This window comes from Ovis aries, chromosome X (genome assembly GCF_016772045.2).
Source record: "Ovis aries strain OAR_USU_Benz2616 breed Rambouillet chromosome X, ARS-UI_Ramb_v3.0, whole genome shotgun sequence".
NCBI classification, from domain to species: domain Eukaryota; kingdom Metazoa; phylum Chordata; class Mammalia; order Artiodactyla; family Bovidae; genus Ovis; species Ovis aries.
In genome coordinates, this window is record NC_056080.1 from 64,182,361 (window position 1) to 64,326,539 (window position 144,179).

General features: G+C 42.1%; 3 protein-coding genes and 2 pseudogenes across 6 annotated transcripts; 3 read left to right on the plus strand and 2 right to left on the minus strand.

The window, feature by feature from the left end:
• Positions 1-14,002: 14,002 nt before the first annotated feature.
• On the minus strand, positions 14,003-16,303 carry LOC101123534 (suppressor of cytokine signaling 6-like; annotated as a pseudogene).
• A 436-nt stretch (positions 16,304-16,739) lies between these two features.
• OGT (O-linked N-acetylglucosamine (GlcNAc) transferase) lies at positions 16,740-59,531 on the plus strand. Of its 3 annotated transcripts, none has more exons than XM_060408195.1 (22): positions 16,740-16,873; positions 22,560-22,710; positions 23,580-23,823; positions 33,173-33,241; positions 36,504-36,620; positions 39,123-39,202; positions 39,678-39,873; positions 40,130-40,270; positions 40,845-40,945; positions 41,104-41,257; positions 41,359-41,460; positions 41,658-41,837; positions 42,704-42,862; positions 42,979-43,068; positions 44,984-45,109; positions 45,518-45,688; positions 45,799-45,915; positions 46,008-46,178; positions 47,526-47,678; positions 49,562-49,814; positions 50,038-50,161; positions 57,208-59,531. In XM_060408195.1, the coding sequence occupies exons 1-22, from the start codon at positions 16,837-16,839 to the stop codon at positions 57,380-57,382; spliced, it is 3,111 nt and encodes a 1,036-aa protein (XP_060264178.1). In that variant the 5' UTR covers positions 16,740-16,836; the 3' UTR covers positions 57,383-59,531. The 3 variants fall into 3 exon arrangements, with proteins under 3 accessions (XP_060264178.1, XP_004022227.1, XP_004022226.1); XM_004022178.5 differs by lacking the exon at positions 16,740-16,873 and adding an exon at positions 18,962-19,194 and having other exon boundaries at positions 22,530-22,710; XM_004022177.5 differs by lacking the exon at positions 16,740-16,873 and adding an exon at positions 18,962-19,194.
• GCNA (germ cell nuclear acidic peptidase) lies at positions 59,282-86,120 on the plus strand. Its single transcript, XM_042242488.2, has 14 exons — positions 59,282-59,363; positions 59,789-59,882; positions 60,969-61,155; positions 61,498-61,597; positions 63,085-63,139; positions 71,163-71,209; positions 71,625-71,661; positions 74,077-74,159; positions 76,591-76,956; positions 79,119-79,194; positions 82,455-82,599; positions 83,718-83,856; positions 84,802-85,006; positions 85,303-86,120. The coding sequence occupies exons 1-14, from the start codon at positions 59,282-59,284 to the stop codon at positions 85,550-85,552; spliced, it is 1,866 nt and encodes a 621-aa protein (XP_042098422.2). The 3' UTR covers positions 85,553-86,120.
• Positions 86,121-88,142: 2,022 nt separating this feature from the next.
• Positions 88,143-90,882, minus strand: CXCR3 (C-X-C motif chemokine receptor 3). Of its 2 annotated transcripts, none has more exons than XM_004022179.5 (2): positions 90,809-90,882; positions 88,143-89,617 (listed from the first exon to the last, which is right to left on the minus strand). In XM_004022179.5, the coding sequence occupies exons 1-2, from the start codon at positions 90,818-90,820 to the stop codon at positions 88,529-88,531; spliced, it is 1,101 nt and encodes a 366-aa protein (XP_004022228.3). In that variant the 5' UTR covers positions 90,821-90,882; the 3' UTR covers positions 88,143-88,528. The 2 variants fall into 2 exon arrangements, with proteins under 2 accessions (XP_004022228.3, XP_042097760.1); XM_042241826.1 differs by having other exon boundaries at positions 90,448-90,882.
• A 47,290-nt stretch (positions 90,883-138,172) lies between these two features.
• LOC101102209 (uncharacterized protein CXorf49 homolog) lies at positions 138,173-141,741 on the plus strand (annotated as a pseudogene).
• The last annotated feature ends 2,438 nt before the right edge of the window (positions 141,742-144,179 follow it).

Below are 144,179 nucleotides of genomic sequence, written 5' to 3' on the forward strand. Positions count from 1 at the left end.
ACTGAACTGTCCATCAATGGATGAATGAATAAATAAAATGTGATATAGCCATACAATTAAATTTTACTTAATCATAAAAAGGAATGAATTACTGATGTATGGTACATAGATGAAGCTTGAAAACAGTATGCTATGTGAAAGAAGACGGACATAAAAGGTCATATATTGTATGATTCCGTTTTTATTAAATATCCAGAATAGATAAATCCATAGAGACAGAATGAAGATTAGTGGTTGCCAGAAGCTGGGGGGCACTGGAGGAATGGGAAGCGACTGCTTAATGGGTATGGGGTTTCCCACTGGGATGATGAAAATGTTTTGGAACTAGATAGAAGTGATGGTTACACAACATTTTGAATATAGTATATGCCCCTGGATAGCACACTTTAAACTGGTTAATTTAATGTTATGTGAATTTTACCTCGATTTAAAAACCAAGGAATGTACAAAGTACATAGAGAAGGAAACCACTAACTGCTTTAGGAGAGGTCAGAAGATGGGAGGATGGGAAGGTTTAAAGCAGTTTTCAAGAAAGTATTGTTTGAATTGAATTGAGTCAATCAATGTATGAATCAACTATCAAACATTTATTGTGGGCATGCAAATGCCAAGCACTAAAACTCTGAGGAGATGTGTATATATATATATATATATATATATATATATATATGAATGAATATGAATTGAGATCTCATTTGCCCCCTCAGGGAGCTCATAATCTGTTTGGGAGAGACAGACACATAAATAGGCAATTGCAGGGCCTTGTAGTAAGTGCAGTGATAGATGTGTGCACAAGGTATTGTTGAAACACACCCTTGGAGTGTTTGAAAGGATAGGTAGGTAGTATGAGTGAAGAGGGAGAAGGAAAGTAATTTTAGTAGAGGGAACATAACAAGCAAAGGCATGGAACCAAGATAGAAAGGGTGTGTGTGTGTGTGTGTGTGTGTGTGTGTGTGTGTAGGGAGTAATTACAAGTGGTTCCATGTTGTAATAGCAAAAATTTTCAAAACAGCAAGTGGCAAGTGAGGTTCAAAGCAGGAGGATGACAATCGGGCTTGTATTTTAGATAAATCCCTCTATTAACAGTGGAGACTGGGATTGGAAGGGCATGAGACTAGAGGCAGGCAGACTAGTAGGAGGCTGTTGCCATAAGTCTGGTTGAGAAATTATCTGGGCCTGAGCCAGGGAAGTGGTAATTGGGATAAAGAGGAAAGATCAGAACCAAGAAATGCTTAGGAGATAAAATGAACAAGACTTGAGGATTGAGTGGATGTTGGTGGCGAGGGAGAATCAAGAACAACTCTAGGCTTCTGTTTTGTGTGATGGTATGATATTTGTCAGAGGTATTAGTTGATAGCAATAGAGGCTGACTCCAGTTGACTAAAGAGAAAAGCCAGTTTTTAAACGAAAGAGTATTGAGGTGCTCCCACAAGTGTTGGAAGGGTTGGAGCCTAAAGGCTAAGCTTCCAGGAACAATGCCCCAAACCATTGCAGAAGCAGTCAGATGATACAGGTAATACACGTAGAGCCCAAAAGGAAACTGCTACTGATGCTGCTGCAAGAGGTCAATCTTGAAAACACTGGGAAATCTCTGATAGCAAAACTGGAAGCTCTGCATAAAGCTGGTTTCCCCATGGTGCTCAGTTCTGAATCAGTCTCATGCAGATGTTTCTGAGTGGAGAAGTGAGGGTGGGGGGGCAGCAGGTAGTCCTGACTCTTACACAAGGGAGACAGAGCTCATAACATGCAAATACTTCCACATGTAAAAAGGTATTCCGATAATGAGGACAGCCACAAGTATAACACACACGGTGCTGCTGTCAGCTAATGTAGAGGATGCAAGTTTGCAATTTCCCCTGCGGTCCGGGGGTTAAGACTTGGCCTTCCAGTGCAGGGGGCATGGGTTCAGTCCCTGTTGGGGAACTAAGGTCCCACATGTTGTGGGGTGCAGCCAAAACTTTTAAAAAAGTTTTTGGGGATGAGGGTAATGAGTTCCATCTCAAACTTGTGTAGTTAGAACACTCAGCTATAGATGTCTGGAAGGTGGTTGGGGTATTTGAAGGTCCCAGCATAGAGGTAGCAGTTAAAATAACAAGAAGAGGTGGGATGGTCCAGGGAGAGCATGTAAAGTGAGATGAGAAGACAGAGGATAGAATCCTAGAGTGGGAAAGAAAACTTCCCAGGATTTCTCAGTGCCCCTGTAAAAAGCCTGTAACACAGGAATGTATACAATGTAAAGATGGAGAATGTTTGCTTTCATTTCCCCTGCATTTCACTTTTTACATGCCTTGAGGATATTTCTAGTCCTTTGTCTAGCTCACTGCTATGATCCAAAGGGATGATAAAACTTCTCTTATCTCTCCAAGAGCTCCAAGCAGTGACAGCCTGGACCAGGTCCCCAGGTGAAGTGCCCAAGATTCCAGGAAGACTGAGCACTATTTCCCTAAGTATTAACACTTCAAAAGGGATAAAGCCCAGACTTTGGAGATGTCTCTAGGCTGTAAAAGCTGGAGACAGGGGGCTTATCTGGCTTTTGGAAGGACATGCTGACCTTACAAAAGATTGGTATAAGAACCAGGACTCTTTCCAGCTCCTCTCCCAGGAACAAAGGGTTTTCTCTTTCCTTTTGGAGGGGAGCAGGATGGCTGTCTCTTTCCCATATATAAATGGAGAAAATCCACTGTTCTCTATCCTTTATCTTGGGGGTGAATCCACCATTCACATAGAAAGTTTCCATCAGTTCTCACCCTGTTGCCTATAGGTCCAGGTATGGTGGATTGACATGGTTATATTACTCTGGCTGTTGATCTGGTTCTGAGTATCAAAAAAACAAAAACAAAACAAAACAACTTATCCCTGATCCAGGTGTAGTCTGCTTCTTTAGTATCCATACATATATATAATGTACATAACTGTGCAAGTGGGGTAACACCTCAGACCCCTTGACAAAAGTTCTTGGCAAAACATTGGGGAAAATAAGCATTTAAATGGTGGAAGGAGGAAGAGATTTTAAAAAGAGAGTACAAATGAAATAATGCCGTTTGCAGTGAGATGGATGGACCTAGAGATAATTATACTAAGTGAAGTTAGAGAAAGACAAATATCATATGATATTACTTATATTTAAGGCCTTAAAATGATACAGATGCTTATTTACAAAACAGAAATGGATTCACAGATATAGAAAACAAATTTGTTGGGGACTTCCCTGTCAGTCCAGTGGTTAAGATTCCATGCTTCCAATTCAGGGGCCATGGGTTCAATCCCTGGTTGGGGAACTAAGATCTCAGATGCTGTACAGACCAAAAAAAAAAGAAAAAAAATTTATGATCACCAAAGGGGAAAGGAGGGGGGATAAATTAGGAGTTTGAAAGGAACAGATACATACTACTATATATAAATTAACAACAAGGATCTACTATGTAGCACAGGGAACTACATTCAATATCTTATAATAACCTATAATGGAAAAGAAACTGAAAAAGAACATAGATGTGTGTGTGTGAATCACTTTGCTATATACCTGAAACTATCAGTTCAGTTTAGCTGCTCAGTCATGTCCAACTTTGCGAACCCATGGACTACAGCACGCCAGGCTTCGCTGTCCATCACTAACTCCCGGAGCTTGCTCAAACTCATGTCCATTGAGTCGGTGAGGCCATCCAACCATCTCACACTCTGTCATCCCCTTCTCCTGCCTTCAATCTTTCCCAGCATCAGGGTTTTCCAATGAGTCAGTTCTTTGCATCAGGTGGCCAAAGTATTGGAGCTTCAGCTTCAGCATCAGTCCTTGCAATGAATATTCAGGACTGATTTCCCTTAGGATTGACTGGTTGGATCTCCTTGCAGTCCAACGGGCTCTCAAGAGTCTTCTCCAACACCACAGTTCAAAAGCATCAATTCTTCAGTGCTCAGCTTTCTTCCGTCGTAGCTCAGTTGGTAAAGAATGTGCCTGCAATTCAGGAGACTCTGGTTTCATTCCTGGGTCAGGAAGATCCGCCTGGAGAAGGGATAGGCTACCCACTCAAGTATTCTTGGGCTTCCCTGGTGGCTCAGCTGGTAAAGAATCTGCCTGCAATGCAGGAGACCTGGGTTCAATCCCTGGGTTTGGAAGGGTCCCTGGAGAAGGGAAAGACTACCCACTCCAGTATTCTAGCCTGGAGAATTCCATGGACTGTATAGTCTGTGGGGTTGCAAAGAGTTGGACACAACTGAGCTTCACTTTCACTTTTCAGCTTTCTTTATGGTCCAATTCTCACATCCATACATGACAACTGGAAAAACCATAGCTTTGACTATGTGGACCTTTGTTGGCAGGATAACAACCTCATTATCCTCAATGAGACTATGAGCCATGCTGTGTAGGGCCACCCAAGATGGACAGGTCATGGTGGACAGTTCTGACAAAACGTGATCCACTGGAGAAGGGAATGGCAAACCACTTCAGTATTCTTGCCTCAAGAACCCCACAACAGTATGAAAAGGCAAAACGATGTGACACTTGGAATTGTCACAACATTGTAAATCAACTATACTTCAATAAAAAGTAAATAAAAGAAAATGCCTGAAAATAATATTGCCTACAAAACCAACAAGGATCTACTGTATAGCACAGGGAACGATACTCAGTATTTTGTGATAATCTAGACAGGAAAATAATCTGAAAAGGAATATATGTATATATATATATACACACACACACACACACATATATTTATAACTGAATCGTGCCGTATACTTGAAACTAACACGATATGGTAAATCAACTATACTTCAATTAATAAATAAAAATAAATTTTAAAAAAGAAAGAGGGACTTCGCTGGTGGTCCAGTGGTTAAGACTTCATGCTTCCACTGTAGCAGGCATGGTTTCGATCCCCGGTTGGGGAACTAAGATCCCATATGCTATGCACAGTGTGGCAAAAAAAAAAAAAAAAAAAAAAGGAATGCCCAGAGAAGTACACAATAACCAGGCAACTGAATGAATTCCATGTGATGGAAACCTAAGAACAAGAACGTTTCAAGGGGGAGGCAATTATATGCAGTGTCAAAGGCATAGAGAGGTTTGATAACATCAAGACTGAAAAGCTCTGGCAGTTTGGAAGTCACTGGTGACTCTTCCAAAAGAAAATTCAATAGAAACATTTTTCAGTAGTTTGAGGCATGAATGAATTTGAGAAAGTAGAGGCAGCAACCATAGGCTACTACTATTTGGAGAGGCTTAACCTGAGAAGGTAAAGAGAGTAATTGGCACCTCATGAAGATTTCAAGTCAGGAAACTTTTTTTTTTAACAGGAGAGACCCAAGCAGGTTTAAGGATAGGAAAAGGTACTACAGATTGAAATCAGAGACAGAAGGGATAATTGATGGGGCAAATTGCTAAAGGTGGTTGAAAAAGATGGCATATAGGGCCCAAGTGGGTGAGTGGATCTTGAACAGGAAGGTGGGATGGAGACAAGGATGGTTGTGAATGTAGGTTTGTCTGTAGAAGAGATTAGACAATGAATTTAATAACTAGGTGGAGGAGAGAAGGGTGGTTGGTGGAACTGACACAGAGAGAAGTTTGTGGGGCTGGTTTGGCAGACAGGAAAAGGGAACTGAGGCTGCTGGTGAGAGAGTAGTTCAGGTGATCAAGCATGACGTTAAGAAAGGTTGGGAAGAGAAGGAAACGAGGCCAGGAGGGGCTGGGAGATTGGGAGAAAAAATGGAGGGTGCAAAGGACTAAAGGGGTAAAAGAGGTATATGAGGTAAAAGAACAAGTGTCCTGTGAGACCCTTACTCCTGAGGGATCAGGTGGAGAAGAGATTGTCTCAGAATGGAAAAGTGAAGGGTTCAATGTTAGAGGTGAGCAATTCTGGGCCACAGTAAAGTTCAAGATGTGGTGCTTTGGGTGCAGGTGGCTTAAGTGGAATGGGGAAGGTAACTGAGAGGGCCAAGGGACCCAGAGGTTGCTGGTTGTGTCATCTCCATGGACAATGAGATTTCCCAGTATGAGTACCAGGAATTAGGAGGGCATGGGGGAGGCACCAGTCTCCTTATTTAAGAAGGGAGGAGTGAAGGATACCTAAGAATTTTCTCAGCAGACTGACATGGAGAGGATGACCAGTCTAGATAGAGCAGATTAAGAAAAGGCATGGCTGGAAGTGTGAAACAGCCTGATCTTTTCAGGGAACTGAAACCAATATGAGTGTGAGCACAGAGATGTGGCAGCAGATGAGGCTGGATTAGCAAGTGGAGCTGACATTGGAGGCACAGCCACTGAGAGGTCTTAAGCAGAGCATTGACATCATTCTGATTTGTGTTTTAGATTTTCTAAGGTGAAGTGTGGAAAACTAGAGTCAGGTAGGGTTAGAAACCAGTTAGATATAGTAGTGTGCTATTTATAAAATAGATGACTAATAATAGACCTACTGTATGGCACAGGGAACTCTACTCATTATAATTGCCTATATGGGAAAAGAATCGGAAAAAGAAGGGATATATGTGTACATATAGCTGTTTCACTTTGCTGATTTCCTGGGCAAGAATACTGGAGTGGGTTCCCATTTCCTTCTCCAGGGAATTTTTCCGACCCAGGGATCAAACCCATGTCTCCTACATTGCAGGCAGATTCTTAACCATCTAAGCCATCAGGGAAGACCCATGTGCCATGTCACTTCTATATGGGAAAAGAATCTGAAAAAGAAGGGATATATGTATACATATAACTGTTTCACTTTGCTCTACAGTAGAAACTAACACAGTATTGTGAATCAACTATATTCAAATAAAAATTTGAAAGAGAGAAACCAGTTAGAGGGCTCTGGCAATTGCCTGGGCCAGTACCAGGGAAGTGGCACTGACAGAGGAGGTGGAAGATGAATTTCAGAGCTATTTTGATATCACAATTGTGTTTTTGCAGCTCTACACCCTTTCACCTATTTTCAGCATATGCAGTATGAAGCCTGCTAGGTTTATCCTTTCAGTTTATGTATTTTATGGTTCAGCTCTTCATCATAGAAGCTTTGATATTATCAGTAATATCTCCATTTTGTCCATTGTATAGGACAGGGTATGCACTTATCAAAGATTTTGGTCTCAATGAATTTACTTGTCTTTGCTTTCCCCACCCGCTACCAAATCCTTCAGTTAATCTGAGGCTAGAATATGGGGTTGGGCTGTTTCCCTCTTTTTGTGCTCTATTGCCTGGAGCTCACATGTGGCAAATCCAAAGGGCTAGTATGGTATATGAGAGTTGAACTCAGTATGTGAAACTGACAGCCTCTAGTTAGCACTTTGCCTCCTTTTCCAGGGTTACTCTGCCATTTGTTGCAGGTAGGATTCTAATGTGGTCCCCAGGATTCCTGCCCTCCTGGTGTGTATTACACCTTCTCCCAGATCTTTGCTCAAAAACTAATCTAGGTGCTGCTGTGAAGGGATTATGCAGATGTAATTCAGAATCATCTAACTTAAAAAAAAAAAAAACAACAAACACCTAGATTATCCTAAGTGAGCTGACCTAACCAGCTGGTCTCTCTTTAGTCACAGAAGACAAATACTGTATGATTTCACTCACATTAATGTAGTCAAATTAATAGAAACAGAAAGTAAATTCCAGGGGCTGGGGAAGGGGGAAATGGGGAGTTGTTTAATGAATCTAGAGTTTCAGTTTTGCAAAGTTTAAAAGTTATAGAGATCTGTTGCACAGCAGTGTGAATATACTTAGCACTACTGAACTGTATACTTAAAATGGTTAAGATGGTACATTTTAAGTTATTTTTTATCACAGTTTTTAAAAAGTGGGAGAGATGGGGCTCTTTCTGGTGAGATTCAAAGTGCAAGAGGAATTTGACCTGAGGGAGATTCTCCATTGCTGACTTTTTGGGTTACCTCTACCAGCTGAGAGTAGCTTCCAAGATGACTACTATTAAAGATGTGGGAACTGTGGTCCTATGACCATGAGGAACTAAAATTCTGCCACAACCACATAAGTTTGGAAGAATATCTGAAGTCTCAGATGAGCCTACAGCCTGACATCTTCATTTCAGCTGATGAGACCCTAAGCAGAAGACCCAGTTAACCTGTGCCTGGATTTCTTTCTTTCCTTCTCTTTAAAAAAAAAAAATTATTTATTTGGATGCACCAGGTCTTAGTTGTGACGTGTGGGATCTATTTCCCTGACCAGGAATCAAACCCAGGCCTCCTACATTGGGAGCACGGAGTCTTAGCCACTGGACCACCAGGTAAGTCCCTGTGCCTGGATTTCTGATCCATGGAAACTGAAAAAATAAATGTGTGTGTGTTTGGTATATGTTTTTAAATGAAAATTTTATTTATACACTGTATATAGAAGTAGATACATAAATTCGTGTACAGTTTATTTCCAAAAGTGTGCAAGAAATTGCTATTATTTATTTACAAACCAAACCACATATTGCAGTCCGTGGACTTGGGATGATAAGTGAGGTTCTAAATACAAATGGTTTTACACGCCTGATTTGAAACAGAGAAAAAGTATAAACTACAGCAGTCTGGTTTGCAAGTATTAATCTCATGACACACCATGATTATAAAATTTCTAACCCAACATGTGTACTTATTACAAATTCCATAAGGATTTTTCATCATCTCTAGATGTAGAGTTTGTAACACTTTTCAGAAACAGCAGCTAAACATTTTGTCATGTCATAATTGATTAATAAAGAGTGATTATAAAAACAACTTTCTTTACCAGATTAAAAAAGTACTAAAAGAAATGAAATTTGTGATTACTAGCATATCAACACTTTATTCTAGAAATGCAAAGTTATTAATGGAACTGGCAATTGTTCTTTATTGGAGTATTCAACAGAACTGTCTATTGCTGATAGTAATGATTTCATTTTTCAAAGACTTCACATTTGAAGACCAAGGACCTACTGTATAGCACAGGAAACTATATTCAATATCTTATAATAACTTACAATGGAAAAAAACCTGAAAAAAATATATGTATGTATAACTGAATCACTTTGCTGTACACCTGAAACTAACACAAGACTGTAAATCAACTACATTTCAATTAAAAAAAAAGAATTCACAGAGTCCCCTGGTGGCCTAATGGTTAGGAGTCTGAGGTTTCACTGCCGTAGCCTGGGTTCAATCTGTGGTCAGAGAACTGAGATCCCACAAGTGGAGCAGTGCAACTAAAAAAGAAAAAAATGTTGATGAAAAGCAATTACAATATCCTGCTGCTAAGTCGCTTCAGTCATGTCCGACTCTGTGCGACCCCATAGATGGCAGCCCACCAGGCTCCCCCGTCCCTGGGATTCTCCAGGCAAGAACACTGGAGTGGGTTGCCATTTCCTTCTCCAATGCAGGAAAGTGAAAAGTCAAAGTGAAGTCGCTCAGTCGTGTCCGACTCTTCGCGACCCCATGGACTGCAGCCTACCAGGCTCCTCCGCCCATGGGATTTTCCAGGCAAGAGTACTGGAGTGGGGTGCCATTGCCTTCTCCGCATTACTGTATACATATATATATAAAGACCTATTATTGAGTCATTCATAAAGCAATATCTCTCACAACATGAAATGTACAATAATTAAAACTGCAATTTCTGAAGGCATTTATTTTTTTATATATTTTTATATTTATTTATTTGGCTGCATTGGATCTTAGTTGCAGCATACAGGATCTTTGCTGCCTCACGTGGAATAGAACCCCAATTCTCTAGCTATGGCACGCTCAGGCCCCTGAGTACTCGGGCTCAGTTGCTCTGTGGTGTGGGGGATCTTACTTCCCCAACCAGTAATCAAACCCATGTCCCCTGCATTGCAAGGCAGATTCTTAACTACTAGACCACCAGGGAAGTCCCTCTGAAGCCATTTTATAGAGGAAATTATTGTTTTAATTAATTTATTTATTATTTTTGGCTGCCTTAGGTCTTCGTTGCTTTTGTGCTGTCTTTCTCTAGTTGCAGTGCACAGACTTCTCATTGTGGTGGCTTCTCTTGTTGCAGAGCACAGGCTCCAGCCTCTGCAGGCTTCAGTAGCGGCCCCATGCGTGCTCTAGAGTGAGGGCTCAGTAATTGCGGTGCAGAGGCTTAGTTACTCCACTGCATGTGGAATCTTCCTGGACCAGGGATTGAACCCTTGTCCCCTGCATTGGCAGGTGGATTCCCAGGGAAGCCCTCTGAAGGCATTTTAAACAAAATGTTTAGACTTTTACCTCTAGCAGAGACATTGCACATAATCTATTTAAGATTTTAGTAACTTTTATCTTTTTATCCAGTTTCAATAATACTGGCCCAGAAATTATATACATACATACATACATACACACACACACACACACACACACACACACACATATATATATATATATATATATATACATATTTTTTTAAACTTGTTTTGGTCACGTAGCTTGCAGGATCTTAGTTCCCTTACCAGGGATTGAATCTGGGCCTTTGGCAGTGAGAGTGCAGACCACTGGACCACCAGGGAGTGCTCACTTCAGCAGCACATATACTAAAATTGGACCACCATGAAATTCCTTCCCTTCCATTTTTAACTAGACTCTTTGAGTATCATGTAAAATTAACATTTTACATTCTGTTGTACTACCTATGTCTAATGGCTCTCTATGTATTAATACAAAAGTGTAAAATACTGCAATAAACTTTTCTTTTTATACATTTATTTTTTGGCAAAAATTTTTTATTTTAATTTATGTACTGTTAGAACCTAATAATTTCAGATTGCATTATAACAGGGCATATTTCTTTAAAGTATTTTATCATCCAGCTTCACAAAGACACATTAAAAATGGTCTTTCTGAATAGAACAGTATTGACATTTTCCCTCTAAAATAACACAAAATTTTAAAAAAGTTAACATTTAAACACATAATCCATTTAAAAAATGGGCAGATGACCTGGACAGACATTTTTCCAAAGAAGACATATGGACAGGCACATGAAAAGATGCTCAACATTGTTAATCATCAGGGAAATGCAGATTAAAACTACAATGAGATATCACCTCACACCTGTCATAGTGGCTGTCATCAAAAAGAACACAAATAAATGTTGGCAAGGATATGGAGAAAAAGAAACCCTCATACACTGTTGGGGGAATGTAAATTGATGAAGCCATTGTGGAAAACAGTATGGAGGGTTCTCAAAAAACTAAAAATAGAACTGCTATATGATCCAGCAATTCCAATCCTGGGTACATATCTAAAGACAATGAAAACACTATTTGAAAAGGGACATGTATCCCAATGTTCACAGGAGCACTGTTTACAATAGCCAAGGTATGGAAGCAACCTAAGTGTCCATGAACAGATGAATGGATAAAGAAGATATGGTATATGAATACAAAATGGAATACTTCTCAGCTATAAAGAATGAAATTTTGCCATTTGCTACAACATGGATGGACCTGGAGGCTATTATGCTTAGTGAAGTAGGTCAGAGATAGATAGACAAATACTGCATGATATCAATTACATGTGGGGTCTTAAAAATAAAACAAATAAATGAACATAATGAAACAGAAATAGACTCACAGATATAGAGAGAACAAACTAGTGTTTACTAATAGGGAAAGGGGAGGGGAGAGGCAAGAGGTAGGGAATTAAAATGTACAAACTACTATGCATAAGATAAATAAGCTACAAGGATATATTGTATAGCACAGGGAATACAGTCAATATTTTATAATAACTACAAATGGAATATAAACCTTTAAAAATTGTCACTATATTGTACACCTAAAACCCTATATAATATTGTACATCAACTATACCTCAATAAAAAAATAGTAAAGTGAAATAAAAATGTGTTTCAGGGAAGTCCAAAGACTTCTGTGCACCATGGTTTCACACAAAGTACATGTAAATGCTTCTAGAACATGGAAAAGTCATTTCAACAGTTATTATTAATATACACTGGCTCTCTGACAACACGTGCCATCTAATATAGATGCACAAGATTTTTAACTCATTCTTGCCTGGAGAATCCCAGGGACGGGGAGTCTGGTGGGCTGCCGTCTATGGGGTCGCACAGAGTCGGCCACGACTGAAGCGACTTAGCAGCAGCAGCAGCAGCAGATACATTTTAAATTGTTTAAAAATAAATAACTTTGCAAAAGAATAGTTTAAATGTATTACATTAATTTGATAACAAGCTTACAACTGTGCAATAATTCTTAATATGAATAGCTTATAGTGAACACAAATGGTATTATTATAATAGCCTCCATCTTCTTATTAGGTGGAAACATCAGAAAATGGGAGAGGAGTTTCCACAACAAGGTATAATCAGCATCTGCCAAAACTCAGTATTTTCCTCTCAAGTCAAAAGAAATAGTGCCATGATATTATGGCTTTGTGCCTTTTCTTGGTAATATCTCAATTCTGACCTTAAAGAACAAATAGAGAAAAAAAATAGGGATACAGATATGTTTGAATGACAAAGCAAATAAATTTGACTTAAGACTTTGACCCTTAAAAAAAAAAAAGACTTTTACTCTTGTGGTTAAATGAGGCTAGGGAAAACTTAGTGACAAAGGAAGAAACATCTTGAATTACATGTGTCATCTTAGATAGAAACATTTTTCTTGTGCAAATGGAAACATTTTCTAGACAGGGCAATATCAAAACACTATGTTACAGCATTGTGCAATGAATAAACACTCTGCATTTCAAAATAAAAAAATATTAGGGATAATCACCCCCATGACTCCTGAATCAGAGGTAAAATGTTTAATGATTTCAAATTACTCAAGACTTGGCTAAATTTAAAATAAACAAGTAAAAAACTTTCAAAAATGGCAGTACATATGATAGGCAATAAGACTTCCATATATCTCATATGGTTTAATATTTTTCTTACACAATGCTTCAGAATTTCCACACTTTTTTCCACTACAGTCTTTGGTGGGGGCAGAGGTCAAATCTAGCACATTTTACTAGTGACTACATTAAGGAGAAATATAAATCCAACTGCAAAACAATGTTTTCTTTTTATCTAAGTCAATTCCAAACCTAATGTAAACTTTAATATTGCAAGAGAATCCTCCAATCCATTTATGCAAATTAGTGGTACAATCAAGTTCTACCAAGAAAATGTTGACTAAACTGAAGAAACTGAGATAAAGCGTTCACCATAGGAAAGCACAGATGTAAAAACTTGCTACCATAGGAATCTAAATTCATGTAATATTTATTTAATAATAGTTCTAGTTCCATAGGTCTTTATATGTTATGTCAATTTGTATCAGTGTTTATAAAGACAGAAAAGGCAACAATTTCTATATTGGCAGGCTACATTTCTTCAAGATTTTTAAATGCAAGGCCATTTTTATAAAATATAGAAATCACTGGATGAAAATGAAGGCAACAGAAAAACTGAACTTTTCACAACCAAAAGATTAGCACAACCTTAAAAACAATTTAGAAAAAAATTGTCATAAAAGATAAATTGCAGATCTTCATTTTATTACCCAATCTATGTCAATTCATAATTCTAAATCTTTCTACAGTATAAGATTAAAGATCTTTTTTAGTGTAATGTAAATTCTGCATTTTATCACATGGGCATGTTTCTTCAACATTATCTTTTGAAAACAGGCCACTTAAATAGACCACAATTTTTATTCTAAAAATTTCTTTCAGCTTAACTTCAGGTTGCATACAGGTGAAATGTGTTCTCAATGCATAAAAATCACAATGGATAGCAGCAAAGGACTTGGGGGGGCATAGATTAAGGAGAATCTGATAATTTACATTGTCATTATTTTGCATATGATAAAAGACAACTCACACTTCTCAAACCTTTTGGTTCTTTTTAAAGAACCAAAAATGATCTCAAGACATGTTGGCAATACTTCCTCACCCCTAAACAAATTGGCTTTTCTTTTCACTTTAATTTTGAACAGTTATGGCAGTGAAAGATTTTGATAGTAATGTAAGTTTATAAACTATAGTCCAGTCTCATTTCTGGAACCTGAAGTGCAAGATGGAAGGTTCTCCTAATCTTTCAATAATTCTTCATTTTGTTTGGCAAAAGCAGTTTGTTAAATAAATCTATTCTGATATGCTGACATATAACAAAACAGCACAGGTGTGGCAAAGAATGCACCTGCAGGAATCTTGATACTTGATTGGTCAGTCTGACAGGGTAAACTGCATATCCAGGTAACGGAGACCTTGAATAACAAAAAGCTCTATTTTCCCAGTTTCTGGCTGAATGCTTAATTAGATCAGCAAATTGTCCATCCATATCTGGTTGTTCATAAAAGCAAAACCTAACATTTGAGCGCTCAATTCTAGTGTAAAGTGTTTTACTATGGGAGTGATAGCTGGAGCTTAAAAGATAACAGTCATCAGAACTAGCTGGAGCAAGAAAAGAACCATCTGGCATTTTTGCTAGATTTCCTTCCTTCTCCCAGCATGTGATTGGTCCCCAGCACTATCCTTATTTCGCAAGTTTTTTCAACTCCTCTGTAAAGCTTGTCACAATCATAAGACCACTACTTTCCATTGAGTCATAACTCTTGCAACCACAGGAGCAGAGTCAGGATCAAAATTCATATGATAGCACACATACTTTCAAACACATGGACATCTGTGCTGGTAAGTCCAGCGATGTTCATTTGGATTTGATTATTCTGTAGTGGTGAGTGTGGAGGGACATCCTCATGACTCACTCTTGGGCTTTGCAACGTGACACCTGTGGTGTCAATGAACAAGCTATACATAGACGGATCCACAAAGTTTTCTAGGGCAACGACTAGGTCCTTGTCTTCTGGATTTTCATTTTGGGAGAAAGAGTTCTCTCTGGATTGAGAAGGAACTGCAGAAACTTACATGGGAGAACTATCCAGACAATAGCTAGGCTATCCTTCCAAAGCATACATTACCTCATTTCTAGGCACAAAATATCAAACGCAGTATTTTTTTAAATAATTTATTTATTTTTGGTTGTGCTGGGTTTTCATTGCTGCCAAGAGGGCTTTCTCTAGTCGTGGCAAGTAAGGGACTGTAGGGTAAGGGAGTCAGTGAAAGCGAGGTTCGGAGAAAGAACAAGACGGGCACTTTACAGGAACAGATCACCTTTAATGAGGTGAGAAGGGGCAGTAGTCAGATTAGTGAGCTGCTGCACTAACCCAAGAAAAGAGTAAGTATATATAGGCATATATGTGGAAATCTACTGTCTTAAGGGGGCCTGTTCTTCTCCAAGGTTGTTCAGAATAGTTCTCTCTTAAACGGCTGGGGCAAGGCATTTGGAGATCTGCCAGAGGCTGGGACGGGCTGGGAGCTGGGTGTAGTCAACCTGAACGTCCATTTTTTTTCTCCCAGTGAGAGAGTTCTTTGTTTTGCATGGACTGGTGGGGAGGACCCGGAGGGGATTTTGAGCCTTTCCTTCACGGACCACCCTCCATTGTTGTGCCCCGGGTTCTCTAGCTGAGGACCACAGGGCTCTAAGTGCATCTGCTCAGTTGCTCGGAGGCATGTGACATCTTCCCAGATCAGGGATCAAACCTGTATCCCCTGCACTGGCAGGCAAATTCCTAGCCCCTGTACCAGGAGGGAAGTCCCAAGGGCAGCCTTGAGGCATAAGTCCAATAACTACAGGTTCATTGAGGGAAGATGCAAATCTCCATTCTGAGATTCTAAACTCTTCAATTATTTTGTTCTCAGCACACAGTTTCAATCTGAAGACTGAAAATATTTTCAGACATCATTCTGTGTTGGATCTGGATTGGAAGAATGAACCAAGACTTTGAATCTTACTTCCTCCATTTTGATACAGGCCTCCTCAAGAGTTTGCTGGTCAAGAGGCTAAGGGGTATGACTATAGTAATGATCTTTCAGAAGTCACATCTTTAAAAACGACTGGTGCTGAGGAGAGGACACTGCATCCTCATCTGGCAGAGCTCCCAGAGGGTGCAATCCTCTTGCTTTTCTGCTTTTGTTCTGCAGAAAGCCACCTTTTTAAGGTACCCATTAGGCTTTCACTCTTTGATCTATTTTGTTCTTTTTCATCTTCCCTGTTGATATCCCAGCTGGCCATGTCTTTACCATAGCAGCTACCAAATAAGGAATCATGTTTTCCAAACTCACTGGCTAGTGATGGTTGCTGTGCTACCATGAAATCAGTTTCATCCTTTTATTCGGGTTCAACGATTTCCGGGAGGTTTTTAAACAAATTTTCTTTGTTTATGACTGGTTAGCTAATCCGGGGGGGGTGGGGTGGAGGTCGATCTCTCTCTGGAACAGTATCCGCAAACATCTGATGAGCCTGCGGTGCTACATCTGTGTATTCTTCCAGCTTCATTGAACCATTTGGTGGCAGCGGCCAGAGCGTGTCTCAGGCTCCCTCACCGAGCGCAGGTGCAACTGCTGCAAAATATGTATTTGTTTCAAGCCGCTAAGTTGGTGGTAATTTGTGAGACAGTAACAGAAAACTAATACACCATTAGCAGTGTTATTAAGGTGGCAAAGTTTGGGGTTGCAGTGGAAGAAGCATCTGGTTTGTTTTAGATGATTCTGAATTTTGAATTGCTACCCATAAAAGGGAGAAAACAAAACAAAACATTAAACAGAAATCGGTGTGAAAGAGAACACACAAAAGCACCCCCTTCAACACCTAGGTCACGCCTTCTTTGTCACCCTTCTCCAGCCTGAAGTGACTGTTCCCTTCTCAGATATTTACAGACACTGATGTATTTTATCACCTTTATAATGCTCTTCTTTTTTATGCTCTAGTGGCTTTCTGAGTCTAACTACCTGGGCTTCAATTTCCTTGAGGGCAAAGATCTTCCCGTTGATTTTTGCATCTCCCACAGTGCCTTGCACAGACTCTAGTAAATGTTACTTGATTGGCCAAAGAAGATGGTTTTATCTGGTAAGTCCTTCAAACTAAACCCTCCAGGTGCTACTCCTGGAAAGCACCTGGAGGGGGTTCTTGAGATTCCAACAGGGTGTGGGGGGGTGTTTCCTTATTGATTCACAGTGAGCCCCACCACCCAGCTTTTCCCAGCAGCATCCCTTGATTCCTCTCTCAGGAGAAGGAAACTTAGACACAAGTATGGATGGGCCAAATAGCTGGCCCAGCTGGCAACATAACCTGGCATTGAAGAAGAATTTTACTTAATTAGCTAAGCACCCTCTACTCAGGAAGGCCTAAACATCTGCCAGTGGAATTTGAGAAGTCTGTTATAAAAGTTGAAAAGCTGATTTTATTCACCACAGATCAAACACTTGTAGTGAGGGGTGGGGCACCGGGGGGAGTGGGGTGGGGGGAAGGTTTTACCAGTTAAATTAAGAGAAGAAGCTGGTGCCCAATTTCCAGGAAAGTTTGTGCAGTGAACTTTTTCACTGCACCTGACTTTTAATTATGGATGTAATAGAAGAAATTATCAATATTACAAGTTTCTTCTGCACTCATATCCATAATTAACAGTATGTGAACTGTCTCAGATAAATTAAAGCAAAATTTGAGGACCTAAGTTTTTTTAAAAAAATAAGTGGTCAGATGACTAGGTAGTAGAAACATTTTGAATAAACTCACGGACTTGTTGTCTTAGATCAAGGACTATTTTTGGGGAAATAAAAAGGCTCTGAGAGCCCCAGCTTCTTGCCTTCATTGGTTTGTAATTTCTTGCTAATGTGGCAAGCTACTTTAATCCTTTCTGGAACAAGAGATGCAATATAAATTAATACTAAATGTGACAAAACGTCTGAACAGTGGACTTGAAACTGCAGGAGGATCATAAAGAACTGATTTGTTCAAGGAAGCGCAGCAGTTTAGTCTCTAGATGTGTGGTTTAGGTAGATGGCAAATGAATCAATTTATCATTGTTGAGCTGCCTTGAGTTAAATGGTATCACTGATTGTAACAATTCACAAAGCAATGTGGTGGAAATGAAGTCAACTCGGAAGGGTCATGGATTTTGAAGAATATGAATCTTTAACAGTTTTATGGCTGCTGCCTTTGCAGTGCAAACTGTCAGCATGTCCCTGAGTTGTGAAGCATTTGCCGTAATACTGTGGGCAAAATTATCGTGAAACCAAGAGGATTTGGAACTTTTGGGCTATATGGCCAAAATCTGAGATGCTTGGGTTCATTTGGCCCTGAGAAACTCAATCCTTTTAATCAAAGTGCTTAAACCAATGGCTGGAATCAGAACTAACACGTGTTCAAATTGGAACTCTCTCTTTTGAATTCTAGACTTTGAAAATATAACCATTTAGATTTACTTGCTCAGAATTGATTCATCATCTTTCAACTATACGAATGAAGTTGATGAAACCTGTATACGCCTTTGGCATTCCTATTAAAATCTATGCTCTTTGCTAAGTAGTAGACTATACCATGGAGAAGGCAATGGCAACCCACTCCAGTACTCTTGCCTGGAAAATCCCATGGACGGAGGAGCCTGGTGGGATGCAGTCCACGGGTTCGCTGGGAGTCGGACACGACTGAGCAACTTCACGTTCACTTTTCATTTTCGTGCATTGGAGAAGGAAATGGCAACCCACTCCAGTGTTCTTGCCTGGAGAATCCCAGGGACGGGGGAGCGTGGTGGGCTGCCGTCTATGGGGTCGCACGGAGTCGGACACGACTGAAGCGACTTAGCAGCAGCAGCAGCAGCAGCAGCAGCAGCAGCAGACTATACCACTGGCAAAAGTGTCATTCAAGTGTATAGTTTCTTTTAAACCATCCGCTTCGCTAGTAAAAAAAACTTGGTGGCTCCTGTCCCAGACAGTGCCCTAACAGCCAGTCGGGCTGACACGGCTGCTCGCATGCGCTCTAGACATAATCGTGTTTGTCGCAATGGGCCCTGCGCGGAAGGTTACATAGGAGCGATTGACTTTGATTATAGTCATTTTGTTGGTAGCACTGGTTACCGCGCTACTTCCGCGCTGGTACTTGATTGTAACAGAAAGTAGTTCCGGTCCGTGTTGTTTCGGCCGAGGAGCCGTCGCCGCCATTTCAAGACCGTGAGAGGTAGATGGCCAACCAGAGTTCTAGGGTTCGAAAGCTGTAACTGTTGCTGCTGCTTAAGCCTGCCAAAGCACTGGTACGGCTGCTGCCCTCGTGCTCCTACCTCTAGAAACATTATTGCCAGTAGTGGCGGCTGCAGGATTCAATCACCCCCTTCTTGCACTCGCTCTAGAAGCTCCAGATGGCGTCTTCCGTGGGCAACGTGGCCGACAGCACAGGTACCGGTGTCTGTTCTACTTTGGCAGACGCCCCCTTGGGGTCTCGCGCCGTCCTCTGCCTCTCATCACTCCCTCCCCTCTGGCCATCCCCATTGCATCAGTGGCATCGCTAAGCTTTTCGGCGTCTAGCGGCATCTGATCTGGGTTTTCTGCTGTCGTCCGTTCCTAAAACATTTTCTCTCGCTTGCTTGCTTTTTGCTTCCTTTCTTGCTTTGTAATCCTATACATTTTCTAGCCTTCTGCTCTCTCGGGACCCTTCTACACCTGCGCGCTTAGACTGTCTCAGAATGGACTGCATTGGAATCCCTGCCCTTCTCGCTGCCTTTCATTCTCCTTCGCAGTCGTTTTCTCCCCAGTTCAGCTCACCGCCCCCTTCTCTTCCCCCTCCACCCCGCTCCCTTTAGCCCGATTTGGTGGTCCTCTGTCAATCTAGGGCGGAGGTGCCGTTCCAATGTAATCGTATCCTCACTTTGCATCACCCCAAGGACGAGCGCAAGCTCCTGGGTGCGCTCCGAGTAACCTCTCCAGCAGGGGATTTTGAGCAGCACCGCGCCTGGCAGCGCCTGTGTGCTGTGCCTTGGGTTGAGCGGCCCCGGTTTCGATTGGAAATTTCCAGGGGTTTCTTTTGCCATCTCCCAATTCCACTCGCTGCCCCCAGCCTGGATTTCCCACCCTGTCCTCCCTCCGCTCCCGCGGGGAGCCACACCCTTTCCTTCGCGTGGTTGCCAGCCCTGCGGTCCGTTTCCTACCCTCGGGGAGAAACCACTCTAGTGCGGGGGCTTCGGCGTTGACCATCCTGCCCGCCCAATTCTCGCTTTGTGTTACTTTGTCCTTGTATTCCTCCGCCGCCGTCTGTCTCTGGGTCTTCCATCCCCATTCTTTAGCCCGGTATTTCTTTATTCATAGGGGGTATATTTTTTTGAGTTTTCATCCCTGCTTGAAGAGTTTGTAAAGCAACTGGAGTGTAGCTGCACAAGTGCAAGGCGGTTGCCCTTTTAGACAATTAGTCTGAGAGCATTTAGTACTAAAAATAAGAAAACTCCAAATTATAGGGGTGTCCTTCAGCTGCCTTTCCGTATTGAGGCTGTTTGGGGCGGGAGGGAGGGGGGATTGGGCTGCGGTTCTAAGGTTTCCCACGAGGTTATTTTTTTGTTGGTTTCTCAGTTGAGATGTCAAGGGTTTTATTGTTCTTGGACATTGTGCACTAAGAGATGAATCTTCAATTGTATCTTATATTTGACTGTAGGTAGTGAGATTGGTAGTGTTCCCCTCTCGCTCAGGGATTTTTTTTTAAAGATTTAAGAGTCTGTCCTAGATTCTCTTGTTCTAGCTTGCCCTTTTCTTTCTTTTTTGGCCGCACCATGCGGCTTGCGGGATCTTAGTTCCCCGGACCAGGCATGGAACCTGTGCCCCCTGCATTGGGAGCGCATAGTCTTAACCGCTAGACTACCAATGAAGCCCCTGCTTGCCCTTTTCTGCCTGTTATTTTATTTGAGAAAGTTGTCATTTCTAGTGTTAAAATAGCAGATAGGCGGCTTTTGAAAAGTTGATAAAGTATGGGTTAAAAATAAGGAGCAAGGAAGGGAGTTCTAGAGACTTGTTTAAAATAGATAGAGTGAATAGTGAAGTCGCTCAGTCGTGTCCGACTCTTTGCGACCCCATGGACTGTAGCCTATCAGGCTCCTCCGTCCATGGGATTTTCCAGGCAAGAGTGCTGGAGTGGATTGCCATTTCCTTCTCCAGGGGATCTTCCCGACCCGGGAATCGAACCCGGGTCTCCCTCATTGCAGGCAGACGCTTTACCATCTGAGCCATCAGGGAAGCCCCAAAATAAATGGGACCGAATTGAACAGAAGCAGAGTGAGCTGGGAAACAATAGCAGTCTGGAATTCTCCAGGCCGGAATACTGGAGTGGGTAGCCTTTCCCTTCTCCAGGGGATCTTCTCAACCCAGGGATCGAACCCAGGTTCCCCACATTGCAGGCAGATTCTTTACCAGCTGAGCCACAAGGGAAGCCCATAAGAGGTATAACCGTCCACAAATGTGGATGCAGGTCTCTCTGCTCTTAACGTTAGTGGTCAGCTAGCTGTGCCTTGTTAGGAAATTTACTTTACTTTCCTGAGTATACAGTTCATTTGCCAGGTCTAATGATTGAGGGTCTAGGCTCAATATTAGCTTCTCACTTGGAGCTTGGTAGAATTTAAGTATTTAATTTGTAGAAAGTTTCTTACTCTGTCTCCTGGAAGTACTGTGGTCAAATTCCCAAGTAATGTATCATTGTTAAAGTATTTACACTTGAGACTTAGGCAGCTTGTTGTTGTTTTCCATCTCTGGGCTTTAGCTGTATATTCTTTATCTTTTTGTATCTGAACAAAGTTACACACAGCAAAGTACATTCATTTATTATTAATTTAGTTGCACTTTATTGAATGGTTTTATATTTTAGCATTTCTCCATTCTTTAAAAAATTCATTGCAGTTGTAGGTTTATACAGGGTTGTTTGCAGTGTTTTAGTCCTTTTAGTCAGTATCAGAGCTCTTTAGAAAATGCTAGTGTTAAACCATCGTGGGTGGGATTTAGCTAATTTGGTCTCAGTGTGAGTTTGGAATGGTTACAGGAGCAATATAATATAATCTTGGATTTTGATTTAAAATGTTTGACCCCTTTAAATATTTTGGCTCTTGACAGATGAATTCATCTTGTTTATCAGCTGTTTTAAAAATAGCACCTTGACTTTTAGTTTTTTCCCCTTATGCCTGTTTCTAGTGTCACCCTTAAAATAATTTAAAAATTAAGTTGTGAAATAATAAAAAAGCATGAATATAATTTGAAGAGTTAACCACACATCTGGTGTCCCCACCCAGGTTAAGAGGTAGATTGTTACCAGTACCCCCCCCCCAATCCAACCTAAAACATGGGACAAAGTATTAAGTTTCCCAGTAGGTTATTCTGACATTATTACATCTATGTGACCTCGCAAATCACATGTTTTATATTTCGTTTCTCTATATTAACTGAAGTATAAGGAGTGTTTAGTAGTGAATCTTTAGATGCTACATCTGATTTGTATTTTAAAATACCAAGTATTTTTGGTCATAAAATATCTCATTTGCAAGTAAATATTTCTGTGTAGGCGGGGAATTCTAAAAATGCCAATTCTGCACCTGATGTTAACTTGGGGGTATCGATAATGTGCAGAACATTCTAGTGCTTTACATAGTTTCAAGCGTTTTCATCTTTAAGTTTAATATACCATATTTTTACATTTTTTTGTTTGCATTTCTAACTTTTTGTTTTCCCCCCTCCTTCCCTCAAATGTTTTGATGATTCTCCAGAACCAACGAAACGTATGCTTTCCTTCCAAGGGTTAGCTGAGTTGGCACATCGTGAATATCAGGCAGGAGATTTTGAGGCAGCTGAGAGACACTGCATGCAGCTCTGGAGACAAGAGCCAGACAATACTGGTGTGCTTTTATTACTTTCATCTATACACTTCCAGTGTCGAAGGCTGGACAGGTAGGAGATGTGGGGGTGATGCTGGTGATTGCTGCCTCTGAGTGCTGAGCTTGAAAAATGTTACTTAAATATCTGAACTTGAAATTTTTCCAGTTCTGGGTTTCACCTGGAGCCACCAACGCACATCTGCTCTCTTGCCCACTTGTGATAGGCCCAGCTGCCAGTTTTCTTCCCTTCTTTTGTGGTGGTGGTTGTATTATTGGTATAACTAGGAACCTTTTCTAGATTTTTCCACCTACGTCGGCTGCTTTTTTAGAACTCTTTTTCAGGTAATAAATTATTCTTGGTCTACATCTGAGCATCCAGTCTCACCTTTGTAAGATGTGTCACCTTGAGGGACAGAAGTGTTCAGAGATAATAGTGTATATGTTGCGGTAGGAGGTGCATATGTAGTTCAAGCTGCAAATGCCATCATTAAATCATTATGATGTACTACTTTTAGCTAATCAGTTGAATTAATCAAAAGGGAAGAATTTGTGTTCTTGGCCTTTTAATAAATTGTCACTGGCTTATTTAGACATTTAAAGATGTGCATCATTGAATTTTATCAGTAGATGGAAAATGAGACTCATGCACATAGCGTTTTCATTCTTGATCTTATTGATCATTGTTTACAATGAGGCAGTTTGGTAATGAGACTAGTTAAGAATTTTCTCTCTTAAGAAAAAAGTGTTCTGATTTGAACTCCAAATGCCTCCACGTCTGAAAAACTTTGATTTCCACACTTTTTCCTTCTATGAGCTAGTTAAAAGATAATATATTATTATATAATGATCATTACACAGGATCTTCAAAAACTGTTGCATAAGGGCCATGCCTTCTTTCTGTAACATGCATACCCATGCATCAACACTTTTCCCCTTTTCCAGATCTGCCCACTTTAGTACTCTGGCAATTAAACAGAACCCCCTTCTGGCAGAAGCCTATTCAAATTTGGGGAATGTGTACAAGGAAAGAGGGCAGTTGCAGGAAGCAATTGAGCATTACCGGCATGCATTGCGTCTCAAACCAGATTTCATCGATGGTTATATTAACCTGGCAGCTGCTTTGGTAGCAGCAGGCGACATGGAAGGGGCAGTACAAGCTTACGTCTCTGCTCTTCAGTACAATCCTGTAAGTATAATTTTAATGGTTATTATTTTCCTTTCACAAAAGCCTAGAAAGAAGCATAGTTTGATACCTTAGACACTAAAATAGGTTTTTTTGCATGGAATAAAGTCAAGAGTTTGGAAATGTTTAGTTACTTAAAATGATGAAATTGCTTTGACCCAGACCTGTGTTGTCATCTTTAAAAAATTCATTTTATCTAGCAAGTTATTAGCATAAAAATTACCTTATTGCAAGAGAGTCTTACATCTATTTTTAGAATGCCTGTAAAAGTACAGAACACATGATATTGTTTCTTTGGGCTCTTTTGATTAAATTTGGATAATTTCTGCTATAATGTATTCACAGCAGGTAATTGATTTTCAAGGAATAGTGGTAGCAGGGCCTTAATCTGTAATATAGACTAGTTAAAATGAGATGTCAATATATGGATCCATAACATGAAAACTAGGCTGCAAATTTTTTTCCTCAATATCCTATTCTCTCTTCTTTCAACATAATTAGAAGTGGTAAAATAGAGGTAATAGTATGCACACAAGGCTTTTGATTAGTCCTTAAAATTTTTTTTTATCTAAATTGCAGATGTTTTCTGGGAAGCAAGTGAGGCCCAGTTGGCGGACACGTTCAGTGTGTTAGGGTCTCTGAAAGGTACACAGAAAAAGTAAGACTTGCCCTTAGAACTTTTGATGTAGTTAAGGAAATAAGGTAGACATAAATTTAAGAGGAAAGTGATAGAGAGATTATAGGTTCCAGAAAAAAATTTAGGGATATGTTTCTAAGCTATGTCATCAACTTTTAGCTTTGCAGCAACCCAGGAAGTAGTTAATAGTTAACTGTTATGGCTACCATTTATTTAAAGTCTACTGTATGCTCAGACACTGTGCCAGTCAGACATTGGTCTTTCTTAATGCTCACAATGATCTTTCAAAGTAGATGGTATTCCAGTTTTATCACTTAAAAGTAATGGAGGGGTTATGTAACTTGGGAGCAAATAGATGATGAAGTGGATATTGAAACCTGAGTCTGAATATCTTGAAAGCAAACATTGAAGAGAGGAAGAAAGACAAGATAAAAAGGGGAAGAGGTGCTCAGAGGGCACTCATTCCTCAAGATAGCCCTTGAGCACAGTGTGAAAACCATTCTGCTATCCCTTAATCCTTATTTTACAGGTAGGAGACTGAAGCTGAATTTAGTTTATGCAAAGATCTGAAATCACTTTTTATCAGGACATCTATTAACAGTTGTTTTTTTTTGAGTTAATTTTGAGTGTAAAATTTTAAACTTTATTTATTGTTTTTTGTATGGATACAGTGTATCCTTGGAGGTAGCTGATACTAATTTCTTAGGTATCCTTTTGGAGATACTCAGTGGGTATATATGTAAATTTAAAGGACTTCTTGTAATTTTTATTGCAGTACTATCTAGCTAGTTACAGAAAGTTTTAGGTACCCCTGTATGTGCTGCTGCTGGGGCTTGGACCTTGTTCTTGCCAAGGTTTAGGGCTCACTTGTGCATCTAACTGTGATAGTAAGTTCTTTCCCTTTATTAATTAGTTGGTCCCATCCTTCACTTGTTGATTGCATAGACATTCATTTGTGTCCTCTTACCTAGCCGTGGGCCCAAACATCTTGAACTCTGCTCCCCTTTGCTCAGGTTTCCACATGTGTGGCAGAGCAGTCATTGCTGCTGACAGTATACCAAACTGCAGGAGTATGATGAGAAAGAAAAACTAAAGTGGGAGACAAAACCATGCATTTCAGTATCTAACCTGTTAACAGAAAGCTTATCATTGTGCCCTACCAAAGAAGTAAGATAATATGAAAATAAGTCATGGGATTACCCTTGAAGGTATTGAACAGCTCTGCGTTCCCTGCTTTTGTTTCTACTAGTGAAAGGTGCTGCTTTATTTCTCTGTCTTTACCAGTGAGAATGAGAAAGAGATTGTGCCTACTGCCTTGATTTCACCTAAATATATCATAGTGATCATGCTTTAATTCATTTCAGGGTATCTTGTCTTAACTAGATTTAAGAGCTTCCCAGTGCACTCTGTGCGTGCTCAGTTGTGTCTGACTCTGTGATACTATGAACAGCCTGGAGGCCACTCAGGCTCCTCTGCCCATGGAATTTTCCAGGCAAGAATACTGGAGTGGGTTACCATGTCCTCCCTGGGATCTTCCCAACCTAGGGATCGACCTCGCATCTCCTGTGTCTTCTGCATTGGCCCGCAGATTCTTTACCACTGTGCCACCTGGGAAGCTCCTAACTAGATTGAAGCTTACTGTCAAATGTCTTTGTCAATTCAGGACTGACAGAGAAACTTAAGTCTGTCCTTAATTGTGCTTCTGTCGCAGTGCATTGCTGGCCTGAATCAGAGTTGTAGTTGGCCTTCTGTGAGAAATAGTTAAACTCAGGTTATTCTGGTTTTGCTGTAGTGAAAAAGTAAAATGTTATGGCGGTAGTCTTGGCAACATGTTTTCTCTTTTTCGTTTGTCGCTTTAGGTTAATGGTATGTCAATTTGGAAGTTATTCTCTGACTTGGTTATAGAAATTACTTTTCATATTTTTACATTCTGAATTGGCTTCCATAATGTTGGGTGATTTAATAATTTCACTAAAATTTTAGTCCATCGTATTTGAATGTACTATTGCAGCTGGTAATCTTCACATGATGACTCACTAGAGTTGCTCATACTTGACAATCCCTTTTATGAATTATGTTTAAAATGTTCTTTGTAAAATGGCTGTAACCCTGAGTTGCTATAAGGAGCCCTGTTTCTGATTCTATAGGTTGTACTTCTGTTTTGATTGTGGAAGCATAGCACTGAGATCTGCTGGCATCCTGACCATCAAGTGTTACTGTCTTTTGTTATTTGTTACTGTTGCAAGCCTCACTCATACAGCTCAACTGTAGAAAAACTTATACAGTCATCCGTTGGTATCCATGGGGGATTGGTTCCAGAATCTGTGGGTGCTCAAGCCCTTAGTATATACCTTACCACTTAAATAAAGCGGTGTAGTATAGTTGGCTCTTCATGTCCATGGCTTCCTCACACAAAGATGCGGAGGGTTGATTGTATTTCTATCCCTCTCTGCTTTGCTTTTTTTTTAAAGTTTGCTGTGCATATGTCACATTTAAATATTTGAGTACTTATTGTATGTACAATACTTTGTTAGGAACTGGGGAGATGTGTTGGAGGGGGTTGTGGATTATAGCATGAGCAGGACCTGACCCATAAAGGAAAAAAGTTGTAAGCTCCTCAGATGATGATTATTAGAGTATTAATCATGAGGTTTTCTCGAGTGGATGCTTATAACCTAAGCATTCTGTAGGAAGGTAAATAGCAAGTAGACTTCCTTGTCTGAAGTGGTGAGTCAAGTAGTGACGAGAAGTAAGCGTAGTAGAGGAGAGTCAGTTGGAAGATTTAGAAAGAATAGAGAGGCTGAGGAGTTTGAATTTAATTTGAGAGGCAATTGAGAACTACTGTAGGCTTTTATCCAGAGAAGGCAATGGCACCCCACTCCAGTACTCTTGCTTGGAAAATCCCATGGGTGGAGGAGCCTGGTAGGCTACAGTCCATGGGGTCACACAGAGTCGGACACGACTGAGAGACTTCACTTTCACTTTTCACTTTCATGCACTGGAGAAGGAAATGGCAACTCACTCCAGTGTTCTTGCCTGGAGAATCCCAGGGACGGGGGAGCCTGGTGGGCTGCCATCTATGGGGTCGCACAGAGTCGGACATGACTGAAGTGACTTAGCAGCAGCAGTAGGCTTTTATCAACCCGATTTTATTTCCCATCTATGTTGGGTGTCGGGGGTGGGAGGCTCTAGGAGGATAGGTGGGAAATAGATGCTATCTTAGGAAGGGTTGTTGTACAGGAAATTCTTACTCATTTCCATCTTACCTTTATTCATACTATTTTCCCTTGTCTACAATGCCCTCTTTTGTCTGTTAAAACCCTACTCATCCTTTAAGGCCCAGCTTTTAGTGTCTCCTTTGAGTTCATTTACTTCTCTAAAATTCTTTACAGTTATGTGGCTGGTTAATATGTATGGGTTTAGTGTTGCATGAACAAAAGTTTGCTATAAGAAACTTACCAGATTAACCATCATTAACATCTGTATCTAGTTTGTGTTTAAAAATCAGTTGGTAATTCTGAAACACTGTAGAATAGATAAAAATTATTTTGTGATCCTAACTCTTTGTTGAACTAGACTATTTTTGCAGCATTCCCTGTAATCAGAAATACTGTTAAAAGTTTAAAACTAGAAGCAGCAGAAAAGTAGCTTGTAAAATTTATCCAAGTAGAGTGAAGGCTAGGCTGTCTTGGGGAAATAAAAGTAAAACTCGGAGCTTCCCTGGTGGCTCAGTGGTAAGAGTCTGCCTGCCAATGCAGGAGACACAAGTTCAATCCCTGATTTGGGAAGATCCCACATGCTGAGGAGCAACTAAAGCCCATGCACCACACCTATTGAGCCTGTGCTCTAGAGCCTGGCAGCTGCAACTGCTGGGCCCACGTGAGGCAACTACTGAAGCCCGCGCACCTTAGAGCCTGTGCTGCACAAGAGAAGTCACTGCAATGAGAAGCGCATGCACCGCAACTAGAGAGTAGCCCGTTCTTCACAACTAGAGAAAAACCCATGCTGCAATGAAGACCCAGCATGGCCAAAAATAAATAAAATTTTAAAAAAGCAATGTTTTACATGGGAAAAAATATGTATGTATTTGTCTTTCCACATAGATTGTAGGCCCTTTGAAGATAAGGATTCTATTATTTCCCCACAGTTTCAGGCATATTGTTGAATAAAGGTTTGCATAAAAGATATTAAGTTGGTGCAAAAGTGTGGTTTTTCCATTGTTGAAATTTGCTGCTTGATATTGGAATACATTCTAAATAAATATGGTTATGTTATATACATCATTTTAATGCACATTTCTTGCATTAATTTTTTTTTTTTTTTTGGCTAATGACTTGTTAGGTTGGTGAACAAGTAATTGTGGTTTCAGACCATGGATTTTAAATCATAACTAGGCTCAAACACATTTTTGTTAATCAAAATAAGAACAATTATAATCAACACATTTTTGCTAACTGAGAAATATGTTTATTCCTGTAGCATAAAAATCCGTGCTTTGGGCTTCAATGAACTTTTGGAAAGCATTTTCTGCATTTTGCTGGTCATGAAAGCATTTTTCCTGAAAAAAGTTGTCAAGATGCTTGAAGTGGTAGTCAGTTGGTGAGAGGTCAGGTCAATATAGCAGATGAGGCAAAAGTTCGTGGCCCAGTTCGTTCAACTTTTGAAGCATTGGTTGTGCGATGTGTGGTTGGGCGTGGTTGTGGAGAAGAATTGGGGCCTTTTTGTTCACCAGTGCTGGCTGCAGGCATCGCAGTTTTCAGTACATCTCATCGATTTGCTGAGCATACTTCTCAGATGTAATGGTTTTGCCAGGATTCAGAAGGCTGTAGTGGCTCAGATGGGCAGCAGACCACAAACAGTGACCATGACCTTTTCTGGTGCAAGTTTCACCTTGGAAAGTGCTTTGGAGCTGCTTCTTGGTCCAGCCACTGAGCTGGTTGTTGCCAGTTGTCCTATAAATTCCACTTTTCAGCACACGTTGCAGTCTGATTGAGAAATGGTTTGTTGTTGTTGCATAGAATAAGAGAAGACAACACTAAAAAATGACTATTTTTTTTTTCGGTCATCTCATGAGGGACCCTCTTAACTGAGCCTTTTCACCTTTCCAATTTGCTTCAAATGCCAAACAACCATAGAATGATCGATGTTGAGTTCTTCAGCAACTTCTCGTGTAGTTGTAAGAGGATCAGCTTCGATGGTGGTTCTCAATTGGTCATTGTCACCTTCTGATTGTTGACCACTGTGCTCCTCCTCTTCAAGGCTCTTGTCTCCTTTGTAAAACTTCTTGAACCACCACTGCTCTGTACATTCGTTAGGTGATCTTGGGCCAAATGCATTGTTGATGTAGTGAGTTGTCTCTTCTTTATGACCCATTTTGTAGTTGAGTAAGCAAATTGCTTGAATTTGCTTTTCGTCTAACATAATTTCCTTAGTCTAAAATAAATATACACAGCAAGTAAAGGTTATTAGCAAAAAACATAAATCAGGAAACACATTAAAATGATGTATAACATAACCAGATTTATTTAAGAATGTATTCCAGTATTGAATAGCAAAGTTCAACAATGCAAAGCCACAGTTACTTTTGCACCTACCTAATACTTGCTGTTTATTTAATATTTATATTTATTATATACTTATAATTATGGAAATCATGTTAGAAAGCAAATTAGAGTGATTGTCTTATTTGAGTTCAAAATGGGTTGTAAAGCAGTGGAGACAACTCAAAACATCAACAAGACATTTGCCCAGAAATAACAGTGCAGTGGTGGTTCAAGAAGTTTTACAAAGGAGACAAGAGCCTTGAAGAGGAGGAGCACAGTGGTCAACAATCAGAAGGTGACAATGACCAATTGAGAACCACCATCGATCATTCTATGGTCATTTGGCATTTGAAGCAGATTGGAAAGGTGAAAAAGCTCAGTTAAGTGAGTCCCTCATGAGATGACCAAAAATCAAAAAAAATTATCATTTTGAAGTGTTGTCTTCTCTTATTCTATGCAACAACAACAAACCATTTCTCAGATTGTAACGTGTGCTGAAAAGTGGAATTTATAGGACAACTGGCAACAACCAGCTCAGTGGCTGGACCAAGAAGCAGCTCCAAAGCACTTTCCAAGGTGAAACTTGCACCAGAAAAGGTCATGGTCACTGTTTGTGGTCTGCTGCCCATCTGAGCCACTACAGCCTTCTGAATCCTGGCAAAACCATTACATCTGAGAAGTATGCTCAGCAAATCAATGAGATGCACTTCAGTGCCTGCAGCCAGCATTGGTGAACCGAAAGGGCCCAATTCTTCCAGGCCACAGTGCCTGACCACCCATCATCACACAACCTATGCTTCAGAAGTTGAGCAAATTTGGCTACTTTTGCCTCATCTGCTATATTCACCTGACCTCTCGACAACCACCTACCACTTTTTCAAGCACCTCAATAACTTTTCGCAGGGAAAATGCTTCCACAACCAGTAGGATGCAGAAAATGCTTTCCAAGAGTTCATCAAATTCTGAAGCACAGATTTTTATGCTACAGGAATAAATAAACTTATTTCTCATTGGCAAAAATGTGTTGATTGTAATGGTTCTTATCAGTAATGATGCTTTTGAGCCAAGTTATAATGATTTAAAATTCACAGTCTGAAACTGCAATTACTTTTGTACCAACCTAATATTAACCTAGGAATGGATGCAGTGGGCCAGGTTTGAAAAATGTGATTCTTCTAGTAGATATTTTTTTGATATGACAATGGAGCAGAATAGGTTTTGAACTTTGGGGGAGAACAGTGGTATCCTTGAATTTTGAATTTTCTAGAAATTAGTTATTCATGCATGAATGTTTGAATTTCCAATGGGAAAATTGGATTTCACTATGATATTTAATATATGTTTTACCTTCTAAAATTGCTTTATTGTTTTATAGTGATCTTGAAGATAATCTATTTTAAACTATGGGCACTGTGTTAACTTGATTTAGCATGTTGTAATGGATCTAAATGATGTAACTAAATATTTATATACACTGGGATGTAACTAAATATGACATACACTGTCAGCACTTGGATGGCGTGCATCCAAGAGTTTATAGAAACTGGAGGGTAAAATTATGCAACAGTTGGCCAAGATGTATAGCCCACTAGGGTCATTGTTGAAGAAGTATTGCAAGACTTCTGATTACTATGGCTCAGAAAAGGCATAGGAATTGGTAAAAGTCCAAAGATGTATAACCACAGTAATCAGATGTAGTAGAAGGAGTTTGTATGAGTAGATTGGATTGTTCAGTCATGGTCTGCCAAAACAGAAGGGTAACCCTTAAAGTTTAGGGGAAAAAAAATCATACAAAGAAGATAGCAAGGTTATATAATTCATTACTTCTCAGAGTGTAAATAGGGGTAAAAAGTACTTAGACTCATTAGAGGAGGAGAAGTCTGTAATAAGATTAATGATACCTGTAAGGATTAGTGTTAGCCTTTTGTGCTTGAGGTCACAGGAGACAACCTTTCTTTCCCAAAACACCAATCATTATTCAATGGACAGACATACCATGTAGCTCATGGAAGTGACCCAGAATGGCCAACCATAAGGGTTTTCTGTGGCAGCCTATTCTTGGCTGGCTGACTTTTGGTTCACCTGATGGATAATAATATACAGTCACAAAAGCTGTTTATCAGTTAAATTAATCACCTGGTTCTGGGAACCATTATATAGTTGCATATAGAATAATATATATGATGATACTCTGGCACAGTTGACTGAATTTCACTTTCTAGGCCTTAGTGTAAGGCTCTTAGACCCATGAAACAATTTAGAATGATAAGCTTACTCCCTATTGCCATTGTCTTTGCTTGTTGACTGAAAAGGCAAATAAGGACAAATAAAAATTTAAGCTCACTGTCCTGACCTGTCTTTCATACTGATGAACAGACTGGTGAGTCAGATGACTAGTAACACAGTTGTGCTGCTAATAAAAAGTGGAGTCAACTGCTTTTCATTATTCGCCCACTCAACTCTAATGGCACTTAATACTAATGAATAATCTAGTGCCAGGTGCCAGGATTAAAGCTTTGGTTGGATGGTAATCCTTTTGTCTATAATAGTGAAATGAAGTCACTAAATAAGTTTCTAAATGTGTCTGACAGCCTTAGGGTCAGGTTTGCTGATAACTAATCGCAGCTAAATATTTTTTTCCACTATGGAAAAATTTTGACCCTTGATATAGTAGTGGTTCATAATAACCTTGAACAAAATAGTTGAACAAACACTTGATGCTTTTTTTAAACATGACTACCATTTGGGGAGAGGAGAACTATAGCAAGGCCCATAGTCTTATCTGAAACCGCTGGGATCAAATGCATCTTACAATTCAGAATTTTGAGGACTTTAGAAAGATGATAATACCATGTATAACCCCCAGGTGAGTCTGGAGCAGCGCCTTCTAGTACAACACGTATTTCTGCAGCAAAAGGTATGAGTGTTCATACTGAGTGGGACCAGTGAACTCTGTAAATAATTTCATTCCAGTTCAAGTCAGATTTAATCATCAAATGAGTTTTTTAAATTTTTGGAATTGAGGATGAGGGATTGTGGTTCTGTACTGAAATTTGTCAAGCAGTATCTCTAATTGATATAAAAAATGGAGCTAGATGAATAGAAGTAATGTCAAGATATCTTTGGTTGACGAAGCAGTGTAATTAATGCCAGAATATCTTTGGGTTTCTAGGATTTGTACTGTGTTCGCAGTGACCTGGGGAACCTGCTCAAAGCCCTGGGTCGCTTGGAAGAAGCCAAGGTAGGTGTTTGATAGAACACATTTAAACATCAGTGTTATGGAAACTTGTACTTTTTGCCAAGTCTTCAACTCTTCATTGAGCTATCTTCACAAAACAGTCCTATGAAACTGAGGAAAACTGACGGCATGAATCGCCTCAGACTAGAGCAGGGCCAGGCTTTGGCATTTCTGTTCTAAATCTGGGGGTAAAGCAAGAACCTGAACATTTTGGAGCCTTTCTGCTGACTAGATCATCTTTATAACAATGGGCTCCGTCATGATCTTGTGTGGGAATAAATAACATTCCATTAAATCTGAGGCTTGCCTGCTGGTGACAAGCAGAGCGCCTGTGATTTGGCTCAAGACTCCTATATGATGCAGGTGCCATTGAAAATGCTGCTCTTCTAAGTCCTTTGTGGCTTGTAAGTGGAGAAGAATTTCATCCAAATGTTACCCTATAATACTGGCATTTAAAGTTCTTATTTAACCTTCCTCCCTTCATCTTCCTCACCCTTTTTACAGTGGAAGAAAGGCTGTTAAATGATTGCAAATTAATAATTGGAACATCCTCCCCCTTTCTTGTCCCCACTCCCTCCCCCAAGTTCCTTTTTCCTCTTTTCCAATCCTAGTTGTTTACCTTCTTTTCTTCCTTACTTCCTTCTTTTATTCTTCCCACCCCACCTCCTTAAAAAAAAAAGTCAGAAGGACAAAGCTGGTTTGTTTGAGAAATGGACTGATCGAAAGAAAACTTGCCAAAGTGGAAAGGTGGCTTTTAGCATTGTGTTTCCAAATAATGAATTTGAACACCAGGTTGGGTTATTAAAGCTTTTGGTATAATTTTAAATTAAATTTATAAATGAAATTGTCTTGTTACAAGCCACCTTACGCAACCGCGCTGCAGGGGTGAGGAGTGGGGAGAAACCAGAATGCTTCTGAAACTCCCACCTGTTGCTCTGAGCCCCACGCGCATGCTAATACGTGGAGTGTATGCGCAGCGTAGCTGTCTGTTTGCTTCATCCAGGGAGGGACAAGGCTTTTCAGCACTATCTAATGTTAAAAGGCACTAGTTTTAAGTGCATAGCTCATAAATTCTGCTGACACTTTGGATTAACCTTATGTAGGTTTCCAGCTAATGAATTGTAATTGATTTCAGTCTTAGTTGATAAATCTAATTGGTAATTTATAGAACAAATATTTGATAAGCTTCTATTAATTGTCACCCCACCAAGCGGACAGCTAACATGAATTGCACTTCACTGCAGCTTTAGAGATCGGTTTAGGCTGAGACATTGCGCCTGCCTTAGGTTGCTGACTTCTTTATTTCAGAGCTCTGGAGACACCTAGTTTGAAAAATGTTACTCTGTTTTTTGTGAGAGTTTAGTGAACAAGAAAATACTCTTGAGTGAAATGCAATGTATTTCTTTTGTAATCAGTGCATTTGAAAATTCAAGCCAGCATATTCCTAGTAGATGGAAGCAAAATTCAGTTGTCTTTGTAGAAAATAAAGAGCCTTTCTTCCAGCAAAATCCCTGCTGTATGCAATAGCCCTGATTAACCCTCTCCCTTCTGCATGTTTCCCATATTACAGACTTGAGACTGTCCTCATTCCCATATGTAATAGACATCCAAAGAATTTCAATTGCTTTGTTGAACTTTTACTAATGATCTTGTTTTTATTTTCTCTCTTGTTTTTGGTTTTTCACCATTGATATTGTATTTAGAAGGTTTCAGGTGGGTGAAACCTCCTATTCCATGCGTAAGGTGCCTCGCTGAAGGGAGCTCGAGGCCTGGATCTAGGGCAGACACACACCTCCTCCTCTTCCAGCAAGGAACGCACCGAAAAGTCACATGATGAGAAATATGGTAACGGGTTTGTAACTGCCACAGCAAAACAATTTGCCTCCATGCCTGAATCTTCTGTCTTGTGGCTTCAGAAACAGCTTAAAATAATTTTAATACAAGCAAGTTATGTAAGAAAATGTTTTATACTGTAGCCACAATTCTGTCAAAGATAAGTAAAAGTTAATTGATATTAAAAATTATTAGAGATAATTTACTAGTAAAAGCTTCTAACTCTTCTTGTTGTTCATTTTTTCCTTTTTTCTTCTTTGTTTGGATTGCAGCATTCTGCTCTTCTGATGATGCGCTGTGACCCTGCAGTAGCGCAAAGGCTGCGCAGCGTTAATGCGCAATGCGTGCAAATGAGCCCCTGTGAACGGTTGACTAGATGAGTAATCTGATTGACTGGCTCCCTCAGTCCTATTCTGTAGCCTTTTTGGATAAAATTGGGTTTTAACATACCTTGAGTCCAACTAATCTCATTAAGAAAATATTCTCTATGGGCCTGTCTAGTAGATTAATGGATCTGGTTGGCCGTTTGCTGCGTCTAGGGGTGTTCTCTGTAGCGCAGCAGTTCGCAGCGATTGCGCAGTGCGATGCTGTTAGGTTGCGCAAGCGATGTTTGCGCTCGCATTACAGGGACCTCAACCTAGGTGCAATCCTGTCATATGAGGTTTCAGCTTCAGTCCCCCTTGGAGACAAGGGCATTGTGAGGATGTGACTGACAGCTTGGCCTTATATCTGCCTTGGCAGAAAAACATTTTCCTCCTCAGCATAGTTTGACGTTAGTGAGGAACAATATTGTTTATTTAGAGCAGCATTTCCCAAAATGTGTTTTATAAGTATTATCATGAAATGTCCAATATTCCATGATCAACTAAGTTTAGGGAACCCTCTGTATACTGTTAAAGGCTTAGGGAAGTCCTATAGTCAAGAAACCTATTTTCTATTTTCTTATTTGATCATGAAATCTTTTTTTCCTGGTAATAACTGTTATCACCTTGTAGAACACACTTTGGGAAACTTGAGTAGGGAGGATAGGTGGGAAGAATTTAGCCTTAAGTTGTACCTCCTAGATACCATTTGAAAACAGTAGCAGGAGCCCTTGGGTGTTCAGATAAGAGAAGTCTGGCATGGAGTCTTAAGGCAACTGACTTCCTGGTTAAGTCCCAGTGTAAGGGTTGGTTATCGGTTGGCAGAACTGAACATGGTGGTTTGCACCTGGGTTCTGGTGGCGCAAGCGCAGGAGCAGCCAGCTGTGGCAGCGCATTAGTTTTGGCGCAAGCGAGCCTATGCTGCAGGGTCACTTTTGGCTGGTCAGAGAAGGAATAATGATATCACCTTCTTCCCCCTCCCCCAATCTTTTTTTTTTTTTCCTTTACAAATTTTCCCCTTTCCCTTTACCTCCTTCCCCTCCCATCTTCTTTCATTAACCCCTCCTAAGGCATGTTATTTGAAAGCAATTGAGACGCAACCCAACTTTGCAGTAGCTTGGAGTAATCTTGGCTGTGTTTTTAATGCACAAGGGGAGATTTGGCTTGCAATTCATCACTTTGAAAAGGTTAGTCATTAAACTAATAATTGGTATTTATGAAATACTTATGTATGCAGGGTGTTTCTGTTAGAACCGAATAATAGTCCTTTACTTAAGTAGACATGTAATATCTTTCTCTGACAGTATTATAGCATTTGCTGGATGGTATATGGCAGTTTCCAGTTTTGCATTGAAAATGTACTTTAGTAATTAGAAGTTGCTTTTTTAAACTGGCAGCTTGAAAAGAAGCAGGGTTGTAAAGAAGCAGGGTTCCTTGGTGAAAAGACTGACTGCAGATCTGGGGCAGGAAATGTACAAAATTAATCTGGAGTGCCAGAGTCTGTCATAGCAGAAAGCACGGAAGTTTCGATATATTTATGTCAAAAGTACTCAGGAGGAAACTGGAAGAGACTTCCACTGTCTAAAAATGGGCGTTGAGCATCAGTGGGAATAATAATTGAAATATTATTGAAACTTATCAAATTCTTTAAATTCATGAGTGCATAATTATTCTCAGAAGAAATTCATGGGTCATCTTCAGAAGATAAGGACCAATTCATTATGAAAACTGGTTAAAAAATTGTCCTCTCCTGTGTCAACTGGACATCAGGGTAACCCAAGAGTTGATAGGAGAAAGTTTCTTTTTATACAGGTGTTCCAGTTAATAAATGAAGTAGGTTAAATGATAGAATCTGAGTATCACCATTAATTTAGGCATTTATCAGTGGCAAAAAAGAGACCCAACCAGACATTTTGTACCTTATGATAGAAGTAAGTATTGATACTTCCATTAGCGAAGTAGCCTTTCAAAAAGAGAAAAGAACCCAAATCTGATTAAGCTTGTAGTTCCACCAATTTATAGGAAGTAACATGAGATGGAAGCATAAACATGTTAAAGATACCATAGGAGTGCAGTCAGCAAATTCAAACTGTGGGAAGCTGTATAGAACAATGATCTGACCTCTTCAACAAATTGCAGGAATAAAAATGGAGATTTAAACTTTTAATTTAAAAGATTAAACTCACATGTTGTATGGGTCTTATTTGGATCCTGAATCAAAGTTAATCAGAAATTGGACCACTGAATGGATACTTGATATTAAGGAATTGCTGTCATTTTTAAGTATGATATTGGTATTGTGGTTATGCTAGGAAAAAATATTCTTAATGAATCTTAAATATATTCGCAGTTCCTTCTTACCTTTACCTTTTCAGTGTTTCAGTTCAGGTTTCTGCTTTTGACACTATAAGAGTACCTACTGGGACTTCATGGTGGTCCAGTGGCTAAGACTCTGTGGTCCCAGTACAAGGGACCTAGGTTTGATTCCTGGTCAGGGAACTAGATTCCACGTGGCTCAACTAAATATCCTACATGCTGCAGAAAATCAAAGATCCTGACTGCTGCAACTAAGACCTGGTGCAGCCAGATAAATAAAGTTAAAAAGAAAAAAAACAGTACCTACTCTTGCTCAGTGGTTCTCTTTGGTTGCACATGAGGAGCTTGTAAAAGATATGGATGTCCTGGCCCCATTTTCATTTTTAAAATTTTTATTTTATTTTACTTTTTGCCTGCAGCCAAGACATGTGGGATCTTAGTTCCCTTATCAGGGATTGAACTGTACTCCCTGCATTGGAAGGCAGAGTCTTAACCACTAGATCTCTGTGGAAAGACCCCAGCCCCATTTTCAGAGAATCTGATTTAATTTCCCTGTGATAGAACTCAGGCGCTATTTAGGAAGTGTTAGTCATTCCAGTCGTGTCTGACTCTTTGTGACCCCATGAGCTGTAGCCCCACCAGGCCCCTCTGTCCATGGAATTCTCCAGGCCAGAATACTGGAGCGGGTTGCCATTTCCTTCTCCAGGGGATCTTCCCGGCCCAGGGATTAAACCCTGGTCTCCGACATTGCAGGGAGACTTTTTACCAACTGAGCCACCAGGGAAGTCCTACCATTTAGGAGGTGAATTCTGATACAGTGCCAGGGTTGAGAATTACTTCTGTGGATATATCTGCTTATATGTTAAGATAGCTTCAGAACTATTTGGATAAGACCATTTAATGGTTAGCATCCCATTGTAGTAATGTATCTTACTGAATATATGGCTCTAATTACATATGTTACTAATGTCTGAGTATACAGTTGTAGTTATTGAAGTATATATTTCCTTTCTCAGAGTTTGCTGCTTCTTCCTGCCATTATTTTTTTAGAAAACCTAGGCTTCATTAACTGAGAATAAAATAGGGCCAGCTATTAGAAGTATTCAGCTGAATAAAATTGGAGCAGACCCAGTTTAAAATTTTTTCCTTCAGGACACATTTTACTCATATTACATAGGAAGTTATTTTGATGATATTGAGGCTTGTGAATAATGAATGTACTGAAATAATTGGGTTTTAAAAATAAAAAATAATATCTAATTATACTAGAAAATGTAATGGGACATCTAAAATTATGTTAGAATTAAGAATTGTAATTGGAAAGTGAGTCTGAAATTCTAACTTCCTCTAAGTAACTATCTTGCAATTTTTAGGCTGTCACCCTTGACCCCAATTTTCTGGATGCTTATATCAATTTAGGAAATGTCTTGAAAGAGGCACGGATTTTTGACAGGTGAGAGAATGTTCTGTTTGGAGTCTGTTGTATCAACACTTGAGAGTTTGGACTGAAATTATTACAATGGTTTGTTGAAATGCACTCCTTTTCTACAGTGTTGCTTTCCCTGATCAGATCTGCTGTGTTACCTTTTATTATTGCCTGACTTTGCATTGTTGGCTTTTCACAAAGTCACTATCTGTCTCACTAGTTTAGTTGAAATTTCCTTTATTGTAAAACTATTGAAATGGTTATCTTTTAGACAAAATTATTCCTTAATGGTTCAAAAAGTAAAGTAAATCCTGAATTTTAACTTTGTGTTGTTTTCAAAGGAAAGCCTGTTTCTTATGTGGGTAGAGAAAAATTTTCAGTGTAAAAATACATTTTATAAAGGTGCAATATTGATTTTTGAGATTAAGTATAGTATGGCATGAATTGTAACAAAGCATCCACTAAAGGTTAGCTGTATTGTGTGTGTATGTTTTATTTACAGAGCTGTGGCAGCTTACCTTCGTGCCCTAAGCTTGAGTCCAAATCATGCAGTGGTACATGGCAACCTGGCTTGTGTATACTATGAGCAAGGCCTGATAGATCTAGCAATAGACACCTACAGGCGAGCTATTGAACTGCAACCGCATTTCCCTGATGCTTACTGCAACCTAGCCAATGCTCTCAAAGAGAAGGGCAGTGTAAGGATTTTTATTCACTTTTTCTTTGTTACCTGGTGGGATTTTTTTTAAAGTTATTTTTGTATTTATTGTCATTAAATATTGAAGCGGTAAATTGTTTGACTTCGGAGTTTCGGTTGAGAGGAAGAATAGCAAAAATACCTGTTTCTGGACTGTTAGCAGCCACTAGGCTTAACTAAGCAATTGTTAGAATAATATCACTGGTGGCTCTTTGATTCCTCTGTATAGGGTTTGAATAGTTTGTTTTGTTTTTTAGGTTGCCGAAGCAGAAGATTGTTATAATACAGCTCTCCGACTGTGTCCCACCCATGCAGACTCTCTGAACAACCTAGCCAATATCAAACGGGAACAGGGAAACATTGAAGAGGCAGTTCGCTTGTATCGTAAAGCATTAGAAGTATGTTGAGGGTGGTGTGACTGGGTATTTTGTGTGATAGCAGAGGGAAGGCAGTTAAATCTGCCATGTCATCTACCTCTTTCGTAAAAATAAATAGTGGTTGAATCATTCATTGAACCAATTAATTGAGTACCTAAAGTATGAGTGAGGTCCTGTAACATTCAAGAAAGTCCTTAACATTGAGTTTGTTATTTTATGTGTAGATAAGATCTGCATAAAAATTTAAACAGTAAGCGACAGTTCAAGAGGAGTTATCAGTAAGTATATAATTTCAGTGCCTGATGGCTATAATGTTGGTTAGATGTGGTAGCAATTTCAAAGAGAGAGATGCTAGAGTTACCAGCATAAATTAAGATGAGGAGAGGTCTACCTCATTATGTTTTGAAACATGGAGAGGTATAAAATAAAGAGGTGGAATTTGAGCTCTTTGGCTTTGAAGAATGCATAGACTTGGAGAAGGTAGAGAGAAGTATAGGGATATAAAGGTGCTTGAGCCAAGTTCTTGTAAGTTATTACTGCTGTTTAAGCTAAAGTTATTTTTTTAAACCTCAGTTATCATTTTTAATCTTTATAGGTCTTCCCAGAGTTTGCTGCTGCCCATTCAAATTTAGCAAGTGTATTACAGCAGCAGGGAAAACTGCAGGAAGCTCTGATGCATTATAAGGAGGCGATTCGGTAAGAGACTCCCAGCCTTATTTTTTCTTTCAAGGTTTTAAATGCTTGGTGTTTGGCACATTTGATATATGGCACTTTTAGTAACAGCAGACTAAATTAATATTACAGGGTTAAAGGTTTTAGTACTAGAGAAATAAAATCTTTGTTCTGTCCTTTAGAATCAGTCCTACCTTTGCTGATGCTTACTCTAATATGGGAAACACCCTAAAGGAGATGCAGGATGTTCAGGGAGCCTTGCAGTGTTACACTCGTGCCATTCAGATTAACCCTGCATTTGCAGATGCCCACAGTAATCTGGCTTCCATTCACAAGGTACTATTTTTTAATATGTATTTTATTATATGTGCATCTTAGTAGATAATGTTTTTAATTTTAGGGAACATTTTAACCATCCCACTTTTATTTACTTCCAGGATTCAGGGAATATTCCAGAAGCAATTGCTTCTTATCGCACTGCTCTGAAGCTTAAACCTGATTTTCCTGACGCTTACTGTAATTTGGCTCATTGCCTGCAGGTAAAGAATAACGGGCCAGTAACTGGCTTTCAGGGTTGTAATCTCTCTTTAATTGTTATGTGCCATATTAATCCAAGCTTGGTTGGAGACAGTGTTCTCTAATGGGTTATCTGACATTACTTGAGGCCAAAGACACATAAAATGTTAAGTCGTGGAATACGATTTACTGGATAATATCTTCTTTTTGCCTTCTCTAGATTGTCTGTGACTGGACAGACTATGATGAGCGAATGAAGAAGTTGGTTAGCATTGTGGCTGACCAGTTAGAGAAGAATAGGTTGCCTTCTGTGCATCCTCATCATAGTATGCTATATCCTCTTTCTCATGGCTTCAGGAAAGCTATTGCTGAGAGGCATGGAAACCTCTGCTTGGATAAGGTGCAAGTCTTTTGTTTTAATCTTTTTGTTGTAAAGTAAGACACAGATACAAAGAACTGTGTGAATCAGATTTATGGCTTAGTGAGTTATCGTAAGGTGAACACCACCCAAGTTGAGAAATGAAGCTTTGTGAGTGAGCCCAGAAGCTCCTTCCATTGTGTCCTGTCTTTTATTTTTATATTTAGCTGTACCAGGTCTTAGTTGTGGCATACAGGATCTTCAGTCTTCATTGTGGCATATGCAATCTTTAGTTGCAGTACACAGGATCTAGTTGCCTGACCAAGGATCAAACCCAGGCCTTTGCATTGAGAGCGTGGAGTCTTAGGCACTGGACCACCAAGGAAGTCCCTGTCCTATCTTGATCATAATCCCTTCCATTCTATAAGGCAGAATCCTAACTGAAATACTACCAGTAGGCTGATGTTGTTTTCCTTTAGTTTTAAAATCATAGTTTTTAATAATATAGTTTATACTCATTTTTGAAAATCAGAGCACTACTTGATAAAAGGTGGGAATTTACTTAGCAGAATTGAGTGGAGTGCTAGGTCTAATTCTGTTTTTTGAAAATGTTCCCCTACAGAATTTTCTTCTTAAATGTAGGGTTTGTCATACTCTGTCCACTTTGCTTCCTTCCTATAACTTTTAGACTTGCTTGGGCTATTTCACTGGCCTCAGAAACAGGTCACAGTATGAACCATGTTATATAAGTTGATAAGGTTGCATTGAACTGGCTATATGAATTAAAGAAGTATTCTGGGCACAAAACCATTCCCAATAGGTGTGAGTTGTGTTTTTAGTCAGTTTTCCTAGGTGAAAGTTTACATATAGATTCAATTTTACTAACAAGCCTTGAATTCCATTGTTAGATTAATGTACTTCATAAACCACCATATGAGCATCCAAAAGACTTGAAGCTCAGTGATGGTCGACTGCGTGTAGGATACGTGAGTTCTGACTTTGGGAATCATCCTACTTCTCATCTTATGCAGTCTATTCCAGGCATGCACAATCCTGATAAATTTGAGGTAAGACTAGTGTTTCCCTAGGGCCACTATTGTCGCCATTAGGTGTTAGGCCCAGTGTCTTTTTAGGAAAGATCTGAGCCAAGGTTATTACATACATATTATGTGCTGCCTTTCAGGTATTCTGTTATGCCTTGAGCCCAGATGACGGCACAAACTTCCGAGTGAAGGTGATGGCAGAAGCCAATCATTTCATTGATCTTTCTCAGGTAGGTGTAACTCTTATACTTTAGCTTTTTAATTTGAGCAAATAGTGAATAAAACTGTTGACGTCTAGCTTGTATTTTTCCTGACAAATATTTAACATCAGCTCTTTCATGCCTTTCCTGGAGAAAGGAATAGCAACCCACTCCAGTATTCTTGCCTGGAGAATACCATGGACAGAGGAGCCTGGTGGGTTTGCCCATGGGGTCGCAAAGAGTCAGAAACGACTGAGCAACTAACACACACACGCACGCATGCACGCACATGCATACTACATGCCTGTGGGCAGTTGCTTTGATCTTATTTCCTTGATTGTTTACATTTATTACATTACATTTATAATCATCATGGATTTTGCTGAGGTTGCAATTAAATAGAAATATGATATATCTCTGCTTGGACATAGAACTTCTCTGGGGATTGAGCTAGCACTTGTGACAGTAGATATCTAATATTACCTGAATAAGTTGAGCAAGATGGTGGCTTGGAAGAACAAACAGGTCATTTAAAGGGCCTTTGCCTTTAAATCTTTATTTCTATACTTGGCTCCATTGCTATTTTCTCTAGGAGCTAAAGTTTTATGATAAATTAAGATTGAAACCTGTGAGGGAATGTTGCTGAAGGTATGGACTAGAGTTTTTTCTTACAGGCCCTTCTGGCCACTTTGGTGATTAACAGAGGTATGTATGGTATGTCTAGTAATTCATATAGATGAATCATTGAAGTCCTAGTAGAACTGCAAGACTCTTGTCATTTCATAAATAATTTGTACCCAACATCTTTTGCATTATAGCTATTACTTTGGAAGTACACCTTACCATTTTTGGTGTAGGGTTGGACTCTTCTGCGACCAAGCAGCATACGACCCTCCATCTCTTGAGACCTTTCAGGATTCACTGCTTATTGACTGAAGTATAAACTCTTTAAAATATATATATATCTTTTATACATATATATTAATTGAAGCATAGTTGACATACAATATTAGTTTCAGGTGTGTGTGCACTCGCTAAGTTGCTTTAGTTGTGTCTGACTCTTTGAACCCTATGGACTGTAGCCCCCGAGGCTCCTCTGTCCATGGGATTCTCCAGGCAAGAATACTGGAGTGGGTTGCCATTCCCTTCTCCAGGGGATCTTGGCAACCCAGAGATCAAACCTGTGTCTCTTGCATCTCCTGCATTGGCAGGCGGGTTCTTTACCACTAGCGCCACCTGGGAAAATTTCAGGTGTACTACATAGTTAATTGATACTTGCACATATTATGAAATCACCATGAAAAGTCTGGTAATCATCTGTTTCCTTACAAAGTTACTCCAGTATTATGACCATATTCCTCATGTCATAAGTTATATCCCTGTGGCTTGTTTTATACCTGGAGGGTTTTTTTTAAGTAATCTTCATATATGTAAACTTCATATAGGAAGTCCAGACTCTTCAGAATGGCCTTCACAACCTTTATGAGTTTGACTGCAACCTTGTTTGCCACTGCTTTTCACCCACCATCAGCCTTCAGTTATACCCCATAGCAAACAGAAGTGATCTACCCATTTTTTTCAACCTACTGTGCACTTTACTCTGGTTCCTTATTCATACAGTTCTCTGTGAGATTATAATTCTTCCAACTCCCTCAAACTCTTATGCATCTTTGGACACCCATTTCAAATACCATCTCTGCTATGAAGCCTAGTTGTTCATACATTCAATGTAGAATTAAACTCTCCTTCCTCTGTATCCTGTTTCTGTGATACTGTGGGCCCATTTTAATGGCACTTAACCATATTTTTACTCTGCATTAATGTTTTCTTAATTTGTGTTCTTGTATTTTTGCATCTGGGAATTTGAATTCTGTTTAATATCATTAAGGCTAATTGAATCAGTCTGAGATTGTACATAATAAATTTTTATTTTTTTATTCTGTAGATTCCATGCAATGGAAAAGCAGCTGATCGCATCCATCAAGATGGTATACACATCCTTGTAAATATGAATGGTTATACCAAGGGTGCTCGAAATGAACTCTTTGCTCTCAGGCCAGCTCCTATTCAGGTAAAGGAAATAATGATAATAATAATAACATTCACTATGTTTATTGGGCTAAAAAGACAATGATATGTTTTTCCCCCCTCTGATTAACTGTCCTTTGACACAATAGGATAGACGTGCCTAACTTATGAAAAAAGTGTAGTTCTTGAAAATGCATAGGGACAAAGAATTATAGGTAAGGACACAATGCCCACAGGTACGTGTTTATGGAGACATGCAGTTTGTAGTTGATGTAAACAGTTGTTCTGTGTTATAAATTGGAAAAACAGTTTAGCACTTGGAAGTTTAGTTTGAAATATTACTTGATTGCTCTTGGCTAAAGAAGTCCACCCTCGTTTGTTGACTTATTTAATTTTAGACCCTTTTGATGAAGGTTCTTAGTTTTCCATCTGATTTTTTTTTTTCTTCTAGGCAATGTGGCTGGGGTATCCTGGGACTAGTGGCGCACTTTTCATGGATTATATCATCACTGATCAGGAAACTTCACCTGCTGAAGTTGCTGAGCAATATTCTGAGAAGCTGGCTTATATGCCTCATACTTTCTTTATTGGTGATCATGCTAATATGTTCCCTCACCTGAAGGTAGGTAGAAAAACAATACTGTAGGGGAATTGCAAAGAACTGTAGTCATTTATTTTTTACTACTGTTCCTGTGCATCCTAACAGATATGTCTGAAACTTTTTTTTATTAGAAAAAAGCAGTTATCGATTTTAAATCCAATGGGCACATTTATGACAATCGGATTGTGCTGAATGGCATCGACCTCAAAGCATTTCTTGATAGTCTACCAGATGTGAAAATTGTCAAGGTCAGAACCTGGTCAATATTGTAATTGAAATAAAGTTATCTGCATTTGGGATCTTTTCCCTAATGATGTATTTTGTGTGTAATTATTTTAAGATGAAATGTCCTGATGGAGGAGACAATGCGGACAGCAGTAATACAGCTCTTAATATGCCTGTCATTCCTATGAATACTATTGCAGAAGCAGTAATTGAAATGATTAACAGAGGACAAATTCAGATAACAATTAATGGATTCAGTATTAGCAATGGACTGGCAACTACCCAGGTAAGAAGAGAATAATAGAATGTACTGTGTACCACCAAGTATACATTTACCTTTTTCAGATCTCATAACTCTAGGAGGTAAGCATCATTACTCCTGTTTTATAGATGAGGAAATGAATTTGGGGAAAACTGGCATCTTATATAGGTTTGTTTGATTTTAAAAGTCACTTGTATTCAGCCATCAGATTACTTAATGAGAGTCTTCTGTGTTAATACCTTGTTATTCCCTGCCTCTGTGGCTTTACTGTTACCAATGGTGAAATATCTGTAGACATCGTACAGTTTCTTGCTTCTATATAATTCATCCTTTCCCCAGTTAAATCTTACTCATCTCTTAAGACTGTCAGTTCAGACAGCTCCTCCGACAATCTGTTTCTGTCCATATCTGTAACCTCTCCTTCCCTGCTCCATTGGTACCTGTATTCTCTGCTTCTGAAATATTTGGCATGTATCTTTACATCCAGCACAACACATTCTAAGTCCTGGGTTTGAATGTATTTGCCACTGAATTGAATTACTTTAGAGCCTGTATCTTAGCCTCTGTAATGTAGTATGTGCTCAGTAAATATATATTGCTTGTGTACTTGAATAAGTGAATGTGTAGCTCTGTCAAGAGATATAAGGCAAGCATCTTTGGCCTCTTAGGAGTTAAAAGTTTTAGTGGTATAGCAATTTATACAGAGGGTGCTTGAAGTGAATTCAGGTGAGTTGAAAAGACTGATGTGTTTTTCCCCCCCTTCTGGTTAACCGTCCTTTGAAACAATAGGGCAGACATGCTTGACTTAAGGGAAAAAAAGTGTAATACTTGAAGTGTACAAGGGCAAAGAATTTTGAATGTAGAACACAATGCCCATTTGTATGAGACGTCCATCACACCTGGAATAGTTACATAACAATGTAAGGTAGTCCCCAGATGTGTGGGAATTGCAAGATAAGACTATAATTATGTATGTAGATGCTCAGAAATAGTGGTGAGGCGAGGAGCTTTTACAGAGATTGTTTGGTAACTGAAGTTTAGTCCTGAAAGGTGGATGTGATTTAGAAAAGGACATTTCATTCATGAAGAAAAAGAGTGAGAAGAAGCTTGCTATTGGACTTATACGATTTTGAAGAGAACTTTTTGGCTAGAGTGAGATGTTTCATAGTGCAGTCCACCCCAAATTAAGATAGTGCCCTAACTTTTTTCCTTTAACTTAATGCGTCACAAGTATTTTCCCATTGTAGTTTAGTTATATGACTTTTAATGGTTATACCACTTTGCATCATAAGGATTCTTTATTGATTGAAAAATATTGGAGTATGTTGACTTTAAGTATAATCGTCATTCATATTCTTTTTCTTGCTGTAGATCAACAATAAGGCTGCCACTGGAGAAGAGGTTCCTCGTACCATTATTGTAACCACACGGTCTCAGTATGGGCTACCAGAAGATGCCATTGTGTACTGTAACTTTAATCAGTTATATAAAATTGACCCTTCTACTTTGCAGATGTGGGCAAATGTGAGTATGTGTAGATTCATTATTAATGTCTAGAGATTCTAGAAAAGATTCTGTATATAGGCCGTCTTGCTGAGGCTGCCTGCCCCTCCCCCACCCCCATTCAGGAACTATTGTGCTCATGTCTAATTTTCAAAAGAGCTGTAGGTTTCGGCAGTTTTTTATGTTCTTTCATGTGTCTAAATATCAAATTATGGACTTTTAAAATTGATGTATTTAAAAGCAAACTTCTTCAGGCCAAGTGGTAAATATTTTTGGTTTCTCAGTCCATACTGTCTGTCATATCTACTCAGTTCTGCCGTTGTAACAGGAAAACACCATACTTATGTAAATGAATGAACGTAGGTATGTTCCAATAAATTTTTATTTACAAAAGCGGGCAATACGTGAGATATGTCAGATTTGGCTCATAGGCTATATTTGCCAACTCATGGTCTAAGCTGATAGTAAAGCTGTTAATGTATATTCATCCGTGTTTAGTAGCATTCTTGCAATATTGTAGAGTTAAAACTAGGAAGGAATTGGTTTATGCCGTTACCTATATCAGTCATTTCATTGTACTACTTCGTGTAAGCAGGACCTCTGAAGGTTCTAAACTTTGCTATCCATACCTGGTTTTTATTCCATAGAGCTAAAATGGAGATAATTCTTGGTTGACTTTTTTTCTGATCAATATCTGGGTTTTTTGGTGTGTTTTCTTTTTTTTTGGAAGGAGGGAGGGTGGAGGAGAAGAGGAAGCAGATGAGTTCAGGTTTACTATCCCTTCGTTTTCAGTTCCCCATTTCAAAAAACCTGAAAACCAAAAACATGTTCATAAGTTTGCAGTAATTTATTTGGTAGCAAAACTGCCTGAAATGATGTTAAGCTATTTATGATTCTTTATTTTATTCCATTTAGTATGAATATTCTACATCTTGATGGAAAGATATTAATATGTTTGTTTACAGGAAGTTGCTGCTGAGCACATTATGTAATTTATACTTATGTACTACTTTTAAAAAATCTGAAATACTCTAAATTCTGAAATCTGTCTGTTCTCATGACTTTGAGTGAAGGGATGGTGAACATAATTGAATAGATGTGGATCTAAATCAGGTTGACAAATTGTGGCCAGTGGGCCAAATCCAGTGCGCTGCTTGTTCTTATTTTGTTTGTTTGGTTTTTCGGTTTGTTTTTGGTCACAATGTGAGGCATGCCAGCTTTTAGTTCCCCAATCAGGGATCAAACACACACCCCCTGTGGTAGAAGCACAGTCTTAACCACTGGACTGCCAGGAAAGTCCCAACTGCTTGTTTTTGTAAATAAAATTTTATTGACACACAGCTATGCCTACTAATTTACATATTGTCTGTGGCTACTTTCCAGTGACGAGGGCAGAATTGAATAGTTATGACAGAGTCCATGCTGGCATCAAAAGCAAAAATATTTGCTGTCTGGTCCTTTACAGAAAAAAATCTGCCGACCCCTGATCTAGATTGGGCAAATAAAGTTTGGCAAATGTGAGCTAACTTTGTTTGTTGTACCATGCTGGGGAATTTGAAAGCTGAAATGGAAAATTCCTATCTTGTGGACAAAAACCACTCCTAGTATCAGTTCCCACAGGACATAGCTGCCTCAGATTTTTCCAATTAGTTACTTGTTTTGTGCTTCTTACATCAGTCTCCTGTTTCTTTGAACTGTGTTTGGGGACAGCTAAGCAGAACACTATAACCCAGTTGATCTAGTTTATCTATGTGAAAAAAAAAAAAAAACTTAAGTTCACAGTAAGCTGCTTTCTAGGTGAGTAGCATAGAGTATGGTATATGGTAGAATTACTAGAAATTTATGGGAGCCCTTCTTGAGAAGGGCAGAGCTATTAATACTTGTTCTTGTTTTCCCTATTTTAGATTCTGAAGCGTGTTCCCAATAGTGTACTGTGGCTGTTACGTTTTCCAGCAGTAGGAGAACCTAATATTCAACAGTATGCACAAAATATGGGACTTCCTCAGAACCGTATCATTTTTTCACCTGTTGCTCCTAAAGAGGAACATGTCCGGAGAGGCCAGCTGGCTGATGTCTGTCTAGACACTCCCCTTTGTAATGGACACACCACAGGGATGGATGTTCTCTGGGCAGGGACACCCATGGTGACTATGCCAGGTGAGTTGTTTCCTTATTCTTTTAAAAATCTCCTTGGAAGAAACACTTCCAGGTGAAATCATATGTACTAGAAGCAATATTTAGGGCAAAATGATAGAAAATGAGACTTGTTCAGGTCTGAACATGCCTCATCTGCATTGTGTGGATATTTAAACATAAATAACATTAATAACTGTCTGCTGTTTGCATTCTCAAATGTGCAATTATCTTTTTTTTACTGCAGGAGAGACTCTTGCTTCTCGAGTTGCAGCTTCCCAGCTCACTTGTTTAGGTTGTCTTGAACTTATTGCTAAAAATAGACAAGAATATGAAGACATAGCTGTGAAGCTGGGGACTGATCTAGAATAGTAAGTAAACTTTTCCATGAAAAATTATATGGTATAGTGAAGGAAATAAGGAAAATTTAGAGAGAATTTAGGTGTGAAATCATAAAATAAGGGTAATATAAAGTAAGTGAATTAGTTGTATGCTCTCTGGATAAGATAAGAACTTTTTATTTTTTATTTAATTTATTTTGGCTGTGCTGTGAGGAATGAGGGATCTTAGTTCTCCAACCAGGGATCAAATCCTTGCCCCCTGCAGTGGAAGTGTGGAGTCTTAACCACTGGATTGCCAATATATAAAGACTGAAGAATATTTACATTTTAAAGTAAACAAGGAAATGACAACTGACCAAAGTAGAAAATCAAATAGTTAACAGAAAAAAGTTTCCGCCTCTGTCGTAAAAATAAATGTTTCTGTATGTACTTACTTATTGGCTGTGCCATGCTGCTTGCAGGATCTTAGTTCCCTGGCCAGGAACTGAACCCATGCCCCTGGGCAGGGTAAGTGCAGTAGCCTAACCACTGAACTACAAGGGAATTCCCTAGTAGAAATAAAATAACATTGAGGTATACCCATTATTTGGCTATAAAGTGAAACACTTTTAATATGATACCAATGATGAGGGAGCATTGAGGTGCTGGCCTTTTCATACGTTGGTTAATAAATTGGTGCAATCTTTTTAAAGCTTTTAAAAAAAAAGCCAAATCTTTGACCCTAATAATATCCAGGTACAACGTAAATGCTTAGATAAATGATGCTTTATCCATACAATAAAATAGTGTATTACTTAAATGAGATTTTTCTTTGGGTATTATGGGTGATTTTTTTTTCTTTTTGTTTTTCTGAGAAGTAGCATATTATGTAGAAGCTTAAAGAAGCACCCTCTTTTGAGTTAGACTTCCTGGATTTGAATCCAGGCTCTCATAATTTTTGTGACTTTGGATAAGTTAGTCTTTATGTGCCTCGGTTTTTCCATCTGCAAAATGGGGATGGATGATAGTACCTACCTTGCAGAGATGTGAGGATTTTTTTTTAAATTTTTTAATTTTATTTTATTTTTTAGATGTGAGGATTTTAAAAAGGTCTTCCATGTGAAGCACTTATAACAGTTCTTGGTACATAGTAAGCATTCAACAGATGTATGTTAAGCATTTATTGATTTTCAAAATTTTCTCCATTGAACATCACATACAGCTAAGAAAAATAAGTGAAAAATTTGAGACCGGGCATTAAATATGAAGCTTCAGGTCCATCATCCCAGAGATAACTACAGTAAATAATTTAGTGTATTTTTTTTTAATGTTTTTGGAACTTAGCTGATTTCATATAAATAATGCTTTTCCCCAAGATTTTGTTGTGAAAAATTTCAGTTTTATAATAAACACATACTTACCACCTAGCTTCCACCACTAATATTCTTCTATACTTTTACCACATTTATTTCATCTATTTATTTCTATACGCATTTAGTAATCCATCTTATTTGAAGTAAATTATAGACATCAGTGTTTTTACTTGAGAATGGACATCATTAAGAGTTTAATATTTGCTTCTCTTTTCTTTTGAGGTAAAATTTAAATACAGTGGAATGCACGAATCTTTTTTTAAATTTTGTTAATTGAAGTGTAGTTGATTTACAACATTGTGTTTCTGGTGTATAGCAGAATTGATTCAGTTATACACACACACATTTTTCATTTTCTTTTCCATTATGGTTTATTATGGGATATTGAATATAGTTCCTTGTGCTATAAACTAGGATCTTGTTTATTTTATATATACGATATACGTGTGTTGTGTGTGTATGCTATGTATAGTATCTGCTAATCCCAACTGGAATACACAAATCTGAAGTGAGTTTTGAGAAATACCTTTATAAGCCAAACCTCCAACAAGATATAGCATATTACCATCACTCCAGAAGGTTGCTTCACACCCCTTCTCAGTTGGTCCACCTCACCAGCCCTGAGAAAACCACTGTTCTGATTTTTTTTTTTTCACCATAGTTTATTTGGGGCTTACCAGGTGGCACTAGTGGTGAAGGACCTGCCTGCAATGCAGGAGATGTAAAGAGATGCAGGTCTGATCCCTGGCTTGGGAAGATCCCCTGGAGGAGGGCATGACAGCCCACTCCAGTATTCTTGCCTGGAGAATCCCATGGACAGAGAAGCCTACAGTCCATGGGGTAGCAGAGTCAGACACCACTGAAGCAACTTAGCATGCACACACGCATGCACATAATTTACTTAGTCTTATTAGAACCTCTTGCAAATGGAATCATACATTATGTACTCTGAAGGCTTCTTTCACTCAGGATAATGTTTTGAGATTCATCCATGTTGTTGGCTGATATCAGTAACTCATTCCCTTTTATTGCTGAGTAATATTTCAGTGTATGGATGTAGAGTGCTGAGATTCAGAATTTTATTTGGAAGATAACATTAATATGGTTATCGTTGGTTTGAGGCCAGTGGATATGCATAGACATTTTACTATGTTTGTTTACAGCAAACAATAAAATAACATATTAATTAATTTAAAAACTCTTCAGGAGTCTTCCAGCTTCTGGTTTTAAAGTAATAATTGTCTCTATATAAGAATAGTTTCATGACAAATGATATATTCAGAATAAGAGTCGAGAGTGAATTCTTTCCTGTGTTCCCAGAAGAATTGATTTTTTTTTTTCCTGTTTCTGAACAAGTGATATTAGGAACACTTTTTAAAAAAATTAATTTATTTTAATTGGAGGATAATTACTTTACACTATTGTGATTTCTGCCATACATTGACATGAATCAGCCATGAGTGCACATGTGTCCTCCCATCCTGAACCCCCCTCCCATCTCCCTTACCACCTCATCCCTCTGGGTTGTCCCAGAGCACCAGTGCCCTGCTTCATGTATCAAACTTGCATTAGTCATCTATTTTATATGTAGTAGTATACATATTTCAATGCTGTTCTCTCAAATCATCCCACACTCGCCTTCTCCCACATAGTGCAAAAGTCCTTGAATATAGGATCATTATTACCGTCTTTCTAAATTCCATATATATCTGTATTTATATTTATATAAATACACTGTATTGGAGTTTCTCTTTCTGACTTACTTCACTCTGTATGATAGGCTCCAGTTTCATCCACCTCATTAGAACAGACTCAAATACATTCTTTTTCATAGCCGAGTAATATTCCATTGTGTATATGTACCACAACTTCCTAATCTATTCACCTGCTGATGGACATCTAGGTTGCTTCCTTGCGCTAGCTATTGTAAACTGTGCTGCAATGAACATAGGGGTACATGTGTTTCAGTTGTGGTTTTCTCAGTGTGTATGCCCAGCAGTAGGATTTCTGGGTTGGTTGGCAGTTCTAATTGCTGTTTTTTTAAGGAATCTCCACACTGTTCTCCATAGTGGCTGTTACCAGTTTGCCTTCCCACCAACAGTGTAAGAGGGTTCCCTTTTCTCCACAGCCTCTCCAGCATTTATTGTTTATAGACTTTGATGGCAGCCATTCTGACTGGTGTGAGATGATACCTCATTGTGGTTTTGATTTGCATTTCTCTAATAATGAGTGGTGTTGAGCACTTTTTGATGTATTATTAGCCCATCTGTATGTCTTCATTGGAGAAATGTTTGTTTAGTTCTTTGGCCCACTTTTTGATTGGGTTGTTCATTTTTCTGGTATTGAGCTTCATGAGCTACTTGTGTATTTTGGAGATTAATTCTTTGGCAGTTGTTTCATTTGCTATTATTTTCTCTCATTCTGAAGATGCCTTTTCACCTTGCTTACAGTTTGCTTTATTGTGCAAAAGCTTTTAAGTTTAATTAGGTCCCATACTGTTTATTTTTGTTTTTATTTCCATTACTCTGGGAAGTGGTCAGAGAGGCTCTTGCTGTGTGACTTGTCAGAGTGTTCTGCCTATGTTTTCCTCTAAGAATTTTAGTTTCTGGTCTTACGTTTAGACCTTTAATCCATTTTGTATGGTGTTAGAAAGTGTTCTGATTTCATTCTTTTACACATAGTTGACCAGTTTTCCCAGCACCACTTGATAAAGAGATTGTCTTTTCTCCACTGTATATTTTTGCCTCCTTTGTCAAAGATAAGGTGTCCATAGATACATGGTTTTCTGTCTGGGCTTTCTATTTTGTTCCATTGATCTATATTTCCGTCTTTATGCCAGTACTATACTGTCCTGATGACTGTAGTTTTGTAGTATAGTCTGAAGTCAGGAAGGTTGATTCCTCTGGTTCCATTCTTCTTTCCCAAGATTGCTTTGGCTATTGGAGATTTTTTGTGTTTCCAAAGAAACTGAAATTATTTGTTCTAGTTCCATGAAAAATACCATTGGTAGCTTGATAGGGATTGCATTGAATCTATGGATTACTTTCAGTAGTATAATCATTTTCACTCTATTGATTCTTCTAATCCATGAATGTGGTATATTTCTCCATCTATTTGTGTCATCTTTGATTTCTTTCATCAGTGTTTTATAGTTTTCTATATATAGGTCTTTTGTTTATTTAGTAAAATGCATTCCTAAGTATTTTACTCTTTTCCTTGTAATGGAGAATGGGGTTGTTTCCTTAATTTCTCCCTCTTTTCATATACATTGCAGTGTATAGGAATGCAAGGGATTTCCTTGTATTAATTTTATATCCTGCAACTTCATTGATTACCTCTAGTAATTTTCTGGTGGTATCTTTAGGGTTTTCTATGTAGAGGATCATGTCATCTGCAAACAGAGTTTTACTTCTTTTCCAGTCTGGATTCCTTTTATTTCTTTTCTTTGGTTGCTGTGGCTAGGACTTCCAAAACTATGTTGAATAGTAGTGGTGAGAGTGGGCACCCTTGTCTTGTTCCTAATTTTCGAGGAAATGCTTTTCAATTTTTCACTGTTGAGAATAATGTTTGCTGTGGGTTTGTTGTATATGGTTTTTATTATGTTGAGGTATGTTCCTTCTATGCCTGCTTTCTGAAGAGTTTTTATCATAAATAGGTGTTATATTTTGTCAAAGGCTTTCTCTGCATCTGTTGGAATAATCATATGGTTTTTATCTTTTCAGTTTGTTAATATGGTGTATCATATTGATTGATTTGCGAATATTGAGGAATCTCTGCATCCCTGGAATAAAGCCCACTTGGTCATGATGTGTGATCTTTTTAATATGTTGTTGGATTCTGTTTGCTAGAATTTTGTTGAGTATTTTTGCATTTATGTTCATCAGTGATATTGGCTTGTAGTTTTCTTTTTTGTGGCATCCTTGTCTGGTTGTGTTAGATTAGGGTGATTGTAGCCTCACAGAATTGAGTTTGGGAGTTTACCTTCTTCTGCAATTTTCTGGAAGAGTTTGAGTAGGATAGGTGTTAGCTCTTCTCTGAATTTTTGGTAGAATTCAGCTGTGAAGCCGTCTGGTCCTGGGCTTTTGTTTGCTGAAGATTTCTGATTACAGTTTCGATTTCTGTGCTTGTGATGGGCCTGTTAATATTTTCTATTTCGACCTGGTTCAGTTTTGGAAAGTTGTGCTTTTCTAAGAATTTGTCCCTTTCTTCCAAGTTGTCCATTTTATTGGCATATAGTTGCTGATAGTAATCTCTTCTGATTCTTTGTATTTCTGTGTTGTCTGTTGTGATGTCTCCATTTTCATTTCTGATTTTGTTGATTTGATTCTTCCTTTTTTCCTTGATAAGTCTGGCTAATGGTTTGTCTATTTTATTTATCTTCTCAAAGAACCAGCTTTTAGTTTTGTTGATCTTTGCTATAGTCTCATTCATTAATTTTTCACTTACTTCTTCTGTGGGTTTTTATGATGTCTTTCCTTTTGCTAACTTTGGGGTTCTTCTGTTGTTCTTTTTCTAGTTGCTTTAGGTATAAAGTTAGGTTGTTTATTTGATGTTTTTCTTCTTTCTTGAGGTAGGCTTGTATTGCTATGAACCTCCCTCTTATGGATTTTACTGAATCTGATACATTTTTGGTTGTCATGTTTTCATTTTCACTTGTTTCTATGCATATTTTGATTTCCTTTTGATTTCTTCCATGATCTGTTGATTTTTCAGAAGTATGTTGTTTAGTCTCCATATGTTTGTTTTTTATAGTTTTTTTTCCTGTAGTTGGTATGTACATTGTGATCAGAAAAAGAAGCTTGAAATGATTTTAATTTTTTAAAATTTGCCAAGGCTAGATTTTTGGCCCAAGATGTGATCTATCTTGGAGAATGTTCCATGTGCACTTGAGAGAAAGGTGAAATCCATTATTTTGGGGTGAAATACCCTATAAATAGCAATTAGGTCTAACTGGTCCATTGTATAGTTTAAAGCTTGTGTTTCCTTGCTAATTTTGTTTGGTTGATCTATCCATAGGAGTGAGTGGGGTATTAAATCCCCCACTATTATTGAGAACACTTTTTTTGTATCTAAATAACCAACTCAGTTCATGTACAAGGGGAAAATTATAGCAGTAGACATTGCATTTTTCCCCTGGAGTGTTTTCCTATTTCATTAAAATATTCATAAAATGAATACTTCCATCTGTTTGTGCCTTAGCTATTGTGAATGGCGCTTCAGTGAACATCTTTGCATGGCCAGATGTGTCTGCATCTCTGATTTCTTTTGAATACATTAAAAAGGTTATTGACAGGTCATACGGTTATGAACATTTATGGTTCTAACAGACACATTGCTAAATTGCTTATTGAAAGAGTAAAGCAGTTTACATTCTAACCAGTAGTACATAGGAATAGATATGTGTCATTGCCAAGAATTGTTTTTATTTTAAAGGTAGGAATAAGATGAATGGAGAAAGCATGGTATCTCTTGGATATACTTGTTTAGGAAAGAATTAAATTTTTTCACAGAATGTGGGGGTGAACTCCATTATAGGTGTTTAACATTTTGTTATTTGTGATCTTTCACTGTTTTAGCATTGAGGTAATGGTGGGCCAGTCAGAAGAGAAAATCTTATAAAAAAGTTTGGCCATGTAATTTACCACAGAGGTGTTTAGGTATTTATGGGAGCTAGTTCTGAGTTTCTGTTGTGATTTATAAATTTGGCTCCTTTTTATTATCCAGCCTGAAGAAAATTCGTGGCAAAGTCTGGAAGCAGAGAATATCTAGCCCCCTGTTCAACACCAAACAATACACAATGGAACTAGAGAGGCTGTATCTACAGATGTGGGAGCATTATGCAGCTGGCAACAAACCTGATCACATGATTAAGCCTGTTGAAGTCACTGAATCTGCCTAAATAAAGACACCATGTACACAGGAGAATTACCCCTATACCTGAGCCTCAACCTTCTGGTGAAAGGGAACTAGATATGTACTTTTTACTTATCTGTATGGTATCATCATGTTGCAGATGGGTGACAAATAATGATAATACAATAGCACAGCCAGACTTGCTTCCTGTATGATAGGGAGAGACACAGGAGATGGGAAACTGCTATTCCACAAGGAGTCTCCATAGGATTTTGCAGCAACCAGGTGGTGCATAGGTCTGGAAGGTCTGATCTCCCTTGGTCTTCCATGGGATGGATAGTGTGGAGGGGAGAGAGAGATTGTCCAGCCGTTTTGTGATTCCATGGATTGATGAGTCTTCTGAATTAATTTTTTTCTTTATATTTTGGGTATTGGAGCTTTTAAAAATGTTTGGTTTCAGGTATTTTTATTCATGTGAAGTGTATATGATTCTCTTGAGATAAGGTTTTAAGCTAAAATTTTCCTTGTTTTAGTTTCTGAACTCTACGGATTAATGGGAACTTTGCTGGTGTAGTCTTTTTATAGGTTTTATAAACCACTTGAGCCTATATCAGTCGTTTTAGTGTCTGACATAATGTCTGGAGCTATCAGTGCTTTCTTGGTTTAGATGATGATGATGACAACGATGACGATGATGATGATGACTTAATATTTTTCCTGGTCTGTTTCCTAGTTCCTTCTTCCCCTCCCCTGACTTTAAAATTTTTCCTGTAACTTGGCTAACAAAACCAAGTCTGATTCAGAACCTCCCAGAGTGTTTCTCTTAAACATATCATCTGGTGCCAAATGAAAATTCTTAGGAGTGATTATTAATTATGAAGGGCACAGTTGTGGTACTGTCATTGATGATAATAATATAGGTTTTCTTGGCCTAGAGTCTTGACCTATTTCACCAGTGTTTTACCTTTGACTGTCCCTCTATGCTGCTTCCAAAAGTGATAATGTGTGATAATATTTTTACCTTCATTTCTGAAGTTTGTTTTTTTTAAAGTGAGTCCTGTTCTTCCTATTTCTTTCAGCAGAAATGAAATCCCAGGTAAGTATTCAAATATTTGATCAGTAAGTCACAGTTATCTCTGATACATTAAATAACTTTCATCAAAAAACATGTTATAGGAAAAAAGCTCTAAAGGACCAGATAATGTATATGAGTAATTATTTTTCAGACCTTCTAGGGTATCATGTGTAATAACTGTCTTCTGGACTTGATCCTGAAGTCTTTTCGGACTCAGCCTCAGTAGTAGCAAACTGCACTGCTACTTGGTTTGGAGTACAAATTAGACTTTAGCCCTCCTGGAGCTTGAGTTTTTTGGTATTAAACTCATAGGAATAAAATTGAATTTCAACAAAGGATGGAGAGCTTGAGGCTTAAATAAGCCAACATATGAATATATGTTTTGTCTTGCTGTACTGCACATATGCTATCCAGTAACAGGTAATATTTTGTCTGCTAGTAGTGTTCTAGATTATAATGTCTTTCCAAAGTGCTGAGGCAGTGCACCTATTTTGTAGTTGCAGCTGATGCCTGAATGTATCCTAGCTGACAAATTATTGATTAATAAGAACTTTCTGAAATTTCTGAAAGATTCATACTATTAACCAAAATCTGAGCAAAGAGTCTCAAGTGTAATTCTAAGCAGAATTACATGTTAATGAACTTGTGTACCTTTTAACAATGTAAATGAAAGAACATCAGTTTAGGGATTTCTTAATTTATTTTTTATCTAATTAAGATACCAGTTAAAGGTTGCCAGCTTGGTTGCAAATAAATTGATGTTTGGAATTCACCAAGCTACTTAATGTGGAATAGGATAATATACTTCCAGTGCCCTCAAGGCTGTGACCTTACAGCCATTTTACATAGCACATCATTCCTCCTATAGGGATGAACCTTTTCCTGGCACGAAAAGTAGCCGCTCTGGTTGAAGCTTTGCTTATTGTAACAGGCTTTTGTTTCCAGGTAACATGTCTGTGGAGGACTTATTTCTGAATAGAGATATAGATATTACTGGAAACTACTTGTTTTTTCCTATTATACTCTGCTTTATCAAAGAAGTAAAACATTTAAATTGTGCTACAGAAATTCAGATGTTGTCTTGCAATCTTTAAACAATAAATGAATGATTTGCCCTTAATATGGCTGATGTATTTTGTGTTCTGTTAAATTGAGCATTGGCTGGAATAACAGGGTCCTCCAATGATGAAATCTATATTTCAACAGTTCCAAACGACAACAGGACCAAATTTCCTTATAGTGCACCTATGATAATAAGAATTATTTCATTTTCTCAGCCATGTGTGGTGGAGCATGGGTCAGGTTGGTGTATAATCTATTAAGACTTGAGAAAGCCTGAGACTCCCAGCGCACTCACTTGTGCTTGTTCCTGTTTAGCTGATAACCATTCTGGCTTCATCTACCCTTGTAGTCTCATTGTTTATGTGGACTGTTCCTTCCCACTTCATATGGTGATTGAACTCAAAGACAGGTATGAGGGAGGAGGATATCCATGTATCAGGGACCAGAACAGGCAGTTCAGGTGCCTGTTTTCACAGAGATATAAACAAGAATTTGTTTCCAATAAAATACCTGGTGCTTTACCTCCTAAGTTCTGTGGACTGTGACCCTCAAAGCCCTAATGTAGGTTGGTGTTTGTTTCTTGGAAGATGGAACAAGAAAGGTATCCAGTAACTTAGTCATAAATACTTACCACCCTCTTGACTATTTATCAGGAATCTGCATCAGTTATTTTCAGTCTGCTTCAGCTCCTTCTGCCTGCAGTCTAAAGGAGTTTCTTATGTACCTTGAATAAACTTGTGTAACTTACCATTTGATTCCAGTCCTAAATCCACTCTTTACTCGAAGCACATGTCTTTTAATACTAACTACAGCTAATGTTCAGATTCTTTCCCCAAACCTCTGAGCCACACAGTTATGTAAGCCTTATTTTATGGAAGCAGCTTATAGAGGTAAATTAAAAGTTTCTTGTAAAAGATAAGGTTATAATGATAAACCTTTTTTAACCCAATTTCTTATCAAATCAGAAAGTACCTTTATATATGTAGATAGGCAGTTTGGTGCTTCAGACTAAATTAGTGCTACTGGAATTTGAATTCTAGCTCCCTGCCACTTTTTAGCCACTGATTGCTATAAAATGAGGGTACTAACATTGCTTTTTTAAAGTGTCTGTAAGGATTAAATCCAAATAAAACGTTTGGAACCATTTCTAACATGATATAAACTCATTGTTATTAATATTTTTAAATGCCAAGGACATTTTGTTTGTATTCTGTTGGCCAAATGCTTAAATTATGGGATGTATGGGTTTTTGCCAGAGAATCAGGCACAATATAGAAAGCATTTGCTTACCTCTGTGTGTGTGTGTGTGTGTGTGTGTGTGTGTGTGTGTGTGTGTGTTTTAATCTACCCCCGTTTGTTTTTCTTGGTGTCAGGAGTGAGTGCCAAAAAGCTTCAAGTTAACTCCTCTATCTGCAGAATTCGGAGGGTTCTGGAAGCGGGCATCACAGTTCAGTGTTGCCAGGCACTTTTGGGTTGTTGCTTCACTCTTATCTAGGGGTCTGGCCTGCGTGCCCGAGCCCCCGCCCGCCCCCGCGCCTGCGCCGCCCACGCCCCCACCCCTGCGGCCACTCCCCCTTCCCTGCGCCCGTGCCCCTGCGCCCGTGCTGCTGCGCCCGTGCCCCTGCGCCCGTGCCCCTGCGCCCGTGCCCCCGCCCCCACACCCCTATCCCTCAACTTCATGCGTGATTGGGGGAGGCAAAGGAACCTAGAGGCATGGGCAATTCAAGCAAGAAACAGGGCTCGCTTATCCAAGTCCTTGCAAATGATGAAATTATTCTGGAGGATTTGGCTCGGTTTTTCCCTGTCGCCCCCCAAAATGAAGGATTGCTAAACTACGTCATCTGTGTGAAATGGCGCATTCACTGTGGAAAGAGATGGACGTGATTCCGGAAGTACTGTTCCAGGGCGCCAAATTCATAACCGCGAAAATTTGAATCTGCCTGGTGAACACACTGATAGGTGGGTACAGGGAGGGCGGGAATACGTCAGTTCCTACCGCCAGCTGAGCCCGGGCCCTATAAAAGGGCTTGCGCTTGGCGTTTGTTACAGTTGCTCGGGACCTTGCACACCACGCACTTGTCCGAGGAGAGCAGCGACTGACTAGGCCAGAGGCTGCAGAAGCAGGTAGGTGAATGGAGGGTAGCAAAGCGAGAGCAAATCTTGAAACTTGTTGCGGTTGAGCAGGCTTCATTAAAGTGAGGACCACCATAAGCCCTGGACACTGATTTTCCGTGAATCTTGAGGCTGAGATTTTGGCAAAATATTTTGCCTGTTTGCACCTAATACTTTGGGAAGAAGGAATTTTTGTGCATGTGTTAGTGATATTAACTCCGCTAAAGATGGGGGATGGGCAAGCAGATATACCAGTTTGGGGCATAAGGAAGTAGGCCTGGGAGGTGGCATGCAGCTGCAGCAGGGTGGAAGGCTGACCGGCTGGAGTTTGGAGTATGGCGGTAGGGGCAGGTGGAGGCTGGGTAGGGGTGCATGTATGTTCCTGGGGTAGGGTGGGGGAGGGGTGGGGTAAGTTTTGGGAGGGAGGCAGGAGTGTCGATGCCTGATCAGCTAGGGGTGAGAGGCAAGTGTCGGAGGGGGGAATGGAGGAGCCGAGGCCCCTACTGGTGCAAGACTCACTGTGGGCGTGGAGAGGTGAGATGGGGGAGGGGTCTAGGTCCCTGGGGAAGAGGAGGTGGGAGTCAAGGCCTGATTGGTGCAAGGCTATCTCCAGGCCGCAGCAGAAGGGTCTAGACCTGTTTGTGTAAGGACCTCCTGGGGAGAAGAGGCAGAAACAAGATGAGTGGAAGTGTGCGTGAGGGGTGGTGGAGGTGTCGAGGTCTTATTGGTTCAAGACTGGAGGGAGGATGAGTCTAGCCTTGATTGGTGCAAAGGTGGGGAGAAGAGGGAGGGGGAGGCAAAGGAGGGGGAGAGGAGGCGCTGTGTTGAGTGTGATGGTGAACAGAGGGTTCGAGGCCTGATTGAGTGCAAGACTAGCTGAGGGAGAAGGTGAGAGTAGGAAGATGGAGTTGTGGGGGGAGGGTGACCTGATCCCCTGTGGGAGGAGGGGGTTGGGGAGTTTGTGAGTTGGATTGAGGTGTGTGGGGATGTGTGGCCTGGTCTGTATAAGTCTAGCTCTGAGCAGAAGTAGGGAGTTGGTGAAGGGGGGTTGTGAAAGCCTGATGGAAGACTTTCTTGGGGTGTGAGGTAGAAGTAGGTGAAACGAAGATGTGGGGAGAGGGAAGAGAGGGTGGTGATGTGTGTGTGGGTTAGGAATACATTTAAGGGTGAAAGAGCATTGGGCCAGGGACCTAGTAGCGCATGCTAAAGCCATATAACGGAGAGAAAATTGATCTGGAGGCTGATGAATGATTGCTCTCGCCTATTTCTGTAATAGGTGGCGTTGAGGTGACTTAACATCAGGAGCCCCCATATGCTTTGGGCGTTCTGACTGGCGTACAAAGAATCTTGGTGGAGTGAGGTGGGAGAAAGGTCGACAATAAACAAATTTAAATACTTATTTCATGGAGTGAAGTTTTGGTTTTAGGTTACAGTGAAGAAGCTGCTTAAAAGCAAATGCAGAGTGTAGAAACGTCTAATTGGTTTTGGTTTCTTAACAGATGTGGACATGTCCAAAGAAGGGGCTGGCCGTGTGAAGGTCGAGGATGATAAATGGTGAGATTTGAAAAAACTGTTTTCTCTTAGTTTAGTCCTACTCTGTTGTCAAATCGATTTTCTCAAAAAGTATACAGTTATGTCATTTAGAGTCTATAGAATGTATAATTTGGTTAGTCATAAAATGAGAATTGTAAAAAGAGATCTTAGAATCATGGGAGTCCAGCCTCCTATCCAATGCATAAACCCTCTATATAAGAGCTCTTTTAGTGGCCAGGAGTATACAACTCCATGAAGCAACTTTATGCATTGTTGAACATAATTTCTAGAAAACTCATCATTCTGATGACCATCAAGTCTGTCCTTTTGTTATTCACACCCCATTGTTGTCAGTACTCCCCTCTAGAGGTGCACAGATGAAGCATTTTTCTTTTTCATGATAGGTATTTTAAAATAGTTGTCTCATCTCTTAAGTCTTCATTCTCCTGAAAGGTTGCTCTCTTTTTCTCCTTTCTAGGTAAGATAAGCATACAGATAAGTGTATCGTGTGGAAGAAAGTAGAGACCATAGACTAGGGAGTCTAGAAATTGACCCAAATGCATATGAAAATATAGTTCAGGATGGGAAAAAAAAAGGCATTTCAAATCAGTGGGGAAAAGATAGCTTCACTGACAAATAATTTGAAGATAATTGGTTGACCATTTGGAAAACAGCAAGAATTAGATTCTTACCTCATCACTCCTTATAGCAAAATAAATTACACACAAATAAAATACTTTAAAATTAGAAGTGAAACCATTAAAAATGCTAGAAAATATAGCTGGATTTTATTTCCAATAATTTTGAAGTGAGGAATGTCTTTCTAAATTTAATATCTTAACAAAAACATAAAAATGAACAAGAAACTGAAAAAAATATTTGTATTACTTATGATAAAAGTCTATCTTCCTTAGTCTACAAAGAAAAAAGTAACAATTAGGGAGTTCCCTGGTGGCCTAGTGGTTAGGATTCTAGGCTTTCACTCTGGTGGCCTGTGTTCATTCCCTGACTGGGGAACTGAGATCTCACAAGCCATGTGGCATGGCCAAAAAATAAATAAAAGCAACAATTAAAAGGTGAACAAAGAGAAAATGGGCAAAAGTTTTAGAAGGTAGTTCTCTGGGAAAAAATACAAATGGCTTATAGACATTAAAATTTATTCAAATTTTAATTTTATTATTTAAAGGAACTTTAAACAAGTTACCATTTTTCAAATATCAGATTAGCAAAGATTTAAAAATTTTGATAATACCCAGTGTTGGCAAACCCATAGGGAAATTTCATGCAGTCATGGTGGGACTGTAAACTGGTACAACGTTTTTGTAGTTCAGTCTGGCAATATGAAAATTTTAAATGTCCGTGTCCTTTGAGCCAGTAATTCTACTACAAGGACTTTTTCTTTTTAAAAACAAGTGGTTGTTTCATATGTGTTCTTTTTGTAGTTCACTCTTACTTTCTCTTGACTCCTTCCCCCTACTTCTCCCATGTCCCTTCTCCCTGTAACTCATGCTCATTGGATCACATACAAACGTACACAGACTGTTTTGGTCTTTGTTCAGTTCTGTGGATGAAGGATGTATGATTAATTACTAGTGCACTAAGAAATACATACAAGGATGCATTGTTTGTAATAACACAAATTTGGAAGTTTATATATCCTAAGGGTGTACTTGAAATAAATTATGGATCATCCAAAAAAAGTGATAAGAACTATATATGCTGATAGTAGAAGTACTAAGATCTATAAAGTCAAAAACTGTAAGCTGCAGAATAATTCATAAAGCATAATGCTATTTATAAGAAAGAAAGTTTTGTGCACTTGACTTGTAGGGGTATGTGCTTATGCTTGAGAGCTTTCTGAAAGAATAAGAAACATTACTTATCTCTGGGAAGTGGGACTGTTGGAAGAACAGGGACAAAGTGTTTCTCTACTCCTCTTTTCAGTGTATTTTATCAGTCACAAAACTGGTAAACACTTTTTCTTGATAGCCATTAAAATGGGGAGGATTAATAAAAGAATGCAGCAAACAAACATTTGGAAACATATCTTAAGAAGTAATAGAAAGAAATGCTAATTTAAAAGTATTTACTGCTTAAATTAGCAAATTTTAAATATTTAGTCTTATTATAGTAGTATTCCTGACACCGTAAACTAGTATGACCCTTTGGAAACAAATAAGGAAATGTACCTAGAGCTATAAAATTGGTCCTACTTTAGACTGAGTAATTTGACTTCTAGAACTCAATCCTAGAAAAATCCAATTTATGAATGTAATTAAATGCACAAAGATGCTAGGTGTGGCATTCAACTAAAGAATCAAAGTTGTGTGTGTGTGTGTGTGTGTGTGTGTGTGTGATCAAAAATGCACAAGGTAAAGTCCCGGCTCTCTCCATGACCCTCAGTAACATGCCCCAAATAGGGAATTCCCAGGGCACTTGGTTGGCATTAGTTCTCCCCTAAGAAGCAAGCAAGTATATTCTGCTTTATAAATCAGCCCCTTGAAAACTTGGTTAACAGGAGTCACTCCTCTAGCATTTGATGAAAAATTGAGAAACCTGAATTCCTGAAGCTATAGATGCAAAGACCAGATGCTGGACTTCTGCTTGGAGATTGCTCTTGAGGCTGGACAGCAACCTGCCAGGCTCTCCACCTGCCCCCACTGCAAGTTAGGACCATTATGTCAAGTATCTGGGCACTGTATTTTCATTAATGTGGTGATATTGTTACTTGTTTGTTTATTTTTGCTTTAGGCTGACTCTGTACTTCAGGCTGTCTCATAGATGGGCATATATATGTAATTAATTTTTGAGGGGGGAATTTTTTAAATTGATAAATCATTGAGACAGTATTGAGTAGATATTTTAAAAGGCCCCTTGTTTAAAAATTTATTTTTAATTGAAGGATAGTTATAATATTGTGTTGATTTTTGCAATACATCAGCATGAATCAGCCATAGGTATACATATGTCCCCTCCCTCTTGAGCCTCACACCCCTCTAGGTTGTCACAGAGCCTCAGTTTGAGTCCCCTGAGTCATACAGCAAATTCCCACTGGCTATCTATTTCATATTTGTTAGTGTGTATGTTTCCATGCTACTCTCTCTGTTTGTCCCACCCTCTCCTTCCTACCCCTCCTCTCGTCCATAAGTCTGTTCTCTATGTCTGTCTCCATTGCTGCCCTGCAAATAGGTTCATCAATACTGTCTTTCTTGATTCCATATATACGTGTGAATATATAATAATTCGTTTTTCTCTTTCTGACTTACTTCACTCTGTATAATAGGCTCTAGGTTCATCCACCTCATTAGCACTGACTGAAATGTGATCCTTTTTATGGCTGAGTAATATTCCATTGTATATACTTATCACAGCTTCTTAATCCATTCATCTGTCGATGGACATCTAGGTTGCTTCCATGTTCTAGCTATTGTAAATAGTGCTGCAGTGAACACTGGAGTACATGTGTCTTTTTCAATTTTGGTTTCCTCAGGGTAGTAGTGGGATTGCTGGGTCATATGTGATTTTATTCCTAGTTTTTTTATGGAATCTCCATACTGTTTTCCATAGTGGCTGTATCAATTTACATTCCCACCAGCAGTGCAAGAGGATTCCCTCTCCAGCATTTATTGTTTGTAGATTTTTTGATGATGGCCATTCTGACCGGTGTAGGTGATATCTCATTGTGGTTTTGATTTGTGTTTCTCATGATGTTGAGCATCTTTTTGTGTGTTTACTACCCATCTGTATGTCTTCTTTGGAGAAATGTCTGTTTAGGTCTTGTTCCCACTTTTCCCCCCACTTTTTGATTGGGTTGTTTGTTTTTCTGTTATTGAGTTGCATAAGCTTCTTGTATATTTTGGAAATTAATCCTTTGTTAGTTATTTCATTTGCTATTATTTTCTTCTATTCTAAGGGTTGAGTTTTCATGTATGTAATTAAATTTTTAAGTGGAAAAATATTTCTTAATGAGATCCAATAGACAAAAAATCCTTTAAAAATGAGGTTCAGTGGGATGTGGGTGGGAGGATGGAAAATAATGAAAGGGATCTTTGGAACCACTTTTTGAGATTCATTTATTTATTCAGCAAATATTTATTGAGTACTGACTTTGTACTTAACAGTATGAAACAGACACACTTCGAGATCCATGTACAGGTTACTGTCTGAAATGGGAGATAGATGCATGTAAACAGGCAATAAACAGTATAGTGTGGTAAATGCCGTGAATGGGGGAGAAGTACATGACCCTCTAGGATCTTGTTTAATTTTCATAGTAGCCCTCTGAGATAAATGGTTCATTGACAACTGAGGCTCAGGTTTGATTTGCAGAAATCTAGGTGAGCGGTAATGATGGTTTAGAGTAGGGTGGTGATAGTGAAGTTGGAGAGATTTGGATAAGTATAGAATATATTATCGTTCAGTTCAGAGACTTTCCCCACATCTTAACATTTCTGAGACTGGGATGCTTCATACATTTGATAGCATGTCATCATTTGATAGTGTTTTTTCCTTTCTTAGAGGTACATATAATAATGTATTAGATTAGATGAAATACACTCTAGAAGTAGAGCCAACGGGTCTTGCTGATGGATTGGACATGAGAGGTAAGAGAGAGCAAAATCAAGGATGACTCCTAAATTTTTGGTTTGCATTAGTGGTTGGATGGTAGTGCCATTGACCCAGAGAGATGTTATGGGGAGGGAGGTGGGAGGGGGGTTCATGTTTGGGAACGCATGTAAGAATTAAAGATTTTAAAATTAAAAAAAAAAAACCCAGAAAGGAACAGAATGGAAGGACAAAATAAAAAAGTCTGTGTTGGTCATGACACACTTTAAATACTTAGTAAATATCCAAGATACCATATAGATAGGTGGAGTTCAGTGGAGAGTTCAAGGCTAGAAATATAAGATTGGAGGACATGGGGTCTAGGGATAGTAGAATGAATGACCCAGGAGAGAGGGGTCAGTCCTGCAGCATAGCATGGAAGGTGGCAGGAAGCAATTCCTTGAGAACTGCAGGGGAGAGATCCAAGGAATAAGGGAGGGTATGGCCTTAGATAGTGGAGGGGACACTGCATTCCTTGTTAAGGCAGAGTTGGTTATAGTTACAGACAGGTCAGTAGATTTGTTGGTGGGAGGATGAGGGTGTTCCTGTGTGATTACCTCTTATTTTCCCAGTGATTTATGGGACAAGGTCGTTGAGGAGGTTTTGGCACTCTGACGGCAGAAATGCTACTGAGATACATAATACAAAGAATAGGGGACTGGTTTTCACTGAGCAATCAAAGCCTAATTCATATTCTCTGGTGCTCACTGAGTAGTTTTTTTTTGTTTTGTTTTTAAGCACAAGATTCTTTGTTTTGTTAATGACTACCACACAATAAAAATGCAGAAATCCCATATTGTAAAAATTACCCTGTTACACTCACTTGAAAAATAATTGGGTCAGAAAAGCAAATGGGTCACCTAGTGGGCTGGCTATTATAGATGATAAATAAATGGTTGAATCAATGAATGAATGAACCATGGATGTACCCATCCTATTTAATTATTCCATATTTATTCAGAAATTACCAGTAGAATACAGGCCCACGTTAAAAATAAACAATACAGAAACATCTAAAGTAAAAAGTGAGAGTCAACCTCACATGTACACACCCTCCCATTCTTTTGAAGTAATAATTACTAATAACTTGATATTGATTCTTCTATATCTTTTTCTGTAGTTAAGGAAAGCATAATCTGTATGGTTTATGGCTTCAGTTTTAAAGAGAAGATCTCTGGGTACTTAAAAGTTTTCAAGGGCTTTTATTTTATATATCTTGAAAGCTTTCTAATATGATTTCTTAGTCCTTCCATGGTAGAGTTCTGGGTAAGCCAAATGGCTTTTCTCAGGTGCATATATTTTCTAATATGCACCTAGTGACATGAGTCTTTAAACACTTTCTAGGGACTTGGACTCCTGGTCATACATTTTACTTGAAAAGGGTACTACATTCTGCTTTTTTGACCACCTATTTCTTCCTTAGTGCTGTCCTCAGACCTTTTTACTTTTCCTGTTGGTTACCTGCCAACCCTGAAAAAGATGTTTTCTCTTTGGGGATTAGAGTGGAACTCTGTTGTATAACTTTCTGTGTCCTGTTTCTGATCCCTGGTTCCTTTTATTTGACCTCTAAAGAAAATGCGTGTGTGTGTGTAACACAGAAGTGTGTGAAAAGATACATGATGTATGAATCACATTTTAGTTTATATGTAGTGATGTATATTGATAATAGATTTTATATAACCAAAGTCACGTTTTGACCCATACCTAGGAAACCAAGAGATTTCATTCTTGATTGAACAAAAATGACTTGACGCCTACTATTGAATAAGTCCAGTGTACAATGACCAATAAATGAATAGAAAACTTAATCAAGGGGGTGAGCCAACATGTGTGTTTAAAAGGTATATAATCAGTCCAGTAATCAATCTCAAGGCCAAAATAAAAGTCTACAAGAAGTGGTTAAGGCTGATTTTTTATGTAAAACCTTATAAATATTTTGTAAAACCTAATAAATATGTAAAGCAATATGTTAAACTTTAGAGCTATGATGCCCAGTTTCTTCAGCACTTTATTTTCCTCTGTTAGCTGTATGTCACAATAGTTCATGATAAGATTACCCATGAGTAGGTCCTAGAATTGGAACCTGGCTCCAGCATGGAAGTATGGCTTTTCTGAGCTGGACTTTGAGCCTCTCTGAATCATCATGAGTGGCTGATTTAGGGGATGTCCAGTCACTTGCTTTCTGGTGAGCTAAAGAACCCCCAGCTGGAATGTGCTCTGGTGTCACCTCAGTACAGTTGTCCCTCAGTATCTGGGGTAGGCGGGGATTGCTTCCAGGGCTCCTCTTGGATACCAAAATCCTTGGATGCTTAAGTCTCTTACATAAAACTGTGTGGTAATTGCATATGATGTATGCGCATCCTCTCATGTACTTTAAATCATCTCTAGATGACTTATAATACCTACTACGATGTAAATGCTACGTAAATAATTGCCATCACGTAGCATATTCAAGTTTTGCTTCTTGGAACTTGCTGGCATGGTTTTTTTCTGAGTGTTTTCCATCTGAGGTTGATTGAATCAGCAGATGTGGAACCCTTCAATACAGAGGGCTGACTGTAGTGTGAAGCTAGAACAGCCAGCCAAGCAGCCTGCTGCTAGCTGGGGTAGAATGAGTGCTAGGGTCTCTGGCAGATTGTGAGGCCGGGAAGCAATGGGCCCAATGCCATGGTTCACCACAGGGAGCAGTTTCAGGTTTGAAATCACCCTGTGTTTTCTCCCCAAGAAATGCACTTCAGCATTTGTGCATTTACTCAGATAGCAATCCCAATCAGTAGATCCTCTTCACGCAGCAAAGCCCCAAAAGGTGTCCCCCTTGCTCTTTTGCCCTTTTGATTTTTAACTGTAATCTCTGCATTCTCAAGTCTTTTTCCCTGTGGTCCCTTTCTTGGAATTCATTTTCATATCTCTATTTTTATTTTTAACTTTATTTTTTACTTTTTGGCCATACCTCATAGCATGTGGACTTAGTTCCCCAACCAGAATTTGAACTTGCTTCCTGTGCATTGGAATGTGGAGTCTTAACCACTGGACCACCAGGGAAGTCCTCATATTTTTATTTTATTTTATTTTTTTTCCTCATATTTTTAAATAGAAATATACCACTGGGCAGAAAACAGGCTTCTCACTGATAGCTAATGATACTCAACTAACATTCTTTCCCTGACTTTGTGTAGTAGAGCACAAAGCGGCTTTGAGCAGCTTGTGGCTTTTAATTTTTCTTCTCTTCCACTACTGTGATCTTCATTTCATAAGCCCTTAAAGCCTTTTTACATTTCAGAAACTCAGATTGGTGGTTCTTTTCATATGAGATTTTTGACATTTGGTTGCTAATATTGTTGGTAGCTTTCCTTTAAAACAGAACATATGAAAAAAATAAAATAAAACAGAACGTATGTTAGTAGCTTTCCTTTAAAACAGAATGTATTTTATTTTGCAGTCCTGTTGTTACTGTGGACTCAGACACTGATGAAGAGCCTGACTGCTGTAAGTAGAGTCTTCTCAAAGCAGTAATTTACAGTCTAAAAGCGTAATTTAGCCATGTCTTCGTAGAGATGACTGAAATGTGATTTTGGACATTTGGTATAAGCTGTTCTAGCTTTGTTTCTCTAGAGCTCTCTAGATTGGTGAAACAAAGTTTATTTCCCTGCTGTGAGGAACAGAGGATGTCCTCTGTGCTTCTTTTCCAATTTGCTTCCTGTCCTTTTTCTCATTATAGATCTCTGTACTTTTTTATCTCCTCTCTCTCTCTGTCTCTCATGGGAGATGACTTAAGAGTCCACCATAAATTTTAACCAAGTCTAATTTATGGACTTTGGTTTTAGGGAGTTAAAGACATAGGTAATCAGATTTGACCATGCTTCACATGCTTTCTAATGCCCTCTTTCTTTCTCTGATTCAGATATAACTGGAGTGAAGATGAAAAAGGAGACCGTCAGGTGGGTAGAATTGGTGAAAATTGACTTTTTTAAAGGAATAATATTTGGGTAAGATGATTTCAGAATAAACATCACATTTTCTCTGTGAATCCTATGTTCAGGGTTATAATGGGTGTTGGATCTCACACCTGGGTTCAAAATACTAGACTCCTTATCACTGGCCCATTATCTAATTGGTCAGTTTCTTCTTCATAATGTCTCTTTGAACCATCCCTTAACTTCTAGTCTCCACTACTAAGACCTTTATCAATTTTTACCCTTGTATTCATGCAAGAGCTTCTTACGTGGGCTCCTTAGCCTGATTTATTCCTCCTCTGATCAAGTCTGTATTCTACTTCCAGATTAATCTCCTGAGACACTGCTTTGATCATATTAATTTTCTATTCAAATTGTCTATCTAAGGGAGATCAAATAGGTAAGCCTAGGAATTAAAGTCCTCTGTGAATTGGCCATAACCTGTCAGCATTATCTACTACTTTTCCTATTTAGGAGTCCTCTGCTACACTAAGGATTGTTGCCCAGGTGCCATACTATAGTGCTAAATTTACTGGAATGAATCTGAAATAACTTGTTTCCATATCAGCTCCTTGAATCCTGTAGGAATGTGAGTTGGTCATTTCTGTTTCCCACACTAAGACGAAATAATGCTGTCAAGTGGGAAAATGTTTTTCTGGCTAGTTCTGATCTATCTCTGTTGATTATTTTTACAGCATGCAAGCCACCAAGCCTGACACCAATGTGTGAAGTCAGCAGTTGCAATCAGCTGAAATTCTAGAACTGAATAATGCATTGTATAAAGCTATCTATTGGAAATGATCGGTTTTTTAATTTATATTTTTGAAGTTAGGTCTATTGAGGTATGATTTACATACAGAAAAACTCACCCTTTTTAGGTATACAGTTTGATGAGTTTTGACAAACGTATATGGTATGTATATGGAGTAGGTACTGTAAACATCACCACAAAGATGCAGAATTTCCACCATTGCCATTTACATTTTGAATGTCATAGATCCTTAGAAATATCCTGATTTTCAGTATTATATGCTGTAGAGCCCTTGACTGAAAATAAATTTAAGAATATCCAATTGGTTTTTTCCTGTCTCCACTAGATAGATGTTGAACAAATATGTAAAGAAAATCCATTTTGAGGTGTCTTCCTGGAGTGCCCACAGATCTTGATCCAGTTCTGGGGCCTTCTATCTGTGGGATGCTGTAGGAAGGGTGGATTTGAGGAAGAAGGTGATGTGTTCAGTTTTGGGTATGCTGAGATTGAGGGGCCTACAGGCAGGGCTGATACTAAAAAAAATTTAACAACCAAGAGATACAAACAGGGATTAGTCAGGATTGCTGCCTGATTGGTTCAAACAGATACCACCAATAAACAGTTGGTGAGGCTGTACCTGTGTAGACTGACTAAAAATTGACCCTGCCCATAGGACATCCAGGTAGGAGACTGGCACTATGGAGCCAGAAGTCAGAAGCAAAGTTGGGCTGGTGGATAGATAATGTTTACCCAATCCTTAGGGATTGATTGGCTTGGCGTGAAAGGGATGTGGATAAAACCTGGGGACGAGCGAGGAAGGGAAATGAGTGAGAAGGAGTGGGCAAACAAGTGAGAACCAAAATCAATAGTGTCCCAGGAATCAAGAATTTTAAGGATGGAATGAATGGTCAACAAGAGAGCAAAGGTCTGTAAACTTGGCAGCTTAAAAGTGGTGAATATGAAGGAAATGGATGAATAGATTTGTGTCTGTAACGAGGGCAGACAAGTTCTCTAGCAGCGTTTTAAGGAGTTTTCTCTCTCATCATAAAGGTATATCACACTTATACACTGTGTAGGAAATAAAGGTGGTGAATTTCAGCCTTCTGGAACATCTGACCCAAATACCTGGAGAGCTGAAAATGACAGTTCCAGAGGTGTGCCCACAACACCCACATCCTGGGTGTCACAGGGATACTGCTCACTTAGAGAGGTGGTGCTGGCTTTGGGCTGCAAAGAGTAGCACCCGGGAAAAACCTCCCCACTGAGGCTGCCTCTCTGCATCTGTGGCAGGGGGATCTCAACGCGGATAAAGAGAAATGGCAATTAGACTTTTCCTTAATCATTTTCCCCTCACACCAAAACCATTTGAACACATACCCTCTGACACCCCACTTCAACTCTCAATACTAGACAGATTCCTCCCTTTGAAAGGATTTAGGCAGATGGAAAGGTTTGGTAGGAAGTTAGGAAAGATGGAAAATCAGGAACAATGATTGAGTGGTTCCAGAGGAGGGGAACAGAGTTACTCTAGGAAACCAACAAAATCATTTCAAAGTGATTTTGCTCACTGGAGAAAAGTATAATAGAAAATGCAATGAAAAGAAGAATGTTGCTTTCATGCTTTTGTTTTTCTCTGTCCTGTCACTCAGCTACGTGGTGATTGACTCAGACTCTGATGATGAATACGTCCCTGAGAAAAAGAAACCTAAGATACGTGAAATAAATCACAAAGGCAAGTATACTACTAACTTAGAGAAAGAGCTGTGCAGTGCAGCTTCACCATGCACAGTCATCTCAGGATGAGTCGGCAAACATTCTGTTTTGAATCATTCCGTAGTGAGTGCCACTGTTTTTCCTTCCTATGTGCTGGATGTGGATATGGCTGGGTCCCCTGCACTCCCTGGTTAATTTCCTAACAGAGCAGCAGCTGTTCCTGCTACCGTAGAACCCAGGCATCACTCTCTGTAGGGTTCTTACCTACTGAGCATTATGTTGCAGGAGCAGAGGAGGTTAGGAACTCAACCTGAGCAACATGAAGGTTGCCCTGCTCTTTTGTCTTCCACTCTTCATCTCTCTGTGTGTGGATGACAGGGAGGAGGAAGGGACTCATTCTTTCCAGTCTGATGGAGATGAGGACGTGTGAGGCTTATAGGCTAGCTGGCGGTGACTTCTCAGGGATACGCTTGTTTTCTCTGTCTAGCTGTTTGTCTTTGCCTTTTGCTACCCTCTTTATATTTTCTAGAGAGTCTTGTTTTTCTTAGCGTGTATTTGCCATAACAGATCCTTGCCTCTTTGAATTCAGAGGCCCTCATCACCTTTCAGGAGGTGTGGAGTTTTACTTGCAATTCAGAACCTGTTCAGTGGGTTTGAGACATAGGAAGACTAGGAGCTTCTTAAACCTTTGGGATAGTATTTTACTGATCTCCATTTGCTTAGGACCTGACATAGGGCAAGAGACACGGGCACCTGCTTAAAGTACTGGCACCCTTAAAAATACTGGCTGCTGCTTTGGTAACTACCCCCCGAGCTAGCATTGGCCAGATTCTGCTAGTTAACCTGGGATATCAGAGCAGGGAAAGGATAGGTGGCTTGGAACCCTCATCTCCTACTGTTTCATCACCTGTCCCATCTGATTTCTTTTTTCCCCTCCTCTCTAGCTCTGAGTAGATTGCCTGAGCAGGATGCAGGTCCAGGTGCAGAGTAGGGGGTGTAACATGACAAGCTTCTGCAATGTACACAGAGCCCCAGGGGAAGTAGCTTTAGCGTAGGGGCCTGAATGACAAAGCCAAAGTCAGTTGCTGACTCCTTTAGTCAGAAGATCCATAAATCGGGTTGATTCACAATATTTTGTCAGTTTCAGGTGTGTTAGTTTCATAGCAAAGTGATTAAGTTACTCACACACATATATTCCTTTTTTCTATTATTTTCCATTTTAGTTTATTACAAGACACTGACTATAGGTCCCTGTGCTATACAGTAGGTCTTTGTTGGTTATCCATTTTACACATTGTAGTGTGTATATGTTAATGCCAAACTCCTAATTTATCTTTCCTCCCTCGCCCACCTCTTTCCCCTTTTGTAACCAGAAATTTGTTTTCTAGGTCTGTGAGTGTTTCTGTTTTATAAATTTGTTCATTTTTGTCCCTACTTTTTAGAATTTAAATTGCACATGGGAAATCTTTAAATCTTCTAGGAAGGATGACTTTTTTCCCATAGGAACACCCACTGCTTTTTCTTTCCTTACTGCATATCTGCAGTTCTTTTTTTTTTTTTTAAGTTCTTTGATAATTTAAATCATAGATGGTACTCAAAATATGTTATCCCAAATGTGGAATTTTAGGATAAAGAGTTTTTGCACCATAAATACATTTTTATAACTTGTCTGTGCTGTGATTTATATTTTTTACATCCAGAATCGTAGAAATCTAGATGCTGAACTCTGAGCAGAATGCAGACAGTTTGTGTCTTAGGCATGCTGCCCCTTGTTTCCAGATGAACAGATGGGTCCTCTATGAGGCTAGGGACCATCCCAGTGTTCCCAGGGCCTCTTGGTGCTGGCATCAGAACTTCTGTCCTCATTTTCACATCAGTGGTTCTGAGAGCTTTGGACTTATGGACTAGTTTAAGAAAGAAGTTTTGGGGGGTAACAAAGGATTGCCAATTTTTAATTTTTCTAATGATGGAAATAAATTCCAACTATCATGTGTCATCATAATTTCATAAAATAAAGAGTGCCAAAAGTTTAATGACAACATAATCTCAAAATAAAGTACAGTCCTTTAAGTTATAGAAGCCAGGCTTGATTCGCAGGGAGAACCCACTTTATTATTCTCTCTCTCTCTCTCTTTTTTTTTTTTTTTTTTGCTTTGGCCCAGTGAAAATATACAAGTTTCAGACCTGTGGGAACCCCTGAGCACCTCCATGGTGCTACTCAGAGAATGTGATTTGAAAATTGCCTCTGGGTTTGAATTCCTATTTTATCTGTCATTGTTCTCAGCAAGATAAAGTAGCAGAGGGAAAAGAGTCTAAAATAACTGATTCTTAACTATGATTCATTATACCACAGTTCCTGGCTTGTTTAATTTGTGCTCAATAATCTGAAGTTGAGGGGGGTGTGAGGGTGGGGGGAGTATGTTTATACATGATTGTGTTTCGAATTTCAGGTAAGAGTCAGAAAGTGTCTGATACTAAGAAGCAGCTGACCCAGGAGGCTCCAATAGTTATCACTGATGATGATGATGATGATCTGGAAAAACCTGTGGTGACAGAAAATGATTCGTGTGGTCAGAACAAAATTGTCAAAGTTGAGGAAGAGGAGAAGGATGGGTTTGCTGTCCTCCAGCACAAGTTATCTTCTGCAGCTGGTAAGCAGAGTCTTCTGAAAAATCTCTGCCAGCTGCCAAATGATGATCCTAAAGCTAAACCAGAGATTTTAGACAGAAAGTTGTCAACTGATGAAGAGTCTATGCCTGTGGTGGAACAACCAAGGAAAAGGAAAAATAAAGCCAAAAACATAACTGTGCCACCTGGTAAGCCAATCAAACCAAGTATGTCTGTCCCGCTGACTAAGCCTAGTGCAACAGCTGTGCCAGCCAGGCTCGCTGTTCCCTTTCCCCCAGATATGTTTCTCTTGTAGAGTCTGTCTTGCTTATTAACTCTCTGCCATATTTCAGCAGCTCTCTAGTGGCCAAGGGTGGCAGCCATCACAGTGAAAAGGCTCTTTCTGAGGAGGGGGAGGGATGGCCTTGTTGTCCTCATGCTCCCAGGCTTAATTGCCACTTTGCTGTAGGAAGCTGTAAGTCTGAGCTGCTCCTCCCTCCCAGGTTCCCAAAGTTCCAGACTTCATCAGTAATAAGAGCACTTACATAACTGTGTTAAGTATCTTTCCGAATCTGTCCCCCTAGTCGATGGTGAGCCGCCTTTTCTTTTTTCTTGGCTGCTCCATGCAGCATCCGAGGTCTTAGTTACCTGACCAGGGATCAAACCCATGCCCTCTGCAGTGGAAGCACAGAGTCTTTACCACTGGACCATCAGAGATGTCCCGATAGTGAGCCTCTTGGTGAGAGGGTTCTCACTCATCTTTTAGTCTCTCCCAAAGTCTAGCCTGGTAGTTGGCATGTAATAGATGTTTAATAACTTTTAGATAAATGAATGAAGGGCGCTACCTCCTAAATACATGAATTTCTAGCTAGTTCAGTTCAGTTGCTCAGTCATGTTCAACTCTTTGCAACCCCATGGACTGCAGCACGCCAGGCTTCCCTGTCCATCACCAGCTCCTGGAGCTTAACCAAACTCATATCCATCATCACATTGGTGATGCCATCCAACCGTCTCATCCTCTGTCGTCCCCTTCTCCTCCAGCCTTCAATCTTTCCCAGCATCAGGGTCTTTGCCAATGGTCAGTTCTTCACATCAGGTGGCCAAAGTATTGGAGCTTCAGCATCAGTCCTTCCAATGAATATTCAGGACTGATTTCCTTTAGGATTGACTGGATCTCCTTGCAGTCCACGGGACTCTCAAGAGTCTTCTCCAACACCACAGTTTAAAAGCACCAATTCTTCGGTGCTCAGCTTTCTTTATAGTCCAACTTTCACATCCATACATGACTACTGGAAAAACCATAGCTTTGACTAGATGGACCTTTTTTGGCAAAGTAATGTCTCTGCTTTTTAATATGCTGTCTAGGTTGGTCATAGCTCCTTTCTTCCAAGGAGCAAGCATCTTAATTTCATGGCTGCAGTCACCATCTGCAGTGATTTTGGAGCCCCCCAAAATAAAGTCTGTCACTGTTTCCATTGTTTCCCCATCTATTTGCCATGAAGTGATGGGACCAGATGCCATGATCTTAGTTTTCTGAATGTTGAGTTTTAAGCCAACTTTTTCAGTCTCATCTTTCACTTTCATCAAGAGGCTCTTTAGTTCTTCACTTTCTGCCATAAGGGTGGTGTCATCAGCATATCTGAAGTTATTGATATTTCTCCTGGCAATCTTGATTCCAGCTTGTGCTTCATCCAGCCTGGCATTTCTCATGATGTACTCTGCCTATAGGTTAAATAAGCATGGTGACAATATACAAGCTTCATGTATTCCTTGCCTGATTTGGAACCAGTCTGTTGTTCCATGTCCAGTTCTAACTTGCTTCTTGACCTGCATACAGATTTCTCAGAAGGCGGGTCAGGTGGCCTGGTATTCCCATCTCTTTAAGAATTTTCCACTGATAAATGAATTTCTAGCTGGAGCAACTAGCAGTGTGGGTACTAGACAAAGGAGAGAAAATTTGGCTTGTATACTGAATAAAGGTGCTGCCTAGGATGGGACCCACCCTCCTCAAAGCAAGTGTGTGAGCTATGCCACACCATTTCTTATACTGCTTGTGCCTCTGTTGTCCCCACAATCTAACCTTCTATGGTATATTCATGTAGCTTCATAATAGTCCTCGGTGCCTAGGATAGAATCCTGCCCCACTTACTCCGCCTGCAGCTCTGTGACTCATGTAGGTAAAACCTTTCATGCCAGCTACTAGAGTAGGATGCATGCTTCAGAAAGAAGCTTTTAGTTTATCCTTTTTAGTTTTTATCAACACTAAAATGTACTCTGGGCTTGTTTGTTGGGGCCTCTCCTGGGTTTACCTTCCTGTTAGTTGCCAGTTGGTACCAATTTCCAGGGTGTGGATGAACTATTATCTTTTCAGCTGTTAAAGAACGAAAGAAGCGTAAGCCTTCAAAGAAGAAACCCAAGACATCGAAATCTGAAAAATCCAAGCCTGGGTATGTACTGCTCACAGTCAGTGGCTCAGGAATTGACTGCACAGTTGTCACATGCGAAGCCATTCACTGGTCACGTGGGAGGGTCTTTGAGGAAGTGAAGGGGTCTGGTGGGCAGCATGGAACAAGTTTTATATCCCTGAATTGGGAGGATAGACTCAGCAGCAGGAGGAAGGTGGGGAGAGGAGGAACCTCTGTGTCCCCTTCCTCCGTCTCCCTAGCAGAGCTGGTGTGGGCGCTCCACGCAGAACCTAGCGGTTCTGGGCAGACTGGAGCTTTTACCCCCACAGCAGCTCTGGCTTCTGAGATTTCCTTTGTCTTTAGACTCAGATTGTTTAAATGATGTATAGCCAAACAAGATCATTTTTTTTCAGGCTGGATACAGCCCTATGGCCACCAGTTTTCACAGAACTAAAAGCAAAGGCAGTAGGAATGGTGAGAAGGTAGCATGAATGTGTTCCCGTCCATTGGAATTGAGGGGAGGCAGTCAAGATTATCTTCCAGGGTTTCAGATGAACCCTTAAAAAATTTTTTTTTAAATTGAAGTGTAGTTGATTTACAATATCATCTCAGTTTCAGGTATACAGCATAGCAATTCAGTGTGTGTATTTTCAGATTCTTTCCCCTTAGATGTTATCACATAATATTGAGTATAGTCCCCTGAGTTGTATAGTAGATCCCTGTTGATTATCTATTTTATATGAACCCTTATTCTTACTACCTATATATTCTTGCTAATTTTTATATCTTAAATGTTAGGATGAAAGGGATCGCTTGCAGTCCATTTATCTTTATTAAGCTATATGTTATGTATATATTGATACTGGTATTATATTGTTATATTGATAGTGAAAACAGCAGGTTGTTTAGACCAAAGACATGTTAATGTCAAAGGAAGCAAAAAAAAAAAATTTAATGCATTTCCTCACTTAGATTCTAGGAACTTCACTTTTTCTCTTAAAAATGTGATAGAGTGAACATCCTTTTTTTTTTTTTTAACTTGCATTCAGGAATAATGTATACTTCCATCTGAATTATGTTACAAAAGAAGGGGTATATTTGAAGGACTGTATGATTCTTTTTTTACCTGTATTTTAGGGCAATAAATGCATCTTAAGGGAAGAAGAAAAATGATATGTCAGGCGTGAGGGCAATAGAGAAACTGGACTTGAGTAGAGAGGCTTTCTGTTTCTGCATTTCTCTTCAGTTTGGTGTACCCTTTCTTAGATGGGCCCTCTTAGCAAAGCTTCTTCTCTGGATTCTCAGATCCATATTTAAGCTGCTTTGCTTCTAGGGACATGTGTCTTGGGTAGGTCCCAGGTTGCTTTGCTAGAGAACGTGACGAATGAAGGAAAAAGCTGCTCCTTTGTGTCGCTGTCCTCTGCCTCATCCAAAGAAGGCTGGCCTGTTGGGACTCTTCACTGTGCCTTGCTGCTTCCTGTTTTAGTCTGTAGGCTTCCTGTTCTCAGCATTGTTCCCGTGGAGGCTGCTGGCTGGTCATGGTGTCTGATGTACTTGTCTGGGGTCTTGTTGGTTCCTCTGATGTGGAGATGCTCAGCCTGCAGTAGAGTGGCATCACCACTGAAGTGAAGGCTTGCTAAGCCACAAGCTGCTTGACATGAGCACAGACACATGCAAGGGTCATGCTCTCTGCTGAGGTCTATAGAGGGTTTAGGTTTTTATCTGCCACCTTTTCTGATGCAAATTTGCTTTCAGAGCTAAATAATTGGAGGCAGAAATGTTAGTCACCCATATCAGGTTTTGGGGTGAGAGATTCTATCTTTAGCTGCCTTTGTCTTGTCTGGTACTTTTCCCCCACCTGCAACTCAGGCACCTCTCATAGGGTTTTATTTTGTGACTTAAGGGGTAACAAGTGTCTTGGCAAAATCTCTGCTTCAGAAGTTCTGTTAAGTCAGAAACACTTCCCTATGTTTGCTAGTGGTTTATCTTTTCAGCTCTGTGGGCTGATCTTTTTGGATTTGTGGACTGTCCAAGCCAAGATTAAAATGTTAAATAGTTATTACAAGTGTGTTTTTTTATGGGCTCTGCACTATTCTTTTTTTTTTTTGCACTATTCTTTGTGCATTTGAATTATGCCTTGAAAGATGGGACAGCAATAGTGGTCTAATGGAAAGACCACAAGATTTGGGTCAGTATATTCAGTGTCTCTGAACTTTGGGTAAGTCATTTAACTTCTGAACTTTGATTTTGTCATGTGCTAAGTGGAAATGGAAAGAATAGTAGTGGCTTCTTTGGAGGATGGTGTGAGGATTAAATATGATGATGTAAAAAAGAAATTCTTGGCAAATGATGAAGCGCTCCACAGAGGGTGGGTCTCCGGAGAAGTGAAGGTGTGACTATTCTAGGCCATGGACAAATAGGTTTTGCCAAGGTATGAATGAACTATGCGAAATGTCAGTCCATGTCCTGGGAACATTTAAGTTGCTCGCTTTGGCCAGAGTGGAAATGGTAGCTGGAAATAGAGGTTGGAACCAGGTTGACCTGGGCCTTAAATGTTAGGCCGCACAGAGAGGGACATCACTGGAACATGGCCTAGGGAAAGTAATCTGAAGGTATATGTGTGTGGTTGGATTAGAAGAAAAAGAGCCTGTAGGTAAGGAACACAGTGGGATGTTATAGTAGCAAGGCATAGAGAAGAGGACAGGAACTTGACCTAGGGTGATGACAGCAGGGTGGAAAGGAGAGGCTGGCTGGAAGAGATGATGTGAAGCAGACAGTGATCTGTCTTTGTACCTAGTTGAATATGGGGTGAAAGAGAAAATGGATTTTAAAATGTCTCAGGTTTTTAGCCTGTTGTAACAGAAGCTGGACAATTAAACACATTTAGCTGGAGACATACTCAGGTTAGTGAAGTCAAGTCGCTCAGTCATGTCCGACTCTTTGCGACCCCGTGGACTGTAGCCCACCAGGCTCCTCCGTACTCAGGTTAGTTGGTTGGAAATTTGCACTGGGCACTTGTGAACTCAGAACTAGATCTTAGGAGAGAGGTGGAGACTGCAGATCAAGGTATGGGATCGCTCCTTTTGGGGTTGGAACCATGGGCTTCACATCTCTGACAGTGTGTGGGGAGTGAAGGCAAAAAGGCTATGAATGGAACCTTATAGGAGATGCCCTTGTAGCAGGAGCTGGAAGGAAGAGAGACCAGCAAGTCTTCTAAGTCTCTCTTGTCGTGACCTGTATATATGCATTTCTTCTATTGATTTCTTTCACTCTATAAAACTCAGCCTTTTTTACTTTTGCAGGGATTCTCAGTGCGAAATACCTGGATGTTTCTTTCATGGCCTTGAAAACGTAAAGCAGTATTCTGGAAGGAATTACAAACGAAATAAGGATGAACTGATTCAGAAAATCTATGCTCTGCTTAACAGATCTGTCTTTGATCAAAAGGTAGAGTCAATGAATAAGCACCTATTGAACACTTGCTGTATGCCCAGCTCTCTTGGGTGCTGGGAGGTGTGCAGATGTACTAACTGTATATTTCCTGCCCTTGAGAAGTGTGAGTTTAGATGGGGAGGGGAGATGAGACATGCATATGTGAAAGAAACAGAATGTTTTGTGGGTTATAGTATATGGTCCAGACTGTTACTACCATAGGCGATCAGCAGAGGGAGAAATCACTGAGAGTCTGAGCAAGTTGGGAAATAGGATTGCCTGGAGGGACTGAGACTTGTTTTGGGTCTTGAAGGATGGTAAGGGGAGAGAACAGCAGTGGTTGGGGAGATGACAAGTGTTGAGGCTTGACTATCTGGAAGAGAGGGTTTGTGTTAAGGATACTAGGAAACAGCTATGGGACCTTGGGCATTACTGAACCTCTGTTTGCTCATCTGTAAAGTGGGGGCAGTAGTAGTATACCTCCTGCCTACTACACAGAATCCTGAAGTGCCTAGAACAGGACCTGTGATATGGTGAACAATACATGTTAGCTGGTGTAGGCCTGGTTAATAGAGGGTCTTGGGAATCAGGTTGGAAAAATGGAAATCAGTAGGCACCACTGCCCAGGAATATGATATAACATGGAGTGGCTGCTGAAAGAAATGGTTTTGTCAGTGGTATGGGGGTATGGACTGGATCGGAGAGAATCTGGAGGCAGAGAGACCTGTGGTCATTAGGTTTTTCAGACTTTATTGTCTCTGGTGACAAAACTTTCTGCATGGAAAGTTCTTAGATCTTTCTAAAGGTTCCCCAACCTTTGGAGCCCTTCCTGATGACACTGGTATTACATCAGATGACTCTGATGAGTAGAACCTTTAAGTGTTCTGAGTTGCACGGTCTCTGTCTCCTAGCCCAGCAGAAGTGTCCTTTCCTTGGCTGCCCCTGACTTTTGTCTCCATGCAAGGGAGCAGAGATTCTGCATTCATATTCTTGCAACAATCTTGTCTTTGCCTGGGCTTCAGTTTACATTTTATTCTCCCCAGAATGTTAGATTTGCACAACTCTTGAGTTGATATTTTCTGGTCTGCTTAGAACTGCTTTTTGATTTGTTCTTGTTTGCTTTTTGTTCTCAGTTGCCAGAGAAAATCGACATTGGCTGGAATAATAAGATGCTGAGAACTGCTGGCTTATGCACCACTGGCAAGCTTCGATACCCTAAGAGAGAGCGTTATGCTAAGATTCAGATTTCTCTGAAAGTCTGCGACTCTGCAGGTGACAGTGGGAGTAGGGTGGCTCCTCTCCGTGCTTCCTTCCCACACCTGAAGGGCTTCTCTTGGGTGCTGGTGTCCTCCGGCCGCCTGAATCACAGCCTCCCTACCACTCCTGGGTGGACAGGTCTACTGTGTGTTGCTTAGAGGACATTATTATTGGATGTCTCACCACCACTGAGAGTCTAGTTTGTCCATATTTCTGCCAGGCCTAACTTAATTTCTGCAGCTCCCCATTACAGGCGGCAGCATCTCCATTCTCCCAGTAACAAGTTCAAGGGTCCCTATATCTAGCCTATCACTGGATGTTCATAATGACTCTCCTATTATCATTCCTTCTCTGTCTTTGCTTTGCCCAGCTATGGACCCCTGTCACCTCAGTTTTCTCCCTGCTCCGTGCGATTTCCTGATAGGAAACCTCAGGCTTGCCAATGCCTGGAGTATGGCTTACGAGGCCATTGTACTCTGCCCCCCTCCATTGGCCAGTCTTGTCTCTGACTACTCCACCTGTGCTTTAGCTAGCCTTTCTTCACGCTGGCTTTGAAAATAGACTGCACTTTCCTGACCCCAACCTTGGCTCACTTTTCCCACCACATCCAGCCAATTGTTAATTGCCCAGCTTTTCCATGGAGCTTCTCCTGACCAAACCCCACTGATGTTCTCGGAGGGTGGCGACTGGGTCTCAGCTGGATGTATTTGTAGCAGTGTCCCATAAAAAGAGCACACTGGAGCTTTTCTGAAAGTACTTGCTCACCTGAGGCTCTCTGCCATTAACAAAATTGGGTTGGAGTAGGTTGAAATTTCACTTTCAGCATCCTGGGGAGATAACGCTTCTTCCTGCCCACATATGCTTGTGGATCTGGTTGGGTGGAAAGTCTAGGGGTGGTTGGGTAACAGACCAGTGGTAATTGGTTTAAGGCTCAGGATTTCTTTCCATTCCTCTCCTAAGACCGACTCCGAGACACTTTGATCCATGAGTTATGCCATGCAGCCTCCTGGCTGCTCGATGGCATCCGTGATTCTCATGGTGACATGTGGAGATACTATGCCCGAAAATCGAATATGGTGCACCCGGAGTTGCCCAAGGTCACCCGTTGCCATAACTACAAGATTAACTACAAGATTCATTACGAGTGTACTCAGTGCAAATTCAGGTAAGACCCTTCTCCTTAGACTTTTCCAATTATGTTTTTACTGTGGCCTCCACATGGCTCTGCAGGAAGTACATGGCTATCTGACTTGAGGAGTAAAACTTCTCTACACCTTTCTGTGGTGTCTTTCTCCATTCTCTTCTGCTTTGAGCTGGCCTGACCATAGCCCCTTCGTGGTGTCCCACTTTCTGAGATCCCACAGAAAATGTCTGGCTTTGGACCCAAGGCCAGCAGCTCTGAGAAGATGTGGAGGTACAGTAACTGATTCCTTTGCTCTGTGGTGTCTCTTTCCTCCTTAGGGTCGGGCGCTATAGCAGATCGCTGGATACCACCCGCTTCATCTGTGCCAGGTGCAAGGGCTCTCTGGCCATGTTGCCACTAACTCGGAAAGATGGAACCCCCATTAAGCCCCACGTGAGGCCATTTGCCAAATATGTACAGGAGAATTATAGAAAAGTCAAGAGGGAGACAGAAGGGATAACTCATGGGGATGTGATGAGAAAGCTCAGCAAGGATTTTTTTGCCGAAAAACAAAGTCAGGGTATTTGAGGTTATCTGAGAATGTATTTGTGTGAGATGAGTCATCTTTGGCTTCATCTATTAGTAAGGAGTTTTAGGAAGATATATTTGATGCTGTGAAACTATGAATATTAGAATTTAAATTCTTTGAAAAACGCTTCCTGTTGTTAATGATGATTGTTCTTCCCCAAGGATTCTGTTGTTGTTAACCATTTTGTGCTGATACTCAAAAGCCCTTTGGATATACCTTGGATCTTACTTATATGCTATTCTTAACATGTAGAACAAAATGCAAAATATGTAGAACAAAATGTGAATGTGTAGAACAAAATGCAAAAGAGAAATACGTTTTTGAGAGAAGGAGAGACATGCTGCAAAGAGAACATGTTTTAAAGGCAGTATTTCAAAACCAAGGCTTCTGTCTGATGGAACCTGTTACACCTACATAGAAATAAGAGAAATGTGCTTCACGAATTGAGTTGCTCTTGACATTGTATGAAGTCATCTGAGCCAATGTATTTGTTCGTAAAATAAAGAAGAAGCCACCTAAGCAGTGTAATTGTTCATAGAATAAAAATAAAATGTTTTTTGCTGTTTACTTGTTAGCAAAGTCTGTTCATTGACAACCCATGTCCAGAGTGGAACAAATCCTTGGGTCTTTTGTCCAAGACCCCTGATTTCTTTTTTTTTTTTTTCCCCTACAGTAAAGTTTTGAATACATTTTATTTTATTTTTTTTGTCTTTTATTTTTACTTTATTTTACTTTACAATACTGTATGGTTTTGCCATACATTGACATGAATCCCCAGGGGTGTACGTGCATTCCCAAACATGAACCCCCCTCCCACCTCCCTCCCCATAACATCTCTCTGTAAGACCCCTGATTTCATAAGCTTTCCAGGATGTGTCTGGAAGAACAGCCTCCACTTCGGGTTTCTGTTGGATTTTTCTGACTGCCCCTAAGCACTTAAACAACCTCTCCACTTTGGGGAGGTATCTGGAATACAGGCTGGAATCAATGGTGTACTTGTTTGTTATTTCTGCCAAAACAGATTAGCAGGAGGTTAGTGACTTAACACAAATGTATTATCTTCCATCTCAAGAGATCAGAAGTCTGGTGCAGACCTCAGACCTCAAGGTGTGGGCAGGGCTGAATTCCTTTCCGGAGGCCCTGGGGGAATCAGTTTCCTTGTCTTCTCAGTGTCCAGGGGCTACTTGCATTCCTTGGTTTGTGGCCTTCTTCCTCTGTCTTGAAAGCCAGCAACATCCTTCTTTGACTCTCTTCCTGCCTTCCTCTTTCCCTTTTAAGCACCCTTGTGATAATATTGGGCTCACCCAGATAATCCAGGAAAATCTCGATTTCCTTTTGCCAAATAAGGTAACGTATTAACACATTCACAAGTTCTAGAGATTAGAGTGTGGACATTTGGGAACTTGCTATTCGGCCTACCCCAAACATCTTTACTAGTCTAGCATCACTGGTAATTTTTATAGGCAAGATGTGTTATTCTGTCATCTCTCCATCTCTCCTTCGTTTTGCAGATGCTGAGGGTGTTCTTTCAGTGGCCACAAACTGAAGTCTCAAGCACAAGTCTAGATGGGATTGGGTATATGCACAGGGTAGTGCGAGTTTCCCTAGCTGAATCCTTGGGTCCTTCTCCAGTCCCACCTCCAGCTATATCGGCAGTCTCAGCAAAGGCCCAGCTGGCCTGTGAAACTGGATCATGGCACACTGGTGACTTCATCAGGGAGAACTGACAGTGCAGTGGTTCTACCCCTGCCAAAGTAGGGTCCAAGCCTTTGCTTAACTCAGTAGCCCTGTCATCTGCCTTCCTGGCGAGCCCTGATAGTTTCCTCCACTCCCACCCCAGCTATAGCTACAGGAAGGTGCTCCCTGCAGCCCACACGTGTGTTGTTAAGTCATTGCCCTATCTTTTTTTTTTTTTTTTACAATCCCCCTGCTGTTTTTCTTAGTAAAAGCCTGTGTCATCTCTAACATGAATAGCCACTACAGCCTTGTAACCTGTGATGCCATCACCTGGGTCCCAAACTAACTTTCAGTCTTTTCAATCCTTTCTTTATCTGAACCTTTAATTCTAGCCAGTGTGGACCACTTACCGTTCCTGCAATAAGCTGCACTGCTTTTAGCCTTCCCACCTTTGGTATACTACCCTCTCTGCCTGGAAATACCATCTTCTCTTTACCCTGGACATACTACTTGCCCTTTAAGTTTTGCTCATTTCTCCAAGAAGTCTTCCCAAATGGCTCCAGCTACAGCACTCTGAACGTGTGCCGCACATTTGCCCCGTGGCATAGACTGCTCAGTAGTCCCCTACACATCTTCCTTGTCAGTCTAAGCTTCTGGAGTGCAGGGACTCTTTTATTTCTGTCTGAAAGCCCCTTCCCCAAATTATGCCTAGACAGTGTCTAGCCAGCTGGTCGACTAACTGCTTACCCTGCACCCACTCACCCTGTGAGTAATTGGTGTACCCAGGAGGTCAGAGGAGGGGAGACAGGCAGCATTGGTTGGCACAAACCCAGGACCAGACAAGGAGAAGCAGGAAGAGCATCCCCAGAGGCTGGGCAGGGCTGGCTGTAATGATGCACTAACACAGCTTAGTCCTGTTTAGCTTGTTTATTGAAAAGTTTGTAGCAGTCTTACGTGTAAAAGTCAAAGTGAGCAAATACAGCAGTCTCAGAAACCACTGCCAGTCACTGCGGAGCATCATGCTGTTTGCCTCATGCTCCCTGCATATGGGGAAGGCTGAGGCCTAGTTGGCAAGAGTTGGGAGGGTGGTGGGGTTCTGCACAGCCAAGGTAAGAAGGGCCTGAAGCAGTGGGATGGGGCAGGGCGGCCACAGAGCAGTGATGGCAGAGCCCTCAGAGTCAGGAGGGTGGCTTCTTGGGAGACTAGGGCCACGGGGGACTCCCAGGAGTGTGTGTTGGGGAAGTGAGTGAGGGAACAGCCTGGAATGTGGCAGGGGGAGAGGGATCCCTATCCCAGCCTCACAGGCCTGAGTAGGAGGCCTCTGTGGTCTCGGACCAGGATGAATCTCGGCGGGAAGCTGACGGCTGCCGCTGGTGGCCCCTCTGGTCAGGGCAGCCCAGACGCATGAGTAGCACCCACATCCGCTCTCGGAACTTGACACCCACAAAGGCGTAGAGCAGCGGGTTGAGGCAGCAGTGCATGTAGCCCATGCCCGACGTGACTGACTTGGCTACGTCCACACGGCTCTCCCGGCCACAGTTGCGGGCTAAGGCCCCCAGGTCCATGAGGGTGTCCACCAGCACCACCAGGTGGTAGGGGGTCCAGCAGAGGGCAAAGGCCACCACCACCACCACCACCAGCCGCATGGCTCTGAGCCGCCGCTGGCCCCTGGAGACCAGCAGCACAGCCAGGATGCGGGCGTAGCAATAGGCCATGACTAGCAGGGGCAGCAGGAAACCCGCGACCAGTTGCAGGACGCGCAGAGCCGTGCGGCCCTCCTGCGGGAAGTTGTACTGGCAGTGGGTGGCGTTGAGGCGGTTGTCATGGTGAGAGGACAGGAAGATGAAGTCTGGGAGCGCAAAGAGCAGACAGAGCCCCCAGACTGCCACACAGGTGAGGGCCACACGAGCTGGGGGGCCCCGGCGGTAGAACTGGGTGGCGTGCACAATGCTCAAGTACCGATCGAAGCTGATGCAGGCCAGCAGGAGGGCCCCTGCATAGAAGTTGATGTTGAAGAGTGCACCCGCCACTTTGCAGAGGCCAGAGCCAAAGACCCACTGGATGGCTGCATCCACTGCCCAGAGAGGGAGTGTCAGCACCAGCAGTGCGTCGGCCACGGCCAAGTGCAGCAGAAAGGTGTCAGTGCTGCTCAGGGCCGCCCTCTGGCTCAGCAGCACGACTGCCACGACGCCATTCCCCAGAAGCCCCAGCACAAAGAGGAGGCTGTAGAGGACGGGCAGGAAGGTGCGGTCGAAGTTGAGGCTGAAGTCCTGTGGGCAGGGTGGGGAAGTACAGCAGAAGTAGGTCTCATTTTCTCCGTAGTCATAGGAAGAGTTTTCCAGGAGGTAGGCAAGCTCAGAGGCTTGGAACTCTTGGCGTTCACTCATCTGCGGAGGGAGGGAGGGAGGGCATAGAGCATGTGAAGGCCTTGGAAGTTACTCTTTTGAGTAGGAATTTGGGATGAACACGCTACTGTATGTAAAACAGATAAATAACAAGGGCCTACCACACAGCACAGGGAACTAAGTAGCTTGTAGCTTATCTATAATGAAAAAGAATCTGAAAAAGAATACATATATATGTCTGCATAACTGAATCACTTTGCTGTATACCTGAAACCTTGTAAATCAACTATACTTCACTTAAACAAAAGTCACTCCTTGAAGATTTAGTCTGAGGAACCTTTCGTAAAGCAGCTGGCCTTCAGGCTGCCACTGTCCTGCATTTCCTTCCAAACTGACCTCCTGAGCTCCATCTGCCCGGCCTGGGTGCTGGGCTGATAACTTCCCTTCTTAAAGCCTGCTTCTCTCTTTCCCTTCTGGGTCATCCCATCGGCACAGGGATTGTGAACCAGAGGGAGAGCTTCCCTTCTGTCCCGAACCCTCCCTGCCCCTTCTCTCCTTACCCTTTCTTCATGGCTTATGGTCCTCAGTTCCTGGCCACGCCTAGTTCCACCACCTTCCTCCCCAGGCACCTCCCCACAGTCCCCTCTCCCAGTCACTGGCCCTCCTGTTCCCTCCTCAGCCCTTGCCTTGGGACCCCAACTTCCTGCCCCCCATGGGGCGCCTCTACAAATCACTGCTGCCCCCAACACAAGTTTCTGCCCCTGTATTTCCCCTCCCCTACACCAAGGCTTGCCACCCACCAAGTTGGGTGGCTCCCCGACTAAGCTCTAGTAGAAATATTCCTTCTCCCCTTCTCCCACCTCCCCACAAACCATCCCAGAGCTGTGGGTCTCCCAGGTGCCAATTTAGTCCAGCACGGAAGATCAAAGTTCCAAGTCAGAGCTGAAGGGAGCATTGGGGGCCGTGAGAGGTGAGCCTCAACCTCATGCATTTTGCAGATGAGGCACCAAAGCCAGAAAGGGGAGGGACTTGCCTGTGGTCATTCGCAAGTCAGTGGCCAAGGTGGTTTCCGAATACCCCGTCCTGTGCTGCTTCTATACAAGCCCTGCATTCTGTACCTGTTCACCCAACCCTCTGGTGGCCCTGACTTCTGGGCCAGTCCTGACGGTCCCCTCATGTCCTAGACTCTCCATTCATAGCTGTGGTCCGGCCTGGTTGGGCAGCGGCACTTACCTCGGAGACCATGGCTGGGCTGGTATGCTAGCTGCTGGGCCGTGTGCTGCCTGCCCCTCTGCTTTGGTGCTTGTGGTCGGGAACCTGCGCTACACAGAGGAAGTGAGGGTTTCACGCGGTTCTCAGCAGCAGCCTCTTCCATGGGGTTATCTACACCAGACCTCCTTAGACCTAAGGCCATGGGGTCCCTACCCCACCATCCCCCTGGCCCAAGGTAGCTGCTCTGGGAGTTGGCCACAACCCTGGGACCAGAAAGGCTGGGGCAGTGGGGCATGGGCAGGTGCTTTGAGGAGAGAGGTCTGAGGGAAAAGCAGGTAGCTGACAGGGGCAGGGCAGCCCTGCTGCCAGGGGTAAGATCCGCTGCTCATCAGTCCTGGGCTGGAGTTCATCTCACATGACTGTAGACTGGGTTGCTAAATGTATTAACTGTATAAAGGAGATTAACCTTCTTAAAAACTGAAAATATTTGAGAGCAGTCCAACACACAAATTCTAGTCCCTCACCATTGCCCCTCCCCGCTAATCAACAGGAGCAAGGAACGGGAACTGCTAGTAATGAACTGGCTATGTGCTGGGGGTTGCTTCAGGCACTTTTTCTGACACTGCCTCATTCTAGCCACACAAGCCCCTTGTGTAGGCAGTATCCCCATGGCTAACCCAGAAAGGGGAGAGGCCTTTGCCAGACACAGCAAGTAAGGGTAAGTGCTAGGATAGAACTCACAGTTGTCTGACTCTCCTATTACTCTGCCCTTACTCTGCCTCACACTGCCTTCAGTTGTTTTTTGATGGATAAACAGTGATGTATTCATGCAGATGAAAACAGATGAACTAAAAGCTAGATACTTTAACATGGAGGCATCTAGAAAAGCCAATGGCCAACAGTGGAAGAAGCAAGTGATAGAAATCTGTGTATCGTTTGATACCACTTACGTAAATTTGAAAAACCACACACACAAAACAATACCATCTTGTTTTGGATACAGCTGTTTGTTTTAGAAGGGTAAAGTAGGGAATGAACACACCGCAAATCCATGAGAGCAGTTGCTTCTAGGGCAGGAGAAGGGTTGGGGAAGAGTACATGGGGATCTCTTTTTTTAAGGAAAAGCTGTAAAAGCGTTTGTGAAGCAAAGCAGTCTCTTTGTAGCTGTGCACTGCAAAGGTTCCTCCCCCACCTCGCCTAGTGCCCCCTCCGCCCTCTTCTCCCCTTTCTGCTCTCATTAACAGAGGGGAGAGGTGGCCCTTTGCCTCTCCAAGCAGTTTCCTTTCTCCTCACAGATGAAAAGCAGAGAGAGGGAGGGAGAAGAGAGAGATTGAGACAGAGGCCATGGCTTTGGGGTCCAGTTTTCAGTCAGAATGTGTCACCTGAGACTCCAGGCTCAGGCCTGGAATTCAGCTCAAACTTTCTGACAAAACGCACACTTGGGAGGCAGCAAGGCCCTTCCCCACCTCCTGTGGTCAGAAGACATGACTTTTCTCTCTCTAAGCAGCTTGTCACTTGCAGGATCCAGGCCAGAGGGAACTAAGGGCTTGGAGGAGGTCAGGAGCAACACAGGTAGGGGAGCGTGGGAGGATTCCAGAAGCCTTGGCAGTTAGGAAAGACAGGACTTGGCAGGTGACGGCCTGCGGGTGGGGGCGGGGAACTGGGACCATGGTTTGCAATGCTATCCCATGAAGAGTTTCCATTCCCTGGGCTCCTACACATGATAGAAAGGAGGAAAACAAAGAACTCTGTTCAACTTAAAGGGAGTTCTTGTATTCTGCATTTATACCCTTCGCCTGCTTTTTGGTATCAGAAAGATCTTTTCTTTATGAATTGATGGTGACAATAGTTAACAGTTTTGGAAATGTCTTGTGTCGGAAGAAGTTGACAACCTGATGTGGGTCTTCCAGACATGTTGGAGTGCAGAGGTCCATGTGACATTTCAAAGTCTGTGGATCTCAGGTCTCCTTCCTGTGTCCTAGTCTCCTCATTTGCCACATGGGGACCACTATCCCCACCTTCATGGGTTGCTGGAAAGGAAAAACAAGAGAAGTTCAGATAAGACCATTGGAAAGGGGCAGAGAGCTCTCTTTTCTGAGTTGGGCTATATCCCGAGAGGCTAGCCTGGGCTATGGGGCGGGCTGTTCCCGCTGCTCCCTGTGTGGCCAAGATGCAGTATGTGTGTGTGGGCTCATTTGCTCTGTTGTGTCCGATTTTTTTGTGACCTCATGGACTGCAGCCCACCAGGTTCCTCTATCCATGGAATTCTATAGGCAAGAATACTGGAGTGGGTAGCCACTCCCTTCCCCAGGGCATCTTCGCAACCCAGGGATTGAACCTGCTTCTCCTGCATTGGCAGGTGGATTCTTTACCACTACCACCCCCTGAGAAGCCTGTGATGAGGTGGGAAGAATGGAAAAAATGCTGAATTTGTTTGGCTCCAGCTCTGACTGAGCCTTGTTCAAGGAGTGTGACCTTGGACCAATGACATAACAGTTTTGAGCTGGTCTCGGCAGGGTTGTTACACGATGATCTGAGATGACCAAGGCTGTGAGGCCCCTGCACAGGGTCAGCCATTAATAGAAGCAGAGCTGAGAATGTTGAGTGTGAGGGATACTGGCCACAAACCCAGAGGTGCTGGGAGCCCTTTCACATCAGGGACATGGCGGAGGATGGATCCTTCTGAAAGACTGCCCCTCGCCTTAACTGGGAGGGTTTGACCAGTCCTGGTCTAATCCTCTGGCTAAGCCATTATGTCACCTTAGGAGGATCATTTTCTCTCTCTACCTTGGTTCCCTCATTTGGAAAGTAGGGATGAAAATAGTAAATATATGTCAGGGCTGTTCTGTGAACTGTAAACAATACATGTGGCACAGAGTAACGTACCCAGTGAGCAGCAGTTTCCTCCCCTTCTAGTAACTTTCCAGATCAGCCCCTCCCAAGGCTGCAGAAGGTCAGATCTACAGTGGGCTGCTGCTGTCTCTCACAGCTCACATGCCTGAGAAATTGCCTGGGTCATGGTGCCAAGCCAAGTCCTCACCTGGCCCTCGAATTTGGCCCCTCGTGTCCCAAGAAGCCCCCAGACCAGGTCCCAAGCAGACCCAGTCCTGGGGAAGACCCACCTAGCCAGGGGCCTGCACCCTGAGTTCTGGTGGCTGTGCCCTTCTGCTTCTGGCCTTCTGAGCCGCCAGGGGGGAAGCTTGAGAAGGAAGTTAGTCAGAGTGAAGCTGCTCCGGGCCCCGCCTGTGGTCAAGGTGTGAAATGTGCACCTGTCTCTTCTCTGCCACCCCTCCCCCTGTTTTTTTTTCTCTCTTTCACACCTCTGGGCTGTGGTTTGGGGAGCTGGGAGGCTCAAAGATCTGAGCCCTGGGCCTGGTCCCCCACAGGAAGGAGGGCCTCCACAGCTGTCTGTCAGGCCAGCCAGGGAAAGGGGCCACTTCCTCCTCCTCCCCCTCAGTGTCTGCTGTTTCACAGCCTCTCTCGCAGCTTCTCCGAGTGCCGCTGGAAGCCCTGCTCCCGAAGTCCTTTGGATTTGGCTGCCTGTCCCCAGCCTCCACGGGCGCAGGCTCAGTGAGGCTCAAGCTTTCTGTGGGGTTCAGGCAGTGGCCTAGGCTGGGGCAGAGCCTTTCTTACATGAAATGAAGAAGAATCCTAACCTGAGGAAGGAGTATAGGAGGCCCAGGTAGTGCTGGGACTCTGCTTCCTTCTGCCAGCTCTGGATTTCAGAGAAGGAGAGCTTAAATCACAGGGAGGCCCAGGGATTGGGAACCACCCCTCCTTTGCCCTTTTCCCTGTAGCTCTGACCCTGATGGAGGCAAGTCCTTCCTAAGTGCTGGGGCCCTGGGCTGGAGCCTCAGCAGTCCAGGCCCATGAGACTAAGCCCCCAAGCTATAGGAAGGAGGATGTTGCTGCCATTTGTCAAGTGGCAAAGAGAGACAAGGCATGTCAGGCCATGGGAACAGGAGATGCCAAGGCCGGGAAGTGAGGAAAAGCTTGTCAGCCCAGGGGCAGGCAGTCTGGTTGGAAAAGAAGGTATGTGTGAGAGTAGGGAGAGGAGAATAGTTCAGGACCCAAGCCATGGGAACAAGCACAATGACCTTCCTGTTATCCTGTCCACATCCCAGCAGTGCCTGGGAACTGATAAAAGTATCTTCTACTTGGCAAGTTCTTGGCTTTGTAACACATGATCTCCTTTAAATCTTTCAGCCTCCCGGGGAGGCAGAGCTTGCTGTACTCATTTTGTAGAATGGAGTGAAGGTTCAGAAAGATGAAGCAACCTATCCCAAGCTGGTCAGCTAGAAGGGTTTGTCACAACATTCCTATCCAGGCTACTTTCTGATGTGCTCTCCCAATACTCACACTCATGCGCAAGGATTGGATCTTTCAGGAGGCACACCTTATTCACCATGCAGCTTCACCCAGGCATCTTGTGTAAGGGCAGGTGTTCACCCATCGGGGCTCATGCCCTAGAGGGAGCTTTGGTGGACCTCACCAAATCTCCATTCTTCTGCCCTGCTCTCCTCATTTACTAGGGAGAGGAAATGTCAGAGTCGCTAGGATGAGGACCAGCAAAAATCTGCCAAGTGCCAGACCCCTTTTGTGACACTTGCAGGAGGATTTCTGGTGCTTCTGGAAGTCTCCATTCCACTGCAGGTTCCTGAAGACCCGACTTGGAGAATTCCCCACATCTGCAGTCAGTGTGCATCTGCCCCCATCCCGCCTTGTTCTTGGGATGCCAGCTCTGCTCTGGGGCCTGTCCAGACTCTCCAGAGGTGCAAGTGGCGACACTGGCAACACAAAACATTTCTATCATGGAAGGCTGACTTTGATGAATTCTTTTTTTAAATCAAAGTATAGTTGATTTATAATGTTGTATTAGTTTCTGGTGCAGAGCAAAGTGATCCAGATATATATATATTTATATATATGAATGCATGCATGCTAAATCACTTCAGTCACGTCCAACTCTTTGCAGTGCTACGAACCATAGCTCACCAGGCTCCTCTGTCCATGGGATTCTCCAGGCAAGAATACTGGCATGGGTTGCCATGCCCCCCTCCACATATATATATATATACATATATTCTTTTAAAAATATTCTTTTCCATTATAGTTTATTACAAGATATTGAATATAGTTCTCTATGCCATACCAATAGGACCTTGTTGTTTATTTATTTTATCTATAGTAGTTTGTATCCGCTAATCCCAAATTCCTAAACTGATGCCTCCTCCACCCAGTTTCCCCTTTGGTAACCTAAGTTTGCTTCTATGTCTGTGAGTCTGTTTCATAAGAAATTCATCATATTTTAGATTCCACATATAAGTGATATCAAATGGTATTTGTCTTTGTCTGACTTACTTCACTTAGTATGATAATCTCTAGGTTCATCCATGTTGCTGCTAATGGCATGATTTCATTCATTTTTATGGCGGAGTAATGGAGCCTGGTGAGCTTCCGTCTATGGGGTCGCACAGAGTCGGTCATGACTGAAGTGACTTAGCAGCAGCAGCAGCAGCAACATTTCATTGTATATATACACCTCACCTTTATCCATTCATCTGTTGATGGACATTTAGGTTGCTTCCATGTCTTGATTATTGGAAACAGTGCTGCTATGAACATTGGAGTGCATCTAACCTTGATGGATTCTTGAGTCCCCATCACTCCCACAGTGAGCAGATAGAGGCTATTGCCCTGCGCTGCTTGGCTGTGCCACCCCATGGAACAAAGCCATTGGCAGGCCCAATGTTTGCCTCTTAAACTTCCTTGGGTCACCCAATGGAATGAGATCAAATGGGATAATAAGACAAGCTGACATCTACTGATTACATAATTATGCACCAGGTACTATTCTGAGAGCTTCATTGGGATGAACTCATTTAATACAACTATGTAGTAACTATGACATTACTCCTGTTATCATCCCCATTTTACAGACAGCAGAAACACAGTTTAAGCAACATGCTCAAAGCCACAGAGCCAGCAAGCAGCAGAGAACTTCTGCTCTCACCCATTACGCTATCATGCCTTTTAAGGTGAGAGGGACTGGGATGGAGAGTGATGTTCAACTGAAGACAACTTTTGGCCTTCTTTGTAACATTTTACAAGGAGATCACATTCACTATTACCTGCATGATTTAAAAAAAAAATCCAAAAGGAAAATAAAATTAAGCTAAAAACCTGGGACAATTGGTGAAATTTGAACATGTTCTGGAGATGAGATAAAAAAACTTTATACCCATGCCATTTTGCAAAGTTTGATAATGCAAATGAATATCTTTGTATAAATTATGACTGAGGAATTTAGGGGCAAAAGGCTGTCACATCTGCAACCTTCTTTCATATAGCGTGGAAAACAGATATGCAGAGTGAGAAAAATGCACAAAGTATAACGGCACTGGGTCAGCGTGCTAATAGTTGGTGATACCGGGAAAGGGTATAAAGGAGGTCTTTGTACTATTCTTGAAACTTTTCTGTACATTTGAAACTATATCAAAATAAAAGTTACTGAAAGGATCTCTGTCATGCAGGATGGGTTTGGTATCAGATGCCCTTCCTAGGATAAGTTTAGAGGCCTTGTGAGAAGAAGGTGGGTCTGAAGTGGCCTGGGAGCAAATACTCTCTGGCTGGGTCCTCTGGCCTCATCCCCGGGAACTCCCTTCCGTGGCTCAGTCCCCTTCCCTCCTCTCCTCCAGCCTCCATTTGCTTCTGGCTTCTTCCCTTCCCCTTTCCCACCATCTGGCTGCCTCCAACCTCTCGGCCTGGAGTTCCTCCCAAATTTCCCCACTGCCTTCTGAGCCAGGAAGGGAAGTATCACTGGCTCTCTAGGTGGAAGGCACTGGCCCCATGTACTCCTCCAAGCCCTTCACGACCTCTCAGAGAATATAGCCTGTGCCTGAAGCTGTCAGGGTGACCCCTGTCTTGGCTCAGGCTGGTTGAAGAGAAGGGATTGGGGCCTGTGTCCTTCAGAGGGTGTCACCAGCTGAGAGCCTGGAGTTCTTGTTCCCAAAAGAAGTGGTCCTGCCACGTTGGGTGAGGACCCTGCCTGGGAGGCTGCTCTCCCTGAGGAGCCAGTGGTCTGGGCAGGGTGTTTGGCTGCTATTGGGCTCCCACGAAGAGGAAAAGGCACGCCCCGGAAACTATGGTGCCTGCCACTAAGGAACTCCACTGAGCAGGAGCTGCTTGCTGAATGGTAGCATCTCTCCCTGGGTCCTTATCTCGAAGGGAACCCAGTTGTGTATTAAGCTGGCCTCGCAGGAGAGCCCTTTGCTGATGAGCCTGACTCTGGTCTGAACTCTACCTGCCTGGACTCTGGTCTAGAAAATTCCTCAGCTAGCCAAACTAATTTCCAAAAATCCCATGTGATGGTGGCCTGGGGGATTTTTTGTCCACATGTCCCGAGAAGGCTACCAAATGTTCTGGCCTTGCCTCTCATTTGTGTTGGTCCCATATTTCTCCAACTAGGGAGCTTCGCAGGTGGTGCTAGTGATAAGCCAATGCAGAATATGTAAGAGACATGGGTTTGATTCCCGGGTCAGGAAGATTCCCCTGGAAGAGTGCATGGCGACCCACTCCAGTATTCTTGCCTGGGAAATCCCATGGATAGAGGAGCCTGGTGGGCTACTGTCCATGGGGTTGAAAAGAGTCAGACATGACTGAACGACTTAGCATGCATGCAGGCGCTAAGTCATCTGCACAGGTACAGGCATTCGGGTTCATCTGGCCAGAAATGAACTGGCTCCATGCCGGGCAGTGTGGCAGAGCAGGCGAGCAGATGGACTCTGGAGCAGCCTGCTGTCCAGGCTGTCTGGATTGGATTCCTGGCTCTGCTCTTTGCTAGCTGTGTGACCTTGCACTGGTTACTTCCCTGCTCTGTGCTTCGGTTTCCCTCTGTGGATGAACAGAGTTAGTATGCTGTACATGTCGAGGTGCTCCAGACAAGGCCTGCTGCATGGGCAGCACTTCCCTCCTCACTATGGCTGCTGAGGTCCTCCCAGGACTGGGTACAGCCCTGGCGGCAGCTTCATTTTAAAAATATTTGTATTTATTTAACTTTTTTTTATTGAAGTATAGTTGTTTTACATTGTGTTAGTTTCTAGTGTACAGCAATAGTTAGACGTATATATCTATCCTTTTTCTTAATCTTTCCCATTATGGTTTATTGCAAGATATTGAATATAGTTCCCTGTGTTATACAGTAGGACCTTGTTTATCTATTTTATAAATAGAGTTTGTATCTGCTAATACCAAACTCCCTCCCCCCCTCATTTCCCACTTCGGTAATGGTAAGTTTGTTTTTTATGTCTGGGGGCAGCTTCATTTGCATTGAGGTACTGCACACCCCGAACTGGAAAGCCTAAGCCTTGGTCAGAGCGCTGATGTCTTTGTCCGTGGGCCCAAATGACAGATCCCAGTGCCCAGGTCTTCTGGTGATGGGGTGAGAGTTTCCTTCTAGATGCAGAGGGGACTAGGTGTAGAAGCTGAGCCTTGCTCTGGACTAGGGACTTGAAAGGAGCTTGAGGAGACACCAAATTGAAAACATGCTTTCCCTTGCAATATCCACAAGTTCCTCACTCACAGAATATCACGTTAATTGCCGACTGGGCCAAAATGTCTGTTGATGAGGGGACAGAAAACAACAATACCAATCAGTAATGCTTATATAGCACTTATCATGCCATTTGAAGCACCTTTACACATACATATCCTAACAACTCTTTGAGAGATTCTATTTTTATTCCTATTTTAAAGGTGAGGGAACAGACTCAAATAGGTGAAGTAACTCATGAGGTGAAACAGCTGGTAAGTGACAGAGCCAGGCTTTCAAACCCAGCAGTCTGGCTTCAAAATCCACACCCTTAACAACCCTGCTCTACTGTCTTGGGTTTGAAAAGGCTATTACATGATTTCATAGAAGCAGAGGCTCCTGAAGCTGAGCTGCAGCTGGGCCCGGGATGAATGTGCAGCTCAATACGCAAATCCTAAACCTCAACCAAGGTTCCAGAGTGGCGAGGCCAGTGCGGGGGCTGCTGCAGAAACGAAGGCAGGGCCACTCCTGCGACAACAGAGGCTCCTCAGGCATATTTCACAGCCAGTGCCAGAAGGGAAGTGAAGGACAAGAGTCTGGAACGTGAGGTGGTTACCATGGAAACCCACAGTGTGATGAAGCTCCAAGCTCAGATGAGCCTGTCTGGGTCTATTAAAAAAAAACAATTGATATATATAGTTTTTAATTCTAGACTTTTTTTAAAGAGAAGGGCTTAGAACAAACCCTCTGTGAAATTCAGATGAATTTTTAGCATATTTGCTAGTGACTGCAGTCTTTCATATAACTACCCAGAGGATTTATAAACTACTATAGTGGCTCAGCTGGTAAAGAACCTGCCTACCAATGCAGAAGACACAAGAGATGCAGGTTCAATCCCTGAGTCCAGAAGGTGCCCTGGAGGGGGAAGTGGCAACCCACTCTGGTATTCTTGCCTGGCGAATCCCATGGACAGAGGAGCCTGGTGGGTTAGGGTCCATAGCGTCGCAAAGAGTCAGACACGGCTGAGCATACATGCTCCCGCACAGTGGTGTATCGTGTAGCTGGAGAAGTGCTTGCATGTGAAGAGGCGTAGGATAAGACGGTTGAGGAGAATGGGTGTGAGGAGACAGTTTGGGGCAGGTAGGTGTGAGGAGACAAGTTAAAGGGAGGGATAGTGTTCGCTGAAGTGTGAGTAGCAAGGGTGGCAGGGAGGGGAGAGAGAAGGTGATTTACAGCTGGAATCCACAGCACTGATCGGCCACCCCTAGTCCAGCCTGCCTCTCCTGGATTTCCATTCATCTTTGCTGTGAGGATGGCATCCACTGTGGCTCCTGATCTGGTCCCCTACCCTCATGTCAGGTCTGGGACGTTTGGCATGAAAGGGGTCTGTTTAGCTTCTTTGTACTCCAAATTAGTGACAAGGAAACTTCACTTTCTCATGTAATACCTCTTCCCGTTCCTGCTATTGTTATCCCCAAACGCGAGTTATCTGTAGGATGCACTTTGGCAAATACCAGTACAGAGAATGGAGGCTGTTCTCTTGCCTGCTTTCAAAGCCTTCTGTGATCTGGCCTCAGCCTCCCGTGCAGCCTGATTCTCCTCTCTGCTTTGTGCATCCTATATGGTAACCAAACTGAGCCCCACACTGTTGCAAGCATACCCCAAGTTTTCATGCTTGGTTGGTCTCTACCTGAGGCCTGCCCACTGTCTACGACTCAGAGGTACAGCTCAGACAGGAAGGCATTACAGAGTCCCTTTATCTGGACACCATGGCTCTGCCCTGAGGGCCCTAGGTGATAAGGCTGACAGAAAGGAGAGGTGAGAAGACCCAAGGCAAGAAGTAGGAAGTTTCAGTACCCTCTGCCCACCTTCCAAAGATAGAAATGGGTTGAAATTCTTCTGTGGGGCAAGTCTCTGACTAGAAGTGTCCTTGGCCATCTGATCTCTCTCCTCCAGCCTTCTTCCCCTTGGAACCACTCACTTCACTGGCAATCATTGAACAAGTACAGAAAGACCAAGACAGGCTCAGGAAGACCTCAGCAGGAGCCCTACTGGGGACAGGAACTGTGCAGCATGGTAGTAGTAAATGGGCTTTATTTGGTGTCTGACAGGCCTGGGTTTCAATCTCGTATTGGCCACTCAACAGCTATATGATTTGGGTAAATCACTTCACTTTCCTAACCTCAGTTTCCACATCTGCAAAGTGGAGATGATATCCACCTCATACGAAAAGGACAAAATGTTTGCTTAAAGGATTACATGAAACAAATTTAGGAAAATCACCTGGTGAAACACCTGGCCTTCTTTGACAACCACTTTAAAGTAGCCACCGCATCCCTTTCTGTCCCTTTCAGTTCAGTTCAGTCACTCAGTCGTGTCCAACTCTTTGCGACCCCATGAACCGCAGCACACCATGCCTCCCTGTCCATCACCAACTCCCAGAGTTTACCCAAACTCATGTCCATTGAGTTGGTGATGCCATCCAACCATCTCATCCTCTGTCGTCCCCTTCTCCTCCTGCCCTCAATCCTTTCCAGCTTCAAGGTCTTTTCCAATGAGTCAGCTCATCGCATCAGGCGGCCAAAGTACTGGAGTTTCAGCTTCAACATCAGTCCTTTCAATGAACACCCAGGACTGATCCCCTTTAGGATGGACTGGTTGGATCTCCTTGTAGTCCAAGGGACTCTCAAGAGTCTTCTCCAACACCGCAGTTCAAAAGCATCAATTCTTCAGTGCTCAGCTTCCTTTATAGTCCAACTCTCACATCCATACATGACCACTGGAAAAACCATAGCCTTGACTAGATGGACCTTTGTTGACAAAGTAATGTCTCTGCTTTTTAATATGCTGTCTAGGTTGGTCATAACTTTCCTTCCAAGGAGTAAGTGTCTTTTAATTTCATGGTTGCAGTCACCATCTGCAGTGATTTTGGAGCCCCCCAAAATAAAGTCAGCCACTGTGTCCCCATCTATTTGCCATGAAGTGATGGGACCAGATGCCATGATCTTAGTTTTCTGAATGTTGAGCTTTAAGCCAACTTTTTCACTCTCCTCTTTCACTTTCACCGAGAGGCTCTTTAGTTCTTAGTTTTCTGCCATAAGGGTGGTGTCATCTGCATATCTGAGGTTATTGATATTTCTCCCAGCAATCTTGATTCCAGCTTGTGCTTCTTCCAGCCCAGGGTTTTTCATGATGTACTCTACACATAAGTTAAATAAGCAGGCTGACAATATACAGCCTTGACGTACTCCTTTTCCTATTTGGAACCAGTCTGTCCCTTTAGCTTATTTGATATTCATTATCACCTGCTGTTTATTTGCTTATTTGTTTATTGATTGATCACTCCATTAAGGTATACGTTTCACAAGAGATACAGTTTTATTATTTTAATTACTATATTCCTAGGGCCTTCAATAGTTTCTGACTCATAGTAAGGGCTCATATATTTATTGAGTGAGTGCATGTATTTATATATAGATGGCTATAACTCTCATGCATACGACCTGGCATTGCTGCTGTCAAGCATGTGACCTAGCACAAGGTGTATTCTGGGAAGTACTTTTCTAGGGCCTGTGTTTGGGAAGGAGAAGGCAATGGCACCCCACTCCAGTACTCTTGCCTGGAAAATCCCATGGATGGAGGAGCCTGGTAGGCTGCAGTCCATGGGGTCCCTAAGAGTTGGACACGACTGAGCGACTTCACTTTCACTTTTCACTTTCATTCATTGGAGAAGGAAATGGCAACCCACTCCAGAGTTCTTGCCTGTAGAATCCCAGGGATGGGGGAGCCTGGTGGGCTGCCATCTATGGGGTCACACAGAGTCAGACACAACTGAAGTGACTTAGCAGCAGCAGCAGCATCAGTGTTTGGGAAATAAGGTGTATTAGCATAGATGTTTGGGGAGCTTCTGCTATAAAGACAAGAGTACTCAAACTCATTTGGTTATCATATAGTTTACTAAGGCTGCCGTAACAAATTACCACAAACTGGGTAGTTTAAAACCCCAGAAATCTATTCCTTCACAGTATTTCTAGGCCAGTCATCCAAAATCAAGGTGCTGGTAAGGCCACACTCCCTTCAGAGGCTCTAGGGGACAACCTGTTCTTGGCTCTTTTAGCTGTTAGCCCACTTTCCGTGGTGGCTCAAGGGGTAAAGAATCCACCTGCAATGCGAGAGACCTGGATTGGATCCCTGGGTCAGGAGGATCCCCTGGAGAAGGGATTGGCTACCCACTCCAATATTCTTGCCTGGAGAATTCCACGGACAGAGGAACCTGGAGGGCTACAGTCCATGGGGTTATAATGACTTCGGCAAGAGTGAGTAACTAACACTTTCTTTCAGTTTTCCACATGCCTTGGCTTGTAACCATGGCTCCAATATTTGCCTCCATTTTTGTATGGCCTCTCCCTCATCTATGTGTCTGTCTGCTGCTACTGCTGCTAAGTCGCTTTAGTCATGTCTGACTCTGTGCGACCCCATAGACGGCAGCCCACCAGGCTCCCCTGTCCCTGGGATTCTCCAGGCACGAACACTGGAGTGGGTTGTCATTTCCTTCTCCAGTGCATGAAAATGAAAAGTGAAAGTGAAGTCGCTCAGTCGTACTCGACTCTTAGCGACCCCATGGACTGCAGCCTACCAGGCTTCTCCACCCATGGGATTTTCCAGGCAAGAGTACTGGAGTGGGGTGCCATTGCCTTCTCCCTCTATCTCTCTCTTATAAGGACAATTGTGATGGCATTTAGGGCCCACCCAGATAATCCAGGATTGATTCCTCATCTCAAGATCTTTAACTTAATTATATCTGTCAAGACCTTGTTTCCAAACAAGATGACACTTAACTGGTTATGGGGCCTAAGGCTGGACAGATCTTTGGGAACCATTATCAGCCAACCAGTCACTGTCTTCCCTATTTCCCACAACTCCTCTACTATTTTGAGAAATGGTGAGCTGAGAAAAATGGGTTTTTAGAAAGGATAGAAGTGAATATGAGAGTAGAGCACAGGAAGAAACAACTTGAAAACATAAAAGGATACTATAATTGTCAGGCTCTCCTCAGGGTGGAAGAATGAGGCTGAATATTGACCAAGATCTCCTGCTGATTCTTTTGTGTGTCAAGGACTCGGACCCACTGTGTACAAAGACATGGAGAGGTAATTACACCAGAAAGAGAGTGATGACCGCGCTGTACTTATTTAATTAGACCAGGAAGGGCGTCTGGGTATGGGTGGTTTTCAAGAGCTCTCCAGGTAATTGTAATGAGTAGCAAGAATGGAAAAACCACTTGGACAATAGTGTCCGTATGATGAGAATGTAAAAATAGAGCTGTTAGTGAATACTATCTATAAGAATAGTAACAAGGTTCATAATGTTGATGTCCATAATTAACCCTCTTGACCTTCTCAGGGAGATAACAAGGAAAGTGCCAGGAACATTGGCTGCCTCTGTAGGGGGAGGGTGGGGAGATGCTCAGTAAGTGTGAGGGACAGAGGCAAAGCAGAAAGGTGTCTCTGGAGCTATAGATGTGTGAGAACCTCAGCCCCCAGCCAGAGTCTACAGGACCAGGGCTGGCGGGACAAAGGGACCCAGCAGAGAGCTGCCAAAGGTTGTGGGAAAGAAAGAGGAGGTGATGTTTATTTAATAAAAGAAGGGAAAGCCCTTGGTCTGGGCCCACTGGTTAGCAACGTCTATTCCCTTCTGGCCCAGCTGGAGGAGGCAACTCTGCCACAACCGCTGAGGCTGAGGCTGGGGGTCTTCAGCAACCCTGCTGATTCTCTGAATGAGCAGTTGGCCTTTAGGATGGGCCAAGTGTTTTTGGTACTAAAGTATTAAATATAAGTTTGAGGTTTAAGCTAACTGGTATGAGGCTTTATAATGATGGACTAAACCTTTTTGATGTTGGTGCTTCCAAAAAGGAATACTTCCTTTTTTCATGGGGGTCTTTTTAAAAACATTAAAAATTTTTTATATTGGAATATAGTGAATTAACACTCCATGGGGTCTTATCCAGGGCTTTTCTGTCCAGTATCTCCTTAATCCCCTAGCTCTCTGAGGAAATAAGCCAGGCAGGCATTATTACTAGTTTTTCCTCGTTTAAAAAATTGTGGTAAAATACACATCACAAGGGGCTTCCCTGGTGGCTCAGACAGTAAAGAATCTGCCTGCAATGTGGGAGACCCAGATTTGATCCCTGGGTCGGGAAGATCCCCTGGAGAAGGGAATGGCTACCCATTCCAGTATTCTTGCCTGGAGAATTTCATGGACAGGGGAGCCTGGTGGGCTATAGTCCGTGGGGTTGTAAAGAGTCAGACACGATTGAGTGACTAACATTAACTAACTATACATCACATAAAGCTTACTATTTTAACCTTTGTTGGGGACAAGGAATCATAGATACATTTTTATGATAGGTAATAGATTCTTCACATATAGAATATCACATTTAGCTTCAAAATCCCAAATTATTTCAGTCTACTGAAAGGATAAGATGGTGGCTTTGAAGCTGTCTTTTGTAAACTTCAAAGTTCTCACTTATTTTGAATAATTATAAATATCAGGGGGCTTCCCTGGCGGCTCAGTTAGTAGAGAATCTGCCTGCAATGAGGGAGACCTGGGTTTGATCCCTGGGTTGGGAAGATCCACTGGAGGAGGGCATGGCCACCTACTCCAGCAGTCTTGCCTGGAGAATCCCCATGGACAGAGGAGCTTGGAGGACTACATTCCATGGGGTCGCAAAAAGTTGGACATGACTGAGCGACTAAGCACGGCACAGCACATAAATATCAGGAAGAATACTCTATTTACTGCATTTTATGTCTGACTCTCAGCCTTCTCCCACAGTGATGGGGTGGAGTAAGAACTATATGTCAACGTGGATTCAGACTCTTTGTTTTGAGTTATTAAATTTAGACATATTATTTTAACATGGACTTCTTTAGTGGCTCAGATGGTAAAGCGTCTGCCTACAATGTGGGAGACCTGGGTTCGATCCCTGGGTCAGGAAGATCTCCTGGAGAAGGAAATGGCGACCCACTCCAGTACTCTTGCTTGGAAAATCCCATGGATGGAGGAGCCTGGTAGGTTACAGTCCACAGGGTCATAAAGAGTCGGACACGACTGAGTGCCTTCACTTCACTTCACTTCATTTTAACTTAAGTGCTTTTACTTTGGCAGCTGGCATGCGACTTTTAAAAACTGTGGCAAAATACACATAACGTTTACTCTCTTAATTATTTCTGGGTACAGTTCAGTGGCATTAAGTATATTCGAAGTTTTTTTACAACCATCACTACTATCTCCAGAGCTCTTTTCATCTTTCTCAACTGAAATTGTTCTCATGAAACACTAACTCCCATTCCCCTCTCTCTCTAGCCCCTGGCAACTACCATTCTACTTTCTGTTTCTATGCATTTGACTACTCTATGTACCTCATGTAAGTGGAGCCATATAGTATTTGTCCTTTCTTGGCTCGTTTATTCCACTTAACATAATATTTTCAAGGTTCATTCATGTTATAACATGTGGCAAGACTTTCTTTTTAAGGCTGAATAATATTCCATTGGATGGATATATCATATTTTATTTGTCCATTCATCCATCCATTTTGGTCTTTCCCATTTTTTGGCTATTGTGAATAATGTTGCTATGAACAAGGATTATTATTATTTTGTAGGAAAAGAAAGTGAGGTTCAGAAATCATGATATAGCAAATAAGTGATAGGACCAAGATTCAGATGCTGACTTTGCCCAAATCCATACCCATTGTCTGGTCTAGTGAAAGTGAAAGTCGCTCAGTTGTGTCTGACTCTTTGTGTCCCCATGGTCTGTATGGTCCATGGAATTCTCCAGGCCAGAATACTAGAGTAGGTAGCTGTTTCCTTCTCCAGGGGATCTTCCCAACCCAGGGATCAAACCCGGGTCTCCCGCATTGCAGGCGGATTCTTTACCAGCTGAGCCATCAGGGAAGCCCTGGTGGCTTTTGTCTGAGCTAGACAGCCTCCAAGAAACAGCTGCCCTGCTCTCCCTCTCCACCCTTCCATCTCCAACAGCACTTAGTACCCTGCAAGCTGGCAATTCACACTCCCTGGAAGCTTGGAACAGGCCCACATAGCAAAGACTCTCATGGGGAATGAGAGTCTCATGCAGAATGAGGGGGCTTTAGCTTTCACAAACCCCAGGGGCCAAGTGGCTAGACTTTCCTGCTTGGGCGACATTTGTGCCTGTTTTTTACCAAAAGGAAGATGTTGAGGTCTCTCCTTTCCTAGTCTGTGTCCTGCCTCCCAGGGCACCCTGACACCCTGGTCTCCTATAGGGCACACTAATTCTTGAACAAACATCACCACTAAGCCCCCAGGAAGAGCTGGAGGAAGAGACTGGAAAGTTCCTGCCTGGAGTTTTCTGTCTCGGTTAGGTCTGAGAAACAAGTCTCTTACAAGCTGTATGGCCTTCACTTCTTTCATCCTCCAGCTGCTGTCGACATTTAGAAAGGAAATACCTCATCAAAGCTTTGCATGACACTTCTGAAAACACCTCTGCATCTAAGCATGTGGGAAAATCCCTGAAGGTAACCCTGTCTTTCTTGCCTGCTTCTGAGGAAAGCCAGCCCCTCCAATAAGCACAAATGATAGAAGAATCAAAATTCCCTCAAGACGGGCATTAAACCTTCAAGGTATTTCAGCCACAAGTCACACTCCGTTTTGTGTTTCAGCTATGCCGTAACCCAGGCAGTCATCTCACCAGGAGTGTGGGAAGGAACAGAAGAAGCAAACTGCACAATCCAGGGAATCCAAGTGTCACAGCTGGTGCGGGAGAGAAGCAGGCTATAGCTTGGGCAGACAGTGGTTTGAGTAGACTCTGTTGGTTTCTATTTGACAGCCACGTCCCTCCCTTTCTTTCCCACAGGGGAGCCTTTCTCCCACAAAAGAAGTTGGAAATGCCAGGCACTCAGTTTCCCAGCCTCCTTTACAGGTAGGAATGGTCATGTATGATGACTGAACCGTGGTACATAAGGGGAAATCAGCTAGAAGGTTTCAGTAAAAGGGTTCCCTGTATTAGAGAAATTGGTGAGGTCTGTTCCTCTTGTAGCTTCTTGTCTTTTGATATGGCTGTGTGAAGCAGCCATCTCACAGTTATGACAAACCCGAGGACAAATGTCAACATGCTTAGCAAATTGGAAGGATGGAAAAAGTCTGGGGTCCTTGATGAAGTCTTTGTGCTCCTGAATAATCCCCGAGACTACTCTGGGTTTATGAAGTGAGATGAAAAAGTCCCTATCTTGTTTTACTTGCAGCCAAAAACTTCCTCACTTGCACAGCATCTCAGAGTAGACCATGGGAAAGCAGAGGTCAGCTTGTATCAAGTGAGGAAAAGGGCATGAGGCTGGGGCTAGAGTCCATGTTGCCCGAGTTTGTGCCTGAAGTGAGGAAGGCTCAGGCTCCACCTCTTGTAGCCACTTAAGAGATAGCCTAGGAAAGAGAGCTACTGATAGGACCTAGGTCTGTGAGCACAGGCAAGACCAGGCTATCCGGTGATAACAGCAAAAATATCCAAACCTCAGAGGGTTAACCAAACAGAACTTTATTTCCCACTCACATTAGATGTGCAACACATGTTGACCACGGCTTGGTTCACCATAGCCACTCAAGGACCCAGGCTGAGGGTGGTCCCATCTCAGCCCCTGCTCTCATGGTTACCGCAGTCATGGGATGAGAATGAGATGAACTGCAAGCTGTCTCCTAAAACTTCATTGTCCAAGGCAAGCCGCACCGCCACATCTAACTTCAGTGGGGGACAGGATGTGCAGTTCAGCCATGAGCCTGAAGGAGGACCCATTTGTAGACCTAGATGCCTTTAGCACTCGTCTCTAGTCAAGGCTTGGTTTTTAGATGGATTGGAGGGCAAGGGGAAGATATTGATTTCTCAGGGTCCATGTGGCCAGGGCCAGAGGTGGGCCATCTGTTCTACCCACCCTCTAACATCCAAGTATAGAAGCAAACATGATACCAGTCTTGCCCAGTGCTATCTTAGAGCCCCTCGGGATGGAAACAGTTACATTGGAAACAATGTCAGGACATTAAAAAAGCATTGTTTTCCTCTGTCAGGCTGTATTTATTCCCTATTGCTGCTGTAACAACTTATTATTAACTTAGTGGCTTAAAATAACACAAACTTATTCTCAAGAAATGGGTCTCACTGGACTAAAATCAAGGTATCGGCAGGATCGCACTCCTTCTGGAAGCTCTAGGGAAGAACTGGTTTCCTTGCCTTTGCCGGCTTCTGGACACTGGCTGCATTTCTTGGCTCGCAATCTTTTCCTCATCTTCAAAGCTGGCAACGTCAGGCTGAGTCCTCAGGCTACCATCTCTCTGGTTCTTTCACTCTGGCTCCCTCTTCCACTTACAAGTACCCTTGTGATTATATTGGCCCACCCAGGTAATGCAGGAGGATCTCCCCATCTCAAAGCTAGCTGATTAGCAACCATAATTCCGTCTGTAATCCTTAATTACCCCTTGATGTATAATATTAATATAACATATTCACAAGTTCTGGGATTAGGATGTGAGCATCTTTGGTGGGGTGGGGAATCATTCAGCACCCCCCCCACAGGCCTAGGAAGAAAGGAGTCTCCATCCTAGAACAAAAATGTCAACATCATCTGGGAGATGCCCCATGAATATGTGGGGCTAGAGCCCCATTTAAGTGTTTTAAAGTTAGATCGGACATTGTCATTTTCACATTATTTTTAAACCATAAGCTCTAAGATTGCTTTACTCTGGTATTAGATCAGTTTTAATAAACCTACTCAGCAGTGAATTAGTTCATCCTTTTAGGTGTCATAGGCTGAAGGCTGCGTTTTTCCTTCTTGTATTTTCCTCTTTCTTCCCACAACCCACCAAAATGAAGTCAGCTCTGAACTTTACTGTCTCAGGAGAGGTACATAGCCTGGTAGTGGGAGGAGAGAGAGAACTGTGGGTCTCTAGACCCTGCTTCCTAGGAGTGCTCTGAGGAGCTGGTAATTCTCCAGAGTGGAGTGCTCTCCCCTTCACCCAGTTCATCCAGAAATACCAGGGCTCCCAGCTATCTGGAAGATTTCCTCAGCTTTCTACAAGAGCAGCAATGGGCAGGGGACAATGAGGACAATTAGTGGCTTGGTAGCAACTTACATACTATGGATGATTGATGGCCAGATGGGGCTCCCTCAGATGTCTGGCACTGTGGAAATTTCCAAGATCTATCTCGGTCTCAGGGAGGCAGGAACTGCAAGAATGACTCAGGTAGAATTTCCCAACCCTCTACTGAGATGGGGTGAAGAATCGAAATTAAGTTGATTTAGAAAAACAATAAAGAGAAGCACTATTTCTTGTAAGAAGGAAACATACTTTTCAATCTGCCGAGGAGCTTGGGCCCAGTGGGAGCGAAGGCAAAAGGGAGCCACCCAATTGCTTGGGAAATCACATGCTTAAAATGAAGGTTTTAGTTTTCTTTATCCACAATCAGAAAATATAATCTCTTCTATGGAGCATTTTATATGAAATAGCATTATAGGAAGGCTGAGAGAATGGAAAATAGTTGGGGTACCCTTAATGAACATCACCTACATAAAATTTTCCAGCCTTTTTGGAGAGCAATTGGGTAGTATCCAGAAAACATGCATCTTCTTTGAATCAGCAACCCCAGCAGAACAAGTGCTCGAAAATCTATGTATGGGGATATTCTCAAATAGATTTCTTCCCCTCTAGCCTTCCTCCCAGGGTTCAAGCTGGCATCTCTCACCTGGCCCAGAATAACAGACTCCTATCTGATTTCCCAGTGCCCAGTTCTGCCTCTCTATGGAAAGGCTGCTCAGAAGACAAACCTAATCATATACTTCCCTGTTTAGAAACTCCATGATGGTCTTCTCCACTACTTTCTGTACACAGGCCAATGCTCTAAGCTTGCCACACAAGGCCCCATTAACCTGGCTCATTAACAGCGACCCCACTTTCCAAGCATGTTGCAAAGTTCATTCACCAAACCGATCAACAGGCCTTTTTTGTCTCTGTGCATGCTGTGCTCATCTGCTCTGCTCTAACTCAGTTGCCTCCTTACCTGTTGAGAAGCTCTTCCTTTCATAAGCTGGTCTTGAATGCTCTCTGCAGTAGTAGGTGTTTCTCCCTTGGGCTCCCACAGCACTGTGTGCAGCAGGAACGTACATTAGCACTTTGGGTTGTCATTTTAAAGACATTTCTTTCTCCTCTATGGATGAGTTCTTTGGAAGTACAAGCTATGCTTGTTTTCTCTATATTTCTGCCATTTAGTAAGATTCTCAATAGTTCTCTCTGAGGATATGGTTTCAAACTTGTGCAGTTCCTCATTCTCCAAAGTCACCTCCCTTTGGTCTGTCACCTCAGGCTGGAGGGAGGGCTAGAGGTACTGGAGCTAGAGATTTCCCCAGTCCAGTGAGACGGTGGGGGCGATAACGTCTACTTTTCCTGAGATGGCTCAACAAAAGAACCCAGTATCTGTCACTCTGTGTGATCATGGGCAAATCATAGTTTTCCAGACTGTTTCTTCTCAATAAAATGGACATAATAATAATGGCTACCTCTAGAGACTGTTGTGAAGGTACTGATGGATGAAGTCATGTATTAATGACTTCCAAAGGATCACTTTAGCTCAAAGTGGCACAGAAAAAGAGAGATAAAAAACTAAGTCCCTAATTTAGGAACCTGATTCATACAGATGAAACCCTTCTTATTCCATTCCCACTGTTCAAACTAAGCACATGCTTAATTCTGCCTTTACCTGTGGGACATTGTCCTCTTCTCTCCATGCTATCTTTTTTTTGAAATTTTTTTTTTTTTTTTGGCTGCACCCTGTGGCATGTGAGATCTTAGTCCCTAATTAGGGATTGAACCCGTGCCCCCTACATTGGGAGTATGGACCAGCAGGGAAGTCCCCATGCTATCTTTTTTATTCTATCTCCAGTGATAGAAAATTATCACATCTCTCCCATGACATGGTCAACTGGATTTTGGAGCCACAGATCCACACTCCAATTTCAACTCTGCCATTTCCTAGCTGCATGAATTGGGGCTGGCCACTTAACCTCTCAGTGCCCCAGTTTCTTGGCCTTCTATCTCCTGAGTATGTGATAAGGAGTAAATAAGGCCATGTAGCTTGTTCCTTTCATTTTCAGTAATCTCCAAGTCTACTCTTATTCAGCCTCCCACACGTTTAATCACACCTAGGATGTCTTCTTCATTCAACCAGAGTTTCATTTTCAAGATTTTAAATGTGGAAATCCACTTTTCTGAGTATAACTTCTGTTTCTTTCAGTTTTCTTTCTTCCACCAGAGTCAGTCTGTCTTCAGCTTGGCTGCTGGCCCCTCAAGCCATCCTCATTCTCCCAGGCCACCTTAGGCTGGTCTCAGCCACCCCTCTGCCGAGTCAGAACCCTGTGTCTAGCCAGGCCACTGCGCTCTCACCAGCTCCTTGTGCTCCCACACTCCTCTCTCTGGATGCTCTCTGGGCCTGGATAACTGTCTGCTTACTGTTTTAGTTTACAAATGTCCAGATTTGCAGGAGAGAGTGTTTTACTCCTATGCTATGGGAGTAGAGGACTCCTCACCCGAAAAGCCCATCTGCTTCTCCTTGATCTTCTATTGCCATGGCTGGGGAAGAATTGTCTCCTTTCATGCCAACAGTCTCCTCTGACGGGTACCCTGGCCCTCACCCCATATCGTCTCCTCAAGACCTTGCTCCAACAGTGATCCTTTGTATCATTCATTTACCTCTGCATTTGTTCTTTCCACATTTCCCTCCAGCATATAATATACTCAGATCTCTTCCATTCTGAAACCATCTTCTCGCCCTCCACTCCAGAGACCACCCTACCCTAGTCGCTCCCAACATGAAACGTTTTCAGAGAATAGTCTACACGAGCTCCCCACCTGATCATAACCTACTTCCTTGTTATCTGCTTCTGCCACTTTATTTTGTTGCCAACCCGGCGACCACTAACAGTCTCCTAGCTGCCAGACTCAAATGGAAGTTGTCACTCTCTGCACAGCACTTGGCACTCTGGCCTAGCTGTCTTTTTGAAGCACTCTCCTTTGTTGAGCTTCGCTGCTGCTTTATTATGGTTTTCCCTCTGTCTATTCTCTTTATTACCTATAAGGCACTTCCTAGACACGACTCACTCAGTGAACACCTTTACTCTTATGATTTCAACTGGGCGTTGGCAGACTGTTTCTTAAAGGTCAGAGAGTAAACATTTTCAGTTTTGTGGGCCAAAAGGCAAAATCAAAGCTATTATGTAGGTACTTACAGAAACATTTAAAATATAAAAATTGTTTTTAGTTCACAAGCTGTACAAAAGGTGGTTGTGGGTTTGATTTGGTCAGTTGGCTATAACTGACCTTTGGTTTCAACCACCATCTCTGAGCAGAAAACTCCCCAATTGATACCTCCAGCTCCCATCCCTCTGGAGGAAACTTCTAGAGTTCCGGACTTGTGTTTCCAATTGCCTACAGAATATCTATACTTTGCTATCCCCCACACCTCAAGTTCAATGTGTTAAAAAAAAATCCATCTCCCCCAAATGGCTTCCTTTTCCTGAATTCACTATTTTTGTTAATGGTGTCATGATATCCTCAGTCACCCAGCCCAAAGGCTTTCACACAGAAGGAACCTTCTTATATGAGGAAAGTTTGCCGTTTTGTTTTATTCAGGCTATTAACTGATTAGGTAAAACACACCCACATTATTGGGGGGCAGCTTGCTTTACTCAGCTGACTGACTGAAACATTAATCTCATGAAAAAGCACTCTACTGAAATACCCAGATAAGAATGTCGAGGTGCTCTGTGGACCAGTCTAGCTGACACATAAAATCAACCATCACAGATAGTACGGACTTCTTAACAATATTTAGTATTCCAGCCTGTGCACACAGATGCCTTTCCATTTATTTGTGTCTTTTTTAGTTTCAGCAATGTTTTGTAGTTTTCAGTGTGAAAGTCTTTTGACTCCTTACTTGAGTTTATTCCTCAGTATTTTATTCTTTTTTGATGCTATCATCAATGGGATTGTTTTCTTAATTTCCTTTTCAAATTGTTCTTTGTTAGTGTATAGAAATACAACTGAATTTTGTTTGCTGATTTTCTGTCCTACAACTTTGTTGAACTTATTAGTTCTACAGGTTTTGTGTGTGTGTGAGAGTGTGTTTGTGTGTAATCTTTTGGGTTTTCCATGTACAAAATCATGCTATCTGCAAACAGAGATAATTTTACTTCTTTCTGGTTTGGATGCCTTTTATTTCTTTTGCTTTCCTAACTGCTCTGGTTATGACTTTCAGTATGTTGAATAGTAATGGTGAGAGTGGGCTTCCTTGCCTTGTTCCTTACCTCAGAAGAAGAGCTTTCAGTTTTTCAGCACTGAGTATGATGTTCATTGTGGACTTTTCTTATATGGCCTTTATCATGTTGAGGTAATTTCTTTCTACTCCTAGTTCTTTGAGTGTTTTTACCATGAAAGAGTGTTGATTTTTTAATGTGATTTTTGTCCTTCAGTTATGTTAATGTGTTTTATTACATGAATTAATTTTTGTATGTTAAACTATCCTTGCATCCAAGGGATAAATCCCATTTGACTGTGGTACATAGTTCTTCTAATGTGCTGTTGAATTCATTTTGCTAGTATTTTGTTGAGGATTTTTGCATCTGCATTCATCTGGGAAACAGGCCTGTAGTATTTTCTTTTGGTGCCTATGATATCACAGTAATGCTGGCCCATGGAGGAGCCTGATAGGCTATGGGGTCGCTAAGAGTCGGATACGACTGAGCGACTTCACTTTCACTTTTCACTTTCATGCGTTGGAGAAGGAGGTGGTGACCCACTCCAGTGTTCTTGCCTGGAGAATCCCAGGGACGGGGGAGCCTGGTGGGCTGCTGTCACACAGAGTCAGACACGACTGAAATGACCTAGCAGCAGCAGCATAAAATGAGTTTGGAAGTGTTCTCTCTTCTTCAATCTTTTTGGAAGCATTTGAGAAAGATTGCTATTAATTCTTTAAATGTTTGGTGGAGTTCTCCAGTGAAGCTATCTTTTCCAGATTTTTTTTTTTTTTTTTTTGTGGGGAGGTTTGTGATTACTGATTCTATTTCATTATTGGTCTATCAGGTTTTTTGTTTCTCCTTGATTTTCTGGTAAATTGTGTGTTTCTAGGAATTTATTCATTTCTAGAAGTGAAATGTTCAATTGTCTAGGTTGTTCAATTTCTGGCCATACAATTGTTTATAATATTCTCATATAATCCTGTTTGTTTCTGTGGCATTGGTTGCAATATTTCTTCTTTTATTTCTGATTTTACTTACTTAGTCTTTTCCTCTTAGTTAATCTAGCTAAGTATTTGTCAGTTTTGCTGATCTTTAAAAAAACTAAATCTTAGTTTTGTTGATTTTTTCTGTTCTCTTCCCTATTCTTTATTTTTTAAATCTCTGCTTTAATCTTTATTATTTCTTTCCTCTGGTAGCTTTGGGTTTAGTTTGTTCTTTTTCTAGTTCCTTGAGGTATAAAATTACGTATTTGATTTGCGATCTTTCTTCATTTTTAATGTATGCATTTACAGTTATAAACTCCCAGCATTGTTTTCATTGTACCCCATAACTTTTGGCATGTTGTGTTTTCATTTTTTCTGTCTCAAGGTATTTCCTAATTTCCCCCATGACTTCTTTTCTGACCCATTAATTGTTTAAGAGTGTGTTGTTAAATATTCATATATTTATGAATTTTCCCACCTTCCTTTGTTACTGTTTTCTGGTTTCATTTACTGTGATTGGAAAAGATACTGTGTGTGATTTCAGTTTTCTTGAAGTTGTTAAGGCTTGTTTTGTGGCTGAACATGTAGTTTATAATGGAGACTGTTCCATTTATACAGGGGGATGTGTATTTCACTGTTGCTGAGTACAGTGTTCTGCATATGTTGTTAAGTTCAGTTGGTCTGTAGCATTGTCAGGTCTTCTATTTGCTTGTTGATCTACTGTCTGGTTGTTTTATCCATTATTGAAAGTGGGACATCGAAGTCTCCTACTATTATTGTGCTGCAGTGTATTTCTCCCTTCAATTATATCAGCATTTGCTTCCTATATTTAAGAGCTCTGAGGTTTGGTGCCTAAATTTGTGTAATTGTTATATCTTGTTGATGAATTGACCCTTTTAGTATTATATAATGCTTTATTGCTTGTTACTGTTTTTGATTTATAATCCATTTTATCTGATATTTGTATAGCCACTCCTACTCTCTTTTTGCATGGAAAATCTGTTTCCATTCTTTCGTTTTCAGCCTGTGTGTGTTCTTAGACCTAAAGCAAATCTCTCGTAGACAGTGTATATGGATCCTGTTTTTTTCTAATCCATTCAGCAAATCTATGTATCTTGGGAAGTTTAATCCATTTACATTTAAAGTAATTATTGATAGGAAGGACTTACTATTGCCATTTTGTTAATTATTTTCCATATGTCTTGTAGCTTTTTTGTCCCTCCTTTCATCTCTTATTGCTTTCCCTCCTGTTTCATGGATTTTGCTTTTTGTAGTGATATGTTTTAATTCCCTTCTCTTTTCCTTTTGTATATATTCTACAGATATTTTCCACGTGGTTACCTTTGCAGTTATATAAAACATCTTTAAATTATAACACTCTATTTTTAAATGGTTAAAAAAAGCTTCAGTTACATATAAAAACTGAATTCTTTCCCAGATCACTGCCTTTTTACGGTATTAAAAACATACATCTTTCTTTATTGTATACCCATTAATATAGGTTTATAATTATTTTTATGTTCTTCTTATTTAATTCTATTCACCAAAACTATCATTGTGTTTGGTGCATGTATTTGCCTTTACCAGAGAACCTTATGTTTTGACATGGCTTTATATTGCTGTTTACCATCCTTTTGTTTCAGTTTGAAGTGCTTCCTTTAGCCTATCTCGTGGAGCAGGTCTAGTGGTGTAGAACTCCATCAGCTTTTGCTCATCTGGGAAAGTCTTCCAGTGGGGCCCAGTATCTGAGATGGCTGTGCAAGCGCAAGAGTGGACAGCTGTGTGGGTGAGGGTATCTTCCTTTCATCTCTCTCTGTCTCTGCCTCTCTTCCTTGTATTCTCTTACATGATAAAACTTCCTATGTAGAAAGATTAAAAAGCACATATAAATTTACACAAATTAAAAAATAACCTAATTGCCCTAACATACAGTTTTGGTTGGCACAGAACCCACTTTCTAAAGTACCACATACAACAGTTTAACCAAATGTTTCATCACCACATGCCTAAGAGTAACAACTTTTAAACCTGCCATAGCTTTACCATTACGGCTCCAAGTCCAACCCTTCCTATTCAGTCAATTCTAAAACTTTAGATTCTGTAACTTACAGTAAGTGGTACCACATTCTAAATCAATTAGAATCTGAATTTAGCTCCAGTAACAGGGACTCCAAAAACAGTAGCTTACACAAATTAAGTAAAATTTTATTTCTATTTAAGGAAAAATCTGAAGATGGGCAATCAAGGGCTGAAATAGTACTTCCTGATGCTTTCAGAAATTCAGACTCCTTTTGTACTTCTGCTCAATGTTACAATGGTCATTTAGCCTTCACAAAATGGGTGCCTGATCTTCATCCTTCATATCTGTCTTCAAGGCAGCAGAGAGGAAGTGAAGGTAAGAACAAAAGGAGATTGGTCAACTGATTCAGCTCCCCACTCATGTTTCTTTGCCATAAAATATATTTGTTAAGCATTTAGGTACTTTTAGGTAAGAAAGATGATCTGATTTCACTGCTAGTTTCAGCAGAGTATACTGTCAAAAAATGATATCTCCAGTGTGGAGTTGGCAGTGGTACATCAAAACAGATTTTAAACAAAGAGCACTCAATCTGCAAAAAGATTTATAATAATAATTTAAAGCTTCATGATCTAGGATCATTCCAATTTAAAACACTATGAAATGAGACCGTCATGAAAAGTAAAATCAACTTCTGATGGTAAGAAAAGGAATGCTGGGTAAGAAGAAAACTAGCATTTGTTGAGTTAAGAGTATGAGCTTTCCATAAGATGGATATTATTCTTCAGTGGGAAACCTTGCAGATACAAAATAAAATCCAAACATTTGGTCATGTAATACAAATTTTACCTGAAATAAAACCAAAGCAATAGATTCTGGTTCTGGCTTGTCAGCTATTCCCTGCACTAACTTATCTGCAGAAGCACCTGGCCAATTTGAACCTAGTGACTCTTTATGCATGCTGAATGGGGCTCAGGTAAAATAACTCTGTAAAATGACAGAGCTGAAAGAGGATTCTGCACCCTGGGGGAGTTATCAGTATTCAATAGGAGATTTGGATTTCATATTTTTGTTTCCTTATTATAATTCAAATGCATTTCTGGGTGTGATCTTATTTTTGAAAAGGAATCTGTGTCCACTGCTTACACTTAACAAGAGTAATTAAAAAAAAAAACTACCCTAGCTTTAAGGAGCTGACATACACATGACATACACACAGTCCCAGCCATGGGACATGCTGAGGTCACCTTGCTTCCTGAGCAATTTTCCCCAAAGCGCTATGGGCTGACTTCTACTTATGTCTCACTGGCCAGAATTTAGTCATGTGCTTATCCCTCTTTGAGGAAGACTGGAAAATGTACCTTTGTAGCTTGCACGTATTGCTGCCCCCAACAAAATTAGAGTTTGTTAACATGCAAGAAGGAAGAAAATATCTCATGGGGGCTATTCTAACTAGTTGGGACAGAAAGGAATTTATCCCTTGCAGAATTGTTAGAAGAGCTATGGAAGAAGCTGTAGGCAAAGCTCTCAGAAACACTGCTGCTTAATTTGTCTTACTAACCTCAGAAACACTGCCTCTATGGTTTCCATCCATGCCAGGGAAACCATGACCTCTGCCCAGCAGTTTCCTAATGTCACGTGCAAATCAAAGCCTTCCACAGAAGTACCTTACTGGTGAGAACCAAATCACAGGCTTGCAAGGGATGTTGGAAAATGTAGATTAAGAAAATTATCTGAAGAAGATAGGATTCATCTTCTAGTGGTGAGTAAGAATATTTCATTGATTCTAAGACAGGCTTTTTTTTTTTTTTTTACATTTTCATGTTTCTAAAATGAGCATACTTTTGACAGTGCCAGCTGTTGGTGATCTGCCAGTTTTATGACGTAGTTTTCATTACTTCTACGTACATGAAACCCGCTTAGAAAGCATCTCCATTGACAGGGTGCAGATGGGGGTCTCAATTTGGGAGGGAGTCCTGGACCCCACGTGTGAAGCACTCTATAAGTGGTGTCCCACCAAAGAATTGCATGTGGTACAAAACTAGCAACACTGATAATTCTGAGTTGAAAAGGGACTAATAAAATTCTATACTAAATAGTAAGAACTGCTGGAAACATCATAAACTTATTTAGCTTTTCTGTGTATTTCTAAGAGATGTACACCTAAATAAATGTAAATGATATGTTTCAATAAGAACAAGATAAGAACATCTAAATGATAAGGGATTGACTCATTGCACCACTCTCGGGAATTGAACCTGAGGAAATCATTTAAAAGAAAAAATATTCTCTGAGTGTAAAGAAGTTTACTCACAACAGTGTTGTTTATATGGGCAAAACCCCATGATAGATAGGTATATTTTCAAAAGCGACTAGTATCTGTTGAAACTTTACTGTGTGCCAAGCCCTCTACATACATTATGTCATTTGACTCTGACAACAGCCATGTAACGTAAATACTAATCTTATCCCTATTTCATATATGAGGCACACACGATAACTTGTCCAAGGTCAAGGTGCCTGCAAGGTCAATTCCTGGTGAAGGAACTCCTCTTGTATTGCAGTTGGCCACCACGTTTCCTCACATGATGTTTCCTGTGTGTGTATGCAGAAAGAGACAGATCGCTGGTGTCTTCTCCTCTTATAAGGATATCAGATCCTATGGGATTAGGGCCCCACTCTTATAACCTCTATATGTGCTGTGCTTAGTCTCTTAGTCGTGTCCAACTCTTGGTGACCCCATGAACTGTGGCCCACCAGGCTCGCATGTCCATGGAAATTCTCCAGGCAAGAATACTGGAGTGCCCTCCTCCAAGGGATCTTCCCAACACAGGGATCAAACCCAGGTGTCCCACTTTGCAGGCGGTTTATTTACCGTCTAGCCACCAGGAAAGCCCAAGAATGCTAGAGTGGGTAGCCTATCCCTCCTCCAGGGGAACTTCCTGACCCAGGAATCAAGCTGAGGTCTCCTGCATTGCAAGCAGATTCTTTACCAGCTCTCTCAATTAACCCTAATCTCTAAAGGCTCCTTCTCCAGTTCAGTCACATTGATAGGTTAGGGCTGTAAGATAGGAATTTGGGGGCAACACAATTCAGTCAATGATAGGACTCATTTGAGAATCTAATGAAAGCCCCATACACCCTCCCAATAAGACTGTATATGTTGCCTCCACAACTCTGCACACAATTTCAGGAAGTTCTTGGACCCCAGGCTGAGAACCATTGTTCTAGATCACCTTCCTCTTTTCCCAGATGGAGAAACAAGAGGTTCAGAAAGGGAAAGTGATTTTCAGCAGGTTAGGAGAGAGGTAGGTCTTCTGATTCCTCATCAAGTGCTTGCCCTATCTTACTTAGCCTTATGTTAGGCCTGTTAGGTCAACAATCCACAGTGACCCCAAAACACTAGAGATTCTGTGGCTGCAGTGAAGGGGAGTGCTTCACCTGGGATGCTCAAGTGAGTGAACAAGGCTCTAGCTATAACTGACAGTAAAGGGGACAGATTTCATTGTTTCAAATTAGGCAGGAGGTTGGGAAGAAGCTGCACCAGCTTCAACATACATCCACAAGAGTTCTGAGTGTGAGGCGATGGAGGTGCTTCTGTCCTAACAAATGGCAAAGTGGGGACTGAAGAGGTATAGTAAGACTGTCTGCTGGCCTTGACATGGCACTGTCCCTCTACTCTCAGATTCCTTCATTTGTACGCCTCTCACAAGTAGACCTATTAGATTTCTGCATGAGATTATCTAGCTCTAATATTCTGTACGTCTGTGATTCTGGGGCTGGAACCATGTGGAAAAGATTAGTTGAGGCATTTGGGTTCTAGAATTAAGAGCAAAATAATTTTTTACAAAATGTCTTCTTATGGTGTCCAAGAATTAGCAATAAAGCACATGTAGTTTAAAGAGATGAAAAATCCCTAATAAGCACGAGAAGACCCTTTACACGCTCAGTCATTTAAGGTAAAGTCTCCACAGAAATGCTTCCTCAATTTCTCTTTCAGGTCCACCCTTAAAAAGGGAGGCGAATTATAATAGCTGGAACTCTGAACAACAAGGTTAGAAGATGGAACAGTATTTATAATGGGAATAGTTATGTTATCTTTATGCAGAGGGGGCTTATGCAGAGGCGTGGCCCCAGAAAATGACTCTTGTCTCATTTCATCAATCAATGAGCATTTAAAAAGCAGGACATTCTTCCTATTGACCCTATCAATGCCACAAACCAGTGTGGAGCCTTCACTTGGGCCACACAAGACTAGAAACAAAAGCAGGGGCACTCACTGCGGGGTGGAGGCTAACATTTCAGGAAAATTCTTTCAGCTTTGCTCCATACAAAGAACAAGGGAAGGGCTTGAAGAGCTGTGCACACCCACCTACTGCTTCTGTGCCAGTGGAAGGTGGGAGCACACCCAGTCTAGCACATCAGTGGTCTCAGTTTCTGTCTGAGGAGAAAGAGGAAGAAAAAGAGCTGCTGCTGCGGGGAGCAGGGGTGAAGGCTGGCATTGAGATAGAAGTGTCAAACGGGCAAGGGAGATGCAGCCCATCCAACCACCAGCACCATCACCACCACCACCTTTATTGGCACAAATAAGCTTCCCAGTCTCAGGGGTTAACAGACTAATCACAAAGAACAGGAGGAACTCCAAAGGCATGGCAGCTGGCCCTTCCCAACACACAGCCTTAAACGATACTGCCCTCGGCTGGTCAAATCGGAGTATTACAATGCAGGGACATTGCTCCGGATTTTTGGCCTTCATTTCTGTTTTTCAGGTTCTTGGTGCTCCACCTCTGAGCGGAAATGGACGGGGAGGGGAGAAATCTCTGAGAAACTGTATCCAAATACATCACTTCCGTGAGTTTCAGCACAAGTTCACAGTTAAATTCTGAATGATAATGTACTACCCAAATATGGAATATTTATTAAAAACTGAGATTGATATTATAATTATGTAAGCATCACTTTATTATTTTTTGTTACAAAGGTATGAGTCCTCAAAAATATAGCTATTAATGTAGGTGAAATAAGATTACTAAGCTCAATTAGATATGTTATAAACAACGAAAGTAACTTTGGTTCTACTTCTGGTTAGAACATAATTACAATATGCTTATACTGGATGTTATTTCCCTAAGCATTATATTTTTCTCCACTTATACTAAAACGTAACATAGAGAAAAAGTCACAATATGTACGTGGGGTTTAATAAGTGATTATCAAGTGTATACCCCTAAGTCACAGAAAGGAATAGTGTCGGCTTTCCCCAACACTCCTGAATTTTCCCTGTCTTATGTTTTAGCCCCGTTCCTTCTTCAAGGAGAATAGGCACACTCTTACTTATGTGCCATCCTTTCTTCCCTTTCCCTCAAAAATTTTATACTATATATGTACATATATATATATATAATGTTATGAGTTAGTGTTGACAGCTACTTACAGTTATATGAATGGAATTGTTAAATATATCTGTGTTGCTTCTTGGTTTTTCAGTCAATGTTAAATTTGTAAGATTCATGCCTATAGTGTGTAGTGGTAGTTTGTATATTTTTGCTGATGAAATTGTATTTATTCACATGAAGAGGATCTCCCAGAACTTTTGGATTTGAAGCCGGCAGGGCTTAATTTGGGGAGAGCCAGAGGGCTGTGGGAAACAGAGTCCACGCTTAAAGGGGGCATACAAAATCTCACATGCTCCAAGACGCAGGGCTGAAGCAATAATTTGAAAGGAGCCGGGGTCAGAGGCAGCTGCTGCTCTTGGAGAGCCTCCCAGAGGGGCAAGAGGCAGCTGAACTCACCCTGGGGACACAGACACTGGAGGCAGCCATTTGCGGAGCTCCATCTACCACGTGGACACTGGTGCTAGCAAGTGCCATTTTGGAATCCTCCCTCTAGCTTACTAGCACCAGTGCCCAGACTTGCCCATCAGCCTGTAGGCAATAATACCAGGACAGCACAAACTACTAGCCAGGCAGAGATGCAGCCCCACCCACAAGCAAGCCTGCTGCCTTAAGACTCCTTGGAGCTGGACCTGTCAATCAGAGGCCCCGACACACCACACTGGCCCTATACACCAGTGAGAAGGCACTAAGCCCAGGACTCCAGGATCCTGCAGTCAGAGACCCTGGGACCTAGTTCCTTCCCACAGCAGGCCATTGCTAGCCCCAGGACCAGTTTTACCCATCAGTGGGTAAGCACCAGCCCTAGTATGCCCTGGACCCAGCCCCAGCCACCGATGGCCCAAAACACGAACTCTTGGACCCCTCCAGGGCCCTGAAGCCAGAGAACCCAAGAACCAGCTCCACACACCAGCAGGCAGACAACGGCAACCGAGGTAACTCCAGCCCTGCAGCCTGCCATACCAGGAAATAGGTCACCCACCAGCAGACCCACACCAGCCCCAAGAGCCACTGATCCCAGCACAGTGTACCAGCAAGGAGACACCAGGTCTGGGACACTTTGGAGCTCTCAGCCAGCAGCTCTGAAATCTGGCCCCACACTGCAGTGTGTGGAAGCCCCCTTTGGGACATCTAGGACTCCACAGCCAGCCATGTCAGGAACTGGCTCCACCCAACAGTGAACTGAAACCATCTCTGGGACCCCCAGGGCCCTGCAGCTAAAGACCCAGGCACAGAAACAGAGCTCCACCCACGAGTGAGCTGGCACTAGCCCCAAGACACCCTGGACCCCAAACTCAGTCAATGGCAGGACAAACCAGCCTCAAGATACCTTGGCATGTCAGCCAGCTGCCCCCAGAAACAGCCACACTCACCAGCGGAACAAGAAAAAGTTTGGGATACCTAGGACCCCATACCTGGCAATGCAGGAACTAGCCCTACAAAACAATAGGCCTACATTAGATCTGGGATTCCCAAGCTTGCACCTATTCACAAGAGAAACAGGCTCAAAAAACCCTCAGGGACACAGAGCCAGTAGTACCCCACCCCACTCATAATTGGCTTGCAGACTCCACACAAAGCAGGGCCTGGCAAGCAGTCAGACCGGAGGCTAGCTAGCCCTATGAGACCATGCTTACATATGGGGCATCCCTAGAGCATATAGCTCTGGACCAGAGGGGAGTGTACTGCCGAGATGCATGGGATGTCTCCTACAAAAGACCATTCTTCCAAGATTGGTAGATGTAATCAACCTGCTAAATACATAGGATTAAAAATGAAAATTAGACAAAAGGAGGAGACAGAGGAATATGTTCAAAACAAAGGAGCAAGGTAAAACCCCAAAAGAAGCACTAAGTGAAGGGGAGGTAGGCACTTTACCTGAGAAAGCATTCAGGGTAGGGATCATAAACCAGATCAAAAAATTCAGGGCAAGATTGGATGGACAGGGAAAGAAGTTATAAGTTTTTAACAGAGAATTGAAAATCTAAGACAAATTCTAAGATTCTTAGAGGAAAACAGGCAGAACAGCAAGATTCTTTATGACACACCACCTAGAGTAATGGAAATAAAAATAAACAGTGGGATCTACCTAAACTTAAAAGCTTTAGCACAGTAATGGAAATGATAAACAAGGTGAAAATACAGCCCTCAGAATGGGAGAAAATAACAGCAAATTAAACAACTGACAAAAAAGTAATCTTCAAAATATACAAGAAGCTCATGAAGCTCGATACCAGAAAAACAGAAAACCCAATCAAAGACAGGGCAAAATATCTAAATAGACATTTATGCAAAGAAGAAACAAATGGCTAATAAACAGATGAAAGATGCTCAGCATCACTCATTATTAGAGACATGTAAATGAAAACTATAATGAGGTATCACCTCACACCAGTCAGAGTGATCATCATCAAAAAGTTATAAACAATAAATGCTGGAGGGGATGTGGAGAAAAGGGAAGCCTCTTGCACTGTTGGTGGGAATGTACATTGATACAGCCAGTATGGAGAACAGTATGGAGAGTCCTTAAAAAAACAAACGAACAAGCAAACTAGGAATAAAACTACCATAAGACACAGCAATCCCACTACTGGGCATATACCATAAGGAAACCATAATGGAAAAAGACATATGAATGGATAAAGAAGTTGTGGTACATATATACAATCGAATGTTACTCAGCCAGAAAAAGGAATGCATTTGAGTCAGTTCTATTGAGGTGGATGAGCCTAGAGCCTATTATACAGAATGAAGTAAATCAGAAGGAGAAAAACAAATTTCGGATATTAATGCATACACATGGGATCTAGAAAGATGGTACTGATGAACCTATTTGCAGGGATGGAATGGAGACACAGACATAGAGAACAGATTTTTGGACACAGTAGGGGAAGGAGTGGGTGGGACGAATGGAGAGAGTAGCATTGAAACACATACATTACCTTAGATAAAACAGACAGCCAGTGGGAATTTGTTGTCTGACACAGGGAGCTCAAACCTGGTGCTTTGTGACAACCTAGATGGGTGGGATGGGGTGGGAGCTGGGAAGGAGGTTCAAGAGAAGGGTACAAAAAAACAGAGGAAAGGGACATATATATACCTATGGCTGATTCCTGTTGATGTATGTCAGAAACCAACATAATATTTTAAAGCAGTTATCCTCCAATTAAAAATAATCAATAAAAAAGTTTTAAAAAGAACCAAAGATAAAAAATCTATAGGAGAACCAAACAGAGCTGAAGAGTACAATAAGTGAAATGAAAAATATACTTCAGTGGTAGGTGAGATGATACAGAGGAACGGCTCAATAAGCTGGAAGACAGAATAGCGGAAATCACTGAAGCTGAACAGAAAAAAGAAAGAATAAACAGAAATGAGTTTCAGAGACCTCTGGGACATCAAGCATAGAAACATTTGAATTCTGGGGGTCCCAGCAGGAGAAGAAAGAGAGAAAGGGGCAGAGAGCATATGTGAAGACATACTAGCTGAACACTTTGCTAACCTGGCAAAAGAAATGGGCATCCAGGTACTGGAACACAGAGTCCCAAACAAAAAGACCACACCAAGACACATTGTAATTAGAATGGCAAAAATTAAAGCTAAACAGGGGATATTAAAAGCAGCAAGGGAAAAGCAACAAGTTACAAACAAGGGACTTTTTGGCAGAAACTCTGCAGGCCAGAAGGGAGTGGCACGATACATTTATACTGGATGCTTGGAGCTGGTGCACTGAGACGACCCAGAGGGATGGTACAGGGAGGGAGGAGGGAGGGGGGTTCAGGATGCGGAACACGTGTATACCTGTGGTGGATTCATGTTGATGTATGGCAAAACCAATACAATATTGTAAAGTAATTAACCTCCAATTAAAATAAATAAATTTATATTAAAAAAATAATAAAGAGAAAAACCTACAACCAAGAAGACACTACTGGTAATCTGTCATTTCTTCAAATCTGTCATCCAGATTTGAAGGAGATTAAAAGTTTTACAGACAGGCAAAAGCTAACAGTTCAGCATAATCGAACCAGCTTTACAGGAAATGTTAAGGGGACTTCTCCAAGCAAAAAAAAAAAAGACACAATTAGAAATATGAAAATGATGAAAGGAGAAAGTTCACGGATAAAGGCAAATATACAGTTTACAAAGCTGTATCAATGACTTACAAAGCTAGTGGGAAGGTTAAAAGACAAAAGTAGTAAAATTATCTACATCTGCAATACGTAGTTAATGGATTGTTGTTGTTTATTTGCTAAGTCATGTCTGACTCATTGAGATTCCATGGACTGTAACCTGCCAGGCTCCTTTGTCCATGGGATTCTCCAGGCAAGAATAGTGGAGTGGGTTGCCATTTCCTTCTCCAGGGGATCTTCCCGAAACGGGGATTGAACTCACAGCTCCAGCACTGAGCCACCAGGGAAACCCCTTAGTTAAGGAATATACAGAAAAAAAATGGGAAAATATGATGTCAGAAACAGTAAACATGAGGACAGGAGTAAAAATGTGGGGGCGTTAAAATGTGTTTAAACTTAAGAGGTCAGCAACTTAAAATAATCAGATACAGAAAGAGTTACGCACAGTGTAGGGAACATAGCCAATAACTGTGTACTATCTTGTATGGTGGCACATTATAACTAGAATTATAGTGGTGATCATTTTGAAATGTACAGAAATGATCAATCACTATGTTGTGTACCAGGAGCTAACATAGTGTTGTAGGTCAATTACACTTCAAAAACAAACAAACAAGCAAACAAACAAAGATTCATAGAAAGATATTTCAGATTTGCACTTACCAAAGGGTAGGTGTGGGGGAGGGGACAAAGGTGGGCAGAAGGGACACACTTCCAGTTATTAGATAAATAAGTACGAGGGATGTAATGTATAACAAGATAAATACAATTAACATTGCTATATGTTATATATGAAAGTTGTTAAGAGAATAAATCCCAAGTGTTCTCGTCACAAGACAAATTTTTCATCTTTAATTTTCTATCTATATGAGAAGATGCATGTTTACTAAACTTACTGTGATAATCATTTCACGATGTATATATGTCAAATCACTATGCTGTACACTTTAAATTTATACAGTGCTGTATGTCAAATATATCTGAATAGAATTGGAAGAATCATAAGAATATCCTGATGCCATAAATTCAGAAGGACAGGACGTCAACTATGCAATATTCCTGCCGAAACGTTTAACCTGAATGGAATCAGGAAGCAGTAATCAGACAAATTCCACTGGAGAAGCTTTCTGAAAACCACCTGGACTGGATCTTTAAAAATTTCAATATCAGGCAAGACCCCCCCCCAAAAAAAAAAATCTAGGAAAATGTTATAGTTTAAAGGACACTAAAGACACTGACAGGAGAAGGCAATGGCACCCCACTCCAGTGTTCTTGCCTGGAAAATCCCATGGACGGAGAAGCCTGGTAGGCTGCAGTCCATGGGGTCGCTGAGAGTCAGACATGACTGAGCGACTTCACTTTCTTTTCACTTTCATGCATTGGAGAAGGCAATGGCACCCCACTCCAGTGTCCTTGCCTGGAGAATCCCAGGGATGGGGGAGCCTGGTGGGCTGCCGTCTATGGGGTCACACAGAGTCAGACATGACTGAAGCGACTTAGCAGCAGCAGCAGCAGCAGCAAAGACACTGACAACCAAATGCACTACATAACCTTTATTTGGAAGCAAAGTTTATTTTAGTGTTCAGGTACGAAAACAACACTGGGACAATCAGACATTTTGAATGAAAATCATATAGTAAGTTAATTATATTGTCTCAAAGCTAAATTTCCTGAATATGATAATTGGATTAAGATTTGAGGCAGACTATGGATGCGAGTGTTGGCATCACTGACTCGATGGACGCGAGTCTGAGTGAACTCCGGGAGTTGGTGATGGACAGGGAGGCCTGGCGTGCTGCGATTCATGGGGTCGCAAAGAGTCGGACACGACTGAGCGACTGAACTGAACTGAACTGAATCTTTCTCTGAAGAGATACATACTGAAATATTGAGAGAAGAAACACTGCAGTGTCTTAAAGTAACTCCAATGATTCAACAAAACAGAGACAGAAACAGAATATGGGAAATTTGACAAAATATTAATAATGAGTCTGTCAAGGTGAAGGATGTTTGGTGTTCTGTGTTATTTTCTTGCAACTACTATATGTAGGAGAAATATTAATATTTCCAAAAATAGAATTTGAGAGGAAAGAGGACACTATGAGCCATTTTATTCTAATCAGCTTGACAACTTAGGCAAATTGACTAGTTTTTATTTTATTTATTTAATTATTTTACTTTTTATGTGGCCAAACACAGAAGATATTTTTATTCATTAAAAATATTTAAAATTGACAATTTAAAACAGAACAATGATAATGTATTTAGAGTTTATAATGTGCATAGATGTAAAATATATGACAACCAGGTGTGTATGTGTGTGTGTGTGTGTGTGTGTGTGTGTGTATGTATAGAGAGAGCGAGACAGAGGGACAGAGAGACAGAGAGAGAGAGAGTTGCATGACCTGTTTGCATATTTTGGAAAGTAATCCCTTGTTGGTTGCTTCGTTTGCAAATATTTTCTCTGATTCTGAGTGATGTCTTTCATCTTGTTTATAGTTTCCTTTGCTGTGCAAAAGCTTTTAATTTTAATTAGGTCCTATTTGTTTATCTTTGTTTTTATTTTGATTACTGTAGGAGGTGAATGAAAAAACATATTGCTGCGATTTATGTCAAAGAGTGTTCTGCCTGTGTTTTCCTCTAAGAGTTTTATAGTATCTGGTTTTACATTTAGGTCTTTAATCCATTTTGAGTTTATTTCTTTGTATGATACTAGGGAATGTTTTAAATTCATTCTTTTACATGTAACCATACTGCTTTCCCAGCACCACTTATTGCAGAGACTGTCTTTTTTCATTTGTATATTCTTGCCTCCTTTGTCAGAGATTGACCATAGGTGCATGGGTTTATTTCTGGGCTTTCTATGCTGTTTCATTGATCAATATTTCTGTTTTTGTGCCAGTACCACACTATTTTGGTGACTGTACCTTTGTAGTATACTCTGACGCCCTGGAGCTTGATTCCTCTAGCTCCATTTTTCTCTCTCAAGATTTCTTTGGCTATTCATGATCTTTGTGTCTCCATACAAATTTTGAGATTTTTTTTCTAGTTCTGTGAAAGGTACCATTGGTAATTTGATAAGGATTGCATTCGATCAGTAGATTGCATTGGGTAGTGTAGTCATTTTGGCAATTTTGATTCTTCCAATCCAAGTGGAGAGGCAGCAGTGAGCAGTGGCTTGAATGAGATCTTAGTTCCCTGTCCAGTAATTGAACATGGGTAGCTTGGATGAATGGAGAAGGCAATGGCACCCCACTCCAGTACTCTTGCCTGGAAAATCCCATGGACGGAGCATCCTGGAAGGCTGCAGTCCATGGGGTCGCTGAGGGTCAGACACAACTGAACGACCTCACTTTCACTTTTCAGTTTCATGCATTGGAGAAGGAAATGGCAACCCACTCCAGTGTTCTTGCCTGGAGAATCCCAGGAACGGGGGAGCCTGGTGGGCTGCCATCTGTGGGGTCACACAGAGTCTGACACAACTGAAGTGACTTAGCAGCAGCCTGGATGAAAACCAGGAATCCTACCCACTAGACTGAAAATGGCTAGAGACTAGAAGCAAGTTTTCCCTAGCTCTTTCACCACTGAAAAACGCATTTCTGAAGGAAGTAAAAACTTTAAGTCAGTTCAGTCAGTTAAGTCACTCAGTTGTGTCTGACTCTTTGTGACCCCATGGACTATAGCAGGCCAGGCTTCCCCGTCCATCACCAACTCCCAGAGCTTGCTCAAACTCATGTCCATCGAGTCAGTGATACCATCCAACCATCTCATGCTCTGGCATCCCCTTCTCCTCCTGCCTTCAATTTTTCCCAGCATCAAGGTCTTTTCCAATGAGTCAGTTCTTCGCATCAGGTGGCCAAAGTATTGGAGCTTCGGCTTCAGCATCAGTCCTTCTGATGAATATTCAGGGCTGGTTTTCTTTAGGATGGACTGGTTTGATCTCCCTGAAGTCCAAGGGACTCTCAAGAGTCTTCTCCAACACCACAGTTCAAAAGCATCAATTCTTCAGCATTCAGCTTTCTTAATAGTCCAACTCTCACATCCATACATGACTACTGGAAAAACCATAGCTTTGACTAGATGGACCTTTATCAACAAAGTAATGTCTCTGCTTTTTAATATGCTGTCTAGGTTAGTCACAACTTTTCTTGCAAGGAGTAAGTGTCTTTTAATTTCATGGCTGCAGTCACCATCTGCAGTGATTTTGGAACCCAAGAAAATAAAGTTTGTCGCTGTTTCCATTGTAAAAACAGGTACAAAGTGTATTATTAGTGATATAGCACAATAAGTGGAAGACCACACAGAGAAACAGTTTGTTTAGTTAAGACAGAGCAAGGCAAAGGAGAAAAGGAAAGATATACCCATCTGAATGCAGAGTTCCAAAGAATAGCAAGGAGAGATATAAAAGCCTTCCTAAGTGATCAATGCAAAGAAATAGAGGAAAACAATGGAATAGAAAAGCCTAGAGATCTTTTCAAGAAAATTAGAGATACCAAGGGAACATTTCATGCAAATATGGGCATAATAAAGGACAGAAACGATATGGACCTATACAGAAGCAAAAGATATTAAGTGGCAAGAATACACAGAAGAACTATACAAAAAAGATCTTAATGACCCAGAAAACCATGATGGTGTGATCACTCACCTAGACCCAGACATCCTGGAGTGTGAAGACAAGTGGGCCTTAGGAAGCATGACTATGAACAAAGCTAGTGGAGGTTATGGAATTCCAGTTGAGCTATTTCAAATCCTAAAAGATGATGCTGTGAAAGTGCTGCACTCAATATGCCATCAATTTTTAAAAACTCAGCTGTGGCCACAGGACTGGAAAAAGGTCAGTTTTTATCCCAATCTCAAAAAAAGGCAGTGCCAAAGATTGTTCAAACTACTGCACAATTGCACTCATCTCACACGATAGCAAAGTAATGCTCAAAATTCTCCAAGCAAGGCTTCAGCAGTGCATGAACCAAGAACTTCCAGATGTTGAAGCTGGATTTAGAAAAGGCAAAGGAGCCAGAGAGCAAGTTGTCAACATCTGTTGGATCATCAGAAAAGAAAGAGAGTTCCAGAAAAACATCTACTTCTGCTTTATTGACTGTGCCAGAGCCTGTGACTGTGTGGATCACGACAAACTGTGGAAAATTCTTCAAGAGATGGGAATACCAGATCACCTGACCTGCCTCTTAAGAAATCTGTATGCAGCAAGAAGCAACTGACATGGAACAATGGACTGGTTTCAAACTGGGAAAGGAGTTTTTTCTTTACTCTGCATCACCCTCAAAGTACTAAATAAAGTTACATTCCTGTAGAACAAAGGTGCAGTGGGTTATAACAAAGAAAGTACTTAACTCAAAGATCTAATGTTGCTAATACCAGGTCTACTACCTGTTTTTCTATATATCAACTATATCTAAAAATAAAAGATATAAAAATTTGGCAGCAAGTATTGGCTCAACAAATGAAACCTTTAATCAGTCCTATTCTAATGATTTTGACACCTTGGAAGCCCCTACATTCCTAGGATGTTTTAAGCTTCCTGTGCCTCCCGCAGGAGGCCTCAAACAATCACATGCACAGCTGTACGAGTCCTGCATGCTGGCTAGAAAGCCATCAGAGGGGTTTTTGGATTGAAACACTCGTATTATGCCCAGGAGATTTATTATCTAAAAGCCCTAAATTAATTTTTTTCCCAGAAAAAGGTGGTGGGGGGACAGCCCCCTGTTAATGACAGAAGAGTAGGTGGAAAGCATAACACAGTAAAGCAGGCAGACTCTGGTCTTGGGGGGTGGATACTCAGGAAATTCCAGGGGGAACCCCTGAAGCCTGATCACATCCTTGCGTTTTGCCAGGCTTCCTTCCTCATGACCTTGTCACAGGCGGGATTCCTCACGCTGGCTCCCGGCAGAGGAGAAGGGGACAACAGAGCATGAGGTGGTGGGATGGTATTACCAACTTGATGGGCATGAGTTTGAGCAAGCTCCGGGAGTTGGTGATGGACAGGGAAGCCTGGCATGCTACAGTCCATGGGGTGGCAAAGAGTGGGACATAACTGAGGGACTGAACTGAACTGAAGGCAAAGATACACACTTGGAGAGAAACAGTGTGGGCATCCGTGGTAATGAGGAGGAGTGCAGTAAAGAGTCAATTAAGTCATTTATATAGGGCAGTCATTCTGGGTCTTAGTTTATGTTTGGCCAGTTATCTGGTTTCTGACTTGCCCTAGGACTCTCCCCAACATGCATGTACTACTCTATTCCAAGATGGAAGCCAGCCCAGAGACCTATAGGGGAGACGGCATCACATACTATGAGGTGGTGCCCTTTTCATTTTGACCCCCAAGGAGCACATTCTGCACATGTGCCGTGTCTCTCCTGCCGTAAGGATGGGAAATATGTGATCTCCTGATCTTTTACTCAAACAGGGTATAACCCCTCTCCGTCTCTGGCATAGCTATCATCTAAAAGTGTCCTCAGGAGACAAAGCCTGACTACCCTGTTTCTGTTGTTATTTCTATTTCAAAGTGCAAGCAGAAATCTGATTTAAATATCTAGACTCAAGCCCACTTGCCTCCTTCCTCAGGAAATGTAAACTTTTTATTTAAATCATAAAAGGTTATTGGATTTTTCTCAAAAGCTTTTTCTGCATATAGAGACCTATGGATTTGTGAATATTGAAAAATTCTTGTATTGTATGATAAATCCCACTTGATCATATTGTATGGTCCTTTTAGTGTATTGTTGGATTAGGTTTGCTACTGTTTTGTTGAGGATTTTGTGCCTATATTCATCAGTGATAGCAACCTATAATTTTCTCTTTTGGTGGTGTCTTTGCTTGTTTTCGGTATCAGGGTGACAGTGGCCTGATGGAATGAGTTTGGAATAGGTTCAGAAGGATAGGTATTGACTCTTCCCTTAATGCCTGATAGAATTTGCCCATGAAGACATCTGGTCCTGGACTTTTGTTTGCTGGCATGTTGTTGTTCAGTCACTCACTCATGTCTGACTCTCTGCGACCCCATGGACTGCAGCACGCTAGGCTTTCTTTTCCTTCACCAACTCGCAGAGCTTGGTCAAACTCATGTCCATCGAGTTGGTGATGCATTCCAACCATCTCATCCCCTGTCATTCCCTTCTCCTCCCACATTCAATCTTTCCCAGCATCAGGGTCTTTTCTAATGAGTCGGCTCTTCACAATAGGTGACCAAGTATTGGAGCTTCAGCTTCAGCATCAGTCCTTCCAATGAATATTCAGGACTGATTTTCTTTAGGATCGACTGGCTGGATCTCCTTGCAGTCCAAGGGACCCTCAAGAGGCTTCACCACAGTTCAAAAGCGTCAATTCTTCGGCAATCAGCCTTCTTTATGGTCCAACTCTCACATCCATACGTGACTACTGAAAAAAACATAGCTTTGACTAGACGGACCTTTGTTGGCAAAGTAGTGTCTCTGCTTTTTAATATGCTGTCTAGGTGTCTCATAGCTTTTCTTCAAGGAGCAAGTGTCTTTTAATTTCATGGTTGCAGTCACCATCTGCAGTGATTTTGGAGCCCAAGAAAATAGTCTGTCACTGTTTCCATTGTTTCCCCATCTATTTTTGACATGAAGTGATGGGGCTGGATGCCATGATCTTAGCTTTTTGAATGTTGAGTTTTAAGCCAGCTTTTTCACTCTCCTCTTTCCCCTTCATCAGGAGGCTCTTTAGTTACTCTTCACTTTCTGCCATAAGTGTAGTGTCATCTGCATATCTGAGGTTATTAATAAATATCCTGGCAATATTGATTCCAGGTTGTGCTTAATCCAGCCTGGCATTTCACATAATCTACTCTGCATTTAAGTTAAATAAGCAGGGTGACAATATACAGCCTTGATGTATTCCTTTCCCAACTTGATAACAGTCCATTGTTCCATGTCCAGTTCTAACTGTTGTTTCTTCATCTAAAATCACATTTCTCAGGAGGCAGGTAAGGTGGTAAGGTATTACCATCTCTTTGAGAATTTCCCAATTAAACAGAAGTAGGTGTTTTTCTGGAATTCTCTTGCTTTTTCTATGATCCAATGAATGTTGACAATTTGATTTCTGGTTCCTCTGCCTTTTCTAAATTCAGCTTGAACACATGCAAGTTCTCATTTGTGTACCATTGAAGCCTCGCTTTGATTATTTTGAGCATTATTTTGCTAATGTGTGAAAAGAGTGCAATTGTTCAGTAGTTTAAACATTCTTTGGCATTGTTTTTCTTTGGGACTGGAATGAAAAGAAAACATACTTGTACATAGATTATATGATTCTCAAACATTTAGTGGGGCTGACTGGTGTGTGTGTGTGTGTGGGTGTGTGTGTACTTTAATTTTATTTCATCAATTCTCCTCTTGATCATTAATCTTTCAATAGGAAGCATTAGGTGATCAAGTATTTCATCTCTCAATTGGTTTTTCACTTGCCCTGGGTCCACTACATCCCTCCCTGTTGGGTCCTAGGCCCAGCTCTCTGTTTCCTTTTAGAGGGTGGTAATAGTAAGATGCCTGGAAAGGAATAAAAGTCAACTCCAAGTTGTCCAATAGGACTATCCCAATTTTAACATGCATGTGCATTATACACGTGTCACTTTAAAGAGAACTATACATGTGATCAATAGTTTCAAGTTCTATAGATATCATTATTTTACTAGGAACAGGTGATACACGGTGCAAAAATCAAGACATTACCACTTTATAAGATACACAAACTGTAATAAAAGTTGCCAATAAATAGGAGGGTATCATTAGTAAAGAGATTTAAACCAGTACCCTCTTGAACCAAACCTTTTTTCTAGCATTTCCCTTAAACTGGGAAGAGGATCATTCAGAGTGGAAATTTGACTTTTCATATACATCATAAAGGGGGTTGCATTAGAAGACTCATCAAGTATAAAAATACAGCATTCACTATGTATTATAGTATAAGGTCCCCCTTGGGAAGCTGTTAGAATATTGAGGGCCATGCACTCTACAGGACTTCTTTTCTCCCCACCGAAATTCCTGAATTGAGCAAACTAATAGCTTGGTTACTATCATTAAAGGCTTCCTGGGTGAATTTTGTTAAAGTTTCTATATGGAATATCTTCTATTCTAGCTGAAGGAATGAGTATTGTGGCCAAATAATCATACCATTGGCGTGATTGAGCCCAGCATGCCCTCACTGAAGGCAGACTGATAGCAGCTGCTTTCAGGGTACCTGTAGGCAACATTGAGCCTAAAGGAAACCTACTGTACACCTTCCTAACCAACCTGGGGAGATCCAAGGCCAAAACTTTGTTCCATACACCTACTGGATCCAATTAGGAGCTATCCAATATATTTCCCAGCCGGTGAAAAACACACTTCAGAACCTGAAACATACATACACCCAAAGGCCATGACACATTAGATAGGATTCATCTGGGGTTTTAATAAATTTACAAACGTGTATCCAACACCATCATCCTGCAACTCGCAGTATGAAGTCAGGAGGATGTTTTTGAAATCGATGATAATGGCCTGATCCACTCTTTTGGACTGCCACACTTGTATCTACTGGATGCTACACCATGTTGCATTGATCCCTTTGCTTATTGATGAGAATTGGGAGTGTTCTCAGTTTTTCCCATCACCAACGCCACTGTGCATGTGTTTTTGTATACTACAAGTACCAGCGTGTCTCTGGAAGATGTACTGGGCAGTGGACTTCCTGGAACAGAGTAAAAACAGCTTTATTATTTTTTCCAAGATTTAAGACCTTTGGCTCAAAGCAAGGACTCTGGAGTTATATTGCTTGGTTTCAATTCTGCCACTGATTTGCACGGGCCAAATGCCCTTGGGCCAGTGGCTGAACCTCTCAGAACCTGTTTCCTCACCTGTAAGAGGCTGGTAATCATTGGTACTATAGTCCTAGGAGTGTCACAAGGAAGCGTTACTATTTATGTACAGCACTTAGAAGAGTGCCAGGCCCAGGGTCCCTGCTGTATAAGTTGCTTTTCATAGATTCTGCCAAATTACCTCCCCAATGGATCTCTGTGCAAGATGGCGGTGCACACTGTCACAGGGGTTTGCTTCTAACCTCTCCCACTCTTGGAATGGTTAAGCTCTTGGAAGCTTGCCGTCCTAGAGTGTGAAACCCGATTCATGGTTTTAGTTTACATCTGCAGGATCAGCGGTGGTGAGCATCTTTGTGGGTGTAACTGGACATTGAGACTGTATTCTTTGAACTGCCTCAGAGTGGGGAAAGAGCTGAGGGAGTGAGGTCAACCCCAGTCTGTCCCCCTAATCTGCCTGCCAAGAACGTTTGATGGAAGCAGATGAGGCAGATTGCTTGCAGAACAAAAATAGGATTCCTTTGCCTTCTGGCCACGTATGGATAAGTATGCTGACCTCTGATCACTGACTGTGGGATTCCTCTGCCCATTCTCTCACTGGGTCGTAAGGCTTATGGTGGAATGGAGGCTGGCAAATGCTTTCAGCACATTCTAAGTGATCAGCATCTCCATTCTGATGTTTCATCCTCACCTCCCAGGAGACCAGGGCCCTCAGGACCCTCCTGCTTCCCGCTCCACCCACTTTGTACAGAGTCAGGGCTCAGAGCTGTGACTGTAATCAGAAAGGGAAGGCAGGACAGGAGGAGGTGGAATGAGAGGCTTGACAGAGGTACTCATACCATCACCTTCACCCGCCAACTCGTCAACTGCCCTGATGACCCTTGGGCTTGGCAGCAAACAGGAGATGGCCTTTGGCCCCATTGGTTACTCTTCGAGGGGGCAGGCAAACAAGGCACGTGCTGGTTGGTAGGAACCAGACCAATAAGGGGGCCATGGCGCCGGCGTCCCAGGCTTGCTGAAAGCCTGGTGCAGTTTGCCACAATCTTGTGCGTGCAGTGCCTGTGGTCCTTGACCGCTCTCTCTGGACGCCGCTGGCCTCACCTTCCGTGACCGCCACCACCACTGCCATCGCAACTCGGTTGCTAACTCATCGCCACCCTAGGTCCGGGGGCCACCCAGATTGCTACATGAGCTCCCCAGATGATGAGATGTCAGTTTGGGGAGCGGGTTTCAGCCCAGAGGGCAGGGAGCAGACCCGCGTCCCTCAGGCCGGCTCCACAGCCCCGCAGGGACCTGGACTGGGCTCTGAGGTGAGGACACCGCGAAGCGGCGAGGGTGAGAGTGGAGATGGGTACCCAAACTCTGAGGGATTCAACTCAGAGCGGGAGGCGCTGGAAGCGGGGTGGGGCGGGGGCGGGGGTGGTGGTGGTAGTGCTGTGGGGCTGCGAAGACCGGCTTGGCTCCCTGGCCGACGACAAAGGCGATGCCCTGCAGCTGGCTGACGAGTCGGTGGCGGCCATCCTGCGGCAACTGAGCGGCCTGGACGTACTGGGCGTCAGCAGATACCTGTCCCCGCAGAGCTATGTGATCACCGATGAGTCCTCCTTGTGGGCCGGCCTTGAGGCGGGTCCCAGCGGTCGAGGCACGGTCCCCCAGGGTTGTGGGCAGTGGTGCTGGCTGCGGCCGGCCCTCTCCAGGTCGGTGGGGCCGAGGCGGGCCGGGCCTGGGGGAACCCTAAGAGAGGCACTAAGAGTACGTTGAACGTGGCTGCGGATCACCAGCGGCCGCCCTCGGAAGGCCCGTTTGGGCTGCTGTCCTAACTCTGAGTCCTCTGATGAGCTCAGTGAGAGAGGGCTGATGAGGGTGAGCATGTATCCCAAAGAAGGAGGTCAGGCCAAGCTCAACAGCTCAAGGGTCCCAGGAACACACCCAAACACTCGACTGTCTAAGGCAGGGAGAATCTCCTTCTTCACGTGCCAGGCCTGTTCCTGTCCTCCGCTCTGCGAGGATTCACTTCGGTTGTGGAAAGGCAGGACAGGCAGGGCGATGCAGAGCTGAACCATCTCTCCACCTAAGAAAATGCAGAGCGAGCTCTGGGGGGAAGGATGGCCGCTGGCAGAGCTATCAGGGAGTACCAGTAGCGAAAGCTACTGCAGCTGCCACTACAGACAGCCTGCCGCGGGGTCGCTCCTAGGAGGAAGGGAGACCAGGAGAAGAAGTCCCTCAGGGGCGTCTCCAAACCTGCCCTTGGGAGAACCTTCCCTTCCTGGGAGCAGCGAATCGCAGCCACTCCCCTGGAACCGGCCACCTTGCCCCCAGTCTCTGGCATTCTGCTGCTTGGGAGGTCCAAGAAGTATACACACAGACGCTGGGGCAAAATCCGTGGCCAGGAGGGCACGGGAGGCCGTGTCAGTGATGGCAGTGGTGGGAGAACACAACGACCCAAATAGAGACCCAGTCCCAAAGGGCCAAGTGAGTAGGCCAGGCCCCTCCTCTCTCCCCACTCTTCCCCCTCCGACCTCCCCCCCCCCAGGACACACATCTTCACCCGTGCTCCCTCTCTCCATCCCTCAGGGGTTGTCATTGGGTGGCCCTCCATCAGTGGGTCATTAGGATGCCAGATTGGTATCCTTTTCCTAGGGGCAAACGTTAAGGTAGCACTTTGGGTGTGCTGGGCTCAGTTCTCCACCCTTGGCCTGTTTCCAGTCTCCAAGAGTCTGGGACTAGAGAGGAAGGGAGGGCTGGTAGCTGAATTGATTTGAGGGGACCCCTTAAAAGCTTCACAGAGCTTAAGTATTTAGATGAATCACTTTCCTGAATCCTACTTCCTAGCTGTTCCCCAAACCTTCCTTGCAGGGGCCCCAGGCTTTCTCAGTGCCACACTGTTGTCCCCAGCTCAGCTCTGCCTGCTGGCCTGGGGCTGACTGACGGAGAATGTGCTAAAGAGATCAGCCTTTCAATTCTCTTCCTATTCCCCTGCCTCAGCCCAGTCCCACATCACACCTGCTCACACACACACAGACATAGACATATAAATGCACTGGTACACACATACATACATACACACACACATCCTTAGTTCAGATCGGTGAAAAATCTTTTAGCTGTCCACTCACTGGGCATGGCCATCTTCTCCGTGGGCACATCATGGAGAACCCAGCAGTGATGACCTCCACATCAGAGATCCCCAGGATCCAGGAAACTCAGAGCCCTTGGCCCTGAACCTGGGAGAAGTCATGCCCAAAGGACCTGAATCCTCAGATGAGTGTCTTGGGTTTTGATATGGGGGGAGGGGATCAGGGGTGAGGGCAGAAACCTCTCTCTCTCTCCTGGGGGCTCAGCCTTGCTCCTAGGCAGCTTCTCCCACGGGAAACAGGGTGTCAACAGAGCTGGCCCCCATCATCCTCTGTGTGGGATTTGTTTGGCAGAGGTGATCGGTGACAGTGCCCCAACAGCTACTCTGGCTGTAAACTTGCAGGTTAATAGCCTTTTCTGTGAAGTGCTGTTCACCCACATTGCTCTCCCAGGTGCTGGCTGTGGCTGCTGCTCTGAGAGGCTCGAACCCAGAACCACAGTCTTTGCGGACTGCAGTGGTGAAAATGCTGCCTTTGGGGAACAGGGGAGGCAGGCCCATAGAGAAGGTTTGGGCTGCCAGGCAGAGCAGGGGAGGGTTGTTGCCAGCAGATCGAGGTGCTGCCTCACCTTGCGTTAGAGCCTAGTTGGCCCTTTCCACCTCACTGGGAGCCTGGGAAGCTGGATTGTGTGTCCTTTCCCTCTCAGGTGACCAGGAATGAACTGACCATTCCCCAAGACTGGAAAGGAAGCAGCAGCCACAGGGAATGCTGGACTGTCCTCGGGTAATGCTTCCTCTGGCTCTTGAAATGCACACCCCGTCCTCATGGTGGAATCTGGATCCAAGTTCAACTGAAATGTGTGGGCCTCCCTGCCTCGTCCCCATCCCATACCCATCAGAAGGAGCCCACCTCCTTTCCACTGAAAAAAGTCTTTCCCTTGCCATTCTAGACATCTGGCTTTGGGATGCATGGCCCTGCGGAGAGGAGAAAAAGCAGGTGACGGGGGGCAGTGTATACTAACCTTTTCTCTTCCTCCCATGTCTACTGGCTTAGTGTCTGGTGCTACAGAGAGAAATAGACGACCTTAAAGAGCAACTAGGTATGAGGAATCAGGGACAGAGAGCAGCGGGTTCTTAGTGCAGAAGCGGGGTGGGCCCTTGGGGTGGGGTGGGCTGCAGGTGCAGGGGGCCTCGTAGGGATCAGCATTCCTGTGGGGAGGAGAACCTAGCAAGCCTGTCCCTGGAGTGTGCGGTGCATGTTCAGCTGGGCATGCGGACAAGTAACAAAGTACTGTGTGGACTGCGTGCACACTCTGCCAGCCGTTCGAGTCCTGAGAGCTCCTTCTGATAGGACTTGTAGAGATGCCTTGTTGATCGGCGTGGCCTCTAAGGTTCTTGTTAGATTGTTTGTTTGCGAGACAATTTTTGAACTTGAGAGCTGCTGGCACATTTTGGTTCGTTTTAGGAAATAGCTCCACATTTCACTCAGGTGGTGGGTGGTGATCAGGCCCAGAGCTCTTTGCACTGGGGCTAGTGGGATGGGTTTCGGGTTGTAGGGCTAGGTGGTTCCCCACAGGGACAAGGGGACAGGCTTCTATATCATTCTGTCTGGAGCACCTTCTTGTGCCTCTCCCTGTTGCAGCCGCCATGCAGCACCTGGCTGACAAGTTCCAGATGCTTTAAAGTGAGTGTTACACACACCATACTCCTTCCCACAGTCCTGGCTGTTGAGCAGGGCTGTGCGCTGGCCCTGGCTTGAGGCTCTTCCCTGACTCTGCTGTTTCACAGGTTGAGCCCAACATCTTTCTGCAAGAGGAGCAGCTGTTACCTCCGGGGCTGGTGAGCTGTGGCCAAGCTTGCCTCCTGTTCTGCCTCCACCAGGGCATCCTCTCCCCCTTGCTTTGCCCCCTCTCTGCCCCAGTCTCACAGTGGTTTTTGATTAAAGGACTTCTCATATTCTGTGTTCTGTCCTCTCTCTGGGAGGTAGGGGTTGGGGGAGTGGGGCAAGGCCTGGTGGGGAGCCACTCCATATCAGAGCCTGTTCCAGAACAGTACCCCTGGCATCCTGTGGTGGGAACTCTGGGTCAGCCTCTGCTACCATCCAGGCCATCAAGGCAGCACAGTGCCCCTGGTCTGGGTTCACTGAGGGCCTTGTCTGGCCACGTTGGCACATCCTCCCATTCCCCTAAGGCCCTCTTCTAGTTCTCTAAACACCCTCCTCTGGGATTTGCCGGTTCCCATCCATCACTGACATTCTGCCTCCCCATTGGAAGGAACTCATAACCCCTTTACAGAGCTCCAACCCATCCTCCTTGCTGCGCTGGACTCATTGTCCTACTTACCCTGCCCACTCTCCTTTCCTATTGGAGCACCCTCGATCCCTCCCCTGACTTGCCATTGGTGACTTTGCCTGCACGTGTAGTTCAGCAGGTGGAAACAGGCACAGGTGCGCTCATCTCTCCCTTCCCAGGCTCTGCCCTCTCATTGGAGTCCCTACTGCCTGTACTGCCCTCCCCCTCTCCCTGCCCCAGTCCCACCTTGCACGCTGGAACCTGCACACAGTCCTCCTCTCCCCTTTAGCCCTCACCCCTGAGACTCAGGCACCGATAGTTTTGCTTCTCCTTCTTTGGTTTCAATAAAGGGCTTGGGGATGAAGCCTGGATCCAGTGAGCTGGGGAGCAGGAGGGAAGGTACAGGGAACATAGGAGACAGGCTAGTCTCTGGGCTGGAGGTCAGGAGACGCATCTGTTTGGTGCCAACCTGGGTCAGAGTGCACCCTGGCAGTTAGAGATGGATGGTGCAGTCCTTTGTGTTTGCACATCCTTCCTGCCCTAGTCAGCTGACCACCCTCGCCTCCAGCCTGAGACTCTCTATACCCTTGAGTGGAAATGGGCCCATCATGCTCTGTGGCAAGTGTGGTTAATAGGTCTCTGTTCTTGCAAGGTCCCCGTCAAATACTGTTCCACCAGACCCATGACACAGGTCTTCCAACAAATGATATTTCCCAGAGTATCCCAGCTCAGTATCCCAGACCACCTCTTTAGGGCACATGACAATGAGTCTGAACTCTGTGTTCAATTTCTCCCTTGCTGGAATTTGGGGAGCACTTCCTTTCCTTCAGCCAGCACTCCAGGACTGTGCCAGCCTGAGACTCAGAGAGGAAGATCTGTGTTTGAGTGAATTGAGGGTAGGTTCTGCCTGACACCATTCCTGAAAGACCAGGGTTTTATTACACAAAAGGGGGTATGATGGTAGGTAGAACATTCAAAGTTGGTACCTGGACATCTCTCTGTGTGAATAAAAGTCAGCAAGGATAATGCCCTTGAGGCAGAAGGATGTGATTCAGGGAGTAAAGAAAGTAGAGACTGGTCCAGGTTCTGTAAAGCATTGAGTGAGCTGAAGCAAGGGTTGGATCCCCATTATTCAAAGCGTGTTGTCACATTCCCAAAATGTAAGAGGGGGACGATGCAGGAGGCACCAAACCTCAGGACAGGGTGTTGGGACTGTCAAAGTGTTGGAGTCGCTGGAAGAGGCTCTGGATCCTACCTTGCCATTCTATGATATCTGCCAACTGCTGAGGGTGTGGATGAATGAAAATGGGAAGAGTGGCTCTGGAGAGTAGCAGGGATACTGCTGCTCATCTTAGAAACAGGAGACTGCCCAACATGAGTTACCTGAGGCAGGGGCAAGATGGGTGCCATGAGGAAGCAAAGTTAGGAGTGACTGCACCTGGACAATGGGGTGCACTTCCCCCATATTCTCACGCTGATTCCCTTCCAGGCCTCTTGGCAGGAGGTCAGGTGGACAGACTATGTGTGGGTTGGAACAGCCAGAGACACCAGGGTCAGAGTAGAACATTGGTGGAATGTCCTCCTTCTACTCAGATGTAAGCCCCTCCCTGGACCAATTGGGCTTGATCACTTAGGTTACAGCTGTGACCCTGACCCTGATCCAGTGGTTATTGCCTGGTGGTGTAGCACATCGCACTGTTTTCCGAGTGAGTAAATTTGGCAGAAACCTTCCAGTTGAGGTTTCTGCCCACCGAGACATGTAGGTAAGTTGTGCCCAGGGAGAAGTCCAGTACCAGCATCAGCACCACCCTTGGGCAGAGAGGGGCCCGA

Coding starts and splice junctions, on each gene's coding strand:
- OGT (XM_004022178.5), top strand. CDS start 19,158: ATGGCGTCTTCCGTGGGCAACGTGGCCGACAGCACAG. Junction 22,711..23,579: donor CAGTGTCGAAGGCTGGACAG/GTAGGAGATGTG, acceptor CCCCTTTTCCAG/ATCTGCCCACTTTAGTACTC. Junction 45,689..45,798: donor ATATGTTCCCTCACCTGAAG/GTAGGTAGAAAA, acceptor TTTTTTTATTAG/AAAAAAGCAGTTATCGATTT.
- GCNA (XM_042242488.2), top strand. CDS start 59,282: ATGAACCTTTTCCTGGCACGAAAAGTAGCCGCTCTGGTTGAAGCTTTG. Junction 74,160..76,590: donor ACGTGAAATAAATCACAAAG/GCAAGTATACTA, acceptor TTCGAATTTCAG/GTAAGAGTCAGAAAGTGTCT. Junction 85,007..85,302: donor TGTACTCAGTGCAAATTCAG/GTAAGACCCTTC, acceptor TTTCCTCCTTAG/GGTCGGGCGCTATAGCAGAT.